The sequence below is a fragment of the Podarcis melisellensis genome, assembly GCF_964234715.1.
Source record: "Podarcis melisellensis genome assembly, chromosome: 10".
Classification (NCBI taxonomy): domain Eukaryota; kingdom Metazoa; phylum Chordata; class Lepidosauria; order Squamata; family Lacertidae; genus Podarcis; species Podarcis melisellensis.
Window position 1 is genome coordinate 30,513,724 of NC_138542.1, and position 144,179 is coordinate 30,657,902.

The window sequence follows — 144,179 nt, forward strand, 5'->3', positions numbered from 1 at the left end:
CATACCAATAACAAACTTAGTTGGTCTCTAAGGTGCAACTAGAAGGATTTTTTTTTTAAATTTTGTTTCTTAAGAGAGATGAGCTCTTCTGGAACTAAGGAGGTGCCCTTGACAATGAGGGCCGTTTGCCAACCCTTGAAGCGCTTTTGCAAGAATGCGCGCCTATCAACACTCGCTATCTCCGACGGATATTAGCTCATTCCAGCCGGCCTGGGCCGAAACTTTGGCGGCGAGGTGCCCAGGAGCCAAACGGCGCTTGGGGAGGAGCACTAACTTATCTCCGCAGGAAGAAGCGCGGCCTCGCCTTTCCCGGCTCACCTGTTGCAAGGCGAGAGGGCGCAGTCCCCGCGCGCGAGCCGGCCAAGTTCCTGAGGGGAAAGGGAGGCGAGCCAGAAGCTCCCGCCCAGCTTCAAGGCAGGTGGCGGCTCAGGGAAGCTGCCCAGTCGCGGCCACTCGGGGGAAGGGAGGAGGAGGGAGGAAGGCCCGGCTAGCTGGCTGGCTGGCTGGGCGGGAGGCGGCGCTGCCTCCGCGGAAGCGCGTCCGAGAGGAGAGCCGGTCTCAGTGCGCCGCCGGCCAGGCTGCGGCGCGCAGCGACCACGCGACTTGTCCGCCGCCGAGCTCCGGCCGGGCGGGTCTCCATGCGGCGGCAGGGACGTCCGGGCCTCCCTGCTGCTGCTGCTGCACGGAGGGCGCGCCGCGGGGATTAGCAGCATGAGCAGCGGCTACAGCAGCTGGGAAGAGTCCGAGTCGGAGGAGTTCTTCTTCACCGCCCGCACCTCCTTCTTCAGGAGCTGCCCCGCCAAAGCCAAGCCGAGTCTGCAAGTAAGCGAGCCGCCATCTCCCTCCTTTCGCCGGGCGGGAATTCTCCCTGTCCAGAGCAAGAGCGCCTTTGCCCTGGCCTGACCCGCAGCAGGCCGCGCCTTCCGCTGCAACCCCACGTGCTCTTTGCAGCCTCTCTCCCTGTCCCCGCGCCCCACGCCAAACCAAGTCCTAAGTTTATGGGGAGCTCCTCGTGGCGCTTTCCCCGCTTCCTTCTCCAAGTTCCAGCGGGATCTGGAGGGTGCCGGGTGCCGCTTCCGGATGATTGCAGAGGGAGCAGAGTCCAGGCAGCAGAAGCATGGGGGTGGGGGTGGGGGGGCTGGAGCCCCAAGGTTTCTCTCCGCAAACCCGCGCCAGCCTTTCGGTGAAACTGCACGTGTGGATTCTCCCGTTGGGCTAGCTCGAGCAGCGTTGCTGCGACCTTTGATGATGAAAAGCGTGCTTTTTCAGTAGATCAACAACTTCCTCCTGAGCCAGAACTTCTCCCGGCGGAAAAAAAAAAGATCTCCCATGATGCGACCGGGGAAAAGAGAAGTCTGATTGCTCATGCGTTATTCCTGAAACCGCATGGTCTTGCAGCCGCCACTCTCGTGCAAACCGTTGTAGGATTTCTGGGAAAGCGCATAAATAGAAAAAAGTTATAATTCCCTGGGAGGTAACGGATTTTTTGCCTCGTCTTCTCAGCCCCACCCTGTCAATCGTAATCATTAGAACTGTTTTTAACACACTAACGAAGCCTTAATTGGGATATAATCTTCCCTTCATAATGATGTGGAGGTTGTCTGTGTCTGCTCCTAAGTGGTTTTCAATATCCAGGGATTTTTAATAGTTAGAAAGTACTGTACAAATAGTTTTTTTAAATTGCTGCACTTTTATTTCAATAACACCTGACACAGGTGTTATTCAATATGCACCTGACACAGGTAGTTGTATTTAAATGGGAATTTATGTGTAAAAGGCCTTCAACTAACCAAAGCATTTAAAATACTTTTACCCCAAACTCCAAGCATGGAGTTTTTTACTAATATGATGCTAGCACACTATTCTAAATGTGTTGGAAAAATAGTACATTTTTTAAAACACATGTCAGTTATGTGGATCACCTGCATGAGCAAGTGCTTCTCAAACGGCAGTGTTGCATTTAAATTTGGACATCATAAACTCCAGGGTTCTTTTTAGCGTCATGTGCAGGTTATTTTTTTCTCCTTCTCAAAATAATTTCAAAAATGCATGTCATGATTTAAAATGCAGTGGTGACAATGTGGTATTCTAGATGCTTTGATATTCTGTTAGTGTAGACATTAATATTTTGCTATTAATTTCTTAAAGCTGTTAAACTAAGCTGAGTTGGCTGTGATCTTGTTAGAATTGCGGGGTTGCCATCTGACTCTCAGGGTGCCAGAGCTTTTGCATAGTGGAATGATAATGGAATAAAGTTCTTCCAAACTTTGTGTTAGTTTTGAAACAGCAGTTTCAGAGAGAATCAGGGTGATAGCAGTGGTTAAGAATTCAGGTAGTATTAATTAATTCCTGGGCTTTATATATCCTAAGGTAAGGATAACCTTGTCATTTCAATATGTAGATTGGCTTTGGCTATTCCCAAGTGGTTTTCAATATTTAGAGACTCTTAATAGTTGCTAGGAGATGGCTGCAGGCAACATTATGCAGCAGTCCTTAATGATGTCAACAGGGCAGTGTTCAGCCTCCACTCCTGGCACTGATTCAGAAACAGTCAGTGATTAAAAAGTGGGCAGGAATAGGCAGATAAGGAGTATGAGCAACACACGGCATTTAAGTTGTATGTGTCCTGAGTGTACATAGTGTTCTATAGAGTAACATAAGCAAGAGTGGTCCATCCTCCGAAGTAGCTCACATTCTGAATTTACTGTAGAGGACAGAAAGAAAGTTAGGAGTTTGATAGGAAGAAGCAAGGGTAACAAAGTAATGCAGTGTAGAAAAAGCAAAGAGGAAGAATAGCTGAGGATGAATGCTAGCAATTGCAATTATGGGGTTCATTTCTGCTGGGGATGAGGACTAAAGAATTAAGGCTAAGGTTTTGAAGACGAGAGCAGGCTGTGAGCTGTGATTTGGAAGAGAAAAGTAACACCAAGCAGATTTGCTTGGAGGAAGCTCCAGGCATAAGACAAACTTTGGGCTACAATGGGTAGAATCACCAAAGAGGACAACAGGTGTTCTTGAGGGTGCCCAAGTTGGAGGAAAGAAAGATCGGGGCAGAGACACAGCGGAAGAACAAGGAGTTTATGGGTTTGGAAGCTTTGTGAACTAGCAACACAGAATTCTGGTGAAACAAATAGAAATATGAGAGGGACAAAGTGGATTTTACCAAAGATTATTTCTCTTTTAAAGAATTGTGCACTAAGCTGATCTTTTCCTATTCCTCTAAACTTGGCATTTGATGCACCTGTGGGAGAGAGTTCTGTGTCAATCGCTGGAACTCCCACTTTGACTAAAACATGTTGATACTCCACTAGTCATGCAGAGAAAGTGCAGTGGCCTTTAGTATTGTGTGGTTTGTTATAAAATCTTCAAAGCTGAGGATTTTGGTTTCTATATATTATACTTCTCAGGTTAGAAGCCTCTCTTGAGTGTCTAATGTGGTGGAAAAAGTAAAAACAATAACAAGAATAAACATGATGACCACATAAAACAATGTGAAATACTAGGAACAGAAAATACGGTACTATAAAACAGATTAAACCCATATGTAGCATTTATAATCTAAAAGACCTAGGCCTCCCAAATGACAGAGTGAGCTTTTCAGAGTGAGCTATGCTGATATTGTATACTTTCTTTGGTGTCTGACCTGAGTGATAAGGAGATTAGTGTCCTATCTTTAGTGTGGTACCATATTGGAAGTGCTCTGAGCTCTTGCAAAACTGCTTTATAAATATCTATTAAGCCCTACAGTTAGTATTTGGCACAGATTGTTCATGTGGTCAGGAACTGGGGTCTAATAAACTGAGTAACTTAGAATCCGTGAGCATAATAAAGGTAAAGGGACCCTTGACCGTTAGGTCCAGTTATGGACGACTCTGGGGTTGTGGTGCTCATCTCACCCTATGGGCCGAGGGAGCCGGTGTTTGTCTGCAGACAGCTTCCGGGTCATGTGGCCAGCATGACTAAGCTGCTTCTGGCGAAACAAAGCAGTGCACGGAAACGCCATTTACCTTCCCACCGCAGCGGTACCTATTTATCTACTTGCACTTTGACGTGCTTTTGAACTGCTAGGTTGGCAGGAGCAGGGACCGAGCAACAGGAGCTCACCCCGTCACGGGGATTCGAACCGCCTACCTTCTGATCAGCAAGCCCTAGGCTCTGTGGTTTAGACCACAGCGCCACCCGCATCCCTTATGAGCATAATACTTCCCCTTAAATATGTTGAGACCAGTGGAACCGTCTGCTTCATTACTTTTATAACCCCTCTTTTTTGTTTAGGGAAGTTTTTAAATGTTTAATGCTGTATTGTGTGTTTAATATTCAGTTGGGAGCCGCCCAGAGTGGCTGGGGAAACCCAGCCAGATGGGCAGGGTATAAATAAATAATAATTATTATTGTTATTGCAGGGTATAAATAAATTATTATTGTTATTGTTGTTGTTGGTATAAATAAATTATTATTGTTATTGTTGTTGTTGTTGTTGTTGTTATTATTATTATTATTACTACTACTACTACTATTCCTCTGTGGAGCTTAAGGGAGCATACATGGTTTCCGTTCTCCTCTTCCCCATTTTATCCTCACAACTACCCTGTAAGGTAAAGGTAAAGGGACCCCTGACCATTAGGTCCAGTCGTGGCCGACTCTGGGGTTGCGGCGCTCATCTTGCTTTATTGGCCAAGGGAGCCAGCGTACAGTGGTCATGTGGCCAGCATGACTAAGCTGCTTCTGGTGAACCAGAGCAGTGCACGGAAACACCATTTACCTTCCTATTTATCTATTTATCTACTTGCACTTTGACGTGCTTTCGAACTGCTAGGGACCGAGCAACGGGAGCTCACCCCGTCGCGGGGATTCAAACCGCCGACCTTCTGATCAGCAAGTCCTAGGCTCTGTGGTTTAACCCACAGCGCCACCCACGTCCCTAAGTAAGGTAGGTAGGTTAGGCCTAAGTGACAGTAACTGGTCACCAAGTTCACCCAGTTGCTTCATGGCTGGGTGGGGTTTTGAAACCTGGCTTTCCAGGTCTTGGCCCAACATTTTAACCTAAGTTTTTTTCTATTGATTTCCTCATTTCGAAAGCTGATTAGTTTCCTGGTCAGGGTCAAGACTATGGTTGGAATTGCTTGTGTATTGCCTCTCTGTGGGAAAATGATTGCTTGTACATGAGAGCATGAGCAAAGTTCTTATTGTTATAGGGTGATTTCATAGCTAGAAGCATCCTTGGAACATGAACAGCGCGTGGACAGCTCGTGCTGTCCTATATGATTGGCTAACGTGGCATGGCCTGATGCTCGCATGGTCTAAGTGCGAAGGTTCTTATCTGCTTGCTAGAACAAATTGCTTGGCTTGTACTTTGTATCTTTCTGATTTCACACAATAAAAGCTGTGCTGCATTAGCCCTAGGAGCAGCCATATTTCGGAACCTATTATGGTGTGAGACTGATTTTTCTTTGGATGCCGAGCTGCAACTCGACAATTGGTGCCCCGTGTGACTGCCTTCGGACTTCACGTTGTTTTTCTTTGTTCAGCACTCACCAACACGTCGTTCATCCACGTAGTGGATCCCTGGTGAGTGCTCCCGTGTGACTGCCTTCGGACTTCACGTTGTTTTTCATTGTTCAGCACTCACCAACACGTCGTTCATCCACGTTGTGGATCCCTGGTGAGTGCTCCCGTGTGATTTCTTTCGGACTTCATGCTGTTTTACAACGTTCAGCCTCACCTCGCCCGGCAGGGCTGCAGACGCGTCGTTCATCCACGTAGTGGATCCCCGGTGAGAGCTCCCGTGTGAATGTGATTCTGGATCAGCACTTATCTCCGCCCGGACAGGGCAAAAGGCGCCTCCCTCATCCTCCTAAGGATCCCTCGGTAAGTGCTCCCTGCTCTTTCTTGCAACTCTTGCAATCATGGGAAAATCTCTCTCTGCACCACAGAAAAAATTTTTTAAAGACCTTAAATTCCTTTTGGCCAGTAACAACCTTGCTGTTCGGAAAGCTGACCTTAAGTCCCTTATAAAAGCCCTGGACACCCACTGCCCGTGGTTTCCCCAGGATGGAAATTGGGGGTTAGACGATTGGAAAAAAATTGGACACTTCTTTCAAAATCATCCGCAGATTGATGTAAAGGTTTTACATGCCTGGGGTAACGTCTACAAAGCTATGTCGTGCTTAACTCCTTCAAACATTCTTCTGGCTGCTGCACCAGCTTCCTCAGACGCCCCCCCGGTTCCCGCTTTGCCTGCCTCAAACCTTCCTCCTAAACCTCCGGACATTCTCTCTTCGCCTCATCCTGTCACTCCCCTGCATTCTTCAAATTCTGCAGCACCCCCCGCTCTTCCACCTCCTCTGCCCAAGGCATCTGGCACCGTTTCCACCCCACTTCAAGAATCTCTTCGCGCCGCTGCTCCGTTGCTAGCTTTTGATTCTACAACTCCTAATCTTTTTCCTGTGATTGCTCCTGCCGCGCCAGGGGGAGGCCCAGCCCGGCACGAACAGTTTGATTTGAGATTCATAAAAGAACTGTATTCCTCTGTCCAGAACAATGGCTTGCAATCTCCTTACACCCTGGGTTTGTTAGGCACTATTTTTCAACAAAATTTGATACCAGAGGATGTTAAGCTGTTGGCCCGCACTGTAATGCAGCCTCATCAAATGATTTTGTTTATACAAGCTTGGCACTGGGCCTGCCAACGTCGTGTTGATGGGATTCGGAATAATCTTAATAATGTTGCATTGGCTAATCATCAGGCTGCTTTGGCTGCTGCCGCTGCTGGTGCCGCCCCACCCCCAGCCCCCGTCATGTTAACCCAAGCTGATGTCCTCGATGGGTTAACGGGAGGAGGCAACTTTCTTACTGTTGCCCAACAGCTAACTCTCGATCCTCAATATTGGGAGGCCACTACGGCTGCTGCTCAGGAGGCCTTGGCTTCTGTCCCTGATGACAAAACTGAGCGCGATGGCCGATGGGGGAGCGTTAGACAAGGTCCTACAGAGCCTTATGGACAATTTGTCGATCGCTTGTATAACACCCTTAAACGGCAAGTTCAGGACGTAGCAGCCCAAGAAGTGATTGTCCGCCAGCTTGCGTTTGATAATGCAAATGAGGACTGTAAGCAAGCACTACGCCCTTTGATGGCAACTCCCAATGTAGCCATTGCAGATATGCTTAAAGCCTGCCAATCGGTGGGGACTGAGATACATAAAGCTCGCTTGCTAGCCGCAGCTCTATCCTCCACTGTGTCCAAAAATCCTGCAAAGGATAAAACCTGCTATGGATGTGGCAAAGTGGACCATTTTCGTGCGCAGTGCAGATCTACCGCACAGCAATGTCACTCCAGCACAAAGTGCCCCATCTTTGATACAGGCCAGGACTTGTCAATTTTCTGAAGCACATCTTAGATCACATATTGGTCACCCTGGTTATTTGGCAACAGGAATTTTACGCCTGCTGAACTTCATTTCTGGAAGGAAGAAATATTGCAGCGTCCTTTAGTGTCTTACAGGTTGCTTCCAGATCCACAGTGGAAGGGTCCAACTTCCTTGATTTCCTGGGGTCGCGGGTTTGCGGCAATTGACGTAGACGGAGTTCCCCGATGGGTTCCAGCCCGCTGCGTTCGACCTTGGCGCTCTTCTGTTGCCTCGTCTTCGCCCGAGGAGACACCAGCACCTTGAAACCGTATTTTACGCTGTTTGCCGGTGATGACCTCTCACCTGACCTCAACCCACATTGCAGTTGGAGACATCGCCATATTGATGTGCCCTGGATTACGTCACCTTCCACAGCGGTTCCAGTGTTTCCTGGCACGTTGAAAGGCCATCTTCAACCCTATCGCGTTGGCCCCCCTTCCCCCTGGGAAGCCACCGTTTCTACCACTTATCGTTACAGTTTTGCCGCCTCTTGTCTGGGAAATGAACCTGGCTTTGAAGGATGCCCTCGTCAGACCGGCATCGCTTGGGTTTTGCCCCCCAATAGCGACCATCCCATCTGTGTCACCACGTTTCGTTGGGTTTGGATTTTTGGCTCCGCAATGCACGGAACAGTACATAAGGCCTATTTACAGCAAATGGGCTCCTGTATCTGCAGAAATGGCTGTGTGGCTTCTCCTGGTTTGTGGTTTTTGCATGCCAATAATCGAGCCACGAAATATCACGCAGGTTGCTCGGAAACAGCTATTGGAATAATTTACCATTCTCACCCTTATTGCCCCCCCGAGCAACCAATATGGCATCGTCCTGAGTGGCCCCACAATTCCACTTCACACGGATGGAGCCTCTCCGTGAACTTTGTAAAACGCCGCTTTCGTCGTGCTGCTTTTTTGCAGAAGGCCAGGAGGCCTGAACTTTATCATCAGATTTGGACTAACAATACTTACGTTAGAGACATTAATCATTTTGCTTCTATGCTTAACCTTTCTGATTGTTGGATGTGCATGCATATCCCTCCTCAATCAAAAAGATCTGGCATTCTATTACATGGTATTCCTATAAATGCTTCATATAAGATTAGCAATAATATGAAGGACAATCGCATAAGTTTACCTCCTGTATCTCTATCGCTTGTAGAATTAGCTCCTTATTGTTTTCATTTTAATCACAATAGCAAAAAATTTTTAGGTCATTATCCATATTGTAATTGGACACATGAATACATTAATGGATCTTCTTGTTTTCTTAATGTTACAACCATGAGTGGCAGACCAAAGGTTTTAATTAATAATGTCACAACTTACATGACCTATGAACAACAAGCTGCGTGTAGAGACTTTTATGTTTGGTTCGAATGGATGAGAAAGAGCAGCAGAACTACATGTTTGCTTCAATCTGATTTATGGTTACTTTGTGGCACACGTGCCTACAAAGAAATCCCCTCTGCCTTTTCTGGTACCTGCACGTTAGGTATAGTAGTACCCTTGGTATATAAAATAGATAAGCTCCCAGCGGTCCGTTTGCGTAACAGAAGGGAAGTACTATCACCTATTTCTCAATATACAGGGACGGCCATCTCTAGGTCCCTTCTGCCTTCTTTAGGTGCAGCCATGAATTACCGTGATTTGCATAAATTGGCAAACTGGACAGAAAATTTGTTTAATTCCACCATTTTGGCTTTAAAAATGATTAACAAAGAAATATCAGAAATAAGAAATGTAGTTCTTCAACATCATTATGCTTTAGATGTGATCCTTGCTTCTAAAGGTGGAATTTGTGCCTTAATTCATTCTCATTGCTGCATGTATATAACTGATCAATCGACCAATATCTCTGCTACTATTGATCATATGGAACAAATGATAGCCCATAATCCTTTGAATCCACCTGAAGGTTTTGATCCATGGGAGTGGTTGTCTTCTTGGTTACCTAATGGATTATGGTTAAGAAAAATATTATTGATTGTAATTGCATGTATTGCTGGCTTCATTATGGTGTGTTGTTGCATTCAATGCATACCCTCTTTGATTTCCCAATGCACTGCATGGTGGTACCGACCACGGCCCACCACAGGGGTTACAAGAGGAATTTATGTTGCAAGGTGTAGACGCTTCGGCAAGGAAGTGTACGATTTGGACTAATGGTCCCTCTTTTCCTCTAATAATATAAACAAGAAAAGGGGATATGTGGGAAAATGATTGCTTGTACATGAGAGCATGAGCAAAGTTCTTATTGTTATAGGGTGATTTCATAGCTAGAAGCATCCTTGGAACATGAACAGCGCGTGGACAGCTCGTGCTGTCCTATATGATTGGCTAACGTGGCATGGCCTGATGCTCGCATGGTCTAGTGCGAAGGTTCTTATCTGCTTGCTAGAACAAATTGCTTGGCTTGTACTTTGTATCTTTCTGATTTCACACAATAAAAGCTGTGCTGCATTAGCCCTAGGAGCAGCCATATTTCGGAACCTATTATGGTGTGAGACTGATTTTTCTTTGGATGCCGAGCTGCAACTCGACACCTCTCCTTCCTGTTATAGGCTCTTTTTCAGTTAGCTACTTTTGCTTTCATAGAAATCATAGGTCGTCTCAAATCAACAAGCTGTGAATTGTGCATCCCCTCGAAACCACAGTTTGATTTCAGTTTGGAGGGGATTGTGGAAACCACAACTTGTGGGTTTGGGTGTAATGGCAAAGGGCTTTCCATGGGATTTTTTTTTTTTTTAAGTGTGTGCAAGGGAAGAAAGCAGAAGTATGTACAGTGTAGAAGTCTGATTGATCCAGTGCTAAACTCTGGATTGGCACTTGTGTATTTGTGAAGCAACCCAAAGTATCTCATCTATGCCCTCATTAGATTTGAAAGCCGCTTACAAAAGCACACACCTTTGCGTTCGTTTGGTAACTAGCGTTTATAATTAAAGACTTGGTTTGTTCTCACCCGATCAGGTGTATGGCTACTTGATCCATACCTAGTGAGCCAGTCACATAATAGGTCATGTTCAACGCACCAGTGCAAAATCTGTTGAAGGGGGATTGGCAGGGGGCATCTAGGGTGAACAGTGGCAGCAGCGCACATTGAATCATTCTGAGCATCTTGCCAAGTGAAAAGACCTTTGAGTCAAAATAGGCTCTGAGCTCCTCACCGACCCAGGAGAGCAGCAGCAGCAGCAGCAAACTTAGTTTGTGGATTGTTAGTTTCATGGGGGGGGGGGAATCGCCTTGTTTTGAGTACATACAATGAATTGTTTTTGTATTGCTTAAGGTACACAGAAGGCAGGGAGTTGTAGGGGCTCATATGTTCTTAGTAAATAAGCAAGCATGCCTTGCTCCTGCAGTTTGCGTGCCTGCATTTTCCCTTTGGAGAAGGGGCGGGGCACATGGGCAATGAGGTCAAAGGAAGCAGCAAATATAAGTCTCTCCACCCATCTGCTAGCACTTTAGTCGTACTTGCAGAGTTGGCACTGCATATGGTTGGCATGTTTCCTTCTGTTTTATTTCCTGAGGCATCTCCCTCTTTCCTTCTCTTGGTCTTCTGAAGTTAAAAGAAAGATAATTCTCAATTTAAGGCAGCTTGAGACTGGTATATTTTTCAGATTTGATCAAAAAAGAGAGGCTATCTGTGTCTTGAGTGTAGGAATGCTGTCATAATGGCTATGCTCCCATTTCACCTGCATTTGGGCTTTATGCTTTCAGCATTTCAACATGCTATCCTTATATACTGCGTGGGTTCACATTTAATAATATGGTATCCCACAGTTGAAGCAACCCAGTGTGCTTGTCCAAGTTATGGGTGTTTTTACTAATTGAAATTGTATCTTTGTCCAAGAATTGTGTCCGATTTCCTGGTATGGACATTTAGTGCGGTATTGCATTGTGTGTAGCCCTTTGGGGAGTTAGTTGCTGTGATGGCCTGGGACTCCGGCTCGAACTCGGGCTCAGAACCGGAGGAGTCTCGGTCCGCACTGGATCCTCTGCCTCAGATGGCATCTGAACTGAGTCTGGGGCCTGATTCTGAAGAGCCCCAGTCTGCACAGGTTCCTCTGCAACAAGCACCAGCTGGGCCAAGTCAGGGGCCTGAGCCTGCCCTGGCTACAGATGCGGGGATTACCTCGTTGCCCTCAGCTGGGCAATCACTTATAGTTGCTCCACTACCAGTTGGATCATGAGAGGCTGAGGCGGCCTCTGGGTCTAGTAACCCACCCACGTCTCGCAAGCTGCAGAGACTCAGGTCTGAGAGAAGGAGAGACCTGAGTACTCGCAGGAGGAGTGCCCGCCTTTCAGGCGAGACAGGGAGGTGAGTCACTGGGGGATCAGGACCGACCGTTACCCTGTCAGAGATAAAAGGCTGCTGGACCCCACCCCAGGTTGCAGGAGCAACATTGCTGCTTGCTGGAACCTGCCTGACCTAGCCTGTTTTCCTGCCTTGGCCCTGTTAGACTGACTCCTTGTGGAATCCTTGGATTTGGGACCAGACCTGGACCGCGTTGCTCCAGTTAACCCTTGGGCCCAGCACAGTTGCGATGCAAAAGCTTAAATATTTAAGCATAGCATCTTGGCCAGGGGTAGACAACCTAAGGTCCATGGGTTACACCTATGGGGTTTTTAACTGATAATTTCTCTTCAAGGGCCCAAATTTGGCCCCGGAGCCTCCGCCTGCTGTTACGTAGCCATATCTTAGCTTGAATACCTCATTTCTGTTGTGGATTTTTCACTATGACAATTGATTGCACTGCATGCTTTTTCATCTTTCTTAGCTCCATTTGAATGCGGGTTTCAGATAAGATCACGAAAGTTTTGGTATCCCAGTGGAGCTCATTGCATTGCATATGAATAGGCAGTTACACCAGGCACCTCTACTGGCAAGGCAGCATGCCTCTAAATACCAAGTTGCCTGGGAATCATATGTTCTGTGGGCATCTGGTTGGCCATGGTGAGAACAGGTTCCTGGACTAGAATAGGCCTTTGGCCTATAAGATCCAGCGGAGATCTTATGTTCTTAACACCTTGATTTGTTCAGACAATTAAAATGCAATGCCCGTGTCTTTAAAAAGCTGCTTATCAGAGATTTTGGAATTCAGGCATCTGAAGAAATAATTTAACTGTTCCATGTGCAGTTGTTGACTTGGAATGGCAGATCGCTACACCCTGTCACAAAACTGCTGTTGAGAATGTCTGAGTTTGCAACACTGCCTGGGGCTCATTTGTATTGAGAAACAAAAGTTCCGATTTCAAAAGGAAGTCATAGAAGGGAAAGTGAAGTTGCTGAAGGGTGCATATAATATTCTGCTAGAAAGGGAAACAAAAGATGAGAAGGTGAAATCGGTCATGATTAAATGGGTACAAGATGTAGGTCATAACATACTATTTGAAGATTGGGAAAAATTGTGGAAAACAGATCTAAAATTTACAGATTGCTCTCTCTTGAAAGAAAATTATATGAAAATGATGTATAGATGGTATATAACATGAGTACAGATTGCAAGAATGTATAAAACTGGGTCAAATGTATGCTGGAAATGCAAAGAAAAAGAAGGGAAATTTTATCATATGTGGTGGGAATGTAGAGAAATTAAAACATTATGGGAAATGATATATACTGAGTTGAAGAAAATGTTTAAACTAACATTTGTAAAAAAAACCCAAAAGCATTCTTGTTAGGGATTGTAGGAAAAGACCTGCCAAGGAAATTAAAGAACTTAATTATGTATGTGACAACGGCAGCAAGAGTCTTGATAGCATAAGGATGTAAGAATGAAGAAATCCCGACAAAAGAACAGTGGCAAGGGAAATTGATGGGCTATGCGGAACTGGTGAAATTAACATACAAACTGCGAAAAGAGGATAACTGTGGCTTTAAAGAAGAATGGGAACTTTTTACAAATTACTTTAAAAAAACTCCAAAATGACTTGGATTCCTTGGCAGGTTTTGAATAGTAAAGGTAAAGGTACCCCTGCCCGTACGGGCCAGTCTTGACAGACTCTGGGGTTGTGCGCCCATCTCACTTAAGAGGCCAGGGGCCAGCGCTGTCCAGAGACACTTCCGGGTCACGTGGCCAGCGTGACATCGCTGCTCTGGTGAGCCAGAGCCGCACACGGAAACGCCGTTTACCTTCCCGCTGGTAAGCGGTCCCTATTTATCTACTTGCACCCGGAGGTGCTTTCGAACTGCTAGGTTGGCAGGCGCTGGGACCGAGCAGCGGGAGCGCACCCCGCCGCAGGGATTCGAACCGCCGACCTTTCGATCGGCAAGTCCTAGGCGCTGAGGCTTTAACCCACAGCGCCACCTGCATCCCTAGGTTTTGAATAAACATACACAAATTTATTATTGTTAACATAATAGATAGACAATTTAAGGATTTTTACAATTTTATAATATGCAGAGAATAATATGTGTTGAAAAACTGGAGAGAGGAGCTGAGGGAGGTCTGGGGTGGGGGTGGGGAAAAATAGGGGGGGGGATGAAGACGATATGTTTTTGATAATTTATGATGTTGAAATTCTTAATAAAAACTATTTAAAGAGAGAGAGAGAGAAACAAAAGCTCTAATACTCGGTATACATGCAGAACTAGTTGTGTGACAGTTGTGGATCTTGACTTGGCCTGTGGGAGTAGTAGTAATAATTTCCTTTTTTTAAAGTGGAATTATACTTAATAACAGTGCGGGTGGCACTGCGAGGGACACAGGTGGTGCTGCGGGTTAAACCACAGAGCCTAGGACTTGCAGATCAGAAGGTCGGCGGTTCGAATCCCTCGCGACGGGGTGAGCTCCTGTTGCTCGGTCCCTGCTCCTGCCAACCTAGCAGTTCGAAAGCACGTCAAAGTGCAAGTAGATAAATAGGTACCGCTCCGGCGGGAAGGGAAACAGCATTTCCGTGCGCTGCTCTGGTTCGCCAGAAGCGGCTTAGTCATGCTGGCCACATGACCCGGAAGCTGTACGCCAGCTCCCTTGGCCAATAAAGCGAGATGAGCGCTGCAACCCCGGAGTCGGCCACAACTGGACCTTTACCTTATACAAATAATACATTTTAGAGCTGCTGTATGTTATCAGTCAGTTTTAAATGGTTATGTTTGTAGTGCAGGGGGTAGTTCTGTTCCTAAAAGGAAGGGTGTGTGTGTGTGTGTTTGTGTGTCTACCCTGAGTTCAGCAGTTCACAATTTTTGTCTACAGAAAGACACTGCAGTATTATTTTGGGATGGATAAAGCATACCATATTAAAATAAAAAAGGAGAGAACAGGAGAACAGGATCCTGGACTAGAATAGGTCTTTGGCCTATAAGATCCAGTTTTCAGGAGAATAACTTTGTATGCTTGATGTTGGTATAAATGCTAAAATTACTATCACTAGTGCTTCTACATATTTCCACTCTGAGATATCCACAGTACCTTAATTGATTTAAGCTTGGCAGAATACTGTTTACATTCCATTTGCTCTTGCAGCACTTTTTCTATGTTTTGATTAAAAATGCATTTTTTTCTCTATACATAATCCCTTTTCTGATTGTATATCTGTTCTTTTAAAGCTGTAATCCCTGGTGTGTATTAGAACCTAATAGTACAACTAAATCTGAAGATGTTTTACTGCTCAGAAATAATGTTATCAATGAGATTGCTCCATTATCAGTAGGCAAGTGCAGGGTTCAAAATGCCCATTGTTCTAATCTAGGCGCATTTTGCGACAGGGGATTTCATTAGTGCTAGCAGTTTCTGAGCTCTGGGTGTAGTACTGTGTCTAAGATTTCAGTTTAAAACTGCAGAGTGGAAGTTGTCAGGGTCGATCCTGGCACGCAGGCATCTTTACTTGGTCGCAAGTGGTTGATAGTGGTTGACTAATTTCAAACACTGGCATGGTCATTGGTCCAAGATGCTTGAAATTGTAGCCTGACACATCTGGAGAGTACCTGGTTGTGGAAGGTTAGTTTAGGGGGTGTTGGTGATGAGACAGAAGGAGGACATTGTGTTTGGTAATAGTATAAAACAGGCATCGGCAACTCGGCCCTCCAGATGTTTTGGGATTACAACTCCCATCATCCCTAGCTAACAGGACCAGTGGTCAGGGATGATGGGAGTTGTAGTCCCAAAACATCTGGAGGGCTGAGTTTGCCTATGCCTGGTATAGAACAATCTTCTTGTGTTACCATTGCAGGAGTGAATGTGAACTTCTACATGGGTTCCCCTCCCTTGAGATGGATAAACTGAATGTGGAAATTAATCGATAGTCCTTGGGGGTATAAAAAAGAGTTGTGTGTATTGTTTTCTGGGTGCTTCTGTCCCAAGACCTTAAAATTCCAACAGCATACTTTTGTATTCTGATTTCTCAGTAGATTACACAGTATTTTTGAAATCACATTATGATTTTGAGGTGCTGTTGAATAATACGAAGTGAGCACACAAGGCTGGATGAATGGAATTCTCAGCTGATCAGCTAAGAATGGTCACACACTTCCTGACATGCTCGGAATTTTTTGCTAAAAATGGAACACTCTCAAGGTACTGTTGTAAATAAAAATATGCCCTTTTCCCTTATGGGGTATCCAAGAGTCCTTACATAGGTTCCCTATTGGTAGGAGAAAATAACAGAGGCCAACCAGAGAATATTGAGAAGCAAAGCAGCTAGTAAGCTTGATCTTTATTGATCTGTTGCAACAGGGTGCTCTCCTCACACGCAGGAGAGGATGAGGACCCAGAACAATGGCCTGCAAGGCCTTATAAAGACTATTGAAATTGCCACCCTGTAGATCAAGACCAACAGGGACACAGGTGGCGCTGTGGGTAAAAGCCTCAGCGCCTAGGACTTGCTGATCGAAAGGTCGGCGGTTCGAATCCCTGCTGCGGGGTGCGCTCCCGCTGCTCGGTCCCAGCGCCTGCCAACCTAGCAGTTCGAAAGCACCTCCGGGTGCAAGTAGATAAATAGGGACCGCTTACCAGCGGGAAGGTAAACGCCGTTTCTGTGTGCAGCTCTGGCTCGCCAGAGCAGCGATGTCACACTGGCCATGTGACCCGGAAGTGTCTCCGGACAGCGCTGGCCCCTGGCCTCTTAAGTGAGATGGGCGCACAACCCCAGAGTCTGTCAAGACTGGCCCGTACGGGCAGGGGTACCTTTACCTTTTAGATCAAGACCACCCCCAGAAACATTATGCATTCATCACAGAAGGGGTGTAACCTAAGACCACCCCTCAGATAAGGCGGTCTAAAACAGAACATTTGCATGTTGTTTTCTCCTGTCGCTTTGTTTATTTCCTGTCTGGCAGGTTACTTGATTGGATTTCTTGGGGAGCCTGGGCAGTCTTGTAATGATAAGGCTCACACCCTTATTCAAACACAGATTAAGACAGGATTTGTGAAGGAAGAGACAATGGGGAAGCTTTTCCATTTTGACCATGCAGAGAAACATTTGCTCAGTTTAGGAATCAAAATGGTTCCAGGTTGGCTTTCCTGTGCTGATGTATGTACGTGTGGTTATGAACGTTGCCATATATCTAAAACCATAAAATTCCTATCACAGTACAGAGTCAAGATCCATGGCCGGTAGAGAGAAAATGTTAATGCTGTGCTGAAATTAACCACAGTTAGCAGATTGAACTTCCTAGTGCAAACGTTTTCACTAGTGGCAATGTATGCAATGGAATGCTAGATCAGATGGAACATAACTATCTCACCTGGGGCTCAGCCAGCTGAGCTGAGACAAGGGTAAGTCGGGGGGGGGGCGGGACTTAGGCTGGATGCTAAGCCTAAGTCATGTGACCTGATGACCTGGCATATAACACTACAGTGGTACCTCCTGTTGCAGACTGGATCCGTTTCGGAGCTCTAGTCGGATCCTGAGGTTTTTGCAACCAGAGGTGCCTGTTCTGTGCGCGGCGGGGTATATATTGTTGAGAACTGATTATTTTGATTGGTGGAAAGAATATTCTTGTTTTATCAAATCTTGATAAATGGTTATTGGGTGGTTGGTTGTTTTTTTTTTAAAAAAAGACTTCTTTTATTATTCCAATCAAGGCAGAATAGTGTTGTGCTATTGTGAGCTTTATGGCATCACTTGAAATCTTAATAATTGTCTTAAGGATGGGTGGAGCAGCAAATGTCCCTGTGACTGTGATTTCCTGAGCTTACAAACAGGGAAGCTGCTGTTCAAAAAGGAAGAAAGTGTTTGAACCTTGAATTACAAAGTCAACGCACATTATTCCCTGCACTCTTAAGAACAAAGCCACTCTCGCTGTGCTTCCTGATGGCCTCTTTCCGGAGCTAGTAGAATAACTTGTTTATTTACAATCTGACCCAGTGGCTTGTGTCCAAAAAGCAATGTGTGTGCACGCGCATGTGTGGTTTTGTTTTTCTTCCAGTGCAGTTCAAAGAGTATCCTTTTTCGTTCAAGGTGAGTTAAATGCATCCAATTGCTGCTTATTTGGCAATGCAGGTTTCATTCCTGCTGGTGCCTGTAAATACTATTTAAAGCTGATATTTTAACCCCCCCCCCAATTTATTTAAAAGTATTTCTAATCCTCCCTGCATTGCAGAGGGACCCCAAGGTTGGCAGCAAGGTGGGGGCTAAGTAATGCAGCCCTTGGGTGGGGGGTGACCCAGACGTCACATGGTTGGTACCAGAGCAGATACAGGGAGAAGATTACTGGAAATCAGAATCCCAGGTAAATGAGGCAGGAACCACACACAGCGATTTCAGCTCAGGATTGGTGCATTGTTCTCACTGTGCACGATGACTTGAGCAGAGGCAGCGTTTTTCAGCCCCTTTTGTATTTTCCAAAATACAGTGGTACCTCAGGTTAAGTACTTAATTCGTTCCAGAGGTCAGTTCTTAACCTGAAGCACCACTTTAGCTAATGAGGCCGCCTGCTGCTGACGCACCACCAGAGCACGATTTCTGTTCTTATCCTGAAGCAAAGTTCTTAACCTGAAGCACTATTTCTGGGTTAGCAGAGTCTGTAACCTGAAGCGTATGTAACCTGAAACGTCTGTAACCCGAGGTACCACTGTATTGACCTAGGACTTTATTGTATTGACCTAGGCCCCTGGAAGTTTAGAGCACTTAATTCGTTCCAGAGGTCAGTTCTTAACCTGAAACTGTTCTTAACCTGAAGCACCACTTTAGCTAATGAGGCTTCCTGCTGCTGTTGCGCCACCGGAGCACGTTTTCTGTTCTCATCCTGAAGCAAAGTTCTTAACCAGAGGTACTATTTCTGGGTTAGCAGAGTCTGTAACCTGAAGCATATGTAACCTGAAGCGTATGTAATACAGGTACCACTGTATTTTCTGTTTTAGCTTGTACAGTGGTACCTCTGGTTCCATATGCTTCAGGTTCCATACGCTTCAGGTTACAGACTCTGCTAACCCAGAAATAGTACCTCTTGCGGGTTTTTCGTCTTGCGAGGCATTCGTCTTGCGGGGCACCACTGTATCGATATATCACCCAGCCCTATTAGTGTGCTATGGAAGTGTTAGTAGGGTGTCTCATTGAATAACAGAAGAACATCTGGCCCTGCTGCAGTCAGACCGGATCCCCTCTCCTCCTGTGGTGGGAAGGAAAGATGTTGGCTATTCTGTTTTGCGAGCATTTGGCTCCTGGTGTATCTTCTGTACTTCATAAATGTTAGCTGCTTTGAGGACTCTGGTAAAAAAGCAGGATGTGAATGTACTAAGTCAGTAAACATCCTTGCGAAAGTCTCAAGTGTTGGGCTGCACCTCAGCCAATGTGGTTTGGTGGATGGGGCATTCATTGCTTCGTTTGCGGGGGGGCAGGTCTCTCTCAGACACCGCTATCTTAAAATGTCTGCTACCCTAAATCTTAGTAAAATGTGATGAAAACAGTTTCAGAGTTCTAGTCCAGGTTCATTCTCTCTCTCCCTCCCAGTAACAAAATACCAACTGGTAAATTATTTCTTTACATACCAAGTTCCAAGTTTTCTCATTCTTTTTACAAAATGACACAAGGTCACATGGGCCTGTATGAAAAGTATATTTCATCAAAACAAAACCCTTTATTCCATTGTAAATGGATGGGTAACCTGCTGTGCCTTTTGCTGTAAATCAAGTGCCAGGAATCTAAATGCTATTCTTGCAGCTTCAAACTTTAAACAACCTACTCTGTTTAGAACTGGGTTGTGTGCCAGCAGTTAAAGCACAACCATATAGGGTATGGCAGAACTTGTGGTTTTGGAGCGAGAGCATGATAAACGTGATCAGTTACTTTAGTATCACAAGTACATATAAGTCTCTCGTATTCATACTCTCTCACATACACAGGCACACACAAATAAATTGTGTTATATTTTTGGCTCTTTTTATGGTTTAGTTTTCTGCAGTAGCAGAAACTTGCAAGCTACTTTGCACAAAAGAAGAGGAGCAATAGCAGCCGACTGGCCTTCCCACAGATCCACAAAAGTAGCTTGCACATAAATAGGTTTTGATAACTGGTGTGTGTGTGCGTGCGTGCCGCCGGAGCACGATTTCTGTTCTTATCCTGAAGCAAAGTTCTTAACCTGAAGCACTATTTCTGGGTTAGCAGAGTCTGTAACCTGAAGCGTATGTAACCCGAAGCGTATGTAACCTGAGGTACCACTGAATGTTACGCCCTTATTCGTCAATTGCTAGATAAGCAGAGCTTTTGGTATTCTCAGTATTTCATGTCCCTAATGCTTTTGGGGGGGGGCACAGGTGGTGCTGTGGGTTAAACCACAGAGCCTAGGACGTGCCGATCAGAAGGTCGGTGGTTTGAATCCCCACGACGGGGTGAGCTCCTGTTGCTTGGTCCCTGCTCCTGCCAACCTAGCAGTTCGAAAGCACGTCAAAGTGCAAGTAGATAAATAGGTACCACTCTGACGGGAAGGTAAACAACGTTTCCGTGCGCTGCTCTGGTTCGCCAGAAGCAGCTTAGTTATGCTTACTCATGCTGGCCACATGACCCGGAAGCTGTACTCCAGCTCCCTCGGCCAATAAAGCGAGACGAGCGCCGCAATCCCAAGAGTCTGTCACGACTGGACCTAATGGTCAAGGGTCCCTTTACATTTTAATGCTTTTTAGATCAACCTGCTCAGTTGGTTAGAGCATGCCAAGGTTGCAGCTTTGATCCCTCTATAGGACAGCTGCATGTTCCTGCATTGCTGGGGTTTGGACTAAATGATCCTCCACAATTCTATGATTCTTTGATAGGGTCTTGATACACACCCAGCAGCTTAAGTGGAAGCTTTCTGTTTGGGGGAGTAAAGGCCTAGTAATCATTCCTGGGTATCTTCTGAGTATTTTGATCCTGTGTTAGATACGCCTGATGAGACGACTTTCAAGTGAAGGCAATTAAATAGACGTTTCAGTTCACTAAAGTTGAGAGCTGCAATAATTTCAGGCTATATATGGTGTGTTCGTGCAAATAATGGAAGTGTATTAATAGCACCAGTTTTCCATATGGGTTGAGAGCAAATGTCCTTTGAAAGATATCCTGCGCTTAAGGAACATATTTGTATTGGACTGTAAAAATCAATATGCCACTTGGAGAAAGCTGTTTTGGGATAATAACTTTTTTTTTTTTTACAACAAGGTTAAAACTAACCAATGGAAATCTAGTAAGGCCTAAGCTTCTCTCCCCATTAAATAGTAGCTCTTCACATTGCTTTTGGGTTATTTGTTGGCCATGGTCAAATTGGGGTGAGGAAAATATACCCTTCCTCGTTTAAGGATTAATCTTCATTTCAAGAATGGTTCAGTTGGGGTGCTTGTCTGTTAAAGGTTTTCCCCCCTGTCAATTCCTTGAGAATCATTTTTTTAACGTCTTCAGTTTGTGTCCAAGGAACTTAGGGGCATTTTACTCTCACGCCAAGTTTGAGCAGGTTTGCTCACCCTGTGAGCTTTTATAGCTAAACGGGGATTAGAACTGGGCATTAGGAATCCTATCTCTTCTTCTCCCTGCCCCCCAATTTCCAGTTACCATACTTCTGTACCACATTAGCTCTCTGCCTAACAGCTGTCACCCAACGTTGAATGATTCAAAGTAAATCAGTCACTACATGCTCAAGCTCTGCATGGCTTCGGAGAGACGTATCATGAAATAAGATACCCCAGCAATAATTATTTTTTTGCATGCAAATAGTGGACAAGTGAACACAATTGCATTTGGGCATGCTTTGTTTCAAAGTGGTTCTCTTAAGTGCACCACTTTTGCTGGTGCTTTGTAGTCTATGTGAATATTGCAGTACATTGATTTCAGATTTCAGAAGAGTCTCCCCTTACCAATTCTGAATCTTGTACAAAGCCCATAAATTCATTTTCTAGTCTGGTAAGGAGTCAGACAACATGGAAACATGATGATTAGATACGTGAGTGACTTGTTATTCCACTTTCTGGGTAGGAATCCATTTGGTGTCCATGGGTTTGTGATTCATTTGGATGCTTCCTTTCAACCAAGGGAGACATATTTTGCTGATTTTTCTCTGCAGGAAATCTCATGAGCTGATTTTCAGGGATGCTAGGGAATTCAGGGGAGTGAAGGAATCTGCAGAACGCCTGCTACATGGTCCTTTTGTGAGCATAAGGGCATCAATCCGATTCCACTTGCTGCCTGCTCCTAAGCCATTCATTGAAAGCTAAAGGTTGATTCCACTATATACATTGGTAGTGTGTGGAATGTGACAGTCGCATCCACACCAGACCTTCAAAGCGCTACTATACCATTTTAAGAGCTACAGGCAATTTTGGGAACTGTAGTCTCAAATCTCATAGAACTACAAATCCCAGCACCCATCAGAAACTACCACTTCCAACAATTCTCTATGACTCTTACAGAGACACAATAGTGCTTTAAATGCATGGTGGATATGTGACCCAATATGGAACACATGCATTTACATTAAAACTTTTGTACATCAGCTTTCGTTTTTAAAACCTCTAGTTCAGTAGCTAGAAATGCTCTACTGAACCTCTAGTTCAGTAGCTAGAAATGCTCAATAAATATTAAGTAGTAGTATACAGTATATATTTTTGGTATCTTTAAAACCGTCAAATCTCTTTTGCTTTAGGATGTTCAGAAAGAGCGAGAAGCTCACACGTATCTCACCAAAGAAGCAATCAAGGAAAAAGTCCAGACGTACAATTCAGATGTCACTGACAAGCTAAAGATGACCTTGGTAAGACTTTGTGTAAAGTTTTTTTTTATAGTTTTGGTAGTCTAAAGGGGTGCATGGCGGCAACATCATATCACCACTGTATGTTTTGAGTAATATTATCATATTACTTATTTCATTTTTTTTCACATTCTGTGTATTTGTACTTAAAATATTCCTAAACACTATATAGCAGAATGGTGCTACCTTATTGGTTTGCAGTCAAAGAGAGGAAGCAAATTCAGCATATGCCTTTGTTAAATCCAGCAGTGTCATGGGACTACCTTTGAAGGATCTTCAAAAGTTCCAGTTGATTTAGTATGAAGGAGCAAGGATGGTAGTGGGTACTTGCCCTTGGGATCATGTGAGACCTGTTCTGCAAGAGCTGCACATTGCCAGTTTGTTTCTGGGCACAAGTCAGTGTTTTGAAAATTAACCCTCTAAAGCCCTACAACAGGGGCAGAGAATGGGATCTGGCTGGCAGGCCAAATCCTGAGCTCCCCTACCCTTCTCAGGGCCATTTTGACAGGCCCTAACAATCAAGGTAGGGACGCAGGTGGCGCTGTGGGTTAAACCATAGAGCCTCGGACTTGCCGATCAGAAGGTCGGCAGTTCGAATCCCCATGACAGGGTGAGCTCCCGTTGCTTAGTCCCTGCTCCTGCCAACCTAGCAGTTCGAAAAGACGTCAAAGTGCAAGTAGATAAATAGGTACCGCTCTGGTGGGAAGGTAAATGGCGTTTCTGTGCAGTGCTGTGGTTCGCCAGAAGCGGCTTAGTCATGCTGGCCACATGACCCGGAAGCTGTACGCTGGCTCCCTCAGCCAATAAAGCGAGATGAGCGCCGCAACCCCAGAGTCGGCCACGACTGGACCTAATGGTCAGGGGTCCCTTTACCTTTAACAATCAAGGTGACCCAGCAAGCCATACTTTGAGAGCAAACTCTGCTTTGTGCAGTAGATCTCAGCAGGCCTTGCTGTAGGCTCCAGTCAGCTGATCGGCATTCATGGCAAGCTCACTCGCAGAGGAAGATCTTTTGTATTGCCAGCTTGAATTCAAAGGAGGAATCTGGGGTGTGCTTCTGATTTGTCTTCATTTTAGCTGTGGCTTGAAATTCCCCTGTGCTTGACATCATAGATGCTATCAAGCCTAGGAAAGGTGTTTGTGCTTTGTCTCCCTCCAAGACCTGGCGGACCTAATTTGATCTGCGGCCTGGCAGTTCCCCACCTTTGCCCTGCAAGGCTTGGGCCCAGCTTACCTAAAGAGCACGCTGCCTTAACATCTGGTGGAGGGGCCTTTCTCTACGTTTCATCTATGATGGAAGCAAATTTGAGTGCGACTTTCAATGGCCGCATTCCATTTTATATCCGCTTGCCCCACAAAACCTGGTTGGCTCCCTTTCTTGCTGGGTAGTAAAGACTTAGAAAGAAATTATATGCCAGACGTTTGCCATACGTGGCAGGATGGCAGACAAGTCTCCCCCAGCCCCTCTGAGTTGGTTTTCATGCTATCGTAGAATAATCATAGAATTGGAAGGCACCCTGAGGGTTTTCCAGCCCAACTCCCTGCAGTACAGGAATATACAACTGTCCCACATGGGGATCAAACTTGCAACTCAAACTCAGCACCGTGCTCTAGCCAACTGAGCTATGTCTGCATCCGTTTGTGTTGTGTTGGGGTGTTTATGTTGATTTTGTTGAGACATTGTGATGTGGAAGCATTAGAAAAGTGGGGGGGGGGGGAGCAAAAATGGAAGTACGGAACTGTATCTGATCCTTGAGCTTCTGGTTATTTTGAAAGAACTAATCCTATAGTTTTTGTGTGTATTCTAGCACTCCAGCGGAGTATACACCGGCTTCATCAAAGTTCAGATGGAACTGTGCAGGCCCATCACGGTACGGGCTCCTGTGAGCCCCGGGAATCATGTCAACAACAACTCGGAGACAGCTTTTTGCTTGCCAAATGGCTACACAAATACCCTTCACATCAGCAGCACTAACACTGTTCGTGAAGTTATTGAAGCTTTGCTCAAGAAGTTCATGGTGGCTGATAACCCTGCCAAGTTTGCACTTTATAAACGTTGTCACAAGGAGGATCAAGGTATGCTTCTAAATCTTTTGAATGAGGGTGAGTGAGAAAGAAAGAGGTTCTGCATATAGTCACTCTGTACTCTTAAAACTTGGGGAGGAAGGCTCCCCAGTTTGAAGTCCCATCTAGTAGAGGGTTTCAACCATTTTGGGTCCACGGCTCCCTTGACCAACTACATTATTTCTGCGGCACCCCTGTGGGGCTCAGGAGCCCAGTTATGTCACCCCTCAGCCCTTTTCGAACACACTCCCTTGTGGAGTGTTCCCTCAGCCTTGTCTCTTCTCCTCTCACCTGAGGAGTCGTCTGGGCAGCTACAGCTGCCAGCCCTGGTCCCTGAACTGCCCCTCCCCTGCCCCAAAGAGAGGTGCCTCCTCCCACTGCCCCACAGGGGCCTGGGAAGCACCCCCTGGCCAGCCCTAGAAGCACCATTCGCCTGTGGAACTTGTAGCCAGGGCTGCTGCAGAAAACAGCTGTGCCAAGCCTTTGGGAGGCAGAGATGAGAGAGGGCATCAGAGGAGGGAGGGAAGGAAAGCGGGGCAGAGTTGCCCGTGGCGTCCCTGACCATCATTCAAGGCACCCCAGGAGGCCATGGCTCACTGGTTGAAAACCACTGCCATATAGTGATAACGGTTTCATAATTTCTGACCACCCAATATATTGTGAATCCTTACGTGCATGTGCGTGTTCGTGCACGCTATGCAAAAATCAAGTGTGGGAAAAACCATGAAGCCAGCCCATGCCTGATGCCTCTACAAAACTCCATCCTTATTTCAGACATTGTGATATATCAGTTTATCACAATGTTTAGCTGGTGATATACCACAGTGTTGAAAACCAAGTATCATCCGGCCCCATTGAGGACACTAGAGTGTGTTGGAAAATACTTAGATTTATTCAGCTTGATGGATTTTACTGCAGAGGGTTGTAGTAGATAAGAAGTCACAGCAAAAAGGTGAGTGCTTTCTACTAAGGCAAAATCGTCATTAGATACGCAACCCATAGATTCACTCCAAACACTGTTTAAATCCAGCCACATTGCACTACTGTATAGGCCGACCTGTTTACATCTGAATACTAGGCCTACTAAAGACAACATGCACTTGTATCATGTTTTGAAAATACAGTACCATCTTTCTGTTTAGGTGGTGTACGAATTGAAAAAGCACATAAACAATATTGTCTAATAAAATTGCATACATTTGCTACAAGACTCTTTAACAAGCAAGCAAGGGAGCCATAAACCAGAACCATAAAAGGTATAAAGAACTGAGTGCTAGTTTAAGTCAGCCTTTCTTATCTTCCTTCTGAAACTGTATAAATGTTCTTGTTTTTGAAAAAGGCTCTGGAAACGGTTCTTGCTACCCTTGCTGTTGGGCCACCACTGAGAAGGCTATCTTCTCTGAAAGCTAAATTGCTTCACATGCCAAACAGAAGGAGCAAGATTTCATTCCAGTGCTTAGGAATGTTCATCTGGCAAAAGTGGTCCCTTAGATATACTTGAGTCTTGGCTGTAAAATAAAGTGGTTGTGGTTTTTTTTACCACAAGTTGCAGGAAACTAATTGCATATACACTTGTCAGTTTTGTGTAGTATGAATATGTTTAAGTTTGGGTGTTTTGCTTAGTGTTTCCTTTTTTGCTTTAGCAGTTGTCATTGTTGCTGTGCCTCACGTAATGAACTTTGCTCATAATTCTCAGTTTGTGCATCAACATTTGAGGTGGGGGGGGGACAGGTCTTTTGTGTCTATGTTGATCTAGTTCTAGTCCTAGTTCAGCAGAAATTCTGTATGCATATTTACTCCCCACCCCTTTTAATCTCACACTTTTTTCAGTGTATATGTGCAAGCTCTCAGAAATTGAACACCCCCTTTATTTGCGGTTGGTGGCAGGCCCAAGGACAGACATGCTGAGTTTTGTTCTGCGCGAGCATGAAACTGGAGAGTTTTTGGTAAGTTGGCAGCTCTGTTTATAGCATCAAACAGCTTGGAAGGGGGGTTCTTGAGGGTTTTCAAGTCCTACTTTTTTCCATTGCCAGGATTTTGGGCTGTTTCCCAATTGATGTTTGTCAAGTGTACTACTCTCAGGCTCTTTTGTAGACCAGAGAAGGACCTGCTGTGATACCAGTTAAAGACCAGTCTGTAATTTTAAGATTTTTTAAATCATCTACATGCTTTTGTCATCCCCCTTCCCCTCCACAGTGGGAAGCCTTTAGTGTTCCTGAACTACAGAACTTCTTGCGTATACTGGACAAGGAAGAAGATGAGCAGCTGCAAATCTTACAGAGACGCTACGCAGCATACAGAGACAAACTTGAAGAAGCCCTTGGTGGAGTCTGGAAACCAGGTTAAAATGGGGCCAAAGAACACTCAGGAAAAATACAAATTACCAACTATTGCATAGCATGCCAACCCCCAGAGCAAGAGCAAGAGGACCTGTGTCATTAAAACATACGACCTTTTTTGTGTTATCATAGAGGTGGTTCTGTAAATTTGACATCTTGCAGGTAGCAGCAAAGGGAATTTGCAATATTTGCAGACCTGTGTTGTGTGCCTACTTCACGAGTCTTTTCAAGATCGCATCATGCTAACTGTGATTGTATGATGAATCTGTTTTCAGAGACCCCGTGAAACACGAGACATTATGTGCTTTAATTATAATTTGTAGCTTTTAAAACTTAAAAAGGGGTGTGCAAGTTAGATTTTATTATAAATCTCAGCTCAGTTTAGAATAAGGATTATCACACTATTTGATACCAAAATTGATTTTTGCACTACCTTTCTTCTGATATTTTTGAAATACATATTATTTTTATTTGTAGAAGGGATGAACAGGTGTGTCCCAAATGTTATGCAGAAGGTGTTGAAGTAGTCTGAGCTGGAGAAGGTAGAGGGGAAGTAGAAAAGAAGGTGAGAGAGGAGAGAAGTGAGAATGTTGGAACAGGAGAAAAGTTGGTTAGTGTGTTGTAAAGACGGTTGAGTGTTTATGCTGATTAGTATTACTGAAATTAATATATTCAGATGCTATTATTGAGAGAGAATTTACTAAATATAGTAAAAGCTGAATTGCATAGAGGCTGTGTGCGACCAGCAACACACTTTAGTCACAGTCTTGCATGTGGTGTTAAAATACACTCAGATTCTTGGTTGAGGTTTTCATGAGTAAAAACAGCTTTTAAGGAATTAATCCACAACTGTTGCAATGCTGAAAGGTGCAGTTGCCTTGATCTCACCACAAAACTTTGTACCTTTGCATAGAAAGAGGCAAAATAGTGCCATTCTCCTGGTTTTATTTAAAAACTCAAGGAAGAAAGAAAACCTTTCTGAATTAAGTAGGCTAGGAGGGAAAGTAGCTTTGCGCTGTGAGAAACTTGAGCTATCTCTGGTTTGGTTTCTGTGTTTAAACTATACAAGTTTTGAAAAACTGGCTAGGATTCTGTATGCTGCTGAACCATGGTAAATAATTGGAAGAGGAAAAATTTTGTGTTTTGACTGTAACTGCATTTCCCCCCAGAACTATTTTTATCTAAAGTATGTAAGGTGTAAATGAAAGCAAAGAAATGGGTGTGCAATTCAAACCTTTATATAAATGTATCAAAAGACTTTCAAGTTTATATTTGCGGCCACCCAGGGGGAAAAAAGATATTGGTTTGGAGTAATAATGAGCAACAACCATCCCCCCTCCTTTGAATTATTTGGGCATTAATTTTGAAATTTCTGAGTAATATCTGCCAGTTGCTGACACCTGGTGGGGATTATATGCAACTCCAAGACATATGTTCTCTTGGGAAAGTGTGCCTTTTATTGTTTTTAAAACTTTGGCTGCTTATTCCCCTCAAAATATTGAGGTTTGAGGGAGAGGTTCTAATCTCAGACTTGCCAAGACAATCTTGATATATTAAATGGTTAGCAATAACTTAAAAGTAGAATTAGGTATCAATCAAAGGCATATCTTGTTGGAGTTTTTATTATTATTTCATGTGTAATACTGTAGTGCTTTGTGTGTGTCTTACTGTTTTTTTACCGGAGACCTAATCAAGAGTCACATAGGGTAGCAGGTGCAGGCTATGCGTTGAACATCAGTTTTGGAATTATTTTTCTACAAAGGCTATGTGTCACATTATCGGAAAGGTTTAGGTGTTAACTGCTTCTATGTGCCAGCCACCCAGAAGCCATTGCCCTTTGTTGAGGGAAGTGTTAACATTTAAATGCTTCTTATGGCACACATGTTGGCCAGTTGTATGCAAGGGTATACCCCATTAGGGACACACCGTTAACTGGCAGAGAGTGTACACTTTGCAAGAGGCATCAAACATGGCTTCTGCATAAAGTTTTGTCACAGAAAGAGATTTTTCACTAGAGCAGAGCCAAAAGTTAATCACTGAGCCCTTTCTGCCGAAATTAGGGGTGCAGAGGGTAGCACCACCCCGCAAAAAACAACAACGGTAGTGACCCCCCCTCACTTTTTTTGCTCCTTCCACTGCATTTTCATTTATTTTTCCCATTTCTGAGTACTGTTGCTTTGTTTCAAAATGGCAGCTTTTTTTTTTTTACAGCAGTTCTCAACCTGTGGGTCCCCAGATGATGTTGGACTACAACTCCCATCATCCCTGAGCTCTGGCCTTGCTTGCTAGGGGTGATGGGAGTTGTAGTTCAACCTCTGGGGACCCACAGGTTGGGAAAGGCTCCATCTGTCTTGAAGCCAGATGGGAGTGAAGGCAGGAGGGCCCTGCTTCCTGCTTCCACTCTGGTTGTCTTCCTGGGTTAAGAAGTCAGTGGAGTAAGGGAAGAAAGCTCCATTTCCCACCCCCCCGTTTTGGCCTCAGAATGGACACCATCAGAGCTAGGAAGCAGAATATCCTGTATGCAGTGGAAGAAATGCCATCGGCAAGTCAGGAGAAAACCCCACCCTTGTTTGTGTTCATATTCTCATGTGCACAGTTCCAAAATGGCTGCCCAACTTGGATGTGGTAAACTGGGGAAGAGGAGTGCATTTTGGCTTAGCTCTTTGCTCATGCCTTGCATCTGGGAGCAGCTGAATTCTAAACTGGCCTTCGGAGTCACTTAATTCTATTGAAACTCATAAAAAGTTGATGTTTGGAATTTTAATATTAATCAGGTTGCGCGAAATTTAAATACTGTATTTCAGTCTAGAAATGACAATCTACAAGTATGTGAATCTTAATTATTATTATTTTTACTTGAACTTTGTGTTTTCCTTACCCCTACATCTTCTCTTGGTGTGTTTTATGAACTGCAGGAATAACAGAATTTATATTCCAAGCAGTCTCAAGCTGAAAACACACTGGTTACTACAGGTGTTTTGTTTTTGTTTTTTGTTTTAAAAACCCAAAGCTTCAAAGAATAGGTCAACATTGATCCAAAGGTAGGGTTTTTTGGAAGGCTTTAATTTTGTTTTGTTTTTTGTCAGGTTCTCAATCTGTCAAAGATGCATTGCAAACTGTTTTATGTTTTGACATTGGTAGTAGCTGACTGGAGGGTGATGTGGAAAACACTGAAAAAAGGTTTTCTTTTTTAAAAAAAACAAACTTGTACTATTTATTTTGATTTTTTTTTTAATAGGGAAGCCTTAATGATTCCCTCTGAAGTTGTTATAGCAAGTTGTAATTCCATCATTAAAGCTGAAGTTGACACCGATATGGATGCTTTCATTGTTTAATTATTGGTTTAAGTTTATAGTACTTCCAACTACAAGTTAATGGCAACAATCTTTGCTAACTTGATGGAACTTCGCAACAGCAGTATCCTGAATCAGCACCAGGCATCTGACACCAGCTAAATTTCCCTCAATATCTCCAAGGGTGAGGGGTACAATATTTACATTATTTTTGTTGTTTTTACAGTTATACTTTCACATGCCAGAGATGCATAGTGACTTTCCCAGGACACGAAATTTTGCTATGTTCAAGGATAAGAAAAAGCAAACCATTTGTTCATGTTCCAGCAATCAGGAAAATTCCTTACAAATTCAAATCACGCATCCTAGTAAAGACATAAGCAAGCCTGCAGCAAGTATTCTTCAGCTTAGGGATGGTAGGTACTTAACACATTAAGCAGCTATGGCTCATTAGAATCTGAGAGAGTTGTCATATTGTAGACATTGCCTATTATCACAACCTTTTATACTTTGAGAAACTGCAGGGCCTGCATTTATCCAAAATTGTTTTTCAGGGCTCTAGCATGATGCTATAACATCTAACGAAAACTTAACCACAGACCTTCATTGGTTATAAAAGATAGCAACCCAACCGAAGCTGGAGTTCTGTTACAAAAGCAAAGCAAATGAATGATAAACACAATTAAACCATGCTGAAAAATAGGTTGGTGTGCTGTAAAGTGATTTCTCGTAGAAATCATCATGAAAAAGAACACATGCCATTCTGTATAGTTTCTTTATTCAAATCTCACTTCAGAAACCACGGAGCAGGCCCAGAATTTTCAGTAGCTTGGGATCTCTCTCTGCATTAAATGTTACAATCGTAAGATAATTTGTAGTGCTAATTTGGGTTTTTCCTGAGGTTTCTTTATAGGTAAAGCAAACAACTTCCACTGGAGTGGTCATGGGTGTTGGGGTTCCCCCTCCCCTATTTAACAAAGACATTTTATTTATTGAAGTGTTTATGCTATTTATTATGCATAGCTATTCATGCCCTGGTTACAACCACATTGGACTACTGTCACGTGCGCTAAATGTTGTCTTTTAAGGATGATCTGGAAGCTTTAACTCGGGGGTCAGCAAACTTTTTCAGCAGGGGGCCAGACTATATTTTGAAGAAGAAAAAAGAACGAATTCCTTTGCCCCACAAATAACCCAGAGATGCATTTTAAATAAAAGCACACATTCTACTCATGTAAAAACACGCCGATTCCCAGACTGTCCGCTGGCCGGATTTAGAAGGCGATTGGGCTGGATCCGGCCCCCGGGCCTTAGTTGCCTACCCATGCTTTAACTCATAGAAAACAGCTGCTGAGTTACATGTGCAGGCTAAACAATACCTTTTTCAGAAGAACATACAGGACATATTCTGCACCACCTCTTCTGCTTTCAAAGAGCCAATGAAAGTGTTGGTTGTTCCCTTTAAAGCCTTAAATAAGACCAGGTTATCAGGAGGAGGAGGCCCCATTAGCTAAAGTGCTGCTTCAGGTTAAGAACAGTTTCAGGTTAAGAACGGACCTCCGGAACGAATGAAGTACTTAACCCAAGGTACCACTATAGAACATAAGGCCCATTAAAACAGATGAAGTGTTAATTGTACTTGTTTTTATGGAAGGTTCTTAAAAGCACTACAAAGGGAGTCGCAACTGTGCCAATGGCCACAGAGTGCAGCACTTGTGTAATTTCAACACGCAGTGGTCTTGTGTAGTGGGGTGTCCTGCCTCTTGCTGCCAAGCAGTGTGTACACTTCAGAACATTATGTGGATGCAGGATGTGGTGGTGTTTTTTTTACAGATTTTTAAGCTGTTCCTCACAAAGCTAAATCAATGTGTCATGATCACCAAACAGATACGTCACTCAACAATTCAGATGTGTGTGCCTTTAATTTCAGTTCATCACAAACAATTATTTTTGTTGTACATAAATTTAATTACTGAAAAGTGCAGCAATAATACAGGGTCCTTCAAAGGGCACTTTCTAAAAAAATTACTATGATTCATGAGTTAAGAAAACTAGCATACATAGTTGTCGTACAGCAACACTTAAAGGAAAACTGAACAGAAAATGCCATGGTTTTGAGCAGCGTTACAAACATTTTACTGGGGTTTTTTTGTTTTTGTTTTGTACTGATCAGGATGGATTTGGTGGTGTGGGGCCTAAGTACAAAAAAAGACCTACCTGGTACAAGCACTTGTAAAACCCTAGCAATTACATGCAGTGACTGTCTATTTGGTGAGTTACATATGAACAGACAGCCTTCTAGAATAACTTGCCTATTAAAAGAACTTGCATTTTGGCCAAGAGTTGTTTTTTAGCAGAAACTTCTGAGATGATAGGGCAGTGCTGTGAAACGTTAACGAGCCCTGAAAAAAATTGATAGGTTCTGTTAATTGAGCTAGAAGTTGTTTTTTTCTCTGCACAAGAGAGGTGAGCTGTGAAAAAAAAAATCTAATTAAAACTCCACAAGTCAACTCTGGGCTCCTGCTCACAATATATAGCAGCTATGCAATGTCATGAGTAACTGTGTGCAAATTGGCTTGCCAGGCAGATTCATTTTCTACTGCATAGTTTGCTCCCACATCACTGCCAAGCAGCCCTCAGTTTAGCAATGTGAATGTTACCATCACGTTTTCTTTAAAACTAATACTGTGTAAGGCCTCTGTTGGTATCCAACAGTTTGAGGACAGCATCTTCATAGTAAAGTGCAGACAGACAACAATAGCTAGAATCTTACAGAAAGAAGTGATTAGATCTGTGTGTGGGGCTGTGTGTTACTTTTAGGTAAATGCTTAGGCGCAAAGACTGGTTAAAAGTAGGTTTCTAGTGGTCCTTTCATTCTTACGATTCCACTTGGCATCAAGTTCAAAGCAGCCTGTTTTTCCCATGCCAACATTGTGCATTGAGACATGATTGGACTTCCTCTCCCTGACACCCCCAAAGCTCCCCCAATCTCCACACAGAGCAAATTTTGGGGTTGTATAGGGATCTGCAGGTGGAGGAAAAGGGAAAGTCCTTTTTGCGTGAACTAAAATCAAGCACAAGTTGTGGTTTGTTTTTTAACAGAAGATATGCAGCTTTGGATAGGATAGTTAGAAGTTATCACATTTAAGAGATTTTGAGATGCAAGCTCACTGTTCTGAAATAAAATAATAGTAAGAACCTAAAGAAATAACAAGTAAAATCTTTCCATTCTGTGTTTTACAAGATCCCAAGTTTCTTCCTGAATTGCTATTGTATATTACCTGGTTCATAAGTGCCTTGTGAAGAATCAACTGGTGGATTTCATAGTATTTAAATATACCAAACTACTACTAAGTTGTTCCACTCATTCTGTATGGTTAGTTTCGATAGCATGAACATTGTTTAAGACATGCAGCACAGAATCTTTTGCTCAGACCAAGTAAAACACCTTAACTCTTAAATGTTTATCTTAAAGTCAGGGGTGGCAAACTGGTGGCCTGCCAGATACCACTGAACTTCCATCATTCCAGACTGATGAATGTGATGGCTGGGACTGATGGCAATTGGGAATCCAACAACCTCCAGGTGATTACAGGCTCCCACACCCTACTCTCAAGTCCACACAAACAGAATATTACAAATGAATATATTAGAAGTTAACCTTAATATGGTATAGGAGCTTGCTACTAAAATTATGTTGGAACTCATTCTGATCCACTCTAGCTAGAGGTATTAAATGCAGACTGGGAGACAAGAGTAATCTTTCTCAAGGTTATGTATGACAAACAGAAAATAAAAACACATAATCTGTTTAACTGCAGCAGAACTGACATGTTTCTAGCTCTGATTTAAATCACTGAAGTTGACGAGCAATGCCCGCCCTGCTGGTTTTCAGAGGTGTTTAAAATGGCTGGAGCCTAAATCTCTGAAGCAATTTCCTTTCATGCTCTCCCCCCATTTCCAGGATGACTCAAACCACCTTCTCACCTTAGTGCTCCTTGACCCTGCTGCTCTTTATGTGACCTCAGCCTTTATCATCTGACACAGCATATGTCCAAATAGGCCATTCTTATAATAGAGGTCCATTTATATTTGTTGCTCCTGTCTATTGTTAAGTGGATATGATTGGGACAAAACTGTTTGGGGGCATTGTGTTGCTCAAGTGTTTAAGGAGATATGCCCTTTGGGTGATAAGTCAGCCAATTGAAGAGAACTGGTCTGGTATTCAAGCAAATGTCGATAACAGCTAGCAAAACAGTCTGATCGGCTTCTCTGGATATTAAATAAAAATAGGACCAAATGTTCAGCAAGTGCTAACAATATATTTCACAGGCATAGGGCAATCGAGAATAAGAAGCGTCAAGTCTGGGCATCAAATAAATATGACTTGCAGTTTTCTGGCATAAAGGGCTAATACAGTAAGCATTATATCCTAAAGCAACTTTCTCAGATGAGGCACTGGAAATACTCTCCTCTGTATATACTGCTACATTGGGACGTCAGATTCTATTGTACTTTTGAGAATGCACATTTTCCAATTAAAATATCACTCTTAAATTAGTGGCTCCCATACAAAATAAATGGCACATTCAGTGCATTTTCTATCTTTTTTTTGGGGGGGGGGTTGTCTCTCCATTTAGTGGTTTACTTGGTTCTGATCTGAAAAGAGAGTTGATTAATACATATTGAGACAATCTAACAGGCACATACATTCTAATCAGCAATTCCAGACAAGTCCTGAAAGGCTGAGAAGAAAGACAATGGCAACCTCCCTGGTTAAAACTCGATTATACTAGACTTCTAAACAAAACCCAGAAGCATGATGCATCTTCTTAAAAGCTTAGCCGGTAGTGCTGTAGGGAGGTGATCTATAGCCTCTGCCTACAGGGTAGGCCCAGGTTGACCCTGCTCCCCCTGAAAAAAACTTGCGTCAGGACCAGCTCTCAAAGGTAAGTAGTTAACACAGTTTCCACCTGAGGTCTTTCACATAACACCAAACAAATTGAGATTCCTGGCCGCAAGTCAACATTGTACTTCAGGATGCCATTTTCAGATTGATGTGGTAATCAGATTTTGAGGGAACTAGACCGATTGTGTCTGTTAGCACGTATTGCACAAAACAACCAGCTGGGGAGGTTATCTTCTCCAAACCGAGTCCGCCAATCATGCCTTTCAGATGTAGTCATAGTGGATTCAGCAGATATTCTGCAGTCACTTTGAAGAAATGTTAACAAAACAGGCTAGTCACTGCAGCTACAGGGACCGTGTAAAAAGTCTGCGAGCCTGAGTCCCATGATTGCTGAACATCAGGTGTGGGTTGAACTTGTATCTGCAGGGAAAAGGGTGAGTTTGGGAGAAGAGGAGGGAAAAACAAGTGCTTTCAAGTCAAGTCTGGTATTTACAGTTTTTAAAATTATCAGCATTCTATGTGTGATACAGAATCTCTTGCTGATCTCTTCCTCGAGAGAAACCTCTGCTGTATTAGTTGCATCACATTCATGCAAGAACCCTGTTGTCAGGGTTTCTGGGAGAGAGGAGGAGATGACAGAGGAGACGGAGAGCGAGTGGGAGGAGGGGCAGAAGGATGAGGAAGAAGATGACGGAATTCTGAGGGAATCCACGAGTCTGAGCAGCGAGTCAGAGGATTCTCAAAAGGGGGTTACCTTAATCAAGCAAAGGGGAGGAGAAGGGAGAAGCGGAGAGGAGCCCAGTGGAAGACAGAGGAAGCAAGAGACGTCTCAGCCGGAACGGAGTAAAGGGGGTGGAGTCGTCAGCCTCTCGGAGGGAGCAGGATTAGGAGAGAACAGAGAGAGGGGGTTGGAGCAGGGTGTTCAGCCGGAAAGGGTGGAGAGCAGAGCAGGGGGTGGTGTAGCGGTCGAAAGAAAGGTCAGCAGCAACGTACGCGCGCCAAGTTCAAGCGTAGAGGCGCGCGGAAGTGGAGAGAGCTCAGGGGAGGAGCCCGGCCCTAAAGCCAGAAAGAGGGGGGAAGAGGCGGCAGAGGATTCAGCCTCAGGCGAGTCACGGAGAGAGGGAACCCAGGGGGGCAGGAAGACCCTGCGGAAAAGAAAGGAGAGGAAGAGGTGGTCTAGAGCCAGGCTATTAAGTTGGTGCGGAAGAGGGGAGGAGTCAGAGGGGACTTCAGCGGTCTAACGTGGCAGACGTACGGCCACAATGCTGAACTGTATGAGAAGCAGAAATCTTCAATAAACTTTTCCTGTAAATAAGCTGCAACGGAGTGAGGTCTCTTGTGAGCTGGGACCAGATCTGGGTGGCCGTGACAGTAAGTCCCCTCTGCGAAAGCAAAAAATTTTTTTTTGCGAAGCTCACGAACGGGAGCAGCCATGAGCGCTGAGGAGCAGCTGGTTGCATTGCGGAATCAGGTTACCGCTCTCACATCGGCAGTCATTGCTTCGCAGAAGAAGAATGACGACTTGGAGAAGACGTGCCAGGATTTGCAGGCAAGGTGGGAGCGCGCGGACAAGGCGGGGGCCCCAGGATCCAGAGCGGAGGGCATTGCGCTTGGACGGAGGGGGGGTGCCCTAGTTCCGCATTTTAATGGCAACTTGCAAGACTATCCCAATTTCAGAGCGGACGTTGTATATGCACTGCACTTACTCCGTCACGATTTTAAAGATGAGGAGGAGAGAGTGGGGTTCATTGTTTCGCACCTGCATGGGGAGGCCAGGGCTTGGCTACGCAATTTGTGGCGCGAAGATGGACCGGCCCGTCGCGATTCAACTGCGTTCATCAAAGCGATGGATTCTTGTTTTCAATCCTCTGTGGATGTGGACATTGCGCGCCGTCAAATGCACGGGCTGAGGCAGGGGAAAGCGACTGTGCGCCAATACCACTCTAAATTTTTTGCATTGCTCACCGCCTTAGATTGGCCAAAGGACAGTAAACCGGTCAGAGATCTTTTTTGGGAGGGATTGAGCCCCCCCATCAAGGATGAGATCGCTAGGGGGGACAGACCCCAGACCCTAGAAGACGTGGTGCAACGGGCTTTAGCTCTTGGAATTCGACATGAGGGGCGTCCGTGGCATGAGGAGGACGGGCCCCAAGCGCGTGCGCAAGCAAGGACTCTCCCTTTTGGGCACAGGGACTTCAGCCGTGCGCACCCCTCGCCAATGGGGAAGGACAGAGAGGAGCCAATGGAGATTGGTGGTGCTAGGGCTCAGAAGCCATCCCAGAGCCCTGTCCCTGGTGCAGCCAAAGCGAAGCCTCCTAGAGGAACCAGGAAGTGTTACATCTGTGACAGTGCGCACCATATGGCGAAAGAGTGCCCCCAGAGGCTCCAGAAGCACACTGCAGCGCTGGCAACTGTAACAGCAGAGGTGCAACCAGGGGAGCAGCTTCAGGGAAACGACAGTGCCTGGCTGGAAGCAGAGCTACTGGGGCTCAGCCAGGCGGATCTGTAGACAAGCCCCCAGCATCACTGCAGAGCGTGGACCCTTTGCCTCCCAAACCGGCAGTTCTGCTCACAGCAACACTCCAGTTGCCTGATGGGAGACTCCTTGAGGTTCCAATAACGATCGATTCGGGAAGCAACGCCGACTTCATGGGACTGCAGTTCGTTAAGCAGCACAACATGGCGCTCCTGCCTGCAACGACGCCTCTGAACGTGGTCACGGTGGACGGCAGGAAGTTGCTGGGGGGGCAAGTGGTGCAGCAAACCCCTCCCATGATGATGCAGATTGGCAACCATCGAGAGCTTATTAGTTTCAATGTCACCCACTTATCGGACACACCCATCGTGTTAGGCATGAGTTGGCTGGAGAGGCACAGTCCCGCGGTTGCGTGGTACCAGAGGCAGATCAACTTTTGTTCATCGTATTGTGCTCAGCATTGCTTTCAGACCGATCAGGGAGGAGAAGCTGAGCAGCCATTGCATCTGAGTATGGTGCAAACAGTGCCTCACAAGTACCAGGACTTCTTGGAGGTTTTCTGTGAGAAGGAAGCTGACAAGTTGCCGCCTCATAGACCTTACGACTGCGCGATTGATTTAGTGCCAGGGGCGCAATTGCCTGCTGCCAAGCTGTACTCCATGTCGGAGGACGAAATGCAAGAGCTTCGGGAGTTCATAGACCATAACCTCAAGCGCGGTTTCATCCAGGAATCTAAAGCAGCGGGAGGCAGCCCTGTTTTCTTTGTGAAGAAGAAGGACACGCCCCAAAAAAGGCTTATAGTGGATTACAGGTTCATCAACAGCTTGACTAAGCCCAAAGCTTTCCCCATGCCCAAGATTGACGACCTTTTAGCGACCGTCAGGAGGGGCAAGATTTTCACCAAGCTGGACCTACGTGGAGCTTACAATCTCATCCGCATCCGGAAAGGAGATGAGTGGAAGACCGCCATGTTCACCCCTCTGGGCACATACGAATACAGAGTCATGCCTTTCGGCCTCCAAAATGGCAGCCACGTTTTTCAAGCATTTATGCACCACGTGCTAGCAGGTCTCCTCTACAAAAAGTGTGTCTGCTTTCTCGACGATATCCTGATTTTCTCGGAATCGCCGGAGGATCACGATAAGGACGTGAGGGAGGTCCTGCAGAGGCTGAAGGAACACAGGCTGTACGCCAAGTTGGAAAAGTGCCAGTTTGATGTCAGAGAGGTTGATTTCCTTGGCTACAAGTTGTCCGACGAGGGACTGGCCATGGACAGGGCTAAGGTTCAAGCGCTGTTGGACTGGAAAAGCCCTCGAAATCGGAAAGAGGTCCAGAGGTTCATCGGCTTTGCCAATTTTTACCGCAAGTTTATTAAAGGTTTTGCGAACGCGACGGCGGCGATCACTGACACCCTCAGTTCCAAGAAGAAGAAGTTCGTCTGGACCGAACAAGCGGAGCGGTCCTTCCGGACGCTTAAGGGTCTTTTCGCCTCCGAAGAGCAGCTGCTCCACGTGAATCCCGGCAGACCCATGCGGGTAGAGACCGATGCGTCGGATAGAGCGGTTGGGGCCGTTCTTTTGCAAGAGGATTCACAAGGCAACTGGCGACCGGGTGCGTTCTACTCCCGGAAGCTCAGCAAGACGGAGCGCAATTATACCATATGGGACAGGGAGTTGTTGGCCATTCATGCAGCTTTCAAAGCGTGGCGACACTTCTTAATAGGAGCCAAGCACACGGTGCAGGTCCGCACGGATCACAAGAACTTAGAGTATTGGCGGACGGCTAAGTTGCAGACCCAGCGACACATGCGCTGGGCGGAGTTCTTTGCGGACTTCGACTTCAAAATAGAATACATCCCAGGAGACTCCAATGTTATTGCAGACGCGCTGTCCCGAAAGCCGCAATACTTGGAGGAAGCAGCTCCAATCGCAGCAAAGCACATTTTCGCACCGCAGGCGTGGACGTGCGCTACCATCGCAGTCGACCTGGACGCGGTGCGACGCGCGTTGCAAAGGGATCAGTTTGCACAGTCTAAGATGGAGGAGCTACGCGGAGGGTCGCGACACAACGATGAGTTTCAATTACAAGATGGACTTTTGACTCGTAAGGGTGCCCTTTACGTGCCCACCGACGATCTTCGAGCCAAGGTTCTGCAACAGTTGCATGACGCCCCTAGTGCAGGCCATTTCGGCAAAGAAAAGACGATGGAGTTGGTGGCTAGAGACTTTTGGTGGCCCCAGATGAGAGGAGAGGTGGCGGACTACGTCGCCAGGTGTGATATCTGCCAGAGGTCCAAACCAGTGCACCAGAAGCAGGCGGGATTGCTAGAACCGCTGGAGACACCGCAGCAACCATGGGAGAGGGTAGCGTTGGACTTTGTTACAGACCTGCCCAGCTCCAGAGGTAAGACGGCGGTGTTAGTGGTGGTGGACTTGTTCACCAAGATGGCGCACTTCATCCCTTGTGCCAAGGTGGCGACGGCAGAACAGACCGCAAAGCTCTTCATCGATCACGTCTTCAGAGTGCATGGACTTCCGCAGTCCGTCTTGTCCGACAGGGGGCGCCAGTTTGTTTCCACTTTCTGGCGAAAGCTTCTGGGCATCTTGCACGTCAAAATCAACCTGACATCGGCGAGGCATCCACAAACCAACGGTCAAGCGGAGAGGGTCAACGCGATCATGCAGCAGTACCTGCGGTGCTACGCCAACCAGCGACCTGCGGCGTGGGTGGACTATCTGCCGATGGCTGAATTCGCCTACAACAACACGAAACACGCTTCCACCGGGGTGACGCCTTTCTTCGCGAACAATGGCCGTCATCCCAGAACCTTCCCGAGATTTGCGGCACCAGGAGGGGGGGGGCCTCAAGATGCCGACCAGTTTGCAGCGGAGTTGCAAGAGGTGCACGAGGAGCTGCGGAGACATTTGGAGCTGGCAAAACAGGCGTATAAGGTGCAGGCCGATAAGCACAGGAGGGCGGGAGAGGACATCCAGGTTGGGGACTGGGTGTGGTTAGCAGCCCACGCGATGCCGGCCAGGTCATTGGCCAAGAAGAAGTTAGGACACAGGCAGCTAGGGCCATATCAAGTTGAGGCTAAGATCAATCCGGTGGCTTTTCGTATAGCCCTTCCGGAAGGTTCCAGGGTGCACCCGGTCTTTCATAGGTCGGTGCTCACTCCCTACAAAACCCCACACAGGTTTCAAGAGTCAGGAGCACCCCCAGAGCCACGTAGGAGGGCGCCTGAGAGGGGGGAATCGCCAAGACCAGAACCTCTTAACGAGGTCACAGAGATACTGGACTCGAGATGGGGGGAGGAGGGAGTTGAATATTTTCTCGCCAGGGAGGGCACACCAGCCGCTGCTAATAGTTGGGTGCCAGGCTACGAGTTAGACGAACCCCTTTTGAAAGAAGAGTTCCATGCACTTTTCCCACATAGACCCATGCCAGCTGAGTACTTTGATGACTGGCTTTTCACACCCACATTGTCAGATAGCACGTTCAGGGGTTTCTCTTCCCCCGAGGGAAGAACACCAGAATCAAGCCCGCCCAGGGGATCGTGCTCGGGGGTGGACACGGAAACCCCTTATTGGTGGGAGGAGCAGCCAGAGGAGGAATGGCGTAAGAGGTGGCTGATAGGTCCTTGGCGGGCAGCACCGGAGGAAGTAGCGATGGAAGCAGAGACTGAGAAGCATTTGGGGGAAGAACCCGACTTCGAATACACTTACACAGAACTGCCAGCAGAGAACATTGACGTAGACGACCTGTATCCTGAGCCTACCCCCGAAGAGCCGCAGTTTCCACAACCGGTCCCCGGCGAGCGGGAGGGGGGAAGGGGGGGCTTCGAGGGGGGGATGGATGTCAGGGTTTCTGGGAGAGAGGAGGAGATGACAGAGGAGACGGAGAGCGAGTGGGAGGAGGGGCAGAAGGATGAGGAAGAAGATGACGGAATTCTGAGGGAATCCACGAGTCTGAGCAGCGAGTCAGAGGATTCTCAAAAGGGGGTTACCTTAATCAAGCAAAGGGGAGGAGAAGGGAGAAGCGGAGAGGAGCCCAGTGGAAGACAGAGGAAGCAAGAGACGTCTCAGCCGGAACGGAGTAAAGGGGGTGGAGTCGTCAGCCTCTCGGAGGGAGCAGGATTAGGAGAGAACAGAGAGAGGGGGTTGGAGCAGGGTGTTCAGCCGGAAAGGGTGGAGAGCAGAGCAGGGGGTGGTGTAGCGGTCGAAAGAAAGGTCAGCAGCAACGTACGCGCGCCAAGTTCAAGCGTAGAGGCGCGCGGAAGTGGAGAGAGCTCAGGGGAGGAGCCCGGCCCTAAAGCCAGAAAGAGGGGGGAAGAGGCGGCAGAGGATTCAGCCTCAGGCGAGTCACGGAGAGAGGGAACCCAGGGGGGCAGGAAGACCCTGCGGAAAAGAAAGGAGAGGAAGAGGTGGTCTAGAGCCAGGCTATTAAGTTGGTGCGGAAGAGGGGAGGAGTCAGAGGGGACTTCAGCGGTCTAACGTGGCAGACGTACGGCCACAATGCTGAACTGTATGAGAAGCAGAAATCTTCAATAAACTTTTCCTGTAAATAAGCTGCAACGGAGTGAGGTCTCTTGTGAGCTGGGACCAGATCTGGGTGGCCGTGACACCTGTGCTCCGTTAAAATGAATGGCGGCTATACAGATGCTGTGTTTAGTTGAATACAGTATTTTCAAAGAAGCAACTGTTTCCGTTGTTTAGTTCCAAGCTCAAAAGTGTGTGAAGCAGCTGCTAACAAGACTTTGTGGTTAGGGCCCAGATAAGCGGTTTCTTTTAAAGCCTGTGGCTTGGACCAAGGAAAACCTCCTTCCCCCGCAACCCCCCCCCCCAATCCTCTCTAGAGAATCAGGTTGGGTGCAAGTAAGGGGAGGAAAAATGAGAAACCTTTTATTCAAGATAAATGATCTTAGTATTCAGGTCTCAGGGGTGTGTGTGTGTGTGTGTGTGTGTGTGTGTGTGTGTGTGTCTATATATATATACATAAAATTTATTTACCGCTTTATATTTTTAATAAAAATCTCAAAGTGGTTTAAGGTAAAGGTAAAGGGAACCCTGACCATTAGGTCCAGTTGTGACCAACTCGGGTTGTGGCGGTCATCTTGTTTTACTGGCCGAGGGAGCTGGCGTACAGCTTCCGGGTCATGTGGCCAGCATGACTAAGCCGCTTCTGGAGAACCAGAGCAGTGCACGGAAACGCCGTTTACCTTCCCACCAGAGCGGTACCTATTTATCTACTTGCACTTTTGACATGCTTTCAAACTGCTGGGTTGGCAGGAGCAGGGACTGAGCAACGGGAGCTCACCCCATCGCAGGGATTTGAACCACTGACCTTCTGATCAGCAAGTCCTAGGCTCTGTGGATTAACCCACAGGCAAAGTGGTTTACAGCATATTAAATCAATAAAGCATTAACCAGGTGATGTTCCTCCAGCCTCATGAGGAGCCTCTTTAGTGGAACTGGTGAGTATGGGCCATGCCCCCTAGCCCAAATGGAAAGGGCCTTTCGGGGAGCAGCCTTCACGCCTCACTGCAGGGCGATGTTCCTTTGTTGGATATCCTTCACTATTAAAAAGGACTTGCCTCACTTGCAAGAATTCCGATTTAAAACCTTGTAACTGAATTTTACTTACAGTAACTCAAAAGACCAAGAGGGAAGGTCTATGTGCCTGAACTGTTCAAAAACAGTTGCAAAGTTATATAATGACTGAAATAGGTCAATAAGCGCAGGCTTACCCTGGATCAAAGACCCCTGGTGTGCGGCAAGTTGCTCCAGAGCAGGACTGCAACATCATTAGCCGATAGTTCATCTTTTCTAAAATTTCCTGATCTATTGTTTTTGCGATGTTGGTAATCTGGTGTGGGTCTGCAGTCAAATTGTAAACTTCGACAAACACCTGCATTAAAAAAAAAGATAGGACAAGCTAAATAATATGGAACTGAGGATTTATAGCCAGAGATACTACGATGAAGATTGCTATTACATCTTAACATGATCTATTACAGTGGTACCTTGGTTTACAGACGCTTCAGGTTACAGACTCTGCGAATCTAGAAATAGTACCTCGCGTTAAGAACTTTGCTTCAGGATGAGAACGGAAATCGCGTGGCAGCGGGAGGCCCCATTAGCTAAAGTGGTGCTTCAGGTTAAGAACAGTATCAGGTTAAGAACGGACCTCTAGAACGAATTAAGTTCTTAACCCGAGGTACTACTGTAGATGCCACATGGATAAATCGATTTGTCGATCCCACCCTGTAGCTCCTTTTGTGGGAGTAATACATCTGAACTTCAGCTTGGTTTGTGGGACAGTAAACAGAAAACAAATCTCTTTCTCATCGTCTTCAAGTTTCACCACTCATAGTGGATCACCCTCACGATAACTTGGAGGCGCTGTCAAGTGAGATGGCCGCCCTCTTCCACCGAGCGTGCAAGCTTTGGGAGGGAGGGGGACACCTGCCTAGCCTGCCAGGTCAGCTGAATCAACCCTGGTGATCTATGGGGTGACAGATGTCGCTTCATGAGCAAGTGTCCATGCAGCCAACATCTTACTAATGGGATTTAAATTTCGCTTCTAAAGGGAGAGGTAGGTCACTAAAATCCTCTCAAAGCCAATTGTCCCGGATCTTTTTACAGACCTGTGTTCCCTCCTCAGTGTTCAAGCTGCCTGCCTCGTTTCAATTTACGATGCTACCGGTTCATCAAACCTTAAGTTTTACATTCGTCATTAACAACTAGGGCTAGAGCCGCACCTGTTGGAACAAGAACCATACTCTGATGCTTGGCCCCAGCCTTGTTTTTCGTACATCCCTTGCGGCATGTAGCAAACAGCACCTTACCCACTGTTTGCTCACCCCAGCAGTAAGATATAGCTGAGTGTACAATCCACAGCAGGCTATGCATGCAGGTCTCTTTTCTCCTAGTATTAAAATTACTGCCTCTTTAAAGCCAAACAGAGCAATATTCACTGCCAATGCAGGTAAGGAGTAACGTGCCAAAAACCCATTTCTACCCATTACACAGTTACCTGGTGTGTGATTGCTCTGCACAAAAGAAAATACTAAACTTCTGCACCAATGTTATAGGAACTTATACTAAAAGCAACTGAAAATATAACCATGTCCCCTAGGATGCGGGGTATATATATACAATGGGTTGAGAAATAAGAACGGAAAGTCTTCCCTCTGAAGAATCTAACTAGAAACTGAGAGTGACAGTCAGAAGAGGGAATAAGGTATTGATTGCTGTAGAAGTGTAGGAAGAGATCTACTTTCATAATAACACAGAATAATAGTATTATATTAAAACTGATATTCTCTTAAGCTGTGACCTGTTGTCAAGATGGCAATTCTCTGTCACGCACTGCTGTCATATTCCTTACACATCTCTCTACCGGCTTCATTTGGCTAAACTCACACAGCTTTCTCTACGTATCTTTTCATTGCAAGATTCTGCTTGCAAAAGAAAACTTTCAGAGTTCTTGAGCCGACACTGAGTTTACTTCAGAAGACAGAAGGTAAGTGCTGGACTAGTAAGATTATAGGTGAAGGTAAAAAAGGTAAAGGACCCCTGGACGGTTAAGTCCAGTCCAAGGCAACTGGGGTTGTAGCACTCATCTCGCAAGGGAGCCGGCATTTGCCCACAGACAGCTTTCCGGGTCATGTGGCCAGCATAACTAAATTGCTTCTGGTGCAACAGAACACTGTGACGGAAACCAGAGCGCATGGAAACGCCGTTTACCTTCCCACCGCAGCAGTACCTATTTATCTACTTGCACTGGTGTGCTTTCAAACTGCTAGGTTGGCAGGAGCCAGAACAAAGCAACGGGAGTTCACCCTGTCACGGGCATTTGAACCGCAAAATTATATACCCCTACTAAAGGTTGCTTCCTGCATTGCATTTTACCGACACAGGGATAAATTCTTACAGGAGTGGGTCGTGGTTCCCTTTGTCAAAGTTCACCTAAGTATTTAAGGAGTTAGAATTGTCGTTTGGGGTCAGAAGCAGCCCCGGGAGTCTTGCTAACTGCATAACTGAAATGAAAGTTACAAACCCAAAACGAACAGGATGATTAAATATAGATATCTGAACCAACTGTCTGGTGAGGGAGCTTTCAGGTCAAATGGGAAATAGCTGATCACACTAAATTTAACCTACTTGGTTAACCAGGTTCTGGGGTTTGCATAAATAACTCCTAGAACTGTTATTCCCATCTGCACAGAATAAATACACTAGGAGTTGAAGTTAACATGGTACTGTAAAAAACAAGAACAACCCCCAAAAAACAGAACAATTACCTCACGATCATCGAATTCACAGTACTGCAGATCCCATGAAGAAGAGAGTGTTCTTACACATGCATATGTATTGTTGTATGCATCTTCACAGACACAATCTGGAAAACAATGCTATAAAAACAAAAGTTCTGTTACAATGCGGCAGCACACATCCATTGTTAAACATGAACAATACAGAGCACCGACAGCGGACAGCGACGTAGGTTAAGACCCAGCCCACAGACTGTCCTAGACGCAACTGCAAATTTGCTTTTAAACTCCTCCTTTTCGGGGGCCCATGTACAAGATGCCACTCCTAATCTTTCCACACAAATCCTCGGCGACCCCATGCTTCTCAACATTCTTCAGATAAGGATTCTAAAAGCAAATGGAAGAAAACAGAACTACGTACAGTGACACCGGGTCCAAGGGCAGGGCAGGTAGGATCACTACTGTTGTGTCCTTCTCCTTGGTACTCAACCAAAACATCTGATCTCCAGGTCACATTTACATCTCCTCTCTAAAATAAAACAAATGTCAACAACTGTGTGGGTCAGACCAAGTAGAATGGAAGCTTCATAAAACAAAAAGAGCTTTTAGTCTTCTGGACTGTGGAGACTAAGCCTAAAACTTGTGGTAGCAGCAGCAGAGACTTAAGTATAAACACGAAGAAAGCCCCAGTCCTTGCACTATAGTTTCATGACTGAAAGCGGACGTCATCTTCAGTATCTGATGTTAGAGATAGAAGAACTGCTGAGAAACAATTTATATGAAGTTTCACACTGCTAAAGTGTCCCTTAAATGCACTAGGTGCTCTCCACCAGATTCACAATAAAAATGCCACAAATGTGTGAGGTACAACTACAGAGCTCAGAGATGCTATGCCAGGCACAGGTAAACTCAGCCCTTCAGTTGTTTTTGGCCTACAACTCCCATCATCCCTGGCTAACAGGACCGGTGGTCAAGGATGATGGGAACTGTAGTCCCAAAATATCTGGAGGGCCGAGTTTGCCTATGCCTGTGCTATGCTAAGTTTGCATATTATAAACATGTACCACTCCTTTCTTTTAGCTCCTCTGGAACTTATCACAAAGCATTTTGCTTCATTTCCCTTTTTTTGCTACTAGAAACAACCTTATACTGTATACAACAGTGTCTCACATTGAATACAAATGATCTGCAGAAAAGGACTTTATGATATGAAAATAGAGATAATGTGTGCAATTTGTAACCCAAGAAAATACAGACTTTTTTTAAAAAAAAGATACAGGCAAGCTGCATCAGTACTCAAATTATTTTACAATATTATTTAATCGGTAAATTGGGTTGTGTTCAATAAATACAGTGGTGCCTCGCAAGACGAAATTAATTCGTTCCGCAAGTCTCTTCGTCTTGCGAGTTTTTCGTCTTGCGATGCACGGTTTTCCATAGGAATGCATTGAAAATCAATTAATGCGTTCCTATGGAAAACGCCTTCCCCCGACCTCTTCTGGCGGGCGGCATTTTAAAATCGCCCGGGACAGCGGAGGACTTCTCCGCTGTCCGGGGCGATTTAAAAGCCCCTGGGAAGGCAGGCAGGGGGGACAAAGGCTTTCTCGCCCGGCCGCCCGGCTTCGGGACATCGTTCCGATGCCGGGCGGCTGGGGGACGCGTTCCTGCCCCACCACCCGGCATCGGGACGATGCCCCGAAGCCGGGCGGCTGGGGGAGGCGTTCCTGCCCCACCGCCCGGCATCGGGACGATGCCCCGAAGCCGGGCAGCTGGGGGAGGCGTTCCTGCCCCACCGCCCGGCATCGGGACGATGCCCCGAAGCCGGGCGGCGGGGGGAGGCGTTCCTGCCCCACCGCCCGGCATCGGGACGATGCCCCGAAGCCGGGCGGCTGGGGGAGGCGTTCCTGCCCCGTCGCCCGGCATCGGGACGATGCCCCGAAGCCGGGCGGCGGGGGGAGGCTTTCTCGCCCCGTCGCCCTGCATCGGGACATGGTTCCGATGCCAGGCGGCGGGGGGGGGGGTTTCCCGCCCCACCGCCCGGCATCGGGACGATGCCCCGAAGCCGGGCAGCTGGGGGAGGCGTTCCTGCCCCACCGCCCGGCATCGGGACGATGCCCCGAAGCCGGGCGGCGGGGGGAGGCTTTCCCGCCCGGCCGCCCGGCTTCGGGACATCGTTCCGATGCCGGGCGGCTGGGGGAGGCGTTCCTGCCCCGTCGCCCGGCATCGGGACGATGCCCCGAAGCCGGGCGGCGGGGGGAGGCTTTCTCGCCCCGTCGCCCAGCATCGGGACATGGTTCCGATGCCAGGCGGCGGGGGGAGGCTTTCCCGCCCCGTCGCCCGGCATCGGGACATGGTTCCGATGCCAGGCGGCGGGGGGAGGCTTTCTCGCCCCGTCGCCCGGCATCGGGATGATGCCCCGAAGCCGGGCGGCGGGGGGAGGCTTTCCCGCCCCGTCGCCCGGCATCGGGACGATGCCCCGAAGCCGGGCGGCGGGGGGGAGGCTTTCTCGCCCCGTCGCCCGGCATCGGGACGATGCCCCGAAGCCGGGCGGCGGGGGGAGGCTTTCCCGCCCCGTCGCCCGGCATCGGGACGATGCCCCGAAGCCGGGCGGCGGGGGGAGGCTTTCCCGCCCCGATGCCGGGCGGCGGGGGGAGGCTTCAAAAGCCGTCCGGGGGCTTTTAAATCGCCCCGGACAGTCCCGGGGCGATTTAAAAGCCCCCGGTTAGGCAGGCAGGGGGGGTAAAGACTTTTGCCCCCCGCCCACCTTGGGAAGAGGTCCAGGACCTCTTCCCAAGGCGGGCGGGGGGGCAAAAGTCTTTGCCCCCCCTGCCTGCCTTCAAAAGCCGTCCGGGATAGCGGGAAGCGCTTCCCTGCTATCCCGGACCGCTTTTAAAATGCTGGCGGTGGGGAGCAAAGCCTTTCGCCCCCGCCGGCCTTCCTGGACCTCTTCTGAAGTCCGGAGGGGGGAAAAAGGCTTTGCTCCCCACCGCCAGCATTTAAAAAAAGGTCCCCGAGATTTCCCTATGGGCTTTCGTCTTGCGATGCAAGCCCATAGGGAAAATCGTCTAGCGAAGCGTCGCAAAACCCGAAAAACCCTTTCGTCTTGCGGGTTTTTCGTCTTGCGAGGCATTCGTCTTGCGGGGCACCACTGTATACACTCTGATTTGCTTTACACCAGGTTGTATTATTTTGTTGTCCATCTAGCTCGGTATCAGCTGTTCTATGCCTCTCAGACACCGTTCTTTCACATCACATGCTGCCTGATCCTTCCGTTTTAGTGGGTGTCTGCATACAGAAGATCCTGGGTTCAAATTCTGTGCTCTACCACTGAAGCTATCACTCCTACCAATACCAACAGCAAGGGCTGTGTGAAAATACCTACAAGGTACAGGAGATCACGACTGCTGAACATTATAATCTAGAGTGGAAGAACAATCACCGAAGAACAATGTTTAGAGCAGTTACCGGAATACCTAATAATAATAACCCCACCAATGTACTTACCAGTAGTGGTAGTAGTGACATCCCATCCATCTGTGTTTTATTTAGATCATAGCCTGCAATATCTAAAATAGTAGGACCCAAATCAACATTTGCCACAAGCATCTAGAAGACAGGAAACATAAAATAATTATTATATTTTCCTATTATGGTCCAAGTGGAAACATGCACGTTTTCAGGGTCCAAGCAAATTGGACAAACATGTTAGTCTACACTTGCTTCCGTCACATAAACAGACTTCCACTGTGCTCTGAAAAGCTGGGGGAACATATTGCTAAAGCTCTGGGGAAGCAGTTTAAACAGCACTTGCCATTTCCTCCTGCCAGCTTTCTGCATGCCCTGACTGAGCTGCCAACTCAGAACATCTTCCATCTAAAGCTAGGACTATAGTTGATACCTGCCTTCTGCTATTAAATGGCAATTATTTGTTATTAACATTTGCTTTACAATAAAAAGGGTACAAGAAAATACAATGGTCATTGCTGTGTAATAACTAACTCTTATCCAAGCCATTCCTCGTATTCTCCCCTCTAATCTTGGCATGAGAACTTCTAAGAACTTCCATCCCACTGCGTTCCATAAGCAAGACAAAAGAGCAAAAAGGAAGACAGAGGGGAAAACATGAAAGGTGTCCACAATCTAATATACACACCTTGACTATTATTTTTATTAATGTGTTACCTTATGGCCGGGGACACGGGTGGCACTGTGGGTTAAAACACAGAGCCTAGGACTTGCCGATAGGAGGTCGGCGGTTCAAATTCCAGTGACGGGGTGAGTTCCCATTGCTTGGACCCTGCTCCTGCCAACCTAACAGTTTGAAAGCACGTCAAAGTGCAAGTAGATAAATAGGTACTGCTCCAGCGGGAAGGTAAACTGTGTTTCCGTGTGCTGCTCTGGTTCGCCAGAAGCGGCTTAGTCATGCTGGCCACATGACCCGGAAGCTGTACGCCGGCTCCCTTAGCCAGTAAAGCGAGATGAGCGCCGCAACCCCAGAGTAAGTCATGACTGGACCTAATGGTCAGGGGTCCCCTTTACCTTTACCTTATGGCCAACTTTGCTAATCTATGATTTGGGACCAGTTATTTATGTAATGTGAACACACGTTTTAAAGGGTGTCCGCAGAAGCAATGAAGCGCCATCCCTAGTGTGAGTCCTGGTCCATCTTCCAATTTTCTAGAAGTCATTGGAATACTTTTCACACCCTTTATGTAGTTGCAACATAGTTGATGCTACCACTAATGACGCCATTATTGTGAAGTGGTGGCCATAGAGGTAATCATGCAACTTCTTTACTCCAGCCACAACCGCCATGACCTCCCTGTCAACGATCCCTATCTTTAAGTCTGAACAAAATGCTTGTTTAACCTGGAGGTAGGCTGTCTGAATTGTGCATTGCTTTGTTAACGATTTGTTGGGTCTCTGGACCATAATAAAGATTAGATTGATTGAGTTGCAACGTAATATTTAGAGAAGGTCAGTTATCAACCAAATTTATCCAGTCCCTCATGTGGCTAAGAACTGCCAGTGCCTAGGCAAGAAGCTTTGTAACAATTCAACACACACACAATATTAAATCACACAGGCTTGTGGCTGTTGTTGCTTCTTTGCAAGGCCAATTCAGAAGCATTAACTTCTTCGTAGGTTTTTGACTATTCCATTCTACACAACTGCAGGCTTTACCACTCACTTCTCTTTGCATATTCTGTTTCCGCTTCTCAATATTTTCTCTCTCTTCCCAATGTCACTCATTCTTCATTCTTTTCCCAGTTCAAACAACGAATATTCTGGAACCAGGCTGCTTTCAAACAACAAGGGCGCAGGTATTTGCACTTATTGTAAGTGTAACTTTACCTTGTTCGTTTGGTTGGGTTTGATTCCTGGTCCTCGCACCAACAGTGGAACTTTAATGTCAAACTCGTAGAGCTGTCGTTTGTCAATAGGCAATGAAAACTGACCTAAGAAACATGCAGAACAGAAATTCTATATATTGCATTGACAGCTTTTGTTATTTTATCCCAGGGAGGGGCTAACCTTTGGCCTTCTAGATGTTGACAGAGTACAACTCCTACCTTCTCTGACTATTGACCCTGCTGGCTGAGGCTGATAAGAGCTTGAGTCTAATAATATTTGGTGGGTCACAGTTTAGCCACTTCTGCTTTATCCCTCTTGTTGTTTGTTCACTCCCCAGCTGGTCTGCATTTATTCATTAGGGAAACACTTTATTTTCAGTCACCCCTATATTGTTTTTAGCTTAGAGCTAAATTCCAAGAAGTGACCGGAAAGAGAGATTATAGGACTAAGATGTTTGGATGCCAACAAAGCCACAAATTTGCATCACTTCTCCTACTTATCTGAAGCCGTTTCAAATGCATGCATAAAAGTTTACAGCCTTTCAAAATATATATATATATAACTAAAATACATTCACCTGTATGAAAGCCATTGTCTGAAGTGTAAAAAATGTATGTATTATCCAACTCTGCATGAGATTCCAGCCGCTTCACCAGTTTTTCAATCAGATCATCCACCGACAGAAGTGTCTGCCATCTGCAAGCAAACAGGAAAGTTTAAGTGTGTTAAATGTATGAGGGTATGTGCATGCAAATGTGAAGTGGAGTATGAGTTTCATAACTCAAAGAAGACTTTCTTATAGATTTTTAAATTTTTGAGCCCTGCTGTTTTCTATTCTAAAAGGTCCTGTATATATCAATACCTTGATCTGGTTTGTTTGATAATGAGAACCACCATTTTCATGGGATGCAAATTCAAGCAAGTGTTTGAAAATTCTGCAAGACTCACAACTTTGGGAGGGGTGTAAAAGCATCAGCTGGGTACTTAGGTACTATTTAACAGCTCACTGCAAGTTTGGCTTATTCCAGAGGCAGCTGGTTGCAATGGGCAGAAAAGGAAGCAACCCCTTAAGAGCCAGAGAGAGAAAGCAGTTTTTTTTGTCTCTCCATCTGCGCACATAACTAATTCACTACCTCTTTTTCTGCCCCCTGTTCTCTGAAATCTATTCTGGTCAACAGAAAGTGAAACTTGATGTGCTGTGCATGCATTTTGCCCCAGGTGGCACCCTCTCCAGAAAAAAAATATATTAAAAGCACTACCCATTGAAAACATAAGCTTCAGTAAGGCTAATCTGAACCAATGATTCCCCTCTTAGCCTCCTTTTTGGATGACTTTCAATACCTAGCCAATCGCAGCCCTCCAAAATTTGCATGAAAGTTAAGTATCCATAACCATCATTCACAACCAACCCACTTTTAGCAGCGTCTTAACATTCTTTGACCATTGAGCCATTGCCCGGCTGCACAGGTGGACCCACAAGACTCACTCTCAGGCATGCATGTGAAGAAGATCAGAAGTGACCACAGGGAGCCGCTGAGAGAGGCCTTAGCAAGGGAGAAATCCCTTCTCTGCTCGGGGCTTTTACTTAAGGCTCTCTTGACTCACAAGCGCTGCAGCCATTTAGAGGAGCAATGCACACAAGCACAGCTCCCACCCCCAACAAGGGAAGGTGTTGACTGTGGATCTGTGGCACAAAGGACTATTACATATAGGGGACTATTCCTGATCCCAGCTGCTCGCTCACTAATGGTTAAGAAGTGGCTATGCCTTCTTAACTGTGCTACGTCATAGGAGCTTCATCTCTCAACACACAGCAGAGAAACATTCCTATCTGCTCATGGGGAAAGGAAACTTTCTCCCCACTCTGCCTTTAATAAATAATAATAATAATAATAATAATAATAATAATAATAATAATTTTTTATTTATATCCCGCCCTCCCCAGCCGGAGCTGGGCTTAGGGTGGCTAACGACAATAAAATAATACAACATTCTAAAATCATTTCATTATAAAATTAATTCAAATCAAATTAATGGCAACCATTGGGCTGTGAAGATTGCCAAAGGAGGGAGTCAGGCTGCGCCCTGACCAAAGGCCTGGTGGAACAGCTCTGTCTTGCAGGCCCTGCGGAAAGATGTCAAGTCCTGCAGGGCCCTAGTCTCTTGTGACAGAGCGTTCCACCAGATCAGAGCCTCTGATTACTGTGCTAAGCAATGAGATAGGGGTTTTCTTTATCGCAAAGCATAATAAATAATAATAATAATACTCCTACTCCACCCATCTGGCTGGGTTTCCCCAGCCACTCAGGGCAGCTTCCAGCACATATAAAAACCATAATAAAACATCAAACATTAGAAACAATTTCTTCCTTCCCAGGCTGTCTTTCTTCCTCCCTCCCTTTGATCACATGTGTTTGAGAAATATACGAGAGAGAGAGAGAGAGAGAGAGAGAGAGAGAGAGAGAGGAGACAGTAAGAGTCGAGTGTATGTGAGTGCATGCCAGCAGCAAGAGAGAAGGGCTGAGTGCATGCCAGTGCAACATGAGAGCATATTTCAGCGTCAGGTGAGATTAGCCAGGTTTGCATGTTCCTTTGTTCCATGTCTTTAAGCTATCTCTCTCTCTGCTTCGCCACCTTCAATGGTCACCAGTCACTTCTGCTTATCCCTTTCAGCAGCTACTTAAAAGCAACAGCTGTTCTCTGGTACAGAAGGTATGTAAAGACACCAGCTGTTTAAAGGAATCTTTGGTGAGGAAAAGGTGGAGAGGCAGATGTGACATTCGTGTAACCAAACTTTCTTCGACCAACTGCAGTTTATTTCATAACCCAAAGAAAGGATATACTGTGTAGATTTTCAAAGCTAACTATAGATATATGTTTGTGCTCCATTTCAGTTTTGCAAGAAATCCCATTAAAAAAAAGTATACGTTTCCTACCTTTTCCTAAAAGCGTCATCTAGAAATTGTATTGATGAATTAGTCATTGGCGTCTTTGCTTGCCTGATGAGCCAATGCTTGTCCTATAAAACATATTATCAACATTTGTTACTTTAGATTTAGGCCTCATGCCTAAGAACAATTTAAAGCATATAAAAAAGGGAACAAACTAAGATTCAGTTTAAAAGCCAACAATGATATTGTTTTATCTTGATTGCCTTTTGATAAGATGGACTAAGGTTGGGTTTAACCGACATAATTTTCAGTTTGTGATCAACATTTTACCCACCTCAAGCCACTGGGATTTGGAACGACAGACACAAAAAACCCAAACTATTCCAGTTCAGATAACATGTGCAATCCTATCCATGTCTACTCTTTAGTAAATCCCATTGAGTTCAATGGCGCTTACTCATCGATAAGTGGATATAGGATTGTAGTCTTAACAGTTGGAACTATTTCCCTTTAGCTTTCTTGGTGTCATAAATTAATTTCAGGGAACTTTTGTCCTATATATAGAGATGCTGTCATATTTGGCATTTGATCAAGCTCACTGGTTAATTATTTCGTAATAATTTTGTTAGAAACCAATATAACGTTAGCAGCACAATTTTCCAAAATGATACGGGATATAATCCAATTGGTGCCTTTGTGCTCATAGAAAGAATTTTGATCGATTGGATAGGTCTGCTAACAGAAGAGAAAGGAAAGTGATTTTTGTCAATTCATCCTTCCTCATGCATTCAGATACCACCTTTCACCCTGTTCTGGAGGGTTCACCAATTTTCTGGAGCCAATTTTCAAGGTGCGCTGGGGCAGCAGGGAGAGGGGGAAGTTGTCAAACATAGCCTCTTATCCTGTTCCATTAACAGATGACTCTATTCATGGACTCTGCAGTCAGTTTCCTATTGCTATGTACGCAAGCTTCTCTTAAAATGGAATCTAACAAGGTTTTGCTTTAATGAAAGCATACTGCCAGAACACAAGATGTTCTTGGGCCACAAGGAGGAACAAGAACGTTTGAGAGATTGTTCAGACTTAAAAAAAAAAACAGGACCTTGAACTGGAGAAGTAGAAAAACAGACAACAGTAAGCGCTGATGAAATCTCCTTCATAAGTCTCATCCAATGAGGCTGAGAGCTGCATGGCCTTCACCTTTGTTCAGAAACAGCACAAATAGCTCCAGTCTAATCTGGGTTGATAACGTGAATGACTACTTTTTGAAAAGAACTGTGCGTCATTGCTTGCCTAACCACTTTCCAATGCATTTTGCTATACAGTAGAACACAGCCTGTTCAAGATAGGAGCCTATGCAGCAACAGCAACTGAAGGACAAATAGTTTTAAGGCACTTTGATGAGTAATGTAACATAAGTGGGAGTAGAATCTTAGCTGCGTTAGATCAGTGCTGACTATACATTCACCACTGTGAACACAGTACTCCTAGGCACCATTTTATTGATATAAATTCCTGAGACCACTACTTAGCAATCTTCAAGCCACAGATGCAACAAGCTCAGATTCTGAAGATCTAGATGCCCAAATTTCCTCTCTCTTTCTCTTTCTCTCTCTGTGTAGGCTGATTGGTCACTAAAGCACTCTCTGAAGCTGCATCAGAAATGACAACTATTCAGGCAGAGTTTCATTATAAGTTAGAAAGGCAAATAGGGGATGCTTGAATACTTTCATCTTGAGTCAGAAGACTGAAAAGGACCTATTGATTTTAAATAGTGTCAACCCTAAAGACACTTGATAAAACAACAACAACTAAGCTCGTTTCCAAAGAACAGACAACTAATCACAAGAGTACAATTCACACATTTAGAGGCAATATAAGAGCTGCACATATTGAAGGATACAAACAGGAAACTAAATTATGAACGGCAGAGGAGCTGACTTAGCCTAAACACTCCCATCACACTCGCCAGAAATTTCTGTATTTCGTAGAGAAATCAAGTCCACCCCCTGTAGACCCGCAACTTCCTGCATACTTTGATGCCTTGATCACACGGCAGGTTCTCATGACAGATTCCCATGGCGATCAGCTGTTTTAAAAGCTCAAATGAAGATTAATTCATTATATCTAGTAATCACTAATTAACACATTTGTAGTAGATAATCCATACCTTTCCATGGATATTGAAATTACTGTTTCTCGGAGCACTGACATTCTGAAAGCTTTTCTTGTACTGAGGAGCAGCTATCCAAGGTGAGTGGGGTGCAGGAGTTGCTATCATCATGAAGAATGGCTCGAAGTTGGATTTATATTCCAGAAAATCCAAGGACATGTTGGCCTGAAAAAAATAAAAAATTATGAACTTAAAGCTAATTCATCATCATCAACCTTTTATTCGACCGTCAGTCAGAAAAAAATACATTTGTCAATACACAGTTAAAACATCCAGGAAGATTTTAGAACTTAGCCAACACTAAAATGGGCTAAACAGATAGCCCCATATAAAGCTAATTCTTTTTAATGCTGTCCAAGTAATCAGATACAGATTCTCTCAAGAGTCTCCAAAATTACAAATCCCTGTTGCACTGGAAGAGTTACATGTATTTCAACTGTTCCTTTCTTTTGTATTTTCCTTTGAGCAGAAGTTAAATTCTATGTGAGAGGCAGGGCATATTTATTTCTTATTTTATCCAAGTAAGTACCAGAGTTCTTTAGGTCTAACATGTGATGCCATGCTAGTGTCCAGACACAAAAAGGAGGAAAATCTGATAAAACACCATTGCTTCAAACTTATGCTATCCCACTATGGGCAGCCATTCTTGTCCAACAATGCATTGCTATTATTTTAGGAAGTTGCCTTATACCAATGGTCAGACCATTGGTCCATGTTGGACTGCATTGCCTGCTCTGCAGTCCTGCATTGCAGGGGACTAGACTAAATGAGCCTTTAAATCCCTTTCAACTCTACAATTCTATGATTCTATCACTGGCAGTAGTGAAGTATGGAAGTGAGAGCTGCACCATAAAGAAGGCTGATCGCCGAATAATTGATGCTTTTGAATTATGGTGCTGGAGGAGACTCTTGAGAGTCCCATAGACTGCAAGAAGATCAAACCTCTCCATTCTGAAGGAAATCAGCCCTGAGTGCTCACTGGAAGGACAGATCCTGAAGCTGAGACTCCCAATACTTTGGCCACCTCATGAGAAGAGAAGACTCCCTGGAAAAGACCCTGATGCTGGGAAAGATGGAGGGCACAAGGAGAAGGGGACGACAGAGGACAAGATGGCTGGACAGTGTTCTTGAAGCTACCAACATGAGTTTGACCAAATTGTGGGAGGCAGTGGAAGACAGGAGTGCCTGGCGTGCTCTGGTCCACGGGGTCACAAAGAGTCGGACACGACAAAATGACTAAACAACAACAAATCACTGGCAGCAGCCCTCCGGGATTTCAGACGGGGATCTCTCCCAGCAACTACATGGAGATGCTGAATATTAAATATGGGATCTTTCCTATGTGAAATGTGCTCTGCAACGGAGCCACACCCCAATCCCAAAGACCGTAGCATGAAACACAAAGGGTTTGGTATTGTAAAAACATTTAGTGTACATGTTTTTGAGCACTGCTAAAAATAAAATCATCTTTGTAACTCAGGTTGGTCATCCCATTTAACTGTGACCTTTAATCTCATTATAATTTAATCTTATTATCACAGCTCTGCATTTTAACCTTCTCTTGCTTTTTCCAACTGTCATCCTGATAGCTATTAACAAACTGGTTCCTGCGGCATAACTAGTTTGAGGACTTGTCCTGGGTTCAAAATGGTCGACCAAAATAACTGAATGACAATTAATCCTCACAAGGCTTACAATTTTTTATTTTGTAAAAATATACATAAAATTTTCTATTACCTCATGGTTATCAATGAAAAAAAACACCTATCTGTGTTATAGCTGGGCAGTTTTGGTGCCTTTCTAGAAAGTACATTTAAGGTACATTTAAATGCTTTGCGCTGTAGGATACCCAGTGTTCATTTACACTCAGGATTTTACCTTTGCTTCAGAATTATACTAGGAGTTCGACCCGATATAGTCTTGGAAACAAGCAAGAATTCATTTTGCTAAACACCTAATTGCTGAGAAATCCTTACCAGTACATCTGTCAGGTAATCAACGCTGTAGTTCTCACCATGCCTCCGTGCTTTTCCATTTACTGAAAGTGTGTAATTATAATACTTAGAATTTTTTTCCTGTGGAAGAAAACAAAAGCCACTTTATATATTCAAAAGGAGACATCCAAGGGGTTTGTTGTTAGAATGTTACTTGTCCCTAGTCACAATGAGATAAATTTAAATCCCACTAAGACTTACCAAACTAACACACTGGTAATAAATAAATAAAGAATCATATGGTGCAGGTCTTAAAATGCTTCACATACCTTCTGACTAATCTTTGCAACTCTATACAACAGAACCAGGCCTATATTGCACATGAAGGGGCTGAGAGGGAAAATCATGGCATGCCTAAGGCTACCTGGTGAGTTTGTGGCTAACATGGCATTTGAGTTTTGAGAACTTTCTCTGTTAAACTCCCACTAGTGGCCACCATGCTACGACTCCTCTTCTGGGAATTCTACTGCAGTGATTGATCTGTTGTTTCGGGGTTAGTGTTTCTTCTTCTTCTAAACTCCTTAATATTATGAAGTACAGGTCTGCAGATGGTCTGCTAGAATGATGGCAGGAATAAAAGGCCAATGTTAAAGGCTTCAAGGTTCCATGTTAATTATTTTTATTTCTGAAGGGCCCCCATCGTTTCAGTTTCAAGAATTAAGAGCTTGGCATATTATACGATGGTAAAACATATAAAGCAAACTGTAGATATTTAACGGACACTTACCAATGCATACCAAAAACTCCATCCAGGAGGAACATGACCGATTCCTCCTGCATCTTCTGCTCCATACTGAAAATAAAAAGAATCCAGCATTAAGCAAGTCATTAGTATTATAATTATCCCAACCAGAAAGCCTTCATCTGAAGCCTTTCTCAACCTTGGGTCCCCAGAAGTTGTTGGACTACAACACCCATCATCCCTAGCTATCAGGATGAGGGGTCAGAGAAGATGGGAGTTGTAGTCCAGCAATATCTGTGGACTCAAGGTTGAGAAAGGCTGGTCTAACCTATGGATGGCTATTGCCTGAGGACTTGAGTATGGTTTCAAAATCATCTTATCCTGGGAACCATTCTGAGTTTTAAACAAGGGTATGGGAAGGGCTTGCTTACAGTTTCAGGTTCACTCATACAGAAAATGGGTTGTGTCCCATTAGTATAAGGACTTCAGCCTGTGCGACAAGACTTCCTCTCTTCTTCCTTCATGCCAGGACAAAACTGCTCTAGACAGTTTGGTGGGGGCAAACAAGGAGTAAAGAGGGGGGAAGAAGTCTTGTGGCACCACAGGTGGCTAACACAGCAACCCAGCCTTTGTTTAGTTGCAAGAGTGTCTTCAATTTATTACACTGTCTCTTGTAGACCTTGTACATGATACACCAACTGTGCCTGATCACACCATGCTAGATGGCACCAGCGCTATCATAGAGCTTTACCACTAAAAGCAGATCCATTTGCTTGGAAAAAGGCAATTCTGGTGAAAAAGCCACCCAAGAGTGCTTACATGTGGGAGCTGCAATGCAAGTGTTTCAGAGGAGACATCTGTATGCAATAAAAGTCAGCTTATTATGCTCAACAAACAACTACTGCTCACTGCATATCCTAACCTCCCTTTCAGACAAACTGCTACTTTGGAGGGTTTTTTTTAGTAAAGTTTCGATACACGCAGAAGCATTTTAAGACTGATCATTCATGCAAGATATATATGCACAGTACACACAAAACTGTACCTCGTTCAAGTATTTCCCAGCAAAGAACGTCTGGTAGCCGCACATAGACTTGAGGATGGCAGGAAAGGTAAATGGTTCCTGAATCTTCTGCCAGGATTGGCTACTGCAGTTTCCCTCCAGTGTGTTATTGACAACATGGTGGTTGTGTGGATATTTTCCTGTCAAGATGCTTGCTCTGCTGGGACAGCACAATGCACTGGGCACATACTGAATAAGTTAAAAGAACACGGGGAGAAAATCAAGTTGCATGTTGTCAGAAATATCTACAATATAATTAATAACATTTAAGATTTCTGTCTATAAAATGTTTAGTATGCAAATCCCTTAAAATCTTTACACTATTCACCTGAAACTAACCTGCAAGCAAATTAGAAAGATCTGTATCTTATCGGCAGGGAGCAAATAAATGGTTACTTGGCTAGCTGTAAGAGCAACAAATTTCCTGCCTCTTCAACTTAATTTCTAAATTGCCCAAGGTAGCATACAGCAGCCTCATAAAAAGCAATCATTTGAATAGTTGATTGTTTCATCAGCCCTTTGGCCTCAACTTACTGAGAAGGCTTTTCAAAGACAGCCCCATGTAGCGGGTGTTAGACTACCGTATCATTGATATATTCAAGACGGCAGTTTCTTGTAGATGTTATATAGCATAAGCTATATGCATCAAGATGTCAAGTAGCAATCCACACACCCCTTTGCACCCGGAAAGGTGCTTCCAAATCTCATACCTGCCTAACAGTTGAAAAGGATACCATGGTTGATGGTCACTGAGGAATCCGGCAAAATCAAAAGGGAGATACTTTTCAACGAGCTCCTGGGCAAATTTTCTACCAGGGTGATCAAAGCTGTTTTAGTCCAGAAACCACGTTATGAGTCAGACTGAAAGGGACCCAGAAAAGCTTCGAATTGGGTTGCCACCATGCACGCTGAAATATACTGCCCCAGAATGTGATGCTTCAAAGTGTAGTTGACTAGAATGGTAGGGCTTCTTCATAACAACCTCTTCCTTTAAACTCAGTGTCATTACACCTCTCCTAGGGAGATATTCAGTCTCTTCTACCCAGTCCACCCTAGGGCTGGCCACCTTAAACCAGCCATGCAGCGCAAGGATCACAATGCAAGTAACTGACCCGACCTCTTCAGGACTCCTGTGCACATCTTCAGGCTGCAGAGACAAAGTATTCTAAAGCTGACCAAGACTCAAATCAGATATCAGCCTTTGTTTATAGTCAAAGTATCACTACAGCCATTCCTGACAGCAGGAAGGGGGCTCTAGCATATAGACACAGGTTGTCCATCATTAAAGTAAAGATTATCAAGTAGACTTTGAAACAGATGGAAATCAGAGATCCTAACATGGCAATGCTGAATCCCAACTAGGAGCTGACAGAGCAAGCTGTTGCATTTCCAGCTAGAAAACAAACCAGGATTCTGGGAAACATTATGCTGTCCCTCTGACTGAAAACAAAAGATGGAAAACATAGAGCAATACCAGAGAAGACTATGGTGGCATCACCAGCCATTTTCAGTACTTTGTAGCACTCAGGTGGTAACCCCATCTGAGAATGACTCTTCTTCATAGGAAAGATGCTCCAACTCCCAGTTGACTTAAAATTGCTATCCAAGAAACAGCAAAAGTCACCACCTGAATGCTATACCATGGACAAAGCAAAAAAAATCCTTCCAGTAGCACCTTAAAGACCAACTAAGTTAGTTCTTGGTATGAGCTTTCGTGTGCATGCACACTTCTTCAGATCCCAACACGGCTACCTATCTGTAACTATACCATGGAGAAACAGTGGAGCACCAAGGTAACAGTTCTGCCAGGTCTCTCTATGCCTTTAATAAACAATGTGTTGATTCATCCCTTGGGTCCATTTCTTCTTCCCTTTTTAGGTTTTCTTGTGAGAATGATACAATAAACTCAGCTGTAAAAATGGCAGTATTTTCAACAGCACAGCCCGTTTCGGTACTTACTGCATTTGAGAAGGTTATCCCCATCTCTGCAATAAGAGCATTGGTCTTTTTCAGCGGTGTCTGAAAGAAAGGAAAGACGTATAAAGACCTACAACTATAATATGACTCCACAGGAAGATTGAGGTGTTTATATTTGCAAACCTGAACACACAAGAAGGGAATAAGCCCCATCGAACACAGGAGGCCTTACTTTGACTAAATACACAGAGGACTGCACTTGTTACTTAACGGGGCTTGTTACCTAAGTAAATAATTTCAATGCTGGACTTGCTACTTAAGTAACCAATTTCAATGATTGCTAACACCCAATACCAACTTTAAGAGTACCAAAACAGATTCTAGCTGTTAGTGTTTCATTTATTACTATACTAAAAGGAAACTTCCAGGCTTGCAACTTAACAGGGAAACCAGCACTTATTGCTAAATACAGTATAAGCAATACTGTTCCTTATTTACTAAACACATCTCTGTCCAAATATCCAAGGCTACTTACAACAATGCATAAAAAAATATAAAAACAAACAAATTAAATAACCTCAACAGTATTCTTTCCCCAAACGAAGCAAAACAAAGCACCACAGATGGGCATAGAATCACAGAACTGTTGAGTTAGAAGGGACCCAAGGGTCATCTAGTCCATGCAGGAATCTCAGCTAAAGCAACCATGACAGATGGCCATCCAACCTCTGCTTAAAAACCTCCAAGGAAGGAGAGACCACAACCTTCCGAGAGCAGATGATGAGCAAGTTTGTGGGTGCTGGAAAGTGAGTAGGAACTTAAATGTCTTATCAGTTCTTTAAAAAGCCCCCGCCCCTTCATTCTAGAATCCAGCAATTGCTGTATTTTTCGCTCTATAAGATGTACTTTTCCCCTCCTAAAAAGTAAGGGGAAATGTGTGTGCGTCTTGTGGAGTGAATGCAGGTGGGAGGCTCTGCTCAGCGCTCCCTTTAAAGAGTCGCGTGGAGCATGTGTGCAGCTCTTGGGGGCTTTTCCCTGAGGAGGGAGAAGGGCTGTTGGCTTCTGGGATTCAGAATATTTTTTTTCTTGTTTTCCTCTTCCATAAAGTAGGTGCGTCTTATGGTCTGGTGCGTCTTATAGAGTGAAACATACGGTACTTCTACTAGCACATGATTCCATAGCTCATAGATACTCTCCCTCTTATTCTGAGGGGATTGCCTGTGGTTGCCAGGTTTGTGGCCCGTGTGTGTGTATGTGTGGCTTCGTTTGTTTTTAATTGTAAATGGCCCACCTGTGAAGGGCCTTTTCCGAATGTGGGTGTGCTCATGTATGCTCTGTCTCTAAGAGAGCAATTCACATAGGCAAAAATTTAGAAGTTTGTGGTTGTGTGAAGTTTGTGGTCGTGAAGTACATGAGTCTGTGTGAGAGATTTAAGTGTTTGTGGGCTGTATGTGTGCAGTGAGTATGCAGTAGAGACAGTGGTGCGGCCATCTTGTGTATTTTTCCTGAACCTGGGGAATGGTCCCTATTATTAGATTAGCAAGAGCATTATTGTGAGTGTTGCGAGAGAGAAATCAATCACAACCAGCAGGACACAGGTAACTTACTGCAGCAAGTATGAGGTTGTCTGAGGGGAGGAGAAGCAGAAATGGCCCCACCTCTATTTTGAGTTATGCTATGCCCCCCCCTGAACCAACAGCAGTGATACGCTGTTGTAACCTGTTCAACACATTTCCATAATTGGAAACAAACAAACAAACCCCAGATCATTTCTCAAATGTACAAAATTCTGTTTCACTGAATAGGCTCGCAATGTGTTCTTATGCAACCTATGATAAATGCATTAGCTTAATTGGCATAGAGAAAGGTCACTTTACACAACCTGCCCATAAGGAATGTGCAGGCAAAACTTGAACATGTTGATTCTCCAATGGAGATGATCCAGTTGTGTACTTCCACTGCCACACCCAACATTAACTTCTAGTAAACCACCATATGCCCCTCTTTCTCTGCATTTGTGGGAGGAGAAACCAAAGGTCGACCATCCTGCACAATGTATCAGATGCACGCAACCAATTCTCCCCAATTCCGGAGCCAAAAAATGCAACATCCCTTTTTTGAACTACTTCACACCCAAGGGCCTTTCCGGCACACTTCCCCATTACAGAATAGTGGGACTTCTTCTCTTTACAAGCGTGAGAAAGCCAAGCTATATTGGCCTTCACGCCTCACTTAACCCTCCACCCCAGTGGATTCCAACTGCTCCTTGGGCATTCCAGCCTTGCCAATGCAATCCTATGACTCAATTTGTTCCCTGGAGCACAGGATCACAGCCTTAGCCTAGCTTCTAATCGGATGGCACCAGGGCCGGATTTAGGTTTGATGAGGCCCTAAGCTACCGAAGGTAATGTGGCCCTCTATATGTCCAGCTGTCCTTTGTAAACAAAGAATTGTCGCTGTTTTTTGTGTTGAATATATGCTATATGGTAATTTATGGACCTAATATGTCCACTCTCCCCAAGAGAGTGAGGCCCTAAGCTATAGCTTGTTTAGCTTATACGTAAATCAGGCACTGGGTGGCACCAAGAGGTTGAAAAAATATTTTTGGGGGTGGGGTAAGACCCCAGGTAAGCCCCGCCCTGCACAACAGATCACATGATGCAGTGCATGCACCCCACTTGAATGGCAATGCCCATCAACTTTGGAGGGGCCCGGCCCCCGGTTATATTTTAAGGGGGGTGCGAAGGGGCCTCGGCCCCTCTGGCACCTCGGAGACAAGCAGGCTCCCCTCCAGGCACGTACGCTACGTCGAGGGTTGGGAGAAGGGCAAGCCTCCTCCTTCTCCAAAGGCGGCCGTAGCCATTTCCCTCCCGGGTCTCGGCTCTCTGGCCTCTTCTCTCCCATTGCAGAGACCCTCTCTCTCCTCCCCATCTCTTTTCCGCGTGCGCAGGCCCCAAATCCACAAACAGCTCCCTCCCCTCCTCCGCCGCCGCCCACCACTTCCCAAGGGAGGCGCGGCGTTACCATTCCGCCCAGATAGGTGTCCTGGTCGTCGGTCAGGATCAGCACCACATTGGGCTTCCGCGCCCGGGCGGAGGCCAAAGCGAGGGCCGACGACAAAAGCAGGAAACGGAGAGTCCAGGCAGAAGCAGCAGGGGCGCGCGCCATCCTTGCAGCCGAGCTGGAGCGCGGAGGGGGAGAGGCGAGCCGGGCTGGACTGTCACGAGAGAGGGAGGCGCGCGCGCTTCCCCGTTCCATTCTCCCCGCCCCCTTTTTTTAAGTACGCCGAGAAGAGGCCGGTGGAAGCGAAAGGAGCCCCGGCCACGTGACCCAGAGGCCTCCTGCGGCGCCGGCGGTGACGACAGGCCGCAAGCCCCGCCCACTGGCCATTTGCCGCTCCCGCCTCTTGGCCGCCGAGCTTGAGTCACAGAATGGCAGAGCTGTTAAGGGACCCCTTGCAACGCTGGAAGCAAAAGTCTCTCTTTTTATATAAAATAAAATTTAAAAATTCCTTTCAGTAGCACCTTAAGAGACCAACTAAGTTAGTTATTGGTATGAGCTTTCGTGTGCATGCACACTTCTTTTTATATATACAGTATACAGAGCAAGCAGATAAATAGATACCGCTCCGGCGGGAAGGTAAATGGCGTTATCATGCGCTGCTCTGGTTTGCCAGAAGCGGCTTAGTCATGCTGGCCACGTGACCCAGAAGCTGTACGCCGGCTCCCTTGGCCAATAAAGTGAGATGAGCGCTGCAACCCCAGAGTCGGCCACGACTGGACCTGATGGTCAGGGGTCCCTTCACCTTTTTTATACAGAGCTAGATAAATGGCAGCTGTGTGAAGATTAAAAAGTATGTTCCTCCACTCCCCGTGACTACAAAAGCACCATTACTGATTTCCAACAGTGCAATCCTATGGGTGACTACACAGAAATAAGCTCTACTTACTTCAGTGGGGCTTTGGAGGTTGCTTCTGAGTAGACAGGGTTGGCTGTTGGTCATTAATTGATACCGCAAGCATTGAGAGATAGGCACAAAACAACACTTTGAAAGCGGCATTGTGCACAACTTACTAGAATAAGGCTAAATGAAAAAGGAATGGTTCAAAAAGGTAAACACTGCAAATAGCTGCCTGCAGTGTTTCTGCTCATTTGGTGCATTTAGGGCAGCCATTTTGTCACACATAAACAGCACAATTATCTCTGACAGTCAGAAAGCTTAGCCAACACTTAATTTATTGTGCTCAGACTTGGCTGGAAGCTCCAGCTTCTGATCTTGACATTGCCCAAGCAATCCTTAAAATGTGCAGTGCTGGCTGTGGTTGAATTGAAGTTGTCTGAAGATGTTGAGGCGCCCTCTGCTGCCTGAAGAGTCAGCACCAAAATAAGATTTGGGAGGCTGCCAAGGTGAGACAGGCTGTTATCCTAAACACATTTTCTAGGGAGGGAGCTCTAGACATTGCTTACTTTGGATATGGTAGGACTTGCTTCAAAATAATTGTGCCACACATACTGGAAGGGGTGACACAGTAGAGGATTATCAAATTATGCCCTGGATGGAGAAAATAGGTGGAACTAATTTTTCTCTTCCTTTAATACAAGGGTGGGGAACTACCGTAGATCCAGCCAAAAGGCTGAATACAGAACTGGCCTGTTCTCCATGGGGCACTTTGACACTTCACCATTACACCTAGTGTGCTCCTGATACTCCCTTTCCAGTTGCAACTCAGCACTTTCTGAATGTGGTATCTTTTTCTGTCATCACAGAGGCAACAGAAAAGGTGCCGATTCAAAAAGCACTGGATTCTCCCAGAGGCTGCAAAGGAAGACTCAAGAGCACACCTAGAACATGATCCTAGTTCTTCCTTTTCAACTTGATGCTGCAGTTTAAGCTGTCCAGCATCTGCAGTCATATGATGGTCACATGGACATGTTGTTTAGTTGTTTAGTCGTGTCCGACTCTTCGTGACCCCCATGGACCAGAGCATGCCAGGCACTTCTGTCTTCCACTGCCTCCCGTAGTTTGGTCAAACTCATGCTGGTAGCTTTGAGAACAGTATCCAACCATCTCGTCCTCTGTCATCCCCTTCTCCTTGTGCCCTCCATCTTTCCCAACATCAGGGTCTTTTCCAGGGAGTCTTCTCTTCTCATGAGGTGGCCAAAGTATTGGAGCCTCAGCTTCATGATCTGTCCTTCCAGTGAGCACTCAGGGCTGATTTCCTTCAGAATGGATAGGTTTGATCTTCTTGCAGTCCATGGGACTCTCAAGAGTCTCCTCCAGCACCATAATTCAAAAGCATTGATTCTTCGGCAATCAGCCTTCTTTATGGTCCAGTTCTCACTTCCATACATCACTACTGGCAAAACCATAGCTTTAACTATACGGACCTTTGTTGGCAAGGTGATGTCTCTGCTTTTTAGCATGCTGTCTAGGTTTATCATCGCTCTTCTCCCAAGAAGCAGACGTCTTTTGATTTCGTGGCTGCTGTCATAGTTTGAACCAAATCATGCTGCAGGTCAAGTGTACCGGCTTGATGGGTCTAATTTGGGTCAAAGGCTCACCTCCACTGCTATTATGCCAGAACTTGGGGGTCACCCAATAAAACAGTATTGGAGGATTCAGGATAAAAAAGAGAGAGAGACTTTTTAACACAGTACATAATTTATGGAATTTGTTGCTACAAGGCAAGCCAATAGCCACCAACTTAGCTTTAAAAGGGTATTAGCCAAATCCATGGAGAATAAGGTAATCAATACAATACAAATCTTTATTACTGTCATAGATCAGCATATAGGTAAACAATAGCTTTTACTCATGACTGAATTTTCAGGTTCAGAAATAGCACTGAGCAACAGAGCTGTTGCCTTGAGGTCCTGTTTGTGGGATCCCAGAGGAACTGGTTAGCCTGGACAAGATGAAACATTTGTCTAATCCAGCAGGGCTCTCCCTATGTTTATAAGTGATTATTATGTCATCCAGCTTGGCAAGGAAGGCTATTAATACTCCTATGCTGACGGAACTGAGGTCAAAAGAGATACCTTCAGTGTCACATGTGAATTAAGGATGCCAGGACATTTTAGCAGAAATCTGCCTTAATAACTCGCCCATACTCCCAAAAGAAACAGAGTTAAGATTCTTTGGGAATGGTCATGCAGGACAATATTCACCAGGCATAGCTTTAAAAAAAATTAAAATCATTACAGCATTGTGATGGAGGAGCTGTGCTTGTGAAACTTCAGCATCACTGTTAACTTTTGAGAACGACAGCCTTACTCATCAGATACATGAAATATTATTGTCAGTTGGCATACTAATAATAAACATCTGGGGGTTAGGGTTAGGGTGCACAAATACATGGGTTAGGGTGCGCAAATCCATGGGTTAGGGGGCGCAAATTACTTGCCTTGCCCCGGGTGCTGACAACCCACGCTACGCCACTGTTCCCAAGGAAGTGGAGTTAGGATTGCAGCCTCTCTGACACACACTTTTGGCAATTTTGCCACTGCTGTTTTCTGATCCTGTTTTGATGGGACAGCTTTTAACTTTTTAACTGAGACAGTTCTATGAGACAAACTCCATGACCATTCATAGCAGCAGGAAGGAGCAGTAACATGATCATCTTGGGTTTTGCTGTACTAATTTACTAATATTTCCAGGGATGGCAACTTGAATAAAATATGGGGGAGGGCAGGTAAGCCCATCCCAAATAATTGATCACACACAGACTTTGAATGGCAATGCCCAAAAACTTGGAGGGGGGAGCCCAGCCCTCTCAAATATTTTATTGGGTGGGACCTCAGCTCCTTGGATTTGGCTCCTATGCTTTGCTCTAAATTCCAGAAGAAAGATGGAGGCAGGCAACGACGACCTCCAGGTGTGTTGCAGTTGGACCCCTCACCTCCCTGCGACCACCTGCCATCACCTGTGTCTTGTGGGAAGGATCCGGACAGACGCTTTCCTAGTCAGTCCAAACTCTTTATTGCACTTTCTTTCCTACAATTTTTATTAAATTTTCTGTTTTACATTTTAGAATATTCATTTAAACAAACTTAAAGTATCAACAACTCCCCTTCTTCTCTTTCCATGGTTCATTTTGCATAACATAAATCCTTGCATATTTTACATAAACTAAACCATTCAGTATTCCATTATTACATCCACCAAAACTTATTTACACTGTTGAATTTATCTTAATGTTGCCAACGTTTTTAGATGTACACAATTTCCCCCATATATTCAATAAATGTTTTCCTATCTTCTGTAAGGGACGCGGGAGGTGCTGTGGGTTAAAACCACAGAGCCTAGGGCTTGCTGATCAGAAGGTTGGCGGTTCGAATCCCCGTGACGGGGTGAGCTCCTGTTGCTTGGTCCCTGCTCCTGCCAACCTAGCAGTTCGAAAGCATGCCAGTTCAAGTAGATAAATAGGTACCTCTCCAGCAGGAAGGTAAACAGCATTTCTGTGCGCTGCTCTGGTTCACCAGAAGCGGCTTAGTCATGCTGGCCACATGACCCAGAAGCTGTACACCAGCTCCCTCGGCCAATAAAGTGAGATGAGCACCACAACCCCAGAGTCGTCCACAACTGGACCTAATGGTCAGGGATCCCTTTACCCTTCACCTAACCTTCTCTAAACGTATGTTCTTGTTATCTTGTTCTGTGTTAAGTCTGTAGTCTGCAAGCTGTGCATATTCCATCTGCTTAAGTTGCCATTCTTCGCTCGATTTCCATTTTTGGGCTAACAAAACAGGGGCCGCAGTGTGCAGTATATAAATAACCTTCACAGCGCTTTCAAAACACGTGCTTGACTTCCAGCCACCTTGGTAGGATTTTGACCCTGAATGCTGGGATGCCAACACTGGCGACCCAACAAGAAACACAACTACAAAAACGGACTGTAACCCTAAACTGACAAAACCACCAAACTCGACGATCACTTCTTCCGTAAGCCATTTCTTTCCCTGGGAAGTTCGCGCCAGAGCGGTGATTTGGGGAGACCCCATTGGCTGGCGGCGGCAGGTGCACAGCACAGAGGAGCTTGGAAGCCACAGACCCGCCGACGGCGCGTTCCATTCTCCAGGGGACACCGACGAAGGTGACCTGCGCAAAGCCTCCTTTGCAAAAGCGAGTTTCTTTTTCCCCTCCTCTTCCCTCCACCCCCCTCGCCTCGAGGACAATGGGCCAGACCCGGAACTCTGGCCCTGGGATTTGCCACAGGGCGCGCGCCACCCTCAGTCGCCTGGCAGAGGCGCGAGCGAGCGCAGAGAGGCTGCTCTAGCTCCGGAGAGGGAATGGAGCTCGCCGAGGTGGACCTGGGCGACCCCGGGGAGCAGCCGGGCCGGGCCGGGGTGTGCAGCAGCGCGGACAGCCCGGCGGAGGAGGAGGAGGAAGGGGAGGAAAGCGAGGAGGCGCTGTCGCGCAGCCGCGCCTCCTCGCTGGTGAACGGCCTCCTGACCGAGCTGTACAGCGTGGGGCGCGCCCGCCACCGCGACAGCGTGGACAGCTCCACCGAGGCGTCCGCAGGCTCCGACGCCTTCCCCGGCGGCAGGGGCAGCAGCGCCGAGTCCCGCTTCCTGCAGGAGCTGCGGCGAAGGCCCGGCCAGCGGCACCAGAGGACGTACCTGGCGCAGAAAGGTAAAAGGGTCGGGCAAGGATGGGGGGAGGGGGAGTTCCCGTCGCCGGAGAAGGAGTTTCCTGCTTCTTCCTCCTGGCAGGCAGAAAGTCAACAGGTGAAGATGTCCTGCTCTGCATCTCCGTGGTGCGGGCGGGGAATGCTGCACTGGTCGGCTTTCTGTTTAGCACTGCCAGGAAAGTGAAGAGAGTTGGCAAACTTGTCCTTGCAGGATGACTTTGTTACTCATATATTCCAAGCAGTGCCATTTTTCTAGAAAAAGAGGTGCCGGTGCTCAGCCTGATCTTCTCCCTTGTTCTCTTGGAATGGCAATGGCGCCCACCTGAAAGGTGCCGGAGCACCTGTCAACTCCCGCTGAAAAAAAGCATTGATTAAGATATACTGGGCTCTGAGTGTGCACCTGTTGCATTCATCCCCATCCCTCTTCTTCGACTGAATTAGGACTTTGCTGCTCAAGACTTTCCTCTCTTCCTATTTGTCCTTAGGATTTTTCAGATCTGCTTCCATGGCCCAATTTTTAAAATCCTGTTTACTTTCAGCTAAGCAAACAATCTTCTTTCTTCTTTTCTTTACTCATCATTCTTTTGGAGCCCTTTTTCGTGTTTGCTTTCCCCTAAAAACAACGCTAGTGGGTGCACATTTCACAAACTTACCTTCCATGCAGGTTTATGACAGATTGTTAGCGGAAAAGGATACTGCCAGCTCATGTTTCCTGCTCCCTTTTCCGTTGTCAAGTCTTCCTGAAGTTATGCTGTTGTTGTATGCTAAAACTGGGACCTAAATTTGCGCTGCAGCCACTTTAGCTACTGTACATTCAATCAAGGATGACCACAGAATAGCCATGGATGATGAAGAAAGCAAAATAAGGGAAGTCTTAGTCAAAAAAGAACAGGGAGGAATCAACCTATCAATTGCTTTTCTTAATGTCCTGAATACTGATGTTAAGTAAGTAAATATTTACCAGCAGGGATGATCTTAAGCCTTGACTGTAAATTGCTATCACATCATTGCTTGCAATTTTGGCATATTGTCATGGGTTGTTGAACTGAAATTTTTATAGCTCTTTGTGTTCATCTTTAGGTGTTTAGATGTTAATACTGGGTGTATATCACATTTTTTCTTACCGCAACAGGTTACATATGTCTCTGCTTCTCTGTCATCTCATACCCTCACCTTCTCTGTTTATATACCCCTTACAGTCCCACATAAGCTCCCTAAGGAAGATTCCCAGCTTCTGTTTTTCAGCAGGGCAAAGTAGATCTATACTTAATCAGCAGCAGACTTGGCGCTTTTGTTAAGCTAGAGAAGCTAATACGCTAACACAGTTTACAGAGATTGCTAATACAAATTTATGCTGACCTAAGACTCTAAAGGAGATAGTTCTAGGAGGGGGTAACATCTGTTTCCTCTGCAACAGCAATTAAACAGGCCAATAAGGTTTTCATAATTGTTTCCTAATTCGGCTAGATTCTGAGTAAGATGTTATGATGTACCATCTCTTTTGCTTTGGTCCCGAAGCACTAACTGTTTCTGGACAGTTAGCCATAGCTTCTGTTGTGCCGTCCCATTACTCTGGGGGGAGGGATTGAGAGAAGGGCTCAAGCCTGTCTTGGGCCTTTGCGCTAGGATTCCTAATTTAAGGCTTGGGAGCCCCCAACAGTCTCCATGGGGCATCTGAACCTGGCTCTTTTGCTCTTTGGCTCAGATACTGTAGTTAGAGCGTGTGGTGTTAATAATGCCAAGGTTACGAATTCAATTGCTATGAGAGCCATACATTTTTTTTAAAGAAGGGTAGTCTTTCAGTAGTAGTGGTCCAAGTTGAAAATGTGGCCTTTTAAAAGATACCTGTGCAGCAAGGCCAGGAGACCAGGATTGCCTTGGAGAGATGCTACCAGTCAGAGTGGACAGTACTGGGTTGGGTAGAGACACAGTCTGCCTCATATGCTGATATGACACTGCCTCAAGTAAGATCATATGTCACTCTAGCCTAGTATTGCTACTGTTAATAGCTTTATTATGGACAGTAGCTTCCTAAAAGCATATTTATTTTCTTGTCCTGCATGTTCATACCTATAGCAGGAATTAATAGATTGCAGTTGGTCATTACCTTACAGATGTTTTGGTGATGTGTGGCACTCCTGGTTCATTTGTAGGCCCCTTAGAAAATACTGCCATGATAAGAGTTAATAACTAATGTGATCTACCAGCTACTATGACAACTAAATGTTGATCTGTTGAACTAATTTTATTTTAAAAATAAAAATTTTATTGGTCAAAGTAACATCTTTCTGCAACATGCCAAACTCTGATCCACAGATTCTCATCTTGCCTGCTTTTCCCTTCTCTCCACATAAGAAGTAGCTAGTGATCTACCTTTCCATTTGCTTAAAGCTTTCATCTCTTCCCTCCCTGCCTTGTCTTCATTTTATGTACTGTATTTTTAGATTTGTAAGTCTATCTATCAACCTTTCATAACCTGCTCATGGAGCCTTTTCAGCCGGAAAGAGTGGGATTCTAATATTCGATGGCTTTGTGTTCTCAGCCTGCTGTATTTACAATATGGGCAGCATAATGTTGACCTACCTTATAGGCTCAACTGACCTACCTTATAGGTTCAACCTTATAGGCTCAACTCAACCGAGACAGCCTGTGTGAAACACTTTGAACACTGAAAAAGCATTATATAGATTTTATGATCATTCTCTCAGTGGGTGTGTTCAATCAAGTTTTCCCATAGCACCTGAAATTCTACCTCTGGTTTTCCTTCTCTGGTCATCAGCACCAGTTGTGTAGGATAAGTACTCTTTTTAATAAGTCTCCTGTCATTACATTGAAAGATATCCCAGTACTGAATTTTTAAAGGGCCATTTCAGTGAGGTCCATACTACAATGTCTGTTAACATCACAATACAGTTCCTACGTTCTGCATGCAGATAACACCCCTCTTGAATGCCATTCTCCCTGTTCTCTGCTGCGTTCTTTCTCAAACGGTTAAGGGTTGTCCACTGTTACTGATTACAGATATAACCTTCTTTATTTGTTTTAGCTAATTTCATGAATGGCAAGCAGCTGTTAACTTAAATGCTGATTTCTTTTACCTGCTTTTGCCCACTAGAGGGTGCATGCTATGTAAATAAAATTGCTCTTTTAAAGATTACAATTTTCTTTGCAGGTGAGTTTATGTTCAAAGATCTCTAAACAATCTAAGAAGCTAAGTTACTAGCAAACCATATATATTAAATATTTGCAGCTAATGAAAAATACAGTATGGGCTTTTTACAAAGTCCTTATGATGCCAAATGAATTTGCCATGGGGAAAGAATAGGAAATGAAATATGCATGTATGTATTACATTTATATCCCATCTTTCCCCTAGTGTGATTTACATGGTTCTTCTTCCTCCCAATTTTATACACACAACAACCCTGTGAGATAGGTTAGACTGAGAGTGAATGACTGGCTCAAGGTGAGCTTCATGGCTGAGTGAGGATTTGAATTTTGGTCTCCCAGGTCTTAATCTAACACTGTAAATGCTACACCAAACTGGCTTACTTGAGTCAAATGTTGCCAATAGCTAAATGCTTCTGAAGGTGATACTTATAATATACTAAGGAGCCTGAAAAATTTAGTAAAATAATGGTAATAATTTGGAAAACATGTTCTCAGGTTCATGGGTATATAAAACTGCAGACAAAATTCTCATGCGGGTGTGATTATTGTTTCTTAATAATTCCATTATTTTACTGATTTCTGTTGCATTAATTTGTGGATTTACTGCTATATATATTACCTTGGGGGTAGTCTTGAGCAAAGTATTGACCTAATAATAAATAACTTGTTATCTATCATTTACTGTACACTTCTTAAGGTATAACAAAACATGAACTCTTTGAGTGTGGCAGGGAATTTCCACAAGAATATGCATTTATAGCAATGGTGGGAGAAAAGCAATGACAAACCTAGACAGCATCTTAAAAAGCAGCGACATCACCTTGCCGACAAAGGTCCATATAGTTAAAGATATGGTTTTCCCCGTAGTGATGTATGGAAGTGAGAGCTGGACCATAAAGAAGGCTGATCGCTGAAGAATTGATGCTTTTGAATTATGGTGCTGGAGGAGACTCTTGAGAGTCCCATGGACTGCAAGAAGATCAAACCTATCCATTCTTAGGGAAATCACCCCTGAGTGCTCACTGGAAGGACAGATCCTGAAGATGAGGCTCTAATACTTTGGCCACTTCATGAGAAGAGAAGACTCCCTGGAAAAGACCCTGATGTTGGGAAAGATGGAGGGTACAGGGAGAAGGGGACGACAGAGGACGAGATGGTTGGACAGTGTTCTCGAAGCTATGAACATGAGTTTGACCAAACTGCGGGAGGCAGTGGAAGACAGGAGTGCCTGGCATGCTCTGGTCCATGGGGTCACAAAGAGTCGGACACAACTAAACAACAAAGCAGTGGTGGGGGAATTTTCGAGCCTCCTGATATTGCTGGACTCCAGCAGCTATCTTCCTTGATAATTGGGCGCACAGGCTGAGGCTGATGGGAATTTGACTCCAAAAAAGGGCCACCGACTTTCCATCCCCAGTTTACAGGATAAGAACCCTTTAGGGGCGAAACCCCTGGTGCTTTCCATAGGGAGAAATGTGTTCTCAAGTTACAGGTTTCAGCCAGCAGGCTAATTTTATTCTCTGTTTGTTGACAGATACCAATGAGTTGACAGCTATAATACGCGAGCTGAATTACAGAATTTGTGTTCAGTCAGCAAAATTGCTTCGCCTTCTGAAACAAAAGGACAGGCTTTTGCACAAAGTGCAGAAGAACTGTGATATTGTAACAGCCTGTTTGCAAGCAGTTTCCCAGAAACGGCGTAAGTACCCTTGTGTGTTTGTGTGTTGTCATCTAGGCGCTCTGTAAGCTTATTTTGAAATGCCGTTTTACTGTTCTAGTATTTTGAAAATGCTGTTTAGCACAGGGGAAAAAATATTTTTGGTTACATAAACATATGTAAGGGAAGGAGACAGGCAAGTGCTGTTCTAAAATGAAGGTTTTCTTCTATTTGTTTTTGCAGGCTCTGTAATGTATTGTTTATAACGGAGCCAATGCTTGAACAGGAGTTTTTTTTCATTTTCAGTTTTTAAAAAGGAATTTTAAAATTTAGGTCAGATTCTTATACTTGAGGACTTCTCAGGTCTGCATCCAAACCATACTTACTAGGAAGTAAATCCACTGAACTTAATGAGACATGCTTCCAAGTTAATATGCATAGGAGTACAGGGATCAGCAAACTTTTTCAGCAAGGGGCTGGTCCACCGTCCCTCAGACCTTGTGGTGGGCTGGACTATATTTTTTGGGGGGAAATGAACGAATTCCTATGCCCCACAAATAACCCAGAGATGCATTTTAAATAAAAGGGCACATTCTACTCATGTAGCTTCCTGGACTGTCTGTCCGCTGGATTTAGAAGGTGATTGGGCCGGATCCGGCCCCCAGGCCTTAGTTTGCCTATCCATAGAGTAGATTATAAGTTTTATTTTTTTTAAAGACATTTTGGCCCTGCCTTTCAAGATATAATTCTCAAGACAGCTTGTGCCATAATAGAAAAACCATGAATGATAAAAGAATGTAAACCAACTATATAAAACAACAACAAATTCAGCAATACCAATATTTTCAAGGGCCTTTTAAAGTTTTTAACATTAATAGCCTAAGAAAGAAAAATATTGGCCCTGGTGTCCAAAAAAAAGGGAGGTATGCATTTAAAGGAGACACAGTCCAGTCATAAAGTGAATTTCATGTAGAAGGTGAAATTCAGTAATGGTGAACCTTTCTTTGTCCCAGTGACATGCTGGCAAAGAGTTCAGGCTGTGCTTCAAAATCAGCAGAACAGAAATGATTTAATTGTGGCTATGTAGATTGTTCCCACACATAGTTCTGAGAGTTTCAGACATACGGCACCAAACTTTAAAATGCCTGAAGTACAACCATCTGACCTCAATTACGCAATTCCCTTATAAAAACTGAAAATGCAAAACCTCCTGTGCATTTGTTTTATGAATTCACGTACCATTTGGTGGACCTCACAAAGCAGTTTACAGAAGATCAGTAATCCTCAGATGTGTTACAGTAAGAACGAAGTTCTTTTGCTTCTCTGTTTCCCTCAGAGCAAAATGGATCTCCTGTAGTGGCAATTTAGGGAAGGAAGGGTCACCACTGGGAGCCACAGCTAGTATGCACACCCAATTAGCCTTTTTACATGTTTTAATTGAGCGGTATTTTGTATAAAATGTATCACAGGTTGTTCTTCAGAATTTTCTAAAGCTAACTTTTTTTTGTCTTGTATCTTTCTTTTATTAACATGCAGCATGGCAGTTTGTTATATTCAGGTACAGTAAATGAAATGGCATGAACACTGCACTAAAATGAGCTTTTAAGTGCATGCATTTTTAATATATATATATATATATATATAAGTGCTACAAGGGACTTGCCTTGTTTTGATGTATGCATCTTCATGTTCTGTCTCTCTGACTGAGTGGAGAGCCAGACGAAGTTTTCTACATCCGAGTAAAGTAGCTGTTTAGAATCATGTGCAACATTCTCTCCCACTCAGCAAATGTTTTATGGGAAGGTGGTTCTGGTAGCTAAGTTAACACACCATGCACTAGTCAAAACAAAAAAAATTCCTTCCAGTAGCACCTTAAAGACCAACTAAGTTAGTTCTTGGTATGAGCTTTCGTGTGCATGCACACTTCTTCATATGTGTATCTGAAGAAGTGTGCATGCACACGAAAGCTCATACCAAGAACTAACTTAGTTGGTCTTTAAGGTGCTACTGGAAGGATTTTTTTTTGTTTTGACTATGGCAGACCAACACGGCTATCTATCTGTAACTGACACCATGCACTGTTGTGCAACGCACACATGCACTGTTGGGTCAAGGGAAGCAAGCCCACTTGTTCCATGGGTCTGCCTTTTCTCCATATAATAAAGACTGTGAAATGCTGCTTCTGGGGCTTTGAAGCTTGTGGCAGCTGTGTTCCCTCTATCCTTCTGTATTCCTAAGGCAGTAAGGATGTGGAGAAACTGCTTCTGATAGGTTGCTATATCCAGGGATCTGCAGAAATATCAGTGGGACTTCTGTGTCTTCTCTCGTTTGTCCATAAGCCGGAAGCCACTGAGGCTGCTTTATCCCAGGATCGCACAGAAGCAAGTAGCCTCATGGCATCAGTAACAACTACCACTGCATAGCCTGACCCCTAAGTCTGCTTCCGCTATTGTGATACTATTGGGTTCTGAGACCTCTTAGGGCTAGCAACCACAGGCTCCATTTACCGTATTTTTCGCCCTAAAGGACGCACTTTCCCCCCTCCAAAAATGAAGGGGAAATGTGTGTGCGTCCTATGGGGCGAATACAGGCTTTCGCTGAAGCCTGGAGAGTGAGAGGGGTCGGTGCGCACCGACCCCTCTCGCTCTCCAGGCTTTAGGAAGCTATCCACAAGCCTTGGGAGCCCGAGGGAGTTCCCGTCGGGCTCCCACGGCTTTCGGAGAGCTGCCTGCACCCCGAAGCCCGGGCGCGCTGAGCAGTCGCGCCGGGGCTTCGGGTAGCTCTGCGCAAGCCGCGGGAGCCCTCCCACAGCTTGCGCAGAGCTGCCTCTTGCCCCGAAGCCCGGGCGTGCTGAGCAGTCGCGCCGGGGCTTCAGGTAGCTCTCTGCAAGCCGTGGGAGGGCTCCCACGGCTTGCAGAGAGCAGCCTGTTCTGGGGGCTGGGGTAAGCTCTAGCTTCCCCCGGCCCCAGCCCCGCGCCTGGGGGGGGAAATAATTTTTTTTTATTTCCCCCCATAAAAACTAGGTGCGTCCTATGGGCCGGTGCGCCCTATGGGGCGAAAAATACGTTAACCGGCTGCCGACAGCTTGATGGGCAGGTGTTTTCAGTCTGAGAGCTAGATTCCATCAAGGTCAATCAGTGATGCAACTCTTACTTTTGTACAGTGGGCTACCTTCCACCCATGCAAAAGTCAGGGGTTTCTACACCCTGAGAGAAACCAGAATTGGGAAATTCATCCATTTCTAGTCTCAAGGGCTGCATTTGGCCCCTGAGCCTGCGGTTTCTATCCCTACACTAGAAGACTGAAGGAGTGACAGTGAAGATGAGCTGGTCAGCAGTATTAACAAGACTGATGAAATGTTTCCCAACTCTTAACATGGGTAACAATGTGTTTTCCAAGATGGAGGGAAGCCTTTCTCTATTTGAGCAGAAGAGACCCTGATAGTGTGACATTGTGCAATAGGTACAAAACGGTCACCCGGTATACTTGGTCCCTGGTGTATTTGTTAATGATTTGTGGAGCAAGTCAATTATGGACATTATATGCAAGTCGGTCATGACCTTTTGGAAGGCCTTCAGTGTCACTGTACTGAAGAGGTTTGCTAGCCCCTTGTTCAAGGGATTTCTGTGCCAGTGCTGAAGAGGTTGACAAAGCAGTACCTTGGACAATGTGACCTTAACCTTGAAATTGGAGTTATAAAGTCTGGCTAGAACCCAGAGAGCTAGTGTAGTATTCTTGGCTGGATGTGCAAGAGGGCTTGGCTGCGGCCAGTTGGATGTTTTGTTTTGAATGCTAGCTCTCCCTTTCCTGACCCATTCCATCATTTAAAATTCGCAAGCAGTTTGCATGAAAAACTAATTGTGTTTTCTTTGGCTCCTTCCCTCTCCTTTGAAGTAGATCCAGTGGTTCAAACATCTCCTGTTGCTTGCATATTACTTACAGTAGCTCGCTTTTATGACTTGCCACCCAACAGCTTGAACATTAAATTGGAGACAGTAGCTTTCTTTTCACAAATTTGCTTATGGAGTCTTTGTGTGTGGGCGAAACGAAGATTCCTACCCCTCCTACACAAATTCTGTAACTCGCGCTCAGTTCATGTCACATTCTCCATCGTTCACAGCATGAGAACTATGAGGTGACCTAAATGGGAAGAAAAACATTTGAAAGACTGGTGGATCAAATGCATTAATTAAAAAATGCAGCACGAAGTGTGTATTTTTAGACATGACGACACCAAGACTGCTAGGAATTAGACAATCTGTTCTGTTTGAACTGGAACAATTTTGCTGTGATCGTTTTTGCCTCCTGCGATAAAGTTGCAGCATTGCTGTGTTTCCTTGATACGAGGCAGGGCTTTGGAGACAAAATATATTTTTATTTATTTTATTTAACAATATGAATATGTCACTTAATCATCAAAAACTCTTAAGCTCTGATAAAAGGCGCATGGGGGAATTTCTGGGTAGAGAGGTCATAATTGGGGAGGGAAGGGTTAATCCTCTATCCCATGTCAAGAAAATGCCCTTCTCTCACAATGAGGCTTGGGGAACAACTTATTCCCTCCCATCAAGCCCAATAGCTGTTTCAACCATAGAGCTGCATTCCCTCTTGACAAATTCTCCAGGGGCAAGAATCTGTCAGCGATGGTGACCAAAGTAGGCATGATCAGCCACACAAATGTATCCATGAACTGCACATCCTGATAGTAGAAAGCATTTCCATTTGTGCAAGGCAACCAACCCCATTTTCTGTCATCCTCCCCAGCCGTTACAGTCCTGTACGCCCTACTCCAGATGTGGGGAACCTCTGACCGGCATGCCATTGTTGGCCCATAAGGTGCTACAATTCCTGAAACTTTGATTTTCAGCACTAAGGACATGAAATGTACTTTGCAGAGATGGAAAGCAACTTGCACAGTTCTTATATTAGATCTAATTATATCTTTTTCATGGACAGCACATAACACTGTTTCGTTTATTAGACTTGGATAGTAAACCTTTATTGCATCTGACATAGCTGTCTGGACTGATTACGCTAGTCAATAGCATGCTAAAGTGCAGTTTTGTATGAGCTGTTAAGCAAATAATTATATTTAGGGAAGAGGGGGGAGGGAATCTTTCAAAGGTGGGATTAATACAGTAATGCATTGCATACTCTGCAGATAATGTGCTAAAACAATTTGCAAATAGGATATGTGGAAATAGAGATGATTTCTCCCCACCCTCCCGCATACCATGCTCCTTCCCTGCCTGTGTTGAGTAGTTTTTCCTGAAAACAACCTGGATCTAATTGCTTAGAATAGCTTTTGAAAGCTAGCCAAAATACATTTCCTTTAACTAGCCTAAGCTCCTGGGTTTCAGGGTAACAGAGCACTATTCAAGGTACACACCCAAGCCTGGTGCATACAACTTGAGAAGTAAACTGTCCAAACGACTGCTGGTCAACAATCAATTCTTAGGCCTGGTTTACGTGTTATGATCGCTGTTGTGTAGAAAGAGCTTTTCACTGCTGTACGCACGGTGAGCTGTTCGTGCGCCGTAGCTTACACAAAGTTTTGACTCTTGACACTGTTGTAAGGAACAATTTAAGTGGTGTCTCCATGGCGGCCATCCTATGTGGATGAGCATTTTGTTTGTGGAGAGCGGAGTGAGAGAAGCATATGGGAGGCGCATGATTAATAGTCAACTTCTGCAGGGACTAATGTTGTGCTGTGCTTAGAAATCATCACACCTGGGAGCAGAAAGGGGGCTTAAAAATGATATTTTCCCCCTCGCATTTTATATCCTGCCTTTCCTTTGACATAGAAACTGAGGTGGCAAAGGTGTGGTTCCCTGGAGGCCACCCATCATAGCTGTCAAGTGTCCTTATTTGAAGGGAGCTTGCATGCCTTGTGTGTGGCTAGTTAATGCAAGCTGAGGGGGGTTTTGAATGCTGGACGCCATTTTGTTGCACATGCTGCTGCAAACTTGGCAGTGCAAAGCCAGGCCGGGGAGCCATCTTAAGTTGAGGCTGCATAGGCCTTGTGGTGCATGTGATTCAGATTCTATTCAGTTGAACCTCTGGTTACAAAGTTGGTTGGACAGTGTTCTCAAAGCTACCCAGCATGAGTTTGACCAGACTGCAGGAGGACAGGAAGACTGGAGTGCCTGGAACAGGTGAGGGCGCAGGTCCCTTATTTTGGCTGCTGGTCCCTTATTTTCAAGGCTGCTGGTCCCTTATTTTCAAGGCTGCTGGTCCCTTATTTTCAAATCTGTAAGTTGACAGCTATGCCACCCATCCCAGCCACTGACTAGATCCAAATGGCGGCTTAGCTTCAGTAAGATGGTGGCTTTGTGCACCTTCAGACCATATTCTGAGACCATATCCCTACCAGCACTTCTAAAGAAACTTAGAATTATTCTGTCCCTTTCCTTGCCCTAACAAGCTTACGTTCATAGTCTTTTGCTCTTGTTTGCTGCTCTGGGCTGCTTTGAGAGAGCAGTATAAAAATCTTATAAATAGGCCAATATGGATTCTAGAACATTTAATTTGATTAGGGGTTCTGATGCTGGGCCCAGTAAACCAAACATATCTTTAGGCTTGATGCAAATTTATATATAAATCCGGAAAGGTGGGGAGACCTGCTGGCTATATTTATTATCTGAATATCCTCAGTGTATGTTTTGAGGCTACAGTGGTACCTAGGGTTACATACACTTCAGGTTACATACGCTTCAGGTTACAGACTCCGCTAACCTAGAAATATTACCTCGGGTTAAGAACTTTGCTTCAGGATGAGAACAGAAATTGTGCTCCAGTGGTGCGGCAGCAGCAGGAGGCCCCATTAGCTAAAGTGGTGCTTCAGGTTAAGAACGGACCTCCAGAATGAATTAAGTACTTACCCGAGGTACCACTGTACTTTTGATCAATGACATATTTTCTTGAAAGCCATTTCCAGTACTTTTAATGGGTGGCTATGATAGCAATTTCTTTTTTATTTTGTACAGTTTTGGGACTAGTTCAAAGACTTCTGTATAAAAACACGTAAAAGAAAGCAATCATTTATACTTGAGTTTTGGTCATCCTCTTATCAGAAGAATATATAGCCTTTGTAATCAAAATTAACAACGCGCTTACGTATGAATAGCAATGGGTGGCTTTTCAAGAAACAATCCCAGTCAAAACAAAAGCCACAATTAACTATATTCTATGTACATTTTATTATGTGTACAGTTGATTTATTGTTCAACTTGGTGTGATAGGACCTTTTATTTGTCTCATACAATATGATAGCATCATAAACATCTTGTACTGGGAAGCTTAGTTACTCATTTATTTTACAGGCTTGCAGAAAGTGTTGTGCCAGAGAATAAAGCTGCCACGATGCTCTTTGGTGCATATGTGCTCTCTGTTTATGTAGGACAAAAAAGGGCAACCGTTTACTGTACTTAATTACTACACCTGCTTTTTACCACGGTGAATGAATTGACTATCCTGCACAAGAAAAACAAATACTTGCTGTCGCTGAGGAATAGGGAGCAGTTGTGTTAATACAGTACAACAAAAAGCACTCGCTGCATTTCTGTTTGAAAGAGCCTAGCTAAACCCTGTTAGAAAACATAGCAATTAGCCAGTCTCTTTTGTTGTTGAAAGGTTGAAATGAATTGTGTTGCTCCTTTCAGGTTAGGAGTATCACCTTGATATGACTGCCAGATCCGGTCTGGCATTCTGCAGCTTACGATGGTTATAATGAAAGAAAATGTTTTGAACCAGGGTGTGCAAATTGTTCAGTGTCAGTACACTGCACAGAAGAGAGGCTATGATGGATTCAGATAGGTAGCTACAGGCATGTAGGATGTGGTGGTGATTCATTTGAATGTTCTTGTCCCCCTGCACCTATGACAGATAATGACTTACCAAGCAATAGAACATTTATCTTCAAACTTTTTCAGATCTGGAACACACTTTTATTATGTATGTATGTTGTGTGATGGCCACACCAGACGTTCACCTTGGAGTTGTTGATTCACCATGTCAACTACCATCGCATGTGGTTTTCTGAATCCACATTAAGGAGTGCCTACAATACCAAGGACACATATTGCAGGAAAAACTCTATGTAAGCTTTGTGACTTTGCTCCAGTGAGCCATACTAGATTGAAGAAATTAAACTTTCACGAAGCTTCTATGGAAGCCGCCCAGAGTGGCTGGGGAAACCCAGCCAGATGGGCGGGGTACAAATAATAAATTATTATTATTATTATTATTATTATTATTATTATTATTATTATTCAGTTTGGTACAAAGCAAGAATAAATGGTGTGGGGGGTTATTTCCTCCCTTCCTCTTCTCACCCTCCTTTTCCAATCAACATCCTTGTTAAGGAAAAAACATTTCTCCAGGGATAGGCATATGTATATGTATGCCAGGTTTCTGTGTTATCAATAGAAAATGATATAAATGGATGCCATATTTCACTAAAATTGCCTGAGTCCTGGGTGTTATCTAATGCATTCAAATGTTTAATCAACATATCAGGGCTATTGTCCATGCCATTTTTCTCCACTGTGAGGTGTAGATGGTCCAGATTTTTCCAGTTCTGTGCAATAAGTTGTCAGGCTGCTGCAAGCAGGAATGTTGCGAGTTCATTATGGTGCAAATCCTTCTGGTCCTTGGTAAATCCAACTGCGCTGAGCTTTGCATTGTTTCTGAAAGGAAAATAATGTACATATGCATATCAAACAGTGAGGTGGGTATGCACTGCAGCCCAAGGTTTCCTGCTTCAGCTCTGGCAGAAGTCTTGACCTTAAAGTGACTCTTGAACGTGTCCGACATTCCTTCAGTTATTACACGTTACTGCCGCAAATATTATTTAATATTGAAAATAGATGCCGATATGTTTCACTAGCACAGAGGATGGAATCGTGAAAGAGGGAAAAGAGGGGGAGGTGCAGATGGAAAACTTTGAATTTCTCTTTTCTATAGATTTCGTCTGCATATAATAGGTGCAAAGAGACTTCTGCTATAACGTATTCCATCCCATTGTGGCACATATGGTGTCTTCTGTGAAAAGGGGGTAACACAAGCTGCCTTATGTTCAGCAATTAGACTGAAACCTAAACTGGAAGTGCCCCCCCCCCCACATTTCAATGTTTTGAAGGATGCTGCGAAGAAAAGCACAGCTCATCTTAATCAACAACGGGAGAGGCACGTTGTCATAGGAGCCAATGCACACCATTTGAATGGCAATGCTCATCATTTGGGGGGCGGCCGCCTGAAATATTTTATTATTATGGTGTGCATTTGCTGCATCAGGTGATTATGTGGGTCAGGGCTCACCTGCCCCCCTGCCTGTATTTATTCAAGTTGGCACTCCTTGTTGTTGTTGTGGGTGCCTAAGCAGATGCCCACCACTCTTCTGCAGCTCCCTCAGGACAGGCTGTACAAACCGGACGGATTGCAGTCTGCCTTGGTGTCGTCGTCAGCTTTCTATATATATTTAAAGACGCTCTATAGATGCTGCTGGCATCCCTTCCGACTCGCGTTTATTTTTAACCCGAGCTGCTTGCTAGCAGGCGGTGCCGGAGGAGGAACCGCCGCCCGGCTCCCCCCCCCCCCCCGCCCGTGATGCTGCTGCTGCTGCGCTTGTGGGCGGGAGCAGCCCTTTCTCTCCCTTCTCCCTCGCCTCGCCTTTGCCTTCTTCTCTGCACTGCAGATGCCCCCTCCAGCCGGGAGGGAAGCGCGCCGGCCGCCTCCCGCCCCCGCGGCGCCCTCCTCCTCCTCCGCCATCATGCCTCCCCCACGCCTGGCCCTGCTCGCCACCTGGCGCGTTTAAGGATCTCCCCCCCCGGGCGCCCCGTCGACGAGAGACGGCGAGCCCGCCAGGCCCGGGCATTGCGTCACCGCGCGCTGCACCTGCAGCCCAGCCGCGCGCGCCCCGCCGGCTGCTGAGCTGAGGCGAGCGCGGCGGATGGTTGGTCTGCGGCCCGGGGCCAGCCATGAGGCAGGACAGGCTGGCGAGCTCGCTGCGCCGGGGGGGACGCTGCCTCAAGCGCCAGAGCACCGGCGGGGGCGGCGGGGGCGGGGTGGGCACCATCCTCAGCAACGTCCTGAAGAAGCGCAGCTGCATCTCGCGCACCGCGCCTCGTCTCCTCTGCACCTTGGAGCCGGGTAAGGGCTGCCTGCTGGTTTGGCGCGCCCTGGAGGCCCTCGCTTTTCCCGCCTTTGTTTGAAAAAGCGGCCGCCGCGGGGAGGAGGGCATGTGGCGAGGCCTTGGAGCCGGGCTTAACCCGGGCAGGCTTTAATCGCTTAAGCTGCTGGGGGAAGCGGGGGGGGGGGCGGCCACTGGCGACAGGGAGCTGCGTGCGAGCAAATGCCCGGCGCTGCTCCCTCCAGACGCTCTCCAGCGACGCCGGAGGGGCGCAGATGGAGCCCTCGGGTAGGAAGCGCGCCCTCCGCCCGGGGCAATGGGCTTTCGGGCTGGCTGGGGAGGCCCCGGAGCGCCGCCGTCCCCTCGGCCCGGAGGGCGAGACTCTGGCGCCGCCTTGGGCGGAGAGCCCAGATGGCTGCGGCTTGGAGAGCTCCTCCAGGCCTGCCATTGTCAGACAGGGCCAGAGGGAAACTGCCCCTAGCAGGGGATCTCGTCGGGGCATCTCGCAAGGATGGGGTAGAGCCGTCCAGCCCAGAGAGGTCCCCTGTGAATGTCCTGGGAGCCAGGGCGTCGGGTTGGTTGAAGGGTAGAGCGTCCCTTCGCTCCATCTGTTTTTCCACCTGACTCCTCCAGCACACGTGACTCTTTAGCACAGTGTCTTTGTTCTGGAGGCAATTCTTAGGTTTATGCCTGGAGTACCTATCCTGCACTTTGAAGACCAGGCCTATGGCGATGCAGAAGAATGGCAGAGGGCGAAGTGCCCTGATGCCCGGCCATCTGTGGTTATTTAGGGTATGGAGAAATAACTAGAATGGGGAGTATAGACAACCTCGGGAGGTATCCGAGAGGTATCCAATACCGACAGGTAGAAGAAGACTAATCCCCTCTCTCTTGTGTGTATATTTATATAGAATCACAGAATTGTAGAGTTGGAAGAGACCCTGAGCATCTTCTAGTCGAAGCCCCTGAAATGCAGGAATATGCAGCAGCCCCATACTGGGCTTGAACCTGCAACCTTGGCATTATCAGCACCCTGCTCTAACCAACTGAGCTATCCAGGTGCTTGGAAGCGTTGCAGGCAGGACAGGGCTGCTGAAAGCAGCGATTTAATTCTTGTTGGAAATTTAAATCTCAATATTCAGACAAACTCACCTTTGATGCCTGGCTGAAGCGAAGACACATTTGTGGAGGGTACAAGGAGCTTGATGCAGACGTGTCAACAACCTTGCATCAAATGCAAACAAATCCCCTAGTAGTGATGACCTCACTTGTAGGGCCTGTATTGGAAAGACTGCTAAAGCTTTAGGGCTCCTTTGGTTATATTATATTGAAGTAGCTGGTGCGTGCAACACTATTTCTTTCCTAATTCAATATAGTTGTTTGAAATTTAGAAGGAATGGTTGTGTGATTGATTTGAGAAGTTGTCGTGTCTGGCCACCCTTTCATTTCTTAGTAATTGTCTTGTAACAGAAGCAAAGCCAGTATTTCCAAAAGTTGCAGTCTTTTTATATTTCCCCATGTCTAAGGTGTCACGAGTTTGTTGTTAGGCCATCAGATGACATTTCAGCACCTTAGCTTTGGACAGCAGCACTCTACCATGTGGGGAAAGAGCCCTTTATAATGTACATACATATTATGCAGCTTTTCTTAAAAAAAGAAAAGAATTGCACAGCTTGTGCACAACACTAGTTTCTTCTTGCACATAAAAGCAGATGGTCTATTGTCCTTAAGGCGAGTTTGACAAATCAGACTTCAATGAAGAAAGGGCATGAAACAATTCACTATGATGCGTATGATTCCTTGGAAGTGGATATTGATTAAATATGTAGCTAATTTGTTAATTGGCTACAACTGGATACAAAAGGAAAGCTAATTGTGAAAGGTCGGAAATTTCTTTGGATGTCAGTATTGTAAATGTAGGTTACTAAAGGTATTTGTGAGATCTTTCAAAGTTTAATTATCCTAATTATATGTCTCCCTATTTTTTAAAAGCTACGGGTGCAGTTTTATATCCACTTAATGGAGTAAGCTCCATTGAACTTGATGAAATTTTCTTTTGAGTAACGTGTATGGAATCGCACTGTACATGGCTGATTTGGATGAAAATGAGTATCTAAATATCTACTTTGTTTTATGAAATTTGGATATATTTTTAATGGCACTACTTGGAGAAGGCTGCAGATTGAACACGGTACCTTCTGCATGCAAAGCAGATGCTATGCTTCAGAGCTGTGGCTCTTCGTCTACTCACCTTCCTATCCCGCCCTCCCTTCTGCTCTGTCAAGTTTCATTAGCTCCTGTGAATAAGGGAGCTAAACACAGACATCCTGATTGCCAAACTGTCCTAGGGTCCTCATTGTTAATGGCAAAGTGGGGCTGGGGGTGGGGGAGGAAAGCTCTGTTGAACCCAAGGTGTTTCCCTCCATGTGTAGGTGCTGTACTCACCTATTTTTGCCTAATGTGTTTTTACCTGTTCTCTAGAGTTGTCTCTGACCCAGAGTGAATACCCAGTTTTGTATGTGAAAAATTGTATCATTACCATACATTGATTTAGATATTTGGGGACATTCACCTGTTTATGGTTATCTGATAATTTTCTTCTTTAATCCCTAAACCAATATTTTAGTAACTGGTTTCTTTGGTTTTTATTTTACTGCATAGGAGTTGACACCAAGTTGAAATTTACACTTGAGCCATCTTTAGGTCAGAATGGCTTTCAGCAGGTAATTTATTATTTTTATTCATCTATAAGTCACAAAAGGTCTTCTGAATGCATGGACAAATATTTATTTAAAATTTGCACTGGCCTGTGAAGTGGGAGTGTTATCCAAATGAGCCTATACAGTAATCACTTCTGTTGCAAATGTGCTTGTTACTAGTGGTGTTTTGATACCTCAACAGTTTCCTTTTCTGTGACAGCAGATCGTTCTATATGGCTAAGAAGCTAAAAGGATTAAAGTCCATTGCATTATTATTATTTTTGTAATTTCTAGAATATGAATGAATAATTAAGCAGCAGATTAGTTTTTCCTCTCCATGTTGATCATGTCTAATTGGGTAACCGGGTATTAAAATACTTGGTACTTAAGTTCATGGTAAATATATTAAATTGTGTTGCATGCCCAGTTATGTTTCTGAACTGGAATAATCTGTCTCAGTGGTTATTTTTTAGTGGCACGATGCTCTCAAAGCAGTGGCTAGGCTGCCAACAGGAATACCAAAGGAGTGGAGGAGAAAGGTGAGGAAAGCTCTAACCTTCTGTGTCCTGTGGATTTCAATGAGCATAACTTTCATTACTGGATAAACATCTACATGTTCCTTCTAGATTTAAGAATGAACATAGAGGTTTTCTTTAGTGACCAGATTCATCTAAAGTTTCTAGTGTAAATTAAAAAAAGAAAAAGAAAAAAAGAAACCCAATCTTCGTGCCAGTGCTCATAACTTTGTGCCAGTGCTCAAGCTTGGCACTGGTGAAGTTATCTCAGTTTCTGGTGACTGATAGCTGAATTAGGCAAGTTGCTTTGTGAAGAGATACTGCATGTAAAAGGAGTGGAGTCACTCTGCCTTCTTCAGGCTGCTGCTCAGCAAGTAAAGCCGATTCCTGGCCCCACTTTACATCCTATGGAACAGGGCCAGACTTAGTAATGCTTAGATTATGCCCATTGAAATCAATGTAGCTTAAGTTAGTCAGGACTAAGTTAAGCCCCGTTGATTTAAGTGAATCTGTTCTTAGCATGAGTAAGTGTGGATCCAACCCTATACCTTTGTATATTCTGCTGCATGCACTGCGTAAAAACACACGATTTCCCAATCTTCTTCCTACGTCTGCGTTGTGGGAGAGAATTGCTCATATGAGCATGGTATGTTATGCAATATATAGGTGAGCTGTGCCTTTGACTTGCTACCATGAAATAATATGCAGTCTGCAGAGATGCAGTGGTTTTGTATAACTAAAAGGATTGCACTCACTGTTCAGGTGTTGGTCCAATAACTTTGAAAGCAGCGCCTTAGCAACTGTCTGGGGCGGAGCTTTTTTTTATATAAGAACGCCCAAAGTTGCTGAACTGCATCACCAGTACTGCCAACCAACTCCCATGCCGCCCTGAAGCTCCAGTGCCGCCCTCCAATGCTCACCCCCAGTGATGCCATGCGGTCGCCTGCAGTGCCCAGGGCAGCCTGTTCCTGTCTTGCTATGCTACTGTTTGAAAGCTTGTTTGCATAGTGCTTCAGACTCATATGAACTTGTTGATTAGCTTTACTTATTTATAAACTATTTAAAGGAGGGGTGACTCACAATTATTTTGTGGGGGTGGGGAATCTCTTTTGGGCGTGGGGTATAAATAATAAAATTTTTATTTTTCATTATTTAAGGTCTGGCTCACCTTGGCAGATCATTACTTAAGGAGCATAGCAATTGACTGGGATAAGACAATGCGCTTCACTTTCAATGACAGAAGCAATCCTGACGATGATTCCATGGGTATTCAGATTGTAAAGGTACTTTAAGCAATTTTAATTAATTTATTCTTCACGGCTGTATATGTCTCTGCTTGTTTTCCTGAAAGTTACGTTTATATTATCAACGTGCAAGGAAATTATTTCTTTGCCCATTGTTCAAATAGATCAATGGGAACTGGTAACAGCTAGGAAGATTAATGGAATAATGACCTGCTAAACTTTTAAAAATAAGACCGAGTTGTTCACTACTTCCAAAAGCAGGTTCTGTTTACCATGGAAACTTCCAAAATGGCAAAAGGGAGCTCAGAATAAAGATTGGTCCTAAAATACTCCTTTATTAGCATTACTTTTTGAATTATTATGCTCATTGGCAAATTATCCCCCCCCCAGTGTATTTCTAGAAATATACTTGTCTTAGTTTTGTCAGTTCCAAATTTCAAGGCCACCTCCCACATGCAAAGTAGCCTATTATCATGTGTGAACTACTCCCTACCATGATGTTGTTCAAGGAAACTTCTCATATTATCTACCTGACCCCTGACCTTTTAAATATACCGCAGAATGAAGTGAATGTAGAATTGCTTCATGGGTATCAGGTAGACCTTGGTATGAATTCCACATTACAGGAGACAGTGTGGTGTAGTAATTAAATCGTTGGGCTACGAACTGGGAGGCCAAGGTTGAAATCCCCTCTTGGCCATTAAGCTTACTGGGTGGCCTAGGGTCAGTCGCTACCTCTCAGCCTAACCTACCTCACAGGGTTGTTGTTGGGGGGAATCAAATGAGGAATGTATGCCACCTTGAGCTCCTAAAGGTGGGGTTTAAAGGCAATAAAATAAAAATTACCACAGTGAACAATCTACAACTGTGGCGATCACACAGGGTCCCTGGATGTTTAATGATCTATTGATCCCTGTGCCACCACTGTGCTCACTTCCCCGCTGCCACCAACCCGTTACTCTCGGGTAAAACACTGAGTCCAGACAGTTGTTAAAATTGAACCAAATAAACAAGTTCATTTTATAAGCATTAACAAGTTTATGGTTTCTCAGATAATATTCCTGTCAGTTTCTTAACTTTAGTTTCTTTACTGGCCTATACCTTCCTAATACAGTGGTACCTCGGGTTAAGTACTTAATTCGTTCCGGAGGTCCGTTCTTAACCTGAAACTGTTCTTAACCTGAAGCACCACTTTAGCTAATGGGGCCTCCCGCTGCTGCCGCGCTGCCGGAGCACGATTTCTGTTCTCATCCTGAAGCAAAGTTCTTAACCCAAGGTAATATTTCTGGGTTAGCGGAGTCTGTAACCTGAAGCGTATGTAACCCGAGGTTCCACTGTACCTTCTGACTGATTATGTCAACTGTTTGACTGACTCCTTTTAACAAACTCTCTCACTTCAGACTAGCCCAACCCACAGTCTTATCCTCTCTGTCTCTTCTAACTCCAGACTGACTTCCCAACCACCCTAACTCTAACTCTAACTCCTCCCCTTGGGTTCCCATTGGTTAGTCATTTTACAATTAGTTAACCCTTTCCTTATGAACCCAGTATGATGTCACACACCTAGGAGGGCAAACGCCACAACAATGATGCCTAAGTCTTTGTTCTCTATGAGTTGGCAAACTTGTGTTTGGCCTGGATCATTCAAACTGCAGGGGAAACCTGATGTGGAAGAATATAAGAAGTCAGGCAAGAACCTTTCTCCAAGACACTTTAGTTTTCTATGTGCAGGCATTTTATTTCTGTGGGTGAGAATTCCATTATGTAAGCCCCAAAATGCAATTTGAGGTGGTATAGCCCAGAGTGAGAACAGATAGAAATAAACCAGAACATCACCTTGATGAGAACCACAGCCAAGCTTTGTAATAGGAATAATAGAATTCTAGAGTTGGAAGGGACCCCAAGGATCATCTAGTCCACCCCCCCTGCAGTGCAGGAATCTTTTTGTGGGGCTCGAACCCACAGCCTTGAGTTTAAGAGTCTCATACTCTACCGATTGAGCTATCCCAGTGGGTCTTAGTAAGGTTATACATATTTCTGAACGTTCTGTATGAAAATACTGATCCTAATTGGTAGGTATAAATTATAGAGCTTATTTGTACAGGGCCACATTAAAAATTAATAACATAACTGTTTTGTCTCTTGGTTACTAATGGTCTATAACTGTCAATACAATGTAACTCTTGGGATACAAAGAAGTGTGTTTGTGTCTCTCTCCCCCGCACCCAATTTCTGTGTTCTGATAACTCTATTTCTTATTAATCTGCTTATATAAAATGGAACAGGGTTGCATCCAACTAAGTTTTATTCAAAATAGACCCATGAAATTAATGGAACTAATTTAGTCTTGTCCATTAATTTCAACAAGTCTGAGTATAACTGACATTGAAAGCAAGCTATTGCAATGAATAAAAGCATCAACATCTGATCGTGCCAGCATCTGGCGCTGTCTTAACAAATATGAAGAAAGAGTTGGTGTAGTGACAAAAGTAACCTGCAACTCTACAGATCTTGTTGGACTACAGCTCCCATCATCCATGGCTGTCTGGCACTGGGAGTTGAAGTCTAGCAACATTTGAAGGGCCACAGATTGCCCACCCTTGGTTAGAGTATTGGACCAGATCCGAGGAGATCCAGGCTCAAATTTCTACTCATCCATGAAGTTCATTGGCTAACCTTGTGCCAGTCACTATGTCTCAGCCTTTCCTACCACGCAAGGTTATTGTGAAGCTAAAAATGGTAGTGGAGAGAGAATCATGTTCACTCTCCAGATTTCCTTAGTGTAAGGGCAGCAGATAAGGCTGGTGACGGTGCTCTCTAAAGATCTACCTTCAGGCGTCTTGACTGACAGGTTCTGAATCAAGCCCACTGGTTCCAGTGTAACAGCAAAAGAAGACAACGATACCAAAGCACTAATTAGCAATAAATAGATTATGTATTAAATATTATAAGGGGGTGCAATTCTCGTGAACAGCATGAATACAAGATGGCATGAGGAAATGTGCAATTGGAGGTGAGGGAAAATCATTGCTAATTAAAAAGAAAGGAAGCGATATATGCTTTATGCACATTCAAGGTCCTAGCAATAGGGCGCACCAATAAAAATTAAGAGAGGGAAGGGCTCCTGGGCAGAATGAAATAAAATGGAAGAATGTGCTGTGTGAGTTGATTATGCATTGAGTAACCTAAAGGATTCTAAGCAGTGAAGTCCTTGCTTATACCACCGCCTTGTGGTTGCCAATCAGTGGTGAGAAGGTATTTCTTCAGCAGCAATAAGCAGTTTGGAATAGTATCTGGAGGCTCTTGGGGAAGAGTCGGGGGCGGGGGGGGGGGAAGCACAAAGTGTAAACCAACGTTTGTATGTTTGGCACACAAACCAAAATTTGGGTTCTAAACAACAGCTAGCACACCCCTGCAGTGTAAAATAACAGTGGGGAGGAGGGCAAGTGAGTGACACAACAGTCAGTTCCTATGTACAGTGTAACAAAGGAAAAACAACAATGACAAAAATGAGCATATAGGGTGGAATTCACACTAAGGCACAACAGAATATTCCCCCCCCCTTCTCCTCCCCTATGTCTTTTGTAGAGGTTCTCCCACAGAGAGCACAGGGCAGGAGGAATGTCAGGGAAGCCCTGTTATTCAAGCAGAAGTCATTCCGGTCATGCAATTATATAGTGCAAGTCCTCATATTTTTCTAGAATTTTACATGTTGCTTTTGAAAGAGCAGCAGTGTCTACTCAAGATGTGGGGTTGTTGTATGTAATGTTTGTCATACTCCGAGTAAACCCACTGAGTTTATTGACCATGGCTCACTTAATTTTAGTGGGTCTGCACTGAGAAGAACTTAGTTAAATGCAAGGCATAACTTGTGTGCTCATGCACATGGAGACTAGTGCACTGTACATGCTCACTGGAACTTCTCCTCTGGTTCCAGAAAAAAACAAATTCTGTAATTTGAGTTTTCTGCATTTCATTCAAATAGTGAACTTTTAAAATTGCAGTAGTTTAATGTTTTGAATTGCCGCTTAACATCATCCACTTCACTCCGATTTTCATTCTGCTCTTTTATAAGCCTTTGTTTGATTTAAAGGCATGCTTCTAAAGAGACAGATGGGACTTTGCAAGCTATCTGAAACCTCCCTTTGAATGTTAAAATTTACAGCTTGCTTGATAAAATGCACCTGTTCAGTGTTTGTTTCAATATGGCTTGAAAGCGCATTGCCTTCTGTCCCAGGGATGTCTTAATTTCTTAAAATTTTGTTACGAATGTTAGCTTCAGAATGCTGCTGCCTGTGGCCTTCATCCCCAGGATGGTATTTATTCCAATATACCAGCATGTTAACTTGGGAACTAGGAGACAAAAGAATAAGTAGCAGGCTTTATATTACTGTTGCTTCTGCCCAGTACGGTATTAACTGCTGACAGCAGAAAAGGTGTTTCTAACTTTCCATTTAAGAAATAATCCACTTTCTGCACAATGATTATTTTGTTGCTATTTTATATTGACCGGTGGTAATTGTTTATTCAGTTAGCCTCCTTGAGCGTGTCAGTAGATAAAGGGTGTGGATATTGAATCTACTAAATTGGACATTTGCAGATTCCGTTCCATCGTGCAAAGTCAGTTTAATTCAGGAAATAAAAACAGGGCTGACGTTAGAGTGTGTGCTTGAATTTAACAATGTAAAAGCCATAAAGGGAGCTTCTGCTGAGACCTTATTCCCTGTTTCCCCCCTCCACTTTCTTTAGGATCTTCATCGAACTGGATGCAGTTCTTACTGTGGCCAGGAGGCAGAGCAAGACAGAGTGGTATTAAAACGTGTTTTACTGGCTTACGCCAGGTGGAACAAATCTGTGGGATATTGTCAAGGTTTTAACATTCTGGCTGCCCTTATTCTTGAAGTAATGGAAGGCAACGAGGGAGATGCTTTAAAAGTGAGTAACGCTACTGAGCAAGGTGTTGTTTTTACCCGTATTTTGAATTTTTTCTATCAGAATGGTTCAGCGGTGGGGATAAAGTCCCCCGAAGCAGGGTGTGGGTATGGGTGTTGGTGTTTTTTTACACAAGAATGCAGGGGATTTTGAGTTAAGTCCAGTCAAAGGCGACTATGGGGTTGCGGCGCACATCTCGCTTTCAGGCTGAGGTAGCCAGCATTTGTCCACAGACAGTTTTCCGGGTCATGTGGCCAGCATGACTAAACCACTTTTGGCGCAATGGAATACTGTGACGGAAAACCAGAGTGCACAGAAGCACCGTTTACCTTTCCGCTGCAGTGGTACCTATTTATCTACTTGCACTTTGTGGTGTGCTTTTAAACTGCTAAGTTGGCAGGAGCTGGGACAGAGCAACAGGAGCTAACCCCGTCACGGGGATTCGAACCACTGACCTTCTGATTGGGCTCAAGAGGCTCAGTGGTTTTAGACCACAGCACCACTGCTTACCTTTACCTTCAATACAAATAGATAGAGAATTGTATGGAAATAATTTGTATTCAACCACAGTGATTCCACAGGACCCTTACTAGCTGCTAGCCTTTTCTGCTTTGTTTTCAGATTATGATTTACTTAATAGATAAAGTGCTGCCTGACAGCTATTTTGTCAATAACCTCCGAGCTCTATCTGTCGACATGGCCGTGTTCCGAGACCTCCTGAGAATGAAACTTCCTGAGCTGTCACAGCATTTGGATACTCTTCAAAGAGCTGCCAACAAGGAAAGTGGAGGTAGATGCCTTCCAATTGTTTTATTTGTTAGTTTTCTGTTTCTTTGCTCCTATAACATTTCTTTGCCCTGGGAGCCTTTAGAACGCATCTGATTACGAGGCTAAGAAATATATTAGCCTGTTTAAAACTTAACAAATGTTTGAGGTGAAACTAATTAATATTATTATTTATTAAATTTGTATACCTGTCCTTCATCTGAAGGTGGTCCACAACATAAAAATACATAATGAGGACACAAAATACATAATGAAAACAAGAACAAAACAAAACCAATAACGTTCCCCCGACAAACACATTTAAAATGACGTAGAATGTTAATCAGCCAAAAGTCTGGTTAAAGAGAGAAGTTTTTGCCTGGCGCATAGTGATATGTAATGAAGGTGCCAGGGGAGCCTCCCCGAAGAGAGCATTTTACATGTGGGGAGTCACCACAGAAAAGGCCCTTTCTTGTGCTGCCATGCTCTGGGTCTCTCATGGACGAAGGACCTCAGATGATTATCACAGGGCCCTCATATATTTTTTTGTATCAGATTTTTTTAAAAAATAGCAAACATGATCATAGTGAAAATATTAAGAACTGTTCCAGTTGGGGTTACTGGTTTGAGAGAGAATCTGTTCTTTGCTGCTGTGTTAATTTACATTTTTAAGGTATCTCCTGTATTTTTTCTTAAATGCTAAATTATGGCTGTGAACTGCTTCAGAAAGACTTGTTGTCTTGAAAAGCAGCATAAGAAAGTTCAATAAATAATTGATCATCGCTGCAGAGTTAAAAGACCCTAAGAGAGTGCTGGACAATTGGACAAACCATTTAATTGAAAATTAAGATACTACGGGGTTTGGCATGCAAATACTGATACCTTATCCCACTTACTTGTTGTATTCGGGCGTTGCTTGCAGGCTTCCCATAAGCATCTAGTTGGCCACTGTGAGAACAGGATGCTGGACTTTGGTCGGATGAAGCAGGGTTCTTTTTATGTAAAGAGATGGGTTGATGGAAGTAGAAATGCAAGTGTACAGAGTTTATTGTTACACTCCTGATCCAATCACCTCCCACACCGCTGTTCAGTTTATGATACCAATTCAGAAGGCTTGGGGGTAAAATCCTACCAGATCCTGACATTAGTAAAAGCTGAGCAGTTCCATAGAGGAATGTTACTAGCATATTATCAATTGTGTTTTGCTTCCTTGGATCTATGGCAAACCGAAAAATGAATGGAATGGAATCATTTGTTGTTACTGCAATTCTGTATTTTTCTTCCTTATGGGTTGTGTTAAGATAAACACTTTCAGGGAATAGCTGTGGATCTGTTCTGTTTTTTTCTGTTTCAGGCGGTTACGAACCCCCACTCACAAACGTCTTCACTATGCAGTGGTTCCTGACCCTATTTGCTACATGCCTTCCTAACCATACAGTTCTAAAAATCTGGGATTCTGTGTTCTTCGAAGGGTCGGAAATTATACTGAGAGTAGCGCTGGCTATTTGGGCAAAGCTGGGAGAGTAAGTATACTTTCAGCCTACGCCTAAAGGAAATGATACTGAATAGTTGTTTGGAGGGTTGGAAGTACTATATGAAATGGTATTGAAGTTCTGACAATGATGCCCATTCTTTTTTCCTTCTCCATCCCAGTTGACCCATATAGCGTGCTTTGCGATGCAGCTATGTTACATACAGTTCAGTTGTTTTGTGGGTTGGTGGTGGTGAGGCAGCAGCTGACATTGCTCCAAAAACATATCCCAGAAGTTGAATCGCCCTCCTTAATGGGTTTGAGTGCAAGAGCACTCTCCTCGCTTTTGCTCCCCAGTAAGTAAGTGATAGGGACGCGGGTGGCGCTGTGGTCTAAACCACAGAGCCTAGGGCTTGCTGATCAGAAGGTCAGCGGTTTAATCCCCGCGACGAGGTGAGCTCCCGTTGTTCGGTCCCAGTTCCTGCTCACCTAGCAGTTCGAAAGCACATCAAGTGCAAGTAGATAAATAGGTACCACTCTGGCGGGAAGGTAAACGGCGTTTCCGTGCGCTGCTCTGGTTCGCCAGAAGCAGCTTAGTCATGCTGGCCACATGACCTGGAAAAACTGTCTGCAGACAAACGCCGGCTCCCTCGGCCAGTAAAGTGAGATGAGCGTGCAACCCCAGAGTCGTCCGTGACTGGACCTAATGGTCAGGGGTACCTTTACCTTTAATGGGAATATTATGGGGTTGGATCCAGACTTTGCTGCAGCCAGTGGAGAGGTATCTTTGCTAGTTGCACTACATTCAACACTGTTTGGTGGGATGGGAGGGAGCCTTCTGTTGAATCAGAAGCCTTGCATAGAGGGAGGATTCCTCTCCACAAAAGGCGGCCTGGATCCAACCCACAAAATTTACACAGGCTTTTTGTCCAGGAGAGGCGCCCTCTAACTGAGGAGGAGGGGAGCTCACTATTTGCCAGGTTCCCCTCCCCCAAATGCAACTCTTGGTGTCCTTCTCCCCAAAATCAGCTCCAGAGATTTGAGGGACTCTGCAGAAGAGGCAAGGGGGAATCGGCAACAGTTCCTTCCCCTCCTCTTCCATTAGCAGAGGTGTCTGCTGGATCAAAAGCCCTTTTGTTGAGTACAAGGGAGTTAATTGAATTCCACCCAGAGTGTTTGCAGCCCTTAATGAAAGTCTAAGAAACACCCTGGTAATTGAATAAACTAATTATATTCAAAGGATTATTTTTTTAAAAGAAGTGTGTTTATTTTGGGACAAGTTCTAACAAATATTCTAGTGGCTGTCAAGAGCAGTTGGTTAAAAAAGCTAATAGCAAGGGCTTTAGGAATCATTTCCATCTCTTATGAAGAACTTGAAAAAGCTTTATGAAATAAAGTACTAAGACACATAAATTCAGATTTATGCTTTAAATAATAATAATAATACTTGGAACAACTTATTTCTTTTCCCAGTTAGTTACATTCAAAGCAAAAAGACCCAGTCCTTTTGTGAACAAGTTTTTGTCATTGACTTCAAGGGTAATTGCAAGCAGAAGCCTGCTAGTTCAGTTGAAAAATGTTTTGCTGGATTGCATTATTGCTTCTGATCTCCTCTTCTGATGCCCACATATTTTGCTTTCCTGAAGAGCCAGTTTAGATGCAAAAGCTGTCCCTGAAATAAGACAAAAAACTAATTAAGTGCTACTTTCTAAATGCAGTTAACACTAATCATGATTTAAAATTTTTCCATAATAGGCAGACAGTTTTCATTTTGACTTCGTCTTTCGAAGAACAATTAGATTTTATTTTATGTCTCATGAGCAGAATTTGCTCATGAGATATTCCTGTTGCTAGGGTAGGGTAGGCAATTCTTGGTGATTTCCCAGTGCACCCCTGAAAGTCTGCTCTGAAAGGATCAAGAATGGTGTGGGAGGTTTATGGAGGGATGTAGAAGGGAGGGGACCTGAGTGGCACTGTGGGTTAAACCACTGAGCCTAGGGCTTGCCGATCAGAAGGTCAGCGGTTTGAATCCCCGTGACGGGGTGAACTCCAATTGCTTGGTCCCAGCTCCTGCCAACCTAGCAGTTCAAAAGCACAAAGTGCAAGTAGATAAATAGGTACTGCTCCGGTGGGAAGGTAAACAACGTTTCCGTGCGCTGCTCTTGTTCGCCAGAAGTGGCTTAGTCATGCTGGCCACATGACCTGGAAGCTGTACACAGTGCAGGAAATGAATTATCCATTATTATGCCTTATATTCTGGGAACCAGAGCATTGGGCTTGTTGCTGAGAAATATGGGTTCATACCTCCACTCAGTTATGGAGGCTCCCTCGGCCTGTAAAGCGAGATGAGCGCTGCAACCCCAGAGTCGTCCGCAACTAGACGGTCAGGGGTCCCTTTACTTTTACCTAGAAGGAAGGGGAAAGCTGTGCACATTGCTCTCTGACTTCCCCTTACAGTTGTTAGAACCTCTGCTGGATACTGGATTAGACTTCCTTCTATACAAGGAAGGAGCCCTTCTTTTCAAGGATGGGCAACTCAGAATCCAAGCCAAAGGCTACTTCTCCAACTTGACATATGTTGTTAAGACTCAAGAATAAACACTGAGCAGTGCAGTACAGCTGCATTGAGGTGTCCACGAATGGTACCTATGTTAGGCATTACCATTATCTTCTCATACTTAAAGCATTTCTACCTTTCCCTACTTCCATCTTCTAGCCTGAAAGCAACTCTCAGTGGTAGCCAATTGAGAGAGATATTTGTTCAGAGACCCCAATGACCTCCATAACTGAGTGGAGGTATGAACCCATATTTCTCAGCAACAAGCTCAATGCTCTGGTTCCCAGAATATAAGGCAGAATAATGGATAATTCATTTCCTGCACTGTGGTGTTAGGAACCAAAAGGACACACTTTCAGGCAGTGCATATTTGCAGAAAACTAAATGTCAGAGAGTTTCAAAATTGTATAAGTTCTTTCAGATATTCTAGTGCACTGCTCTTTAGTGCACTGCTGAATTGCAACCCACTCTGAATGAATCCCTAGCCGGAATTAAGATTGCCGGGGGGAAAATCAACAACCTCAGATATGCAGATGACACAACACTGATGGCAGAAAGTGAGGAGGAATTAAAGAACCTTTTAATGAGGGTGAAAGAGGAGAGCGCAAAATATGGTTTGAAGCTCAACATCAAAAAAACGAAGATCATGGCCACTGGTCCCATCACCTCATGGCAAATAGATGGGGAAGGAATGGAGGCAGTGAGAGATTTTACTTTCTTGGGCTCCATGATCATTGCAGATGGTGACAGCAGCCACAAAATTAAAAGACGCCTGCTTCTTGGGAGAAAAGCAATGACAAACCTAGACAGCATCTTAAAAAGCAGAGACATCACCTTGCCAACAAAGGTCCGTATAGTTAAAGCTATGGTTTCCCAGTAGTGATGTATGGAAGTGAGAGCTGGACCATAAAGAAGGCTGATCGCCAAAGAATTGATGCTTTTGAATTATGGTGCTGGAGGAGACTCTTGAGAGTCCCATGGACTGCAAGAAGATCAAACCTATCCATTCTGAAGGAAATCAGCCCTGAGTGCTCACTGGAAGGACAGATCCTGAAGCTGAGGCTCCAATACTTTGGCCACCTCACGAGAAGAGAAGACTCCCTGGAGAAGACCCTGATGTTGGGAAAGATGGAGGGCACAAGGAGAAGGGGACGACAGAGGACGAGATGGTTGGACAGTGTTCTCGAAGCTACCAGCATGAGTTTGACCAAACTGCGGGAGGCAGTGGAAGACAGGAGTGCCTGGCTTGCTCTGTTCCATGGGGTCGCGAAGAGTCGGACACGACTAAATGACTAAACAACAACAACAACAAAAGTAGGTCACAGCTTGATTCCAGGTGGATCACAACAGGTGCACCACCGCCATTTACTTCTTAAGAGTATATGAAATATGATGTTGATCTGATGGTGCCACAGTTTCTTTTGCAGCTTCCTGCAGTGCACAGTCTCTTGTTTCTGTTTATATAGATATTATTTAGTTTTTTAACCCAGGGAGGTAACAGTATATTGAAAACATAGGACCAGACTATTGAACTGTTGTCTATGTTTTTATACTTGAATATCTTTGGCTACTGAAATAGTTTTGCGTTGCTTCTAGAAAATACTCAGGTTTAGATCTGAGTGCTCAGGTGGAAAGGTTACATCCACCCCGGGTCCTCTAAAACAAGGACACAAAGATAAATTATGATGATCAAAGCCAACCTGATATTTATTTCAAGTACTGTAGGTCTTTGTCAGAGTCTCTGTTTCTCTTGCTTATCTACAGAAGCTCATGGTGAGATTGCGGTTTTCAGAGTTAAACTGGCAATCTGAAATAGAAGATGCTGCATGAATTCTAAGTCATGATCATTTTCATTCCTTTGAGGCACATGTACTGTTGTCTTGAATCACTATCTTGTTGTCCTTTCTTTGACCTCTCAAGAGCACCCTAAAGAGTTCAACTGTCTACAGATCAATCACATGCTCACTGAGAAAACACCACATTGAAGGGGGGAAATAATCATTCCTCTGTGTGGAAGTCGAAAGAAGGGCAGGAAAACTTCAAAAGAAGCTCTCATCAAACTGGAACTGAGCAAATATTAAACAACTATGTCTCTAAAGCGTTCTATCTAAATTTTATCTAGGATGTACATGTGTAGAGACAACAGTCTAGCCTCTCCTTTAAATGGGATGGTTACTACCCTTTCCTTTGGAAATTTCCCAGGAATGTTTTTGGGACCCATTTACCGGCCTGCTACTTAATAACAGATGGTTCCCTTGCTGATGTAGAGATTGAAAAAAATTCCACAAAACACTGACAAGTTGCATAGAAACTGCAATAAGGAAATAACTGAACGGAAACAGGACTAGTCCTTTCCTTCCTACACTTAAGGTTGAAGTCCTATCAAACATTTGGTAACACTTCCCTCTCCTTTCCCTTTGCTCTGTCTGCTGAAATTGCTTCCTACTCTCAGCATAGTTAGTCCGTGTGATCATAGTTCATCGTAGATGGCTGGCTTTTAAAGAGTGATTGCTCTCTTTCTAAACTACAAAATGGTTTGAATCATTTTCAGTTGGATTACTGTATTAGAATCTGCTTTTTCTTCTTCTTACTGTGTTAGTTCAAATTTTATAAGTGTTTTTTATTACTTTGAGCTGCTTTGAGAAAAGTGGCGTAAGAAATAATATAAATAAATAATTGCCACAGAGTAAATCACACAAATAGGGTGCTTCGTTGGACGACTCATTCCCCTGAACACTGGGATACTTTCAAGTGTGACAAGGAAATAGTGTTGTATTTTCACTTTTTATGTTTGCATGATGCTGAAACACAGATTAATAGCCTGTTCTCTAATTAGAGCTATTTGTGGATATCTGTCTACTAATATCACTAGTGTTAAGCTGTTTATGTGTATCCCCCTCTCTTCAAATAACTGATTACGCACTCTGTATTTACTCAGAAATATAACATGTTGTTTAGACAATGGAAATGTTTGTGTTGCGATGCAGGCAGATAGATTGTTGTGAAACTGCGGATGAATTCTATGGCACCATGGGAAAGTTAACCCAAGAGATGTTGGAAGGTGACCTGATTGATAGCAATGAACTCATGCAGGTTAGTAAGTATGAACTACATTAAGGTGAAACTAGGGTGGAATAATCTTGCTCTGGTTGGACAAAGCTCATGTTTTTTCAAGGTATTAAAAATATCCTAAAGGGATGCTGTAGCTCAATGGTAGAATATCTTCTCTGCATGCAGAGGTTTTCTTATTCAGCCCCTGGCATCCCCTGTTAGGACTGAGAAAGACTCCTTTATAGAGCTGCTGCCAGGAAGCAAATATAGTATTGAGCTGGAAGGTCTGACCCTGTATAATATGGCAGCTTACTGGGTTCCTATGTTCAAAAAAGGAAGAAAAAAACAGTTCAAAAATTATAAAGTGTTCTCCGAAATCTAATTGAAGCAGAGTGTTCTATTACTGTTAATAACAAGTCAACCTTGTACAGTTCGCTTTTCATCCAACTTTGGCAAGAACTTTAAAGACAGGGAAGGAACCTTATGAATAAAGCAAATGTGCTGTAATTTTAAAATACAAAGCGGTGGCTGCCCACATAGCTCTCAAAATAGGTTTGTACAATACTGAGAAGAGAGCAATGAATGTCAGTATCAGACTGCTGCCTACTCTCTTATAAATTGCATTTCGGTGATTGGTTTGATGTGTGAATTCAAAATATGGGGCAATATTCAACTAAGTTTTACTCATGGCAGACTCATTGAAATTATTGAGCTTATGTCAGCCATGTTCACCGATTTCAAGGGCTCTGCTCTGTGAAAAACTTAGTTGAACTGCATTTGTAATAATAATAATAATAATAAATTAATTAATTAATTATCTGTACCCTGCCCATCTGGCTGGGTTTCCCCAGCCACTCTTGGCGGCTTCCACAAATACAATAAATACACTAATATGTCATACATCAAAAACTTCCCCGAACAGGGCTGCCTTAAGATGTCTTCTGAATGTCAGGTAGTTGTTTATCTCTTTGACATCTGATGGGAGGACGTTCCACAGGGCGGGTGCCACTACCGAGAAGGCCCTCTGCCTGGTTCCCTGTAGCTTTGCTTTTCGCAATGAGGGAACTGCCAGAAGGCCCTCAGCGCTGGACCTCAGTGTCTGGGCAGAACGATGGGGGTGGAGACGCTCCTTCAGGTATACTGGGCCGAGGCCGTTCAGGGCTTTAAAGGTCAACACCAACACTTTGAATTGTGCTTGGAAACATACTGGGAGCCAGTGTAGGTCTTTCAAGACCGGTGTTATGTGGTCTCGGTGGCTGCCCCCAATCACCAGTCTAGCTGCCGCATTCTGGATTAGTTGTAGTTTCTGGGTCACCTTCAAAGGTAGCTCCACGTAGAGCGCATTGCAGTAGTCCAAGTGGGAGATAATAAAGCTGTTCCAGTTCAGAGAGGTTCGGGGTTTACAAAAGTATGAGTCATTGTGGTATAGTGGTCAGAGTGCTGGAATTGAACCCAAGAGACCATGGTTTCAATCCCCACTCAGCCATAAAACTCCAGTGGGTGACCTTGGGCCAGTCTCACTCTCTCAGCCTACCTCACAAGGTTGTTCTGAGGATAAAGATGGAGAGAAGGAGAGCCATGGATACCACCTTGAGCTCCTTGGAAGAAAGATGGGATAGAAATGTAACAATAAGAGGCAGATAGCATTGGGTATTAAAGGAAGCCTGCCTTCGGCCATGTAAGATAGCCCACCAAGATGCTTAATAAATCACCTATTTTTTGCTGTTTTGGGGAGGATTTTTTTAAAAAAAGGAAGGTACAATATATGGCTGTAGTGTTATGTTCAGCTTGGTGGGCTATGAATATCGGTTCCCCCACCCACCCAGAAGTAGCCATATCAGTCTGTTGCAGCTAAAAGAGAAGGGGACAGGAACATGTACTGTATTTTTCGTCCCATAGGACGCTCCGTCCCATAGGACGCACCTAGTTTTTTTGGGGGGGGATCGCTGTCCCCCGAGCTTGTGGGGCTGGCCGATGTCTGCCCGGTGCGTGGGGCGCTCTGCTTCAGGGTGCATTGCCCGCCAGCCAGCAGGCTACTATCCGCAGCGTGAGGAACCCCGCGGGAACTCCCGTGGGCTCCCCAGGCTTGCTGATAGCTTCCTGAAGCCTGGAGAGTGAGAGGGGTCGGTGCGCACCGACCCCTCTCGCTCTCCAAGCTTCAGCGAAAGCCTGTATTCACCCCCTAGGACGCACACAGATTTCCCCTTCATTTTTGGAGGGGAAAAAGTGCGTCCTATAGGGTGAAAAATACGGTGGTTCTGTTTATAACCTAAACCTCTGGAAACTAGCAACATGCAGAAAAATAATAATGGTACAATTTCATTCAGAGGTTTCATGTGGATCAGATTTCTATTGACATAAAGGGTATAAATGATTTTCAGGTTCTGCTGCAGTTCTTTTCCCAAAGGATAGGATTGTAGGTATACAGTAACAAAGCAGGTGAAAGTGATCAAACTCCAATAAGGGGGGGGAAGAGACGTGGGGGCTAGGTGCAGTTTTGTCTGTTCCCACGCTTGCCAGGTGTTGTGCGGACTCGCAAAATGGAAGAGGTGTTTTATGTTGTTGGAGTTTTTGTGCACACTCCTGACTGAGGCCAAAGGAATCTCATATCCAGAAGGGCTTAACGTTTCATTGCTTGCACTACATCAGGGCAATGTGGTGTCCCGTTCCCTCCCCCTCACCTTCAGGCAGGAAGTATAGCATCAGTTTCTATGGTAGCTTTTGTGTATTAAGTACAGGCCAAGCAGACTCACTCATTCTTTATTCATTCAGAAACACGCCTTAATTGAGAGACTTTTGCCCTGCGCTAACACTCGCAGAGAGTGCATATGGCAGCACTTCTTTTTTGGCAAATCAAACATTTGTGATTACCGTATTTTTCGCACCATAGGACGCACTTTTCCCCCTCCAAAAATGAAGGGGAAATGTGTGTGCGTCCTATGGTGCGAATGCAGGCTTTCGCTGAAGCCTGGAGAGTGAGAGGGCTCGGTGCGCACCGACCCCTCACGCTCTCCAGGCTTCGCACACCTCTCCGCAAGCAGCGGGAGCCCAGCGCTGGCTGGGCTCCCACCGCTTGCGGAGAGTTGCCAGCATGCCGAAGCCTGCGCGCGCTGAGCTCAGCGCGCCCAGGCTTCGCACACCTCTCCGCAAGCGGCGGGAGCGCTCCCGCCGCTTGCGGAGAGTTGCCAGCATGCCGAAGCCTGTGTGTGCTGAGCTCAGCGCGCCCAGGCTTCGCGGACCTCTCCGCAAGCAGCGGAAGCGCTCCCACGGCTTGCAGAGAGCTGCCTGTTTGGGGGCTGTGGTCGAGGGAAGCTCGAGCTTCCCCAGCCCCGCGCCTTGGGGGGGAAATAATTTTTTTCCCTTTATTTCCCCCCAAAAAAACTGGGTGCGCCCTATGGTCCGGTGCGCCCTATGGTGCGAAAAATACGGTATTTCCACCCTTTGTTCACTTTCTTGCTTTTGTGACATGGTAGCAATAAAGAATGCTTCCAACATCTGTTAGTTCATAATTTCTGTTTGGAGTGGGTGCAGAGAGGACAGAAGTTGCAGTTTGGCAACATCTGCAGGACCATAGATCAACCACCCTTGCAGTAGAGATGGTTTAAATTTGCACACACTGCCTTGAAAACAAATGCCTTAGAATGCAGCGAATGCTTGCGTTTGCATGAGTTTTCCATGCATGCGTGTCCTTGTTATCTTTTCTGCCTCATTCAAACAGTTCTCTTAACGTTTCCAGAGAGACAGTCGTCTTCTTTCCTGCAGGAAATGTATGTTCCATCACAAAAAACAAACCTTTCACCTTTCATTTCAGTACATGTGGAAATATATTGCCTAATCCTGCAGCCATCCTTTATTTGAGTTATGGACAGTTGCTTTGAAAGTGTAAAAGAAAAGGCACTGATTTTAAAAGCTTGTCTCTTTCTTTTTGCCCCCTAGACTGTTTATTCTATGGCCCAGTTCCCTTTCCCACAACTAGCAGAATTACGGGAGAAATATACATACAACATTACTCCTTTTCCTGCCTCAGTGAAATCAGCTTCAGGGTAAGTCTGTCCTCACCTCTTGCCAGTACCATATATTGTAATCCAGGCAAGATCTGTATATAAAAGGGACAAACGTAGATGATTATGTATCTTGAGCCTGGTGAACTATTCAGTTTATTATACATGCATTTGCACGTCCAGGTCAGCAATGTGTCTGTGTGCTTTCCTTTTGCAGATGGCTGGGAAAAATTAGAGACAGTGATGAGGAGAACGACCTCGATGATGAAGATTCCATAGCTAATGTCATTGGTTGCCTCGGGCCATTCAGTGGGTTTCTCGCCCCAGAACTACAGAAATATCAAAAGCAATTCAAAGGTAAAGAATGTAAACATTACAGCATCACCATAGGAGCCTCTTTCCCCCATGGGTTTATCTTGCAGTTCTGCTATAAAGTTTAGAGGCCTGCAGATAGGCATCCCTGGGCAGCAGCCCTTAATCAAATGCTTGAAGGACAAACCATGTCATTCCGTGGCCTATGAAAGGTGGGTATAGGAGCATTTGATTAATATGGCCCATTCCATCTTTATCTATATTGGGTTTAAAGTGGTTTTTACATACCGTATTTTTCGCTCTATTGGACGCAGTTTTCCCCCTCCAAAAATTATGGGGAAATGTGCGTGCGTCCTATGGAGCGAATGCAGGCTTGTGCCATAGCTGCGCGCAACCCCACCGGCAGGGAGAGGCTGCACGGGGCTAAAGAGGAAGCCAAAGCAGCGAGCGGGATCCATCCCGTTGGCTGCCTTGGCTTGTTCCATAGCTGGGCGCAACCCCTCCGGCAGGGAGAGGCTTCACGGGGCTATGGCTTCTTTAGCCCTGTGCAGCCTCTCCCAGCAGGGAGAGGTTGTGTGGGGCTGAAGAGGAAGCCAAAGCAGCGAGTGGGATCCATCCCGCTGGCTGCCTTGGCTTGTGCCATAGCCGCGCGCAACCCCTCCGGCAGGGAGAGGTTGTGCGCAGCCTGTATGCTGCTCTTTGGGGCTGGGGGGGAGGGAGATTTTTTTTTTATTGATTTCCCTGTCTAAAAACTAGGTGTGCCCTATGGTCCGGTGCGCCCTCTGGTGCGAAAAATACGGTATGTTTTTATTACTGATTTTTTTAATCGTTGAGTCACATTAGGCTGTTTCATAGGAAGTGCTTCATAGGTGACACATAGCTGCCTCTTTGGTGCTGATCGCAGTAGAGTCAAACCTCGGCTCCCAAACGGCTCCATTTCCGAATGATTCGGCTCCCGAACACCAAAAACCTGGAGGTAAATGCTCCGGTTTTTGAACATTTTCCAGAAGCCAAATGTCTGGCGCAGCTTCTGCTGAGTGCAGGAAGCTCTTGCAACCAACCGGAAGCCGCGATTCAGTTGTCGAAAGTTTCAGAAGCCAAATGGGCTTCCAGAACAGATTATGTTCGACAACTGAGGTTTGACTGTACGATAGAATGGTATTTTATCTCAGATATAATGTGATTGGGCCCACAACTGAGCAATTAGAGAGGAGCAGTGTATCCCTTCCTTAACTATGTTCTGTTCTCCACCCCCATGATGGCTTGCTGTGTACTTTTGAGAACAGCGTTGCCAAGTAATATTCAAAGTCACATCAAGATGAATATATGGTAATTTTTTTGTTGGTAGTTCCTGAGGGTTTAAGTACAGGCCGGTAACAGTTTCATGTTGACTACTGCTGATCTTTTGAGATTTAAAATTTGCCAGCCTTGTAAATGCAAGTACAGACAATGCCAGGTTATTGAAATCCTCTGCTCATGTAAGGCAGGGATGGGGAACCTGTGCCCCCCAGGTGATTTTTGGATTGCGGTTACCTTTATCCCCCTACCAGCATTGCCAGTGGTTAGGGGATAATGAGTGTTTATAGTCCAAACAGCATCTGGAGGGCTACAGTTTTCCCTCCCCCGATTTAAGGATGGTGGGGTTGCCATTATGTAATACATTCTGATTCGTTTCTCATGCTCTCTTCCTACTATGCATAGATCATAATGAAGAGCAGACTCTAGGTTCCAGCAATATTGCAGAGCTAAGCCCTGGAGCAATAGATGCTTGTCGGAGTGAATACCACGCCGCGTTTAACAGTATGATGATGGAACGTATGACCACAGACATTAATGCGCTGAAAAGGCAGTATTCACGGATAAAGAAGAAACAGCAGCAACAGGTCCATCAGGTGTACATCAGAGCAGGTAAATTGCTTGTGTTTGGAAGCGCAAGTTAGCTTCAGCTATGTGCATGAGAAAGCAAATCATGTTTTTGTGTATTCATTTATATATAGAAGAAGAAAAGAATGAAATAGTTGGAAGGATCTCATCTGACTAAAGAGCATGTCACTTATAAAGACGATGTTGATCTTTGTTTTTCTTTTGTTAGGGTCTGAAGATGATGACCCTGGGATTATGTTAGATCCCAGGGACCAGCCGAATAATGGTATTTAAAGATATCTATGCTAATCTTGGATACAATATTGGTTTCTCTGATTTTACTAACAGCTCTGGCATCCTTGGACTTGGGGTCAAATGTTCTGAATTCCCAATTGGATGGACAGTGATCTGGCATCAGAACTATCAACAAATTACAAGATTATATATGAATTGGCTGGACTTAGACCAAATATGTTTCAACGCTGATTTAGCATAAAGTGCACATACAGTCGCTGCTGATCAGTAAATACCCTTTGTGACAGTATTATCTGTGGGATGAACCATTTGAAAACTGAACTTTCACTTTACTGCTAGAGATGGGTCGTGCCTCCTAACAGTGGTGAGGAATCTTATCCCACATCTGACAGTATGGCCTTCCTGTCCCAGGCTGGATTTTCAGCTCCATCTTTCATAGGAAATACCCCATGAAATGAAATTTTGAAAATCTAAGAAATATAGTATACACAGAACAGCCATGTGGCAAAACCAAATTGATGAAGGTTTTCATTTCCCAGGATTGCCAAAGCACCTTTTCACTAACCTTAATCAATCGTCTTATATATATCCTTTGGCACTCTCTCTCTCTCGTCTCTCTGTGACTGGTTATTCTGCTGGGAAATGGTCTGTCTTGGTTACCATATTAAATTGCTGAATGTTCTTTCTATGAAATGGAGTATTTACCCAGCTGCTTGGTTATAGACACCTTTGTGTGGTCGTCGGGACAAGGCAGAGGCAGAAGGCAGAATCTAGCATGCTATTCACATAATTTAGTAGTGAAACTAAATCAGCCCATAGTATCTAATCCATCAATTTATTCATCTGTTGTGTATATGTATAGCTTCGTGATATATTTAATTTCACATTCTTGCTTTCTTTGGTCTTTATTGCCTTGAAAAGAAGGCTTGGGTTAGGATCTTCATTTTTATTTGCTTGGGATAGGTGTCAGAGAAATTTGTAAAGAGGATCACTGCTGCTCAATTAAACATATCTGAACTGTAACTTCAGTAGTAGAGTCACATAATCCTGACTGAAACTTTGGAGAGACACTGCCAGTTTAAGTGCTGAACTAGATGAATCAGGAGCCTGATTTGGTATATGTAGCTTCTTATGTACCAGATGTTTTCTCTTTAAAAGTAAATAAGTCCTACTTACCGAATGGCTTTCTTAGTTCTGAATCAACATAAAATACATTTTCCTTGCTTTCTTCAGGCTGCTAGATGCTCTGTTTCTTGTTGCATTTCCCCCCAAGTCAACAGAAACAATGGAGCCTGCTATTAAGAAAGAGAGAGACATGAGAAGCACATGGTCAAGTATCTGAGTCAGTTTTGGATTGGAAAATGCAGTGTATAGCAGGGATAGAAGGATCTTTCAACTTGTGTTCACTCGGTTACTCGTTTTTCTATTCTTAAATCATGTCCTCTACATTTCTGTAACAATCTGATTCATGAAAACTGATCATTTCAAAGCAAATTTCTCCTAATGAACACATTTTGATAATCGGTTTTGACCAATGCACACATTTTTGCAAGACATTTCCCCTCATATAATGCATTTTATGTCATTTTCGCTGATGCATATTAATGTTCATGTGCACTTTCCCCTAATGTAATGCATTTTTTAAAAAAGGTTGATTGGAGAACACCACCACAAAATTCAGATAAGTGCTAATTTTGAGGGATAGCTGTGTTTCTGTTCTCATATAATTTTCCTGAAAGTGCTAATTTGATAGACCTGCATTTAATTGCAAACTTAATTTAATTTCTCCCCCACCTGTATGTGTTTGTGTATCAGACTGGTCAGGTTTGCTTTAATGTTTGATCATTTGCCTTGCCTCATTCAATAGCATGCTTCTTAAATGTTTGTTTTCTTCAGATAAAGGACCAGTTACTAGTCTTCTGCCCTCTCAAGTGAACCATTCTCCGGTGATCAACCACCTTCTGCTAGGAAAGAAGATAAAGCCAAATAACAGGTCTTCCAAGAATGCTATTATTCATGTTCCAAATCACGCAGGAGGCAAGATGTCCCCCAGTCCCCACGAAGATCTTAAAACAAAGCTCAACTCTCCTTGGCGCACTCACATTAGGGTGCATCGAAAGAATATAGCAAGAGCCAAAGGCCAGCTAGGCTATGGAGATACAATAGGGTTAATAGAAGAGCAGAATGAAGGTGTGAAAACCAGTAGCCCCAATGGGAAAGAAGAGGCTCCAAGCAAATCTGAATCTATGGAAATCGAAGGCAGTGATTCAGATGCCCGGACTGCTGAAGGACAGTCTCCTGAACCAAGTTACAAAGATGCCAATGCCAACGTCAACGTATCAGCTGTTCAGCTGAAGCTCGAAGCTCTGGAACTTACCCAAAATGACAAAGATGACGTTGAATCAGTATCAACTTCGTTCTGTCAAACACCTCTATCCGAGTTCCCGAATTCGCCCAGTGACAGCGGGACAGTGGCAAAATCTCCCCAAGCTGCCACTACTAAACCACAAGTCTTCAGTCCTTTTCCCAGTGTCAAACCTCTCAGAAAATCAGCTGCGGCCAGGAACCTAGGATTGTATGGTCCGACCGAGAGAACCCCGACTGTACATTTCCCACAGATGAGCAGAAGCTTTAACAAGCCTGCAGGCGGTAACAGCGGGTCTAAAAAACGATGATGCATCATCATCATCATCTCAGTTTTTATTATGTGTGTGTTCGTTGTTCTGAAGGAGTTTCTGAATAATTTCATTTCTTAATTGAAATAAGGAAGATAAGTCGCAACTGGAACATAAACTGTATGATCAAAGATCTGTCTTTTTTATATATATAATGTGGAGTAGTGAAAGTACACAGTGCCACATATAGTTTTCACGTTCAAAAAATGAACATTGACTTTGAGCAATGAGAAGCTGTAACACGGCATTCAGTAATGCAGTGGTAGGACAGTTTTCCCCCTGTCAGTTCATTTAGAAGACTACCACCTTTTATGGTTCAGTGGCTAATTAACAGAGCCTTGTAGCTGCCTCTATGAAGTGCACTGAACTTCAAAATTTCAGGCAGATTAAAATATTTTTTTTAAAAAAACTGCTTCTGTATAATATATACGGAATATATTTGAGCAGCTGACACACTAGCTGTATTTTAGCATTTTCCACTCGAATGCCACTGGTGTTACCGCCTTTAATTATTTTTGATATAATAATTATCACCTTAGGTCAGGTAAAAAGGGAAGTTGAAATGCTTTCTATGACTCCATCGTGGCTCCCTAAATGATGACCTTCAGTGAGTCATGGGACTGTTGGAATATATATTTAAATCTGTTAGTTAATTTGTCACTAAAATTCCTAGAAGTATCTGGCATTAAAGACAAATCTTCCTTAGCCTTTTCGATAAGGTTAAGTCACTTTTCATGTTAACTGCTGGGCAGTGTTGTTCCACAGTGTATGTTAATTCCCTAATGTGTCAGCTTCCCGGCTGAGGAAAATTTATAGCTGTATAAGATCATAAGATGTAAGATCGTCTTTAGTGTACTAAACTTTTTTCGGCCAGTGAATGTTTTAGCAGTTTCCTGCAGATCTTGTCGCTTGCTTCTACATTTGAAGTGAAATGATCTATGCCTAACAAGCTTCAAGAGATTAGAGGTGGTTATCACTATGGAGTATTATGTAAACAATTGTTAAAATTCCAAAACTTGACAGTCAGCATGGAGAATGGGATCTCCTGTTTCTCAATCTCCAAAACACTGCAATCCCCCTCCCTCTCTAAAACATAGAATACTGCTGTGTAATAGTTTCAGTGTTCAGTGGGAATTAGTGAACAAACTAACTGTGTAGGCTTGGGGAAATTACAAACTCTGAAACAGTTTTACTCTGAAAGAGTAAGAGCCTACCTCACAGGACAAATGTAAGGACTATAAGTGCTGTGCAAAGTTAAGTGCAATAAAAAATAGCACGTGGTCCCATAACAACAAGAGTCATTTTAGGGTAATAGACAGAAGTCCATTATCTACAGAAGATGTTGTCTATATCTATCCTGTTCATAATAGGTGTGAGCATTAAGCCCAGGTGCATGAAGGAAGAGTGCACTGATGATGAATCAATCCTACTTAAAATTTGTAGAGTTCTCTGTTACAGAAGAGCTCCCAAGTCTACACAGTCTTCCATTATCCTTTAGTTGAAGTTCTCTGAATGGGTAGCATCTCATCCTACAATCCACAGTTGGTTCAGGAAATGTATACCCACACAGCACAACAAGAATCCTCCAGACTTCTCTAAGTAATAGCTCTTAGGTTGCAGTCCTGAACAGACTTACCTGGAAAGTAGGTCCAGTTGAACGCAGTAGAACTTACTTCTGAATAGACATGCATGCGATTGTGCTGAATGTGTAACTCTTATGTTTTCAGCGAACAGATAAACCAGCACAGAGAAATAAAGTATCAGTACAGAATCTAAAGTATCATGCACCTAATTTTGGTTTTCCCATGATTTCTGAGCAGCAGTCTACATGCTTCACAGCAAGCCAGTTATGAACCTGAGGAAGGCTCAAAAACAGTTTGTGATATGGCCCCAGGTGGGCAACCTTTTAAAAATAAAAATAAAAAATGCTACTGTGTCGGCTTGTCCAATGTACTTATTTGGGCATCAGCTGCTGATTCTCCAGTATCATACAAAAGGCATAGGATTTGGTCCTCAAAACACTCTCCCAAAACCAATTTGGATTCCAACTTTATTTTGGAAACCTCTGTAGTTTCCTACCCTGAAAGACAATTATGTCCTTCGCCGTGTGAATTTTTCAGAGCTAACATTTTGTCCACATTAAATATTTCTGTAAAAATGATTTCCCCCCATTCCTAAAGGAGTAATGAAAGCAGCTAAAAACTAAGCTAAAATTATATCCAAGGTTAGCAGTTTGCAAGCCCATAAAGCATTCTGAAATTGCTTGACACCCCATTTACTCCAATGGAAAGCACTAGAGGAAATCTTATTTGGGACCTACCCTGTGCATGCACACAAGACGTTTCAGAGCTGTCTGACGCTGAGGTCATTGTCTTATGTGGAATTCTGCACGGATACTAGAGCCTTCCCCTGTCCCTGCACATCAATAGGAACAGCTAGTTTTGGCATGTTGTATCTACCTTTACATTATGATGACAGGTAGTTCTGGACCCATCACTGTTGCCACCTGAGTGATGCCAGTAAGAAACTGAAATAACTTACTGGGTCTGCCTGCCTTTTGTGCGCTGTGATTTAAGATACTTTGGTGTTAAACTTTGTATCTTTGATGTATACAATGTACTATAGATATTGTAACATTATAAATATATACAGGATAATATATACAGGATGTATGAAATGGTGTCTTTGTCGGAGAAGTTTTATGTGTGTTTGTGTCTGAGTCTAATGGGTATAGTCGATGCCATTTTCTGTCTTGTAGATTAAATAGGACTTACCAATAATGCATTTTAAATATTAATAATAATGAGTTGCCTCCAATTTCTGGCAGTAAGGCAGGGTTTCCAAATCTCAAATATTTTTAACAAAACAAAAATGCACAGCCCATGATTATCCATGCTGTGTGCATGATCTGCAAATGATCTCTTGTAGATAAATATTTGAATCCGGATGCCTTTCCCTAGTATACAGAATACACTAGATGATATGATATTGTAAAAACAACAGCAACACCCTAATTACTGTGCCTGTGATGAAAGAGAAACCAGTTCCTTTGCAATGCTCTCAACAACTTTAGAGTCTCATGAGCACATTATAAGAATGCATTGAAATGAATCATCTGTGCAACTTGTTCAGAGGCGATCCTTGTGAGCTGATAAGCTGCAGAAAAAAAGTATCACTGTTGGTCAAAGCAAATGGTTGTGTACTGTTCCTTCCATTGTGTCAAAGAATGTCGTGTACAACAATATAATAAAATTCACACACACACACACACACACACACACAGTTAATTAGAAGCACTTCAAATTAATCCAAATGGATGTTGTATGTTTACATGCAACTTGTGGCTCTAGCTGCCATAAGTGAAGCTATGCAGAGCATAGTTCCGCACAGTTAGTCATCACATTGCAGCCAATACTTCAGGATCCCCTTCCCCCCATTTCTGTGTTTTGTTTCTGTTCTTATACGTGTTGCAGATTTGCTTGTGTCTTGTATGTCATCCTTCGAAGTTTGTTTTAATTGTTATACTATTTGTGTGGTACAGGAATGCAGCAAATGATACACAAATACACCAGTCAGTTGATAAAATGTTCAATTTGGGGAATTTAAGAGTGTGGACTTCAATGTGATTCTTTGTTTTGAAGGGGAAAGTGTCTCATCTTTGAATTAGTACATTTGTTCACGCAATTATATTAATGGTCGTACACGTGTACACCAACTCTTGAGTGCTTAGTGCAGATAGTTGATAATAGTTTATGTATATACAAATCAATTGCCTTGTATCCAAAATTAGCTGCATGGTGTGAGCAGTCTGGGTGGAGGGCTTTGATAGTGCAAGGACCTGTCAAGGGTTTAGTGCATCTGAATGCATTCTGCATATTACACTCCTTTCTTCATTCCTGATCCACTGCTGCAAATCAACCCTGTTTTGACTACACCTTGCCTCTTAGGAAGTTGTGTTGTGGGACGTCTGGAAGCGATGCCTTGGCATGCATGTATTCTGGAATTTATTTATTACTTTTTCAACTGAAGCTGCCAAGAGCACTATGACCATTGTCAGTAAAATCAAAGCCTGCAAAAATAATAAAAGTAGAGTTATAAAGCTAGCTTCTGAAAGAAAGCACTGGAAAAAAATAGTGTTCCGTATGGACTTGGTACCTGGCAAACCATCATGGAGAAGCTGTTCGGAGCTGGAGTGTCATGACAGAGAAAGTCCTGTCTTAACCCACCTTGCTAATGGTAGCAACAGAACGAGAAGGCTTTCATTTGGAAGGTGTTCCATAACTTTTTCTGCTATGGCACCTCAACTCTGAATACTGTCCCCAGGATGGTTCGCCTGGGTTCAAGTCCATTGTATTTTAGGCTTCAGATGAAGATGGACCAGGAGCCAATGTAGTACAGTCGTACCTTGGAAATCGAATGGAATCCATTCTGGAAGTCCGTTCAACTTCCAAAATGTTCGGAAACCAAAACGCAGCTTCTGATCGGCTGCAGGAAGTTCCTGCAGCAAATTGGAAGCCCTGTCAGACGTTCGGCTTCCAAAAATAGTTTGCAAACTGGAACAGTCACTTCTGGCAATCGGGAGCCAAAATGTTCGAGAACTAAGCTGTTTGAAAACCAAGGTACAACTGTAGTTTTAAAACTGGTGTTTTGTGTTCTATTCTCTTGCTCCTAGTTAATAATTTTGCTTCTATATTTTGAATGAACTCCAGTTTTTAATTGTCCCAGTTAAATGGAGTTCATTCAAAATATTGCCACCCCTCTCCCGTTACCTCTAGTGTATTATCAAGCAATTAACGTCAACTACCACATTTTCTCAGCTCAATTCATGACAGTCAGAGCTGTATAAGAAATCATTCAGAGCTTTATTGTGCATGCATTCAATATGGAAAGCGTGCTCTTCTGCTATTTCTAAATCAAATTGTCTATGCAGCCTGCATCTTTATAGACCCCCCCAAAGGTTTCCAAAGATACAGAAGTAAAGCAAAATTCTGTTGTTTAGGGGGGCAGAAGCAATTGTTAGTGGGGAAAAAAATAATTTCCCACTTGATCACTAGATGCCACTATTGGTCTACACACAAACCACTTTGCAGTTGCAGAATGCTGGTGTTTGTTTGCAGAGATATAATGGAAGCTCCAAGAACTTTTTCTATATGAGTTTAATCTAACTCAGGTGTATTCATGTGCTGCTATGAAAAGAGCTGGCTATCTTGAAAATTACCATACAGTGTTCATTCTTTCGTCTTTAATGGAAACAGTAAGGCGAGACATTCCTTTGTATTGGATTCAAATGTTTCGGATGTGAAGGTGTTGTCTTCACTGAACTGTTCATGCAAACTCTTAAAAGGAACTCACAAAATATTGGGGGGAATATGATTCTATTGAGGCTGCAGGTTGTGGTGTTGCATGCTAAACACTTGTGGAGTGTGTGCGCTACAATTTTCAAAAAAAATATATTTTAAACTGTTGTAGCTCCAGCAATGTTGTTCCTTAAACAAGAAAGAAGAAACTGTTATTGTTTACCCAAACTCCAAACATGCAATTAAAGTGCCTTCCACACTAGATTATTAGCTCCTAAAACTGGGTAGTAAATATCATTTTCACTTTGAGAAACCTGCTTAGGCTGGGTGACGAGCAGTATTAAGCAGCTCAAGCTGCTTCTAATAATAATTGTAGCAATGGAAAAAGCTTTACTTTCTCTTCCACTACATCCTTCTGCGTTAGACACTGCAGACCTTCTGCCAATTGACAGTACTCTGATGGGCTAAAGTAGATACCCTAAACACATTTAGTGGTGAGTAAGCCCCATGCCATAATAGGGCATGTCAATGTAAATACACATAGGATTGTACTGTCAGTCTAAGGTATTGTCCTTTAAAACCTTGTAGCATAATCCTAAGCACGTTTACTCAGCTGTAAGCACTGAGATCAACAAGATTTTAACAATGTAATCCTAACACATGCTTCCTCTGAAGTAAATGCCACTAATTTCTGAGAGTGGGAAACACAGACCTGACTAATGGAATGTGCACTTTTTCAAGACTTGGAATCAGAATTGCAGAGTTGGAAGGGACTATGGGTCATCTAGTCCAACCCCTTGTATTTCAATGGGGCTTATTCCCACGTAAGTATGCATAGGATTGCAAACTAAATTATAGAATGGCAGCTATAATCTAAGCCACAAGGACTAATAATACATATAATAATTCATCGTTTTATTATATATTCTGTCTTATCTGCAATGACACCTGCAATATTTAAGAACGTTAAACTATTTTGACACACAAGAACCTAACTGATCCATTAATTTCAGTGAGTCTACTCTGTGCAACACTTGGCTGGATGCACAACCCAATTAAAAGCATCACCATAGCTCTGTAAGAAGCCACCAAATAAAAACCCCTTGCAGTTCTGCCTAGAAATGTTTCTGGGCTTGGCCCCCCATGGCTTTCTTAGGTAGGTGTTGCACAGCTGCAAAGCTACTGCCAAGGGCCAGGTAGATGCCTTATTCACTTACCCACCCTGACAGATGGTGAAATCCTTTTTGGGATGGCTGTTCTGACATTAAGGAGCATAGGGTTGCCATATTTCAAAAAGTGAAAATCTGGACACAATAGCTGTTGAGGTTTTTTTGCAGGGGGTGGGAGTGGTAAGCAGGCAAAGTTATCAAGCTTTTGTTTTTAAAGAGTTTTGCGTTGTGGGTTAAACCACCGAGCCTAGGACTTGCCGATCAGAAGGTCAGTGGTTCAAATCCCAGCGATGGGGTGAGCTCCTGTTCAGTCCCAGCTCCTGCCAACCTAGCAGTTCAAAAGCACATCAAATTGCAAGTAGATAAATAGGTACCGCTCCGGCGGGAAGGTAAACTGTGTTTCCATGTGCTGCTCTGGTTTGCCAGAAGCGGTTTAGTCATGCTGGCCACATGGCCCGGAAGCTGTACGCCGGCTCCCTTGGCCAATAAAGCGAGATGAGCGCCGTAACCCCAGAGTTGGTCACGACTGGACCTAATGGTCAGGGGTCCCTTTACCTTTTTATAGCCTATAGGTTAAGATCAGTAGCCTGAACAGGACCAGCGCTAGACCATGGTGGTAAAGGATGCAAGCAATTGAGTGCAGGTTCGGACCTACACAACCTTGCAAAGACCCCTTATAGAAATGGATGAGAACTGGAAAACCGCACACATTTTTTCCGTAGCGCAGGGGCAGTGGATTTCTACTGCAGAAAAAGCATGAAAGTATCAAAACAAAGGCCCTGCTTTCCTGCATGTGGTCTGTGTAAGTGAAGATATTTGAGAAAGCACCAGATAGTGAATTCAAGGAAACGGAATTTACTTCCATGTGTAATCATTCTCAGATTCTCTCTCTCGGTCTCCCCGCATCCCAAACCCCCCACCCCAGATGAGTCAGTATCTCTTTTAACGTTCCCGAGTGCCTCGGTGAAACACAGTGTTTATCTAAGTTCCCAATCCAAATTGGGGGGCCTCCCCCGCCAAACCAGAATGGCTCAGCCACGGATGTGATCTGTTCTATAATAAATGAAATGTCGAGCTGACACACTTGCAGAAACCACACCAAGATGAGAAGTGACTTCTCGCCTACTCCACCCAATACAAAAATGTCCGACCTATTATTCTAGTATATTTTTACCATATGTATGTGTGCCTGTATCTTTCGCTGCTGCCTGTTATTGCCATCTGTGATTCAGGCTGAGAGCAATAATATGCACTCTCTTATGTCAGTGGGTTGGTGGGAGCGTGGAAAAGAAATTAACATGTGGCCAGTTGCTATATCTAGAGACACGGGGACATATGTATTTGTGCCTCATTCCTTCTTTTGTCTTGCTCTGTGCCTGCGGACAGCCCTACCGTTAGGCAGAGTTGAGGCAGCCGCCTCAGGCGGCAGGTTTGGGGTATCATGAAAGGGCAGTGCATTGTTAGTTAATGTGTTATCATTGTATTTTACATTGTTGCATTGCAGGGGAGAGACAGTTGTGCTTGTGGGATAGAGAGGTGACATGATAAAAGTAGGCATGGCGCAGAGAAAATGGATAGAGGGACGTTTTTCTCTTCTCTGACAACACTAGAACTTGCGAACATCTAATGAACCTGAATGTTGGACAGACAAAAGAAAGTACTTCACTTAAATAAACTACAGAATTCACTCCCAGAAGAGGCAGTGATGCCCACCAACATGGATGCTTTAAAAGAGAATTGGATAAATCCACGGAGCATAAGACTATCAATGCCTGTTAGCCATGACGGTTATTCTTCCTCCACTGTCGGGGCAATATGCTTTTGAATGCCAATTTCTGGGACTTAAGGGGAGAGTGCTCTTGTGCTTGGGTCCTTCTTGCAGACTTCCCATAGGCATCTCATTGTCCACTGTGAGACCAGGATGCTGGACTAGATGGGCCACTGTAGTAATCATAATAATCATAATAATCATAATGATAATCATAATTTATTATTTAACCTAGCCCATCTGGCTGGGTTTCCCCAGCCACTCTAGGCAGCTTTCAACAAAACACTAAAATACAATAACCTATTAAACATTAAAAGCTTCTCTAAACAGGGCTGCCTTTAGATGTCTTCTAAAAGTTTGGTAGTTATTTTTCTCTTTGACATCTGGTGGGAGGGCGTTCCACAGGGCGGGTGCCACTACTGAGAAGGCCCTCTGCCTGGTTCACTGTAACTTGGCTTCTCGCAGTGAGGGAACCACCAGAAGGCCCTCGGTGCTGGACCTCAGTGTCCGGGCAGAACGATGGAGGTGGAGACGCTCCTTCAGGTATACTGGACCGAGGCCTGATCCGTCAGGTTCTTCTTAGTTTAGCCTCAGGTGGCGAAATGTCTTAGGCTGGCCTTGTTGTCTATGCCTACATCACCACATGCCAAACAAAACAAAGCGTGCAATTTAAAATATGTTCCTTTGTATATGTATCCCCTCAAAATTTAATTTCAGGGGCCATTTAAAGTAGACAGTGTATAAACAAGCCCTTATTCATGCCCCCATAACAGTATTCTCACCATTGGAAAGACTGAGATAGTTGTTGTTACCACTAAATTGCTATTATGCTACTTGAACTTAATGTTTTTGATCCTGTCTCCTTTTTCAGAGATGGTCTTTGGATCCAGGGGCATGTGAGACAAGCAAAAACATCATGCCCACATCCATGGGGGAGGAGCTGTAGCTAAGCATAAGAGCACATGCTTTTTACCTCCTTGTATATTCAGGCAGGGCTGTGAAATACTTTGTCCTGAAAGCTGAGAACGCCACTGCCAGCCAATCAATGAAATATTGTGTCTAGATTGCACACGCACTATACCTTTAAAGCAGATTATAAGCACACTATCTCCCCTCAAAGTATCCTGGACATTGCAATTTATCCCTCACAGAATTGCCATTCCTAGCATCCCTTAACAAACAACAGTGCCGAGTATTCTTTGAGGGGAGAAATGTGCCTCAAACGTGCTTTAAATGTATAGTGCGTACAAAGCCCTAGGTGGTCTGACTTGGTGTAAAGGAACTTCCTGTGAACCTATAGAACCCACAGTTAAACAAACCCACCCAAAGGTTAAGTAGTTCTTGAGTTAGTGCTTCAGTTTCAAAATTTTAGCTGTGAGAGCTTCAAGCTAGAAAGTAGCATTGGGGTAGTTGCCTAAGCTCCAAGTGTCCTGATTTTCCAGGGACAGTCCCGGAATTAGGAAAGCTATCCTGGCTTCTGATTTGATCCCGGAACGGCCCTATTTCCTCCCTCTGTGCTGCCGCCACTGAACCCAGGGAGGAGGATGAGCTGGCACTTGCCCCAATAGACAATGGTGGTTGCTGCAGCGGCTGCGAGGCAGTATCTTGTTGCCTCTCCATGGCCACCGCTACCGGCCTCCTCCCTTGAGCCACTCATAGCTGCCGTTGGAGACTGGGTGAGGAGAATGAGAGCCTGCCACACCCCTGAGGCCCAGCCCCAAGCGACACACTGGCTCTAAGGGGCAGGCAGAGGGCAGGGGAGACTTGGGCGCGAAAAAAGGGGAGCAGAGCGCAAACCATCTTGATTATTAAAAAGAAAATGCTTTGTGCACCCACGTCTAATTATGCCTCTTTCTATGGGGAGTGTGTGTGTGTTTTGTAACTCTAGGTAAAGGTAAAGGGACCCCTGACCATTAGGTCCAGTCGTGGCTGACTCTGGGGTTGCGGCGCTCATCTCACTTTATTGGCCGAGGGAGCCGGCATACAGCTTCCAGGTCATGTGGCCAGCATGACTAAGCCGCTTCTGGCGAACCAGAGCAGCGCACGGAAATACCGTTTACCTTTCCACCGGAGTGGTACCTATTTATCTGCTTGCACTTTGACATGTCGAACTGCTAGGTTGGCAGGAGCAGGGACCGAGCAATGGGAGCTCACCCCGTCGCGGGGATTCGAACCATGACCTTCTGATCGGCAAGCCCTAGGCTCTGTGGTTTAACCCAGAGCGCCACCTGCATCCCACTTGTAAATCTACCAAAGAATTAAAAACATAAAACCAGGATTAAGGGGTTTTCTCAGGACATTGGAGGGTATGTGCGCTGTGTCCCATTGATGAGGTGGTGGCGGCACTCACCCTTCTTTTGATAGAAAATGCTCTGCTTGGGGGGGGGGGACACACAAAAATGTGGGGAGGGTTGAGCAGAGTCATTGGATGAGGGATGAGAAATGTCCTGAGGAACTGTGGAAGGCCAAATGTCGTTGTGGCAATGCAGTGTGGGAAAAGTGCTCAGCAAATGTGGTTCTAGGGACACACATTTTGGATGCCCAAAAGGAATGAGCTCAGGAACGTAGCATGGTGGCATGTCATCTAGGCCTCCTAAGCTTCTGACGTTAGCCGCCTCTGGTTTAGATTACAGAATAGTTTTTTTTCTGAGCCAGTTCACATTGTGGCAGAACCAACTGTACTTCCATTTCCATAAAGCTACGGGGAGAGAAGGCCTTGTTGCATACCAAAGAGCCATGAACTCGGAGGAAGTAAAGATTTAATGAGATGAATAGGGAATTGGCTGTGAAATACAAACAGGGGTTTTACCGGCCAGGTGTGTAATTCTCAGACCCAAAACTTCCCCTTGGAAAAGTAGCAATCATTAAAATGGCATGCTCTTGTAAGTAATTTAAAGATGATGAAAATTGCCAATGTACAAAGCTAAAAGCACAAAAAGGGAGGTGTGCGTGTCTGTGGGGAAGCCCTTTCATGTTCTTATTTCCTAGCACAATTCAAAGAGAGATTTAAAAAACTGTGCACAGTGTTGATCTTGCTATATTAAACTTCATAGGGCATATAAAGAGGACACTTCTGAGTTGTAGTTTTTGATCAGAATATTAGACTCAGATGAAAAACAACAAGGCTGCATGTGAGATGGAGCACGGGATTTGGAGATGGTGCTCTGTTTTTTTCATGTCTAAAAGGAACTGCTTCTATTTGGCCCCATCTTTCCACCACAAACCATTGTGAAAGGAAATCGTCTTATGCCAACCACTTGCCATGACTTCAACACAAAACAATCTCATTTTCTTTTATGTACACATGCCTCTGGTATTCAGTGGATTATGCTTCTGACTAGAATCCAAGTATTTGTGCAGTTTAGTGCAAATTCCTGATGTGATTCAATATTTCACAATGGCATCAAAGGAAAATTCCCCAGTTAATGATTCCTCCCAATTAATAGGGAGATGGGAATTGCCCTAAAAGGCTACTGCAAATAATGGGCACCGAACAGACGGCAAAGATCAGATAGGCTTAAGACAGAGGAGGTAGCCTGATTCAAAGGCCTAGGGCAGGAAAAGGGGAATGAATTATAAACAAAGGCTACCACTGATTGTTAAAAGTAAAGGCTGTCGTTAATGAAAATTTTAAAAATTCCTTGTTATATGTGAGAGCCAAAATGCTCCCCATGTAAGTGTGTTCTTCAGCTTCAATCCCTGTGTTTTAAAATTCATTCCTCTTACACCTCAAGGTAGATACTCATACCCCCCCCCCAATTAATCAGTGGAACACCTTGCTGAATATCTTGCTGCTGCTTTCTACATTTCAGTTTATTTTCATCAATCTTGATTGGATTTCTGTTCGGGCATGTGGGCTGCTTATTTTAATATACCATATTTTTCGCTCTATAAGACGCACCAGACCACAAGACGCACCTATTTTTGGGAGGAGGAAAACAAGAAAAAAAAATATTCTGAATCTCAGAAGCCAGAACAGCAAGAGGGATCGCTGCGCAGTGAAACCAGCAATCCCTCTTGCTGTTCTGGCTTCTGGGATAGCTGCGCAGCCTGCATTCGCTCCATAACACACACACACATTTCCCCTTACTTTTTAGGAGGGAAAAAGTGAGTCTTATAGAGCAAAAAATACGGTATATGTTTATATCAGGACTCATGAACTATTCTTATTGTCAGTGTTGGCTGCTGTTGTTGTTTTCATTCAAAGAGAGAGAGGAACCAACCCCCTTATTAATATGGGTAAATGCTGTGAGGAGAACCCCTCCACTATATTATAGGTGACTGAAATGGTGATCCTACGTACACTTGGGACTTACTTCTGAGTAGTCAGTGGTACCTGTAGATACACAGAACTGAATCTGGGATCTACTGCATTCAAAAGATACTCCGGAGCCATTGCCTTTTCCTTGTAGCAGAAACAAGTCCACCAAAGCTTATACCACAATGAATGTCCTAATCTTCAAAGTGCCAAAAGAATCTTTGGTGTCTTATTTTTTTACTGCTCCCCATTGTTGGAAAAACCACAGCCCAGTTGTTGCTCATATGTATCCCATACATAACAGCAACGCACACAGGTTCCTGGTTAGGTAGAGGAATAAAAAGAAACATGGAACACTATATATTAGCAAAGCTGCAGGTGAACTTTGGGTTGTATACTAAGTACAAGAATCGATAGAAGCCCAAAATGAAGAACCTATTGACAGCCAATAGGATAGTGGTTAGTGGTTAGACAGCCAATCATCAGTGGTTAGAGGAGATGTAAGTCTGAACTCCCATTCCACATTGAGAACAATATAAATATAAAAAAATAAAATGACCATTAACAGAAGAGCCCGTCACAACTGGGGAGATATTCAGGGGAATAATAGAACCATAGAATTCTAGAGTTGGAAGGGGCCACAAGGTCTTCACGTCCAACCCCCTACAATGCAGAAGTCTTTCACCCCATGTGGGGCTAGAACCCACAACCTTGAGATTTAAGAGTCTCGTGTTCTACTGACTGAGAAAGGGATGGTTTTCTAACCAGATTTTGATAGACATGTTTTTACTCAGCTGAAATCCAAAAACACTGCGTTGGACTTTCTGAAAACTGAGAGTGATTCCACAACCTTGAAAGGAAGAAGATCAGCTTATTAGCCAGTACATGTAGTTGTCACATGTTTTCAGTTGCGTTAAGCTCTAAGGGTAGCCGGGGCTCCTTCTTCCCCACATCAAAAGAGATCCTGTTTCACATTATGGAGACGAACCTGATATGGAATGATAGATCTAATGGGATTTTTCTCTCTCCCCCCGCCCCAAGATAGTGAAAATGAATTCCTAGTAAGTTTCACATTGTTCAAGTGCCACTCATGGGCACTGCAGTGATGACAGGTGCAGCGACTTGAGGGAATCTCCGTTGGAATGATTAAGCCCAATGGCATTCGCCAAATTGTATGTGTGTCTTTTGAGTTCTTTTAACCCTTGCCTTGGTAGCTACTGTAAGCATACTGTTCACATACATAATTTCTTCCTGAGGCATGAAGCAAGCAGCAAAATATTCACTGTCGTCACCATAGGGTGGCTAGGGGCTCCTGGACCTTAAAAAAAAAGGCCATCTTGTTAATTTCATAGTAAAATAAATTCCAACAAAACCAGGAACATGTGTATATCAGTCACTTTAAGAAAAAAATTGTGTGATGACACGGCCAGATAACTGAATTGTTGAATTATAATACAGTCATACCTCAGGTTGAATGTGTTTCAGTTTGAACACTTTTGGGTTGCGCTCTGCAGCAACCCGGAAGTAATGGAGTGTGTTACTTCCGGGTTTCGCCACTCGCGCATGCACAGACATTCAAAATGATGTCACATGCATGCGTGAAAGCGGCAAAACGTGACCTGCGCACGTGCAGACGCGCTGTCGCGTCTTACGTTCTATTCAGGATGCAAATGGAGCTCTGGAACGGATCCCGTTCGCATCCCGAGACCACTGTAATAATAATTTATTATTTATCCCCTGCCCATCTGGCTGGGTTTCCCCAGCCACTCTGGGTGGCTCCCAACAGAATAATAATAATAATAATAATAATAATAATAGAGCGACAAAATATCAAAAGTCAGATAGTTGTTTATTTCCTTGACATCTGATGGGAGGGAGTTCCACAGAGCGGGCACCACTATCGAGAAGGCCCTCTGCCTGCTTCCCTGCAAGTTCACTTCTCATTGTGAGGGAACTGCCAAAAGGCCCTCGGAGCTGGACCTCAGTGTCTGGGCTGAACGATGGGGTATACTGGGCTGAGGCCGTTTAGGATTAAGAGAGCTCAGACAGGAAACTGCCCTGATAACTATGCCTCCATCACCAAGAGTGCAGAAACCCTGTGCCAGCACAGTCTCGCCAAATCCAGCCTGCTTGCTTGCTTGCCTAGTCCTGTGGCTCAGGATATCAACTGCGTGAATTACTGTGCCTTCCGGAGGTATGTAAGGCATTAGGACCGTGTCTTATCTTATGCCTAGCCAGCCATGTATCTGAGAACCTTGCTGTGACCGCTGCTTTGCATACCCTGCAAACCAGCTTACCTTTTATGGCACAGTAGAGAGTTCTGGAATAAAGCTTTCAACACCAAGAGTTCGGATTCTGAGTCTGATAGTGGTAGCCAGGAAAACAAGTTAACCTACAAAAGTTTGCAGAGTGAAAGTTGCTCACAGCCTTGTCTGTCTTGCAGTCACCTGCGCTCCCTCCCTCTCTGGAGGGTCCGTCCTGAAAAATATGAGGCAGGAAGGCAGGAAGGATAAATCCAGAATCAGACTTGGCTCCTAAGAGCGTTTAAGGCACTTCACCAAAGGCACATTTCTGGTCCTCTTCTTTCCCCAGCAGCCCCTCCCATCCTGATGGGAAATTTTCTTTGCATAAACTTCCTCAAGTTAATTTAAAGTAGGTTTTAAACCTTGATGTTGATCCTGGATCACCCTGGGATAGAATTTCCCCCTTGGCAGAATTAGCATGCCACAATTTTGCCACAGTATTGGGAAAGGAAGTGAGAGCTTTATGAGAAGTAGCATCTGCTACTTCACTTAACATTTCCCACTCTTTAATAATATTTGGGCAATCCCGTATCACATGTCAATACTCATTTTTTCCCCCTGCATGCATCTCCACCATAAATCTCTTGCTATAATCTATCTCAGCCCTTTGTAGTTCAAGCAGCACCAAGACGATTCTTCTCACCACCATTAAAGCGGAAAATATTTCCGCTTGTGCCTTTTTGTTGCTAGTTCCGTTCCGCATAGCTGCAAATGTTTATCGCATTTCTTTCCTGCAGAATGTGGCCAGATTTTAATCCCAGCTGAATTTATGAGACTCCTCACCACCCTTAAAAGTAAAAAGGTCTGAACATTTTTATGATCTAAGAACAAACTTCTTTGCTCCGATTCTTATAGCAGATGTGATATTTTTAACACTCCATTTCTTGGGTGTGCAGCAAATTTCCTGTTGGTGCCAATGGGCATCATATGAAAGAAGTACTTTCCACTGAGCTTTCATGGAGTTAGAAAAATATAAGAGGTTCCTCTGACAAATAGAGATAAACTTCCATACAGCCAATAGAAAGGTACGAATATGTATAAACAAGTCATGAATTTCAATAGCTGGCATGGAAAGTTTACTCTACAGAGTCAATAAACTGGTCAGATAGAAGAAATAAATTTTATTAATCCTGTTTATCATGAAACACTTTATCAGACTTACAACAAAACTGAACAAAAACGGTTCTAGTGCTCTTGAGTTTTGTTTTGTTTTTAGTGCCAAGCGACATTCCAATGTATTTTGGGGGAAATAAAATGTTCCAAAACCAAACCAAAGTGTAGAGTCAAAAGAAGTCTGCTTTCGTGGATCAGTTTTTGTTTGAAAATCAACATGGGGCATTTTTCTAATACATTAAGACTGGCCAGCACACACACGCACAAATGCACAGCGAAACTCAATAAATTTATTGAGGTTTATTTATTTATTGTCCCAGGCTCTTGCGGGTTCACAAAAACAATGCTCTATATATGTGCTTAAATTTGAATCACTGGAATGACTTTTCACGGGCTCCACCCCCTCACCCCCACCCCCGGTATATTAAGATGGGCTATGACAAAAAAGTATACCAATGACAAAGTCAATACACTTCTTGAGGTAAAACTATTTTAGTTCCAGGCACTTTCTGTAATTTTTTTTCAGCTAGTGGTTGAAATTGGGGGACATTGTTGTTTACATATTAATTACATTTATATCTCCCTCCCCCTTTCCTTTAAGGAGCTCGAAGTGGCATGCATGGTTCCACATTTTCTCCTCATAACACCCCAATGATCTTAGAATGAGTGGTGGAAGACTGCCCCAAAGTCATCCATTGAGTTTCATGGCTGAATAGGGATTTGAAACCCAATCTCCCTGGTTTATCTATTTATTTGGACATTTCATATACAGCTTATATTTAAACAACACACCCAGAAGTTTACAATATAGGTTAAAACATTTTAAACTTGAACAGCAAGTAGAAAAATACCAGGAATTTTCTGCTCCTGTACAGGCAAGAGCTAGAATAATTACACTGAAGGTATATAATTCTATGTACTTACTTTATTTTATTAGGGTCATAGACCAACATAAGCAAAACATCTAAATAAATAGCATAACAGTATGAATCTAAGCGAATAATTATTAAATAAATAGGAGCAAGAACCAAACGTAGATTTAAACATATACATAGAATACTTACCGGTAATTAAGCATAGATAATGTGTGAGTAAAAAGTTATAAGAAAAATTAAAAGATTGGTTAACACAGCTATATGGGGTGGGCTTCAGAAGTGCGGATCTAACAATATGGGTCTTCAATTTAGGATTGAATTGTAGCATAGATCATTCTTCGTTGAGTAGGATTCTATGTAAATTGTGCAGTGGAAAGTGCACTGGTGATATAATTTCACCTCAAAGTCTGAGTAAGGGTGTCTCATATATATAATGCAGAAGCCAAGCATAATTTTGATAAGCACCTGACGCCTAGTTGACCAGTCAGATATACCAAAATATAACCCAACAGACAAAAAACCCCACTAACTAATAAATACTGTATAGAAATCTCCCACCGTTGCTCCTGTTAGCGAAGTCACTTAAAGAATGCAGACAGAGCCCAGAGACAAAAGAAATCCTGATATTTTACTGAGGAATCTGAACAAAAAAGTGTATAATTGAGTGGAAAGTTAAATAGAGGTTTTGTTTTTCATACTTTAGGTCGTGTGCATAGCAAGTATTCAACCAAACATACAGAGGAAAAACTCCCCCAGATTTACACAGCCAATCATAACACATGTAACGTCAGCCAAGATCATGTCACTCTGCCTGGTTGCTAAGCAACACCTCCACCGCCATGACCCCCATTTGGGTAGTTGACTGAAAACAGAATTAACCCTTTAAGTTACGCTTTCCACTTCTGCATTTTCAACAGCCCCGACCTCCTTAGCTAATACTCTGAAAACTGCACTAACTTGACCACATTGAACTGATGTATATGGCTGAAGTAGCATTCAGTGGCAACGTGCTATGTGAAAAATCCATTTGTTTATTAGAAGCAGAGTGGGACACAGAAAATGTTCCACATTACCTGTGTTTTGTACATGCTCCTACTCAAATTCTCATTTCTTCACGTTCCATAGAACGTTTCCATCTGCAGAATGTCTTTTGGAATAATTCCCACAATTGCATACATCCTACAAGGGGAAATATTTTGTCAGAATGGGTCTGCAATGTAATTCGCTGAATGGTGATGATGATGATGCAACGCTCATGGCCGTTTCTTTGAAGAAGCTACATGGTGACAGATTCAGATGTTGACCCCTTACAGAAACGTTTAGTACCAAAACCTTTTATGCAGTAAGGGCAGTGTTAAGTTGTGGGTGAACATATCAGACGACACAGCAATTCTTCAAGCAGCTCTTGTTTATTCACAGGCCAGGACATAACTGAACTGAAGGGTTCAGTCAGCCTGCTTATATAGAGCAGTGTTTCCCAACCTTTTTTGGGCAAAGGCACACTTGTTTCATGAAAAAAATCCCGAGGCACACCACCATTAGAAAATGTTTAAAAAATTAACTCTGTTCCTATATTGACTATATATAAAGTAACACTCTTTAATAGGAATCAAATAAACACAAAGATAGTATTTTATAATTACTTTATTATGAAATAGTAAGTAAACAGAAATATGAAAAATTATAAAATACTTTATTCAGTGCGCAACCTGGGCCTGTTTGGCTGAACACAAAGCTGATATTCTGGCTGGAATCGAAGAAAGACACACACGTAACTCTTCGTCAACAGCTCTCAGTCTCTCTCTGTATTTAGTTTTTATAGCAATCATGCTTGAAAAGCTCAACTCACAGAGATATGTAGTGGAAAATGGGAGCAATGTCAAAATAGCTTTGTTTGCCAGAAGGGGGAACTCCTTGGCAGTTTCCAACCAAAAACTGTCCAAAGGTAGATCAGCAAATCTTAGCTTGAAACCACAATTTTGTCTCAGTTCAGTTAGTTCCTCCTGCTCCTGTAAAGTCATATCCATTCCACCAACTGATGCTGAGCTATAAGGGTCCCTAACCCAGTCAAGGCATTCAGTGGAGACTGAAGAGAAATAAAATGACAACTTCCCCTCGAGAGTTTTTAAATGTTTACCTATTATCTCACACAGTGCAGCAGTGTGAACACCTTGCCATTGCTTGGTGAGTGTGAACATTTCAATAGAAAAATGACTTTCTTACAGCAGCACACAAAAATTATTCTAGTTCATATAATAATAATAATAATTTATTATTTATACCCCACCCATCTGGCTGTCAAATCAGCCATTAATTTGTATGTGGCAGAATTGCTAGTTAGCACAAACACACCATTAAAATTGACAAGGTGCTTCCTATTCTGGAGAGTGCTTGTGCAGACCAGATTATGATACAGGTGGAGGGGCTGCCTCCCTGTTGCAAACTTTTATTCAGCAGGCACTCGCTGGCTTTGCCAGATGCTGCACCTGGCCCCTAGAAAAGACTGCCAACGTTTTTGTTTGTTTTAACCAGCCCCTAGCTCCCATGCACATCAGCGCAGCTTGATCTGAAAGAAGTAGCTAGCGATCTTTCTTTTTCCGTGCCAAAAAGCACCCAAACTCTCAGTAGCTGCCCTTCTACAGATCCAGCTGTTATTTTTTTTTAAAAGGAGGTTAAACCAGGCCAGGGAGGTTTCTCTATCTCCCCCCGCGCTTGTAATCTTTTACCACACTTATTTGAGAGTAAGGTCCACCAAACCCGAAGGAAAGTGACTCCGGCGCGAACACGCATAAGCGGTGGAGAATCTCGTGCGAAGGGGTCAGAGGCAAGAGACAGGGAGAGAGAAGCAGACACGCGTCCCGCAATCGCGGGGCTGTGGGTGGCTGTGGGTGTGGCGGTGGCAGCACGGCTGCCCTTATTCCCCCAAAGCCCTCAGGGGAAGAGCTGCATCCCCCCGCCAAACACGAGCCACTTCTCCGCCCCCCCCAGCTCCCGCTGCCTTTCCTGCCCCCTCGCTCACCAGTGCCAGTTGTTGACGTTGGTGGCATCCGCGCGCTGCTCCACAATCCAGCGCGGATCTCCCTCTCCCCACTTGGCCATCAGCGCCTCGCTGAAGGACTCGCCGCTTCTGCCTCTGCCCGGCTGGCTGGCTGGCTGGCGAGCGCCCCTCGCCCTCGCTCTCTCGCCGCGCGTCTGGAAGCTACTAGAAGCGCCGCCGGCAGCCGCGCCACTTCCCAGCTTCCGGCAGCCGCCGGAGAGCTTCCTTCCGTTGCTCCCGCCGCCGCCGCTGCCGCTCCTTACTCCCCCAGTACAGTACCATAGAGAGGCAGATCTATAAGCGTAACATACGACTCGCCCGCCTCCCTCCCACGGCACACCAGGCAACGTCTCGCGGCACACTGGTGTGCCGCGGAACACCGGTTGGGAAACACTGATATAGAGCTCCAGTACAACGGTACTGTAACAACTTTCTAAAACTATCCAATCACTGAACTTCACTTTCGAACCCTTATTTGCACAACTATCTACAGTATCCCCCCTGCTGGCCCAGGGTGAGAACTTCAGAACATAACAGGCAGAGTAGGGGGTCAAGGACAGTCCATGTAGCAGCAGAGGCGAAGGGTTCTGGGGCTCAAGAGGAGCAGCCAAAAGCTTCTTACTCCCCAGTAACTGACACCTAAGGCAGTTGCCTCACTCTGCCCAATGCCAGCCACTCTCAAGAATCTGCTTCACCTCAGGAGGCCATGCCAACTGTCTGCCTTGGGCTCACTCGGACTTCCTGCAGGGAAGGGGAACTAGAAATTCCACTTAAAATTCCAGCCCGACTTGCCTCTGTGATTGACAACTCTGAGGCATTCCAGATGGCCCCGTCCACGCTTTTGAACAGATCGTTTGATCTCATTTGAATTTCCTCCTTGGTTCACCTGTTCCATGTTTATTGAATGGAGACCGGGCAGGTGGGCATATCAAGCTTCTTGCCATCGGGTTAAAATAGCTTACAGGAAATTGGTATACACAGCTGGAATAACTATAAATGGAATGATTCAGGATTTATGAGCGAGTGAAGTGATACGGAGTTTAATTACGCGAATTACAATGCAAAACAAAAAACCCACTCATGGCTGTTTGTAATGAAATTATCAACCCCCAAACAACCTTATTTATCTGCATTGTATATGTATTAAGTATTTCATAAACTATGGAGTTTTAAAGGCTACGTCCTTTGATCTAAAAAACCTCCCTTGTAATTCTTACAAAGACAGAAGAGTCAGTGCAACGTATTAGATTCCATCCACACCTATTTCTCATTAATACTGCTTTCTTTTCCCTGTTAAAGTTTTATGAAATCTGTCTTTTGGTTGTTCTCTGTAAGCTCTGAGAAAAATAAGCACTTGATCACCTGGAAATTTGTTTTAAAAGGTTGCATCAAATCATACTGAAGAAACAATAGCAGAAAACCATGGAAGTGCACTTAAAACTTTATTATCCAGGCAACCACAAACCAAATCAGTGTTTTGAGCTCACTGGACGTCTGTCCAGCAGAACTTTTTTTAAATATACCAAAAACGCTTGATCAGTTGCCAATATTAGGTTGCAATCCTAACCCCATGTGCTGGAAAGCAAGCCCTAGTGACTTCTTTCTGTCAGTTGCAAAGAAAAATAGGTATATGAAAAGGACAATTCCTGGATACGAAGACCCAAGTTTGGGAGCAAGTACTCATTGGTGACAGAGGGACATGGGTGGCGCTGTGGTCTAAACCACAGAGCCTAGGGCTTGCCGATCAGAAGGTTGGCGGTTCGAATCCCCGCGACCGGGTGAGCTCCCGTTGCTCAGTCCCAGCTCCTGCCCACCTAGCAGTTTGAAAGCATGTCAAAGTGCAAGTAGATAAATAGGTACCACTCCAGCGGGAAGGTAAACGGCGTTTCCATGTGCTGCTCTGGTTCGCCAGAAGGGCTTAGTCATGCTGGCCACATGACCCGGAAGCTGTCTGCAGACAAACGCCGGCTCACTCAGCCTATAGAGCAAGATGAGCGTGCAACCCCAGAGTCTTCCGCGACTGGACCTAATGGTCAAGGGTACCTTTACCTTTATATTCATTGGCGAGAGCTGCCCAGCAGAGATTTAAAGTCACAAAATAGGCAGTAAAGTAAACAGCAGTTTTGATTTACTCAGTTGGAGCTAACCAGAAGGGTCTTAAGACAGCAGTCCTTTGGGACTCCACTGCAATGCAAGGAAGTTCATCAAGAGCAAAACTGCTGGGCAGCACCCATTCATTTCAGCCACGCTTGTTCTGAACTAGCTTACAATTGTGGTATGGGCTTTACCCTTTTACTACAATTTCTCCGTCTCTCTCTAAAGCATAATTGAACATATATTGGAGATGTGTCCCCCTACTGAGACTGCTAAAGTAAATTGTCTGAAATGTCAGCATCACTTAACCCTAGGAAAATAACAATAATAAGGGATCTTGAAATATAAGCAAACCACACGGCTGCATTTTGTTGTGTCAATTACTCTTTGCCAAACTGGGAGATGAGCATGTAGAACTGTCTGCTGCAGCTTTACATAAATGTAGACTTTCATTATCCTGCCCTCATCTGTCTAAATTCACTTTGTGGACTGTTTAGTCCACGAGTTATTTACAGAGCAACCTTATGCACATCTGCTTAGAAGTAAATTCTCATTGACTTTTATGGGCCAAGGAAGTACTATAGGCCTTGTAATTTTATTTTAGGGCTCAATCCCATTGACCTCAACACCTAGGAGTTGGTGCCCTCACCCAAGGCACATACATAAGCCGGTTGGATTGGCAGTTGAATCTTACTCCAGTACCAATGAAAGTATATTTCACTGCACTTGAGGGAAGCCAGCTATTGTTGGGGTTACAGGGCAGGCTACATGGAACTCACAGCTCTGTCACCTGCCCTCCCCTCAGCAACTACCACCTGAGGCAGCTGCTTCACTCTGGCTCATTGTAGGGCTGGGCCCACCAGCCCCAAGGGAAAAGAAATGTCCCTGTTGCCCTTTAAGAGAGCTCTTAAAATGTTTTTTTGTTTGGCCTGCTTTTAATTAATTGTCACATTTTGATTAATTGCTACTGTTTGTTTTAAAAGAGCCATAGCATGGTTTTAATCTGCGGTTTTATATATTATTGAAAGAGAGGCTGTTATAACTCTCTTGTATTCTATCATACACTGCTTTGTGAGGTCATTGTGCCCTGAAATGCAGTTTTACAAACCCTCTTTAAGAAAATAAATATAAACATATTTATTGAATGAAACCAGTCTTTTCCATAGCCCCCAACTCAACGCCCATTCCCTTCCATTTTTGGCAGGGTGATGATCCCTCACATCTGCTTTCACACAAACCTTTAGGTGTTCTTCAGATTCCTTATCCACTGCAGCTGGAGGAAAATTTGCCTGCTCCTGGCCTTAGATGCCAAGTTGGTACGCTGACAAAGTAGCTATAGAATTTCTGACTACAAAGTACTGTTAGCATCAGTTACTTGTGAAGATGTCCCTAAAACATTGTAGTGTTTGCAGGCTCTAACAGCAACCCCAGACAGCTTATTTATTGAACATTCATCCTGATTGGCTTGTACAAAGTTCACATGGAGAGGTTTGATTGCGGCTGTGTACACAGCATACCTCTAAAACGCACATTCTTCCCTCAAAGAATTCTGGGCACTGTAGTTAACCCCTCACAGAGTTACAAGTCATAGCAACCCTTAACAGATCTACTCTGCCTAGAATTCTCTGAGGGAAGAACTGTGCTTTGAATGTGCTTTAAAGGCAGCCTGTGTATTGTTGGCACCTCGAGAGACAATGGAGTGTGCCTCCAGGGGTGAAGTAAAACTGCTGCGCTAGCAGTACTGAAGTGACTTCCCCGGGCCGCAAGCCTAGGGCAGTATGTAGGGAGTGTCCTGCGCTGCCCAGTCGACAACATTCGTCTCTTGGTTTTCCAAAGGAAAGCAGAGCAATATGTTTGGCACCAGCTTGGCTGCAGGAGTTGCTGGAAGGAGGCATGCAAGGCACCATCCAACCATCTTAAAAAGAGAATGTCTCAGACCTTGGTAGAAATGTATTTATTCACTCTTCCTTTACGGAAGGCAGAGCAGGCGACTCCCATGCAGCCTGTTAAAGAGCCGCTTTGTTTTAGTAAGTCGGGTCCTCCATCATCATAGCTGTCAACTTTTCCCTTTTCTTGCGAGGAATCCTATTCGGAATAAGGGGATTTCCCTTTAAAAAAGGGAAACGTTGACAGCTATGGCCATCATGGAGGGCACGTGTTGTGGTGAGATCACCAGAAACTGCCTCCTTGTTGTGGGGCGGGACCGTTCGGATGGCCACAACACCCCATTGGTTGCCCCTCTGTTGCTGGGGCAGAAATTTGGTCAGTTGGGTTGGCTACTGGCTGCTGAGGGGCTACTTAAGTTGCTGCACATTGCTGGAGAGTTTCACTTTCTTGCGACGTGCAGCGGATCACCCGTCCTCCTCTCCCTATATTTTGGGTGGTTCTTATGGCCTTCCTATGCCTGTCTAGGACCGTCTTTTTTGGAGCAGGGGCCCGGTAGGAATTTTGCCATTTGGCTGATTGGCTGGTGCCACTTGGTTTTTGCCTACCGTGTAGCAAATCATCACAACTTTGTAAGGATGGCAGTTAGGCATTTGGTTCAGTGATTTGGGGAGGGGACGTGGTTGGCTGTGCCTGCCCTCCATTGCTGCTGTTAGGAAATTCCATTAAAGGAATCCAGGGCTCATCTTGCTTTTGTGCAAACCCTGTCAAGGGGCTAGGGCCATGCCAGAGCCCCTGGGAGCATCTGGGGTGAGCTGTGAGATCAAAGGAGTTATCGCTCCCCCAGGATGCTTTCCCTTACTGACATACGGTGGTGCCCAGTGTCAGTCCTGTTCCTGCCACTGTGCAGGTTCAGGTAGTCTGTAACCAATGCCTAAGCAACCACTCACATGCTGTAATCAATAAAGTTGTGCCCAAAATTTAATGCCAAAAACCTTAAACTAAAATCTGTGTCTATTGTGTCTTCATTTGGGGGTAGTTTTGGGGGTCTTCACACGCAATGTAATATAATCATGTGGTCATCCTTGGACCGTTTTTTTGGTTTGCAAATTTGCAGGATAAAACTTAGCTAAAGAGAAAGTACCCGGAGCAAACTATTCCTTCCCTTCTTGCTTTCAAGCTGCATTCGAGCACTTGTGAAACTGCAGTTTCCATGCCAAAGGAATGGTTTGCCAAAGGAATTGCCTCAGCGTCCTGTCAAAATCGTAGTAATTCAGGCTTTTCTCTGTGCTCATTTTAATTAGCAACATAATTTTAGTCTTGGCAAGGAAGCCAGCATATTCTATTTTCTCAGCAGAACTGCCTTCGCTCGCCCCACTCCCTGAATAAAATCTCCCGCACTTACAGTGGTGCCTCGCAAGACGAAATTAATTCGTTCCGCAAGTCTTTTCGTCTTGCGAGTTTTTCGTCTTGCGAAGCACGGTTTCCCATAGGAATGCATTAAAAATCAATTAATGCGTTCCTATGGAAACCGCCTTCAGACCAGGTCCGGGGACAGTCTGTCCCCCGACCTCTTCTGAAGGCTGGCGGGGGGCAAAAGTCTTTGCTCCCCCCTGCCTGCCTTCCCGGGAGAGCGGAAAACGCAGCACTGCCTTCCCGCTCTCCCGGAAAGGCAGGCAGGGGGGACAAAGACTTTTGTCCCCCGCCCGCCTTCGGAAGAGGTCCAGGACCTCTTCCGAAGGCGGGCGGGGGGCAAAAGTCTTTGTCCCCCCTGCCTGCCTAACCGGGGGCTTTTAAATCGCCCCGGGACTGTCCGGGGCGATTTAAAAGCCCCCGGACGGCTTTTGAAGGCAGGCAGGGGGGAGCAAAGACTTTTACCCCCCGCCAGCCTTCAGAAGAGGTCCAGGACCTCTTCTGAAGGCTGGCAGGGGGCAAAAGTCTTTGCTCCCCCCTGCCTGCCTTCCCGGGAGAGCAGAAAACGCAGCGCTGCCTTCCCGCTCTCCCGGTTAGGCAGGCAGGGGGGACAAAGACTTTTGCCCCCCGCCCGCCTTCGGAAGAGGTCCTGGACCTCTTCTGAAGGCTGGCGAGGGGCAAAAGTCTTTGCTCCCCCCTGCCTGCCTTCAAAAGCCGTCCGGGATAGCGGGAAGCACTTCCCTGCTTCCTGGACCACTTTTAAAATGCTGGCGGTGGGGAGCAAAGCCTTTCGCCCCCACCGGCCTTCCTGGACCTCTTCTGAAGTCTGGAGGGGGGGGGAAAGGCTTTGCTCCCCCCCGCCAGCATTTAAAAGAGGTCCCCGGGGTTTCCCTATGGGCTTTCGTCTTGCGAAGCAAGCCCATAGGGAGAATCGTCTAGCGAAGCGTCGCAAAAACCGAAAAACCCTTTCGTCTTGCGGGTTTTTCATCTTGCGAGGCATTCGTCTTGCGGGGCACCACTGTATTTCGATGTCAAGATAGAATACCGACTTCTGATCTGAGTTTATCGCTGGCCTGTGCTTGGTCTGCCCTGGGCTGAAGTTTGATTGTAGCTGACCTGCTGCAGTGCCTGCCTTGGAAACATCTGGGGATAAGTATAAACAGTGCTGGAAAGGGTGTTTGCACAGTTCAAGGTGTCCCACTTTGAAGAGGGGCAGATGTTCCTGAGAACAGCTAACGAGGCACACAAATATTTAGAGATGGAAGTTCTGAGCTAATCCCATTGTTGGCGCTTGCGGCTTCCAGGCAGGGGCTGAGTTGCTTGCTCCACTCCTTCCACGGCCTTTATCTTTTCTGTCCTGGCCCAAGCTACAACTGTGTATATTGGGGGAGCTTATTTCCCAACTGCTTTGGGTGGGCTTCTTTCCTTTGTGCTCTTCCCCCCTCAACAGCTTGTGGCGGTGGGGAGAAAGGCCACTGAAAGAGCTTGAGAATATTGATATTATTTAGTTACTGAATTTATATCCCACCCTTCCTCTTCAAGGACCCTGAGCATAGCTTTCTGAGTTAGATAAGCAGGGGTGTGAAACCTTGGGCCCAATAGCTTGATATTTATTTTGTTTCTCTATTAAATCTCTATACCACCCTTCAGCTGAAGATCACAGGGCAGTTGGCAATATAAATATGGCCCACCAGACTTCTGCCCTCAGAATGCCCCCCCAGGCCACTCCTCACATTGACCTTGCTTTGCACCCCAAGTGTTTCTCCCTTCAACTCTGGTAACGCCTCTCATCTGGATGGAGGGTGTGTGTGTGTAGTAGTTAGTCTAGTGTACACTTTTACTTCTGCCCCCTCCTGCCCACCTTAGCACATGGCCTCTGGAATGTTGCCACAAAGAGAGAGCAGCCCTCAGTCTCAGGATGTGCTGGGCCTGGGGGTTAACCCGAGCAACACGGTCCAGGTCCAGTCCCGAATCCAAGGATTACACGAGGAGACGGTCCAACAGGGCCAAGGCAGGAAACCAGGCTAGGTCAGGCACAGGGTAACAGGCAGGTTCCAGCAAGCAGTGATGTTGCTCCTACAACCTGGGGCAGGGTCGGGCAGCCTTTTATCTCTGATGGGGTAACGGCCGGTCCTGATCCCCCGGTGACTCACCTCCTTGTCTCGCCTGAAAGCAAGCACTCCTCCTGCAAGTACTCAGGTCTCTCCTTCTCTCAGACCTGAGTCTCTCTCTGCAGCTCGGGAGATGTCGGTGGGTTACTAGACCCAGAGGTCACCTCAGCCTCTCCTGACCCAACAGGTAGTGGAGCAGCTATAAGTGATTGCCCAGCAGAGGGAAACGAGGTCATCCCCGCATCTGGAGCCAGGGCAGGCTCAGGCCCCTGACTCGGCCCAGCTGGTGCTTGTTGCAGGGGAACCTGTGCAGACTGGAGCTCTTGAGAATCAGGCCCCAGACTCGGTTCAGGTGCCGCCTGAGACAGAGGAACCGGTGCGGACCGAGACTCCTCCGGTTCTGAGCCCGAGTCCCAGGCCATCACACAGGAAATGTATCCCATCCCGGAAGCTTAAAAGCTATTAAAATAATATCCAATTTCTGGGAGCGCTCTTTCTGAGGTCACATCCACCCAGTGCCAGATTTACATATAAGCTAAACAAGCTATAGCTTAGAGCCCCACTCTCTTCCCCCCCCCCCATTTAAAGGGGGGAAAACCCTGTATGTACATTTCCAAAATATAATATAAAAAACAAATAAAATAAAACCTTCATATAGCAACAGTGTTTTGTGTTGTGTAGGCTCCTATGATGTAAGTAATCGGCCCCGCCTGCTAGCCTGCCCCTAATATATCACTGCTTAGATACCTGTTAGGCCCATAAATTACCATATAGCATATATTCACCAACAAAAATCAGCGACAATTTGTTGTTGACAAAGGACAGCTGGACATATAAAGAGCCGCATTACCTTCAGTAGCTTAGGGCCTCATCAAACCTAAATCTGGCCCTGCTCCCACCCTTCATTTAAAGCTGTGGTTCCCAACATGGGGGCACATGCCCCACAAGGGGGCAAGTTGATTTTTAAGGGGGCCAATTTGGAAGCATGTTTAGACCAAGTTAATGGCCTTTCAGGCTTCCTCCACTTGAATACGAGTTCATTTATAATAAGAATTATAATAAGAATTATAAGTCACGGGGGAGCGGGAGGGCATCAGGATTTTAGAGATGCTTAGGTGGGGCATGGCCAAAAAAAGGTTGGGAACCACTGATTTAAAGCCTTTGCATGCCACTTTCACAGCCATGGCTCCTCCCCTCCTAATCCTGTGAGCTGTAGTTTCTTCAGCGTGCTGGGAGGCAGCTCCCGGCACCTTTCGCAAACCACAGTTCCCTGGGTTCTTTAGGGAAGCAACAAGAGTCATGATCCCGAATGAGAATTCTGTTCTGGCTTGCATTAAAGAGACCTGATTGCACCAAGGTGGCTTAGGGGAGAGAGAGTGTGCTTCATCTAGCTTTGCCTTCCTGGATTCCCTTTGTCGCATCGGCACAAGAAAGCTGGTGGTATGGAGCTGCAGCTGCCTGTCACGATTCCATCTCCCTGACTGTGTGTCCCACCCAGCAGACTCCTACTTTTGTGCATCTGTTCTTGAAAGCAGATGCTCAGGACAGAATGGTTTCCTCTGCCCAATGGTTTCATGATCTAGCTGGGGACTTGACAGTGATGTTGACGTTTCCCATGTCTCTCTCAGGGACTGTGCTGAGGAGGGCTGCATAGCTGAGGGATGCACAGATCAAGAATGGTGGGAGCCTCCCCCGCCCCCGCCCCCTGCTCCTGATCAGGATCCTGAATCTTCCCAGAAGCAGTGGAACAGTATAGATTTGGAACAGTATAGATGTGGAGCAGAGGGACATAGTTCAGAAGACAAAAGTTGGGAAGAACTGGGTAGTGAACAGCTAGGAGAAGAAGAACTGGGAGAGAGAGAGAGTTAACAGACTCCAGTTCACTGGAAAGTGTGCAGCCAATCAGTCCAAGGCAGGCATAGGCAAACTCGGCCCTCCAAATGTTTTGAGACTACAACTCCCATCATCCCTGACCACTGGTCCTGTTAGCTAGGGATGATGGGAGTTGTAGTCCCAAAAACATCTGGAGGGCCGAGTTTGCCTATGCCTGGTCCAAGGTCATGGAGATTAGATAAAGTAGCTGCACAGAAGGCACAGTGGTTGCGACATCAGGTTGCAAGACGAGGAAGTGACAAGGGTGACTCGGGGGAAAGTGGGTGTAAACCTTAACTGGGAGCACCTTTACTCTGAGAAACGACTCTTTGTTCTGTCGCTGTGATCATTAAATCTCTTTAAATGGTAAGAGACTATTTTTGCTTGGTTCTGCTTATCCACGGCCAAAGAGAGGGAAGAAGCCCCTTCCCGGAAGCCTGACAGTCTCATTTATGCATTTTGACATGTAAGTAGTATATAATTTATTATGACTACTATGCAAATCACTGAGATATCTACCACTAGATCCTGGTCCTTTTGTCCCTGACATATCCCGGCCTACATTGCCTCTTCTACACAATTCTTTTTTTTTAAATGAAGTTTTATTAACACTTTTCACAATACAGTAAAAGGGCAAGCTGATCTACACAAAGAATAATGAAAACAAAGAAAATATAAAAAGAAAAGAGATAGAAGAGATGGAAGAATACAAGATCCTCTCTCACAAATATACCTTAGCTTCTGTCCCATACAGAAAAATATGTATCCTCCTCCCAGGTCTTACCTGGGGGCAGCCCTGTTTTCTCTCAGCCTCTCACACTAAGAGATGTCCCCTTCCCTGTCTCTCACACAGGGTCCTTCAGACCGCACATCACCTTCACCTGCATGTAATTCTTACCCAAATACAGCAAGAAACAATATTAAGAGAAATGATAATAGAATAACACCTCTTCTACGCAGTTCTTAAAGGCATAGGAGTCCTGTCTGTTGCATCTAGTCACCCTAGTAGCACTGAGACTGTTCTCTCTACAGTATAGTGTGTTCTTTACCCCCAAGAAATGCCAAATCCTTTGAGAAGAATGGGGAGAGCGGGCGATGCTATTTCATTAAAGGAAATCTTGATGGCTCCAAAACGATAACTTTAATTCGAGTCTGCCAAAAAGGCTATCATCTTAAACATTCCAGACATGTTTTGGGTTCTTATTCTGGGAAGGGTTCAGTTGATCTGAGTGGAAGAGAGCAATTACATTCCCCCACGGACTCCGCCAACCAACACTGTCATTAAAAAAAATGGGACAAAATTTTGTTTACCATCCGAGGCCACACTCAAAGCCTTGCAGCATATATTGTAGTAGATATCTATTTTTGTACTAAAATAAAAAAGCTCTTACCACAAAACGTGTTTTGACATTTTGTATACGACACCGTGACAGACTCCTAGTCTTCTTTATTTCACTATTTGCCCTGTCAAACCCAAGGAGGTTCAACTAAACAACAGCAGAGAAGAATGGAAGTTGGACTGAGGTAACTGTATGATTTTTTTGCCATCTGATAAAAGTTCGCGAAACTACAAAGGTATACCCTCCAACATACCCTCTGATGAAAATAGGGACGTTCTACCAAACCCTCCAACATCTGAACAATTTTTTTCCCTTGGGACTTTTCTGAGCATATGCGGTGCTGAGTACCATACAGGAGATTCAGAACACAATTATGTTCTCCCCCCAGCAAAATTCTCCACCCAAAATATTCTTAATGGATAGATCACAAAGAGGGCTGGAGAAAACTTTGTTCTGTTCTCGTTCTTGCACACACACACACACACACACACACACAGCCATAACATTCCTATCCAGGCAGAATAAATCCTTCAGCAGCATTCTTTATCCATGGTTGTTTGATGTAGTTCCAGCAACTTCAAACACAAGAACCATCCAGACTGCTTAAAGTCAAAATGGCTGAGATTCCACTGTCAAGGGAACCGGCAATTGCGACAATGCAGCCTGCCTGACTGTCATGAGTAAAGTTGGAAGGGAAATGCGTCCAGCACAAACTAGCTATAGAGGCTCCCTCCCTGGCCCTTCTGCTTTTCAGCGGGCCTTGAGGCATCTTTTGTAAATCTGTTACCAACTAAACAAGAGAGAAAGAAGGGCGCAGGGCGGTGGGGCAAAGGGGGAGGGGGAGACACCCTGAATAGCTTTACCGCTGTGTGAAAAGCAACGTAATGGGAACAGGAGCTCAGTGCAAGACCCACAAGTAAACTTCAAGGAGGGTCTGAATGAGAGGCTGAAAACAACAGCACGGTTTTGTGGAGGGGGTTTGGCTGCACTGAAGGATTTCACAGCCTCGTTTTCAGTGCTGGAACTGCTTCATGACTTCCATATGCCTGAAGGACTAACTAGTTCCTGAAGTAAACCTAAAGGCCAACTGCCCTCCAACATCTTGAGTCCCCAAACTGGGACGTGCATCTTCCCACCGTGAGTCACATGACCCACGCAAGATCACGGAGCCCCAAAGACTTGGGGTTTTTTTCTGGGCCATGCTCACACGGCACCCAAAATGTGCATTTTGGGGTGTCACATGAGATTGCAGCCCTGGGGGAAAAGCTTTTTTTGGGGGGGAGAACACTTTTTGGGACGAGAACTTGGTGTGAAATTTCGCATGAGAAAATGGGCTGTCGTGGTCCCCCCCCCACTTTTGGGGTATGTTGCTCAGGCAATTTAGAGGCAGATCCCGTCATAAAAGCAACATTGTCCTGAAAACAAGACAAGGATCATTCATCTCTACATGACTTTCCTCTCTCAACCAACTCCCACAACCAGAGAGACAAACCACCGGGCAGAGACCACCAGCTCCAGCCACTCTGGCCTTTGTAGTCCTCTGCACCCGTGAATGTACCACCTTGCTAAATTCTTGAGCATTTTTCCACACTGACAGGTGTGCTACCCAGCAGGCAAATCACTGAAGAAATGGAGGACAAACAAAAGGCTTGTGTGTGGCATAACCCTGCTGCCAATTATTTCTCCTACAGCTGTGAATAACTACTGGAACTGGAGATTATGGCTTAAGTTGCATCCTTG

The 144,179-nt window shown here is 44.6% G+C and overlaps 3 protein-coding genes across 7 annotated transcripts; 2 read left to right on the plus strand and 1 right to left on the minus strand.

The window, feature by feature from the left end:
* The first annotated feature begins 581 nt into the window (after positions 1-581).
* Positions 582-27,067, plus strand: RASSF3 (Ras association domain family member 3). Its single transcript, XM_081928136.1, has 5 exons — positions 582-822; positions 22,443-22,550; positions 24,356-24,623; positions 26,442-26,557; positions 26,808-27,067. Exons 1-5 carry the CDS (start codon positions 712-714, stop codon positions 26,955-26,957), a joined length of 753 nt encoding a protein of 250 aa, XP_081784262.1. The 5' UTR covers positions 582-711; the 3' UTR covers positions 26,958-27,067.
* A 5,079-nt stretch (positions 27,068-32,146) lies between these two features.
* GNS (glucosamine (N-acetyl)-6-sulfatase) lies at positions 32,147-65,295 on the minus strand. The gene is made up of 14 exons (XM_081928055.1): positions 65,003-65,295; positions 62,021-62,080; positions 60,044-60,250; positions 59,044-59,109; positions 58,299-58,397; positions 56,320-56,487; positions 54,195-54,277; positions 51,836-51,954; positions 51,259-51,362; positions 49,408-49,509; positions 46,325-46,432; positions 45,934-46,044; positions 43,375-43,535; positions 32,147-35,572 (listed from the first exon to the last, which is right to left on the minus strand). The coding sequence occupies exons 1-14, from the start codon at positions 65,234-65,236 to the stop codon at positions 35,497-35,499; spliced, it is 1,698 nt and encodes a 565-aa protein (XP_081784181.1). The 5' UTR covers positions 65,237-65,295; the 3' UTR covers positions 32,147-35,496.
* Positions 65,296-70,169: 4,874 nt separating this feature from the next.
* TBC1D30 (TBC1 domain family member 30) lies at positions 70,170-114,585 on the plus strand. 5 transcript variants are annotated; one of them, XM_081928020.1, is made up of 14 exons: positions 70,170-70,610; positions 75,314-75,478; positions 88,227-88,288; positions 88,738-88,803; positions 89,937-90,062; positions 94,773-94,958; positions 95,577-95,745; positions 97,075-97,243; positions 102,736-102,841; positions 106,736-106,842; positions 107,018-107,157; positions 108,814-109,020; positions 109,205-109,261; positions 111,127-114,585. In XM_081928020.1, exons 1-14 carry the CDS (start codon positions 70,268-70,270, stop codon positions 111,903-111,905), a joined length of 2,682 nt encoding a protein of 893 aa, XP_081784146.1. In that variant the 5' UTR covers positions 70,170-70,267; the 3' UTR covers positions 111,906-114,585. The 5 variants fall into 5 exon arrangements, with proteins under 5 accessions (XP_081784146.1, XP_081784147.1, XP_081784148.1 ...); XM_081928021.1 differs by lacking the exon at positions 109,205-109,261 and having other exon boundaries at positions 70,174-70,610; XM_081928022.1 differs by lacking the exons at positions 70,170-70,610; positions 75,314-75,478 and adding an exon at positions 85,356-85,585.
* Positions 114,586-144,179: the final 29,594 nt, after the last annotated feature.

Coding starts and splice junctions, on each gene's coding strand:
- RASSF3 (XM_081928136.1), top strand. CDS start 712: ATGAGCAGCGGCTACAGCAGCTGGGAAGAGTCCGAGTCGGAGGAGTTC. Junction 823..22,442: donor AAGCCAAGCCGAGTCTGCAA/GTAAGCGAGCCG, acceptor CTTTTGCTTTAG/GATGTTCAGAAAGAGCGAGA. Junction 22,551..24,355: donor ACAAGCTAAAGATGACCTTG/GTAAGACTTTGT, acceptor TGTGTATTCTAG/CACTCCAGCGGAGTATACAC.
- GNS (XM_081928055.1), bottom strand. CDS start 65,236: ATGGAACGGGGAAGCGCGCGCGCCTCCCTCTCTCGTGACAGTCCAGCC. Junction 62,081..65,002: donor ACACCTATCTGGGCGGAATG/GTAACGCCGCGC, acceptor CCTTTCTTTCAG/ACACCGCTGAAAAAGACCAA. Junction 54,278..56,319: donor ATTTCAATATCCATGGAAAG/GTATGGATTATC, acceptor TATGTTTTATAG/GACAAGCATTGGCTCATCAG.
- TBC1D30 (XM_081928020.1), top strand. CDS start 70,268: ATGGAGCTCGCCGAGGTGGACCTGGGCGACCCCGGGGAGCAGCCGGGC. Junction 70,611..75,313: donor GACGTACCTGGCGCAGAAAG/GTAAAAGGGTCG, acceptor GTTTGTTGACAG/ATACCAATGAGTTGACAGCT. Junction 97,244..102,735: donor ATTTGGGCAAAGCTGGGAGA/GTAAGTATACTT, acceptor GTTGCGATGCAG/GCAGATAGATTGTTGTGAAA.